Source organism: Apus apus, chromosome 3, assembly GCF_020740795.1.
Source record: "Apus apus isolate bApuApu2 chromosome 3, bApuApu2.pri.cur, whole genome shotgun sequence".
Lineage (NCBI taxonomy): Eukaryota > Metazoa > Chordata > Aves > Apodiformes > Apodidae > Apus > Apus apus.
Genome location: NC_067284.1, coordinates 109,930,153 through 110,074,331, shown reverse-complemented (window position 1 = coordinate 110,074,331; position 144,179 = coordinate 109,930,153). Strand labels below are relative to the sequence as shown.

At 40.7% G+C, this 144,179-nt stretch overlaps 1 protein-coding gene across 2 annotated transcripts; it reads left to right on the top strand.

Moving 5' to 3' along the window:
- Positions 1 to 46,809: 46,809 nt before the first annotated feature.
- On the top strand, positions 46,810 to 128,323 carry PTCHD4 (patched domain containing 4). 2 transcript variants are annotated; one of them, XM_051614208.1, is made up of 3 exons: positions 46,810 to 47,389; positions 72,829 to 73,309; positions 126,690 to 128,323. In XM_051614208.1, exons 1-3 carry the CDS (start codon positions 46,964 to 46,966, stop codon positions 128,321 to 128,323), a joined length of 2,541 nt encoding a protein of 846 aa, XP_051470168.1. In that variant the 5' UTR covers positions 46,810 to 46,963. The 2 variants fall into 2 exon arrangements, with proteins under 2 accessions (XP_051470168.1, XP_051470167.1); XM_051614207.1 differs by having other exon boundaries at positions 46,940 to 47,563.
- The last annotated feature ends 15,856 nt before the right edge of the window (positions 128,324 to 144,179 follow it).

The window sequence follows — 144,179 nt, the reverse complement described above, 5'->3', positions numbered from 1 at the left end:
AAATTTCTTCACAGGAAGAGTGGTGAGGCTTTCGAACAGGCTGCCCAGGGAGGTGGTGGAGGCACCGTCCTTGGAGGTGTTCAAAAAACATGTGGATATGATGTTTCAGGAGATGGTTTAGTCACACACTCCTGTAGGTTGAGGGCCAGAGAAATGTTATGGAGTGTCTCAGGACACATCTCCCAGAAGAAGCTGAACCTTATGATTGCTTTAGGACCACTTCCAGACCTTTTGATATGCACAGAGGTAAGAAAACCCATAGAGGTGGGGCAGAAAGAAATTAATTGGAGCTGCTGCCACTGAAAGCCATATGGACTGGAGACTTCATAACTCCCAAGTTGGAACCGAATTTGGCTTCTGAATTTGAACTTTTTACTTACTTCAACAGTACAGTTAAATCTGATGCTTCAACATCAATTGAATTCACTGATCCAAAGCTATCAGGCCCAGGACACTTATAAACAGTTATCCTACCCTACCTAATATCCACATCCCCCAGATATATTTTTCTCAGTTAAGGCTTTTTCATCCTTTTAAAAAGGATCCTCCAAATATATCTATATATATAAATAGATAGATAGATAGATATAGCTGTATAAATATTTATTTTTTTTTTTTATTTGGCTCCCATTAGAACAAAACTCAGCCAGGCAAAAATAAGGCTCAAGCTACTTAAATTCCTGGAAATGGTTTTGTTTAAAATCTCAAAACTTCTTATATAGCTCAGCCTACTTTACATGTTTAGAGTAATTTAAACCACCTATAAGCTCACATGACTGGAAGCAGCTGCACAAGTGTGCTACACGTGGCATGAGTTCAAGGTCACTGGAAAAATTCATTTATTCTTTGTTTCCACATCTTCTGTCTCAGGTCCCTTGAAAGAACACTAAACCCTGAGTAAAGTGAGGAAAAACATGGGTAATACTGCCTAAAATTCTTAAATGCTGAATTGCATAGCTTTAGAGAGCTGGATCTTGGAGGTACTTAAGAAAAAATAAGATCAGTAAAAGACCTGTGCCACCTAACTCTGCATCTGACAAACCTTTATCCATCTGATAAACACTTTATGTGCAACAACAACAAAACCAAACCAACAAAAAAAAAAGTGTAAAAATCCGAGATCTTTTAATGTCTGAATAGTATCATTCAATATGCAGCTGAATAAAATCTAACAAAAAATCATATTTGGAACTTCGATTTTCAGCAGACACAGTTCAGAGCTCAAAACTTCTTGCCAGAAATTTCTTGCAGGGAAATTGTAGTCAGTGTCTTAATCATTATTTCTTTCAAAATTTTTGCTCTTTTAAGAAAGCTTTGGCCTTCAAGTTAAAATCCAGTAGAGGCAATTTGAGTCTGAATGGATTCTGATGAAAGATGACAGAAATTAACTGGAATTCTGAAACAGAAATACTGGGTGAGAGGCTCTGCTGCAAGACTCCAAATCCTGTAGATGAGTTGTGTGTAACAGAGGACATGTTCATAAAATATGCTTTGTTTTTATGTCATTTTATTATCTGACCTATCTGTCTAAACGATGTAGTTAATCTTAGCAGTTCCTAATCTTAGCTTTGTTAATTTTTATCTTGCACCTTCAAAATAACAAAAAGCCATTGGCTATGAAACCAAAAAGCAAATGTAAATATTTCAGCTCATAACCATCTCAGGGCGTTTCAAGCCATGAGCTGAAAGACTTTATGTACGGAGGTCAACGCCAGTGGCAGATGCAGTTTTTCTTGTAAGGCCTTTCCCTGCTTGCAGCTTTCACTCTGGGGTGGGACTGAGTTTGTTCCTACTTTTCAGAACGAATTGTTGCTATGCAGATGATGGCGAAAGGTAGGAGGAGGAGAAAGAGCAGAGTATAGAAAAATAGAAATGTGTAGTTACTCTGCTCCTTGTTTTTCTGCTACACGTAAAGAGCAGCAGGAGAGCAGCAACAGAACATCTTTATCTTCTTGAAGAAATAGTGGCAAAGCCTGTGCTGCTCTTCCCTAGCCATGGAATGGTTCAGTCTCTGAATAAATCTGAATAAATCAAGGAATTTCCTCTTGCAGAAAACATAGACTACTCTTTTTTATTTCAGTTTGAAATTCTTTTCCAAAACCCTGGCATCCAGACTCCTTTTGGAAGTGCTTTACTTGGAGATCCTTTTCATTCTTTCTGCCTCCAGAGTGTTTTCCACCGTGGGGGCTTTGTGTGCATCCCTCCAGCTAAGCAGAACTTGCCTGTAAGACTCCTCAACGCTGGTGGGTCAGGAGTATGTGACAGCAGCAATGACTCATACAGTGCTTGGACCTTGAAACTATTTCATGTATTAACACAGATGTGGCTATAATGTCCAACTTCAATGACAATAAGCAGCTCACTGTGGCTACCACCCATTACCTGTATGCTCAGAGTGATGCTTCCAAGTCTGAAGATATTGTTATCATACATTAAAATGTATCTGCCAGCAGCAGCAAGAATCCTCCCAGACTCCTGTGAGTTTGCCATGCCCCACCTCCAGCTACCACCAGCAGAAAGCTACTGTATGAACTACAAAACAGCAGTGGAGATCCCAGCTGAACTTTATCTGCACAGCCTCAAATGTATCACGTGTTTGGCTTACCAAGTGAGCATCTCACATGGCTTGATGAAAGTCAGCCAAACCTGCCTGCTTCATATCAACAGAGTAAAGCCAGGACAACATCTTCTTTTTCTTTCTCATTCCCTTTCCTGGGAGCTCTTGAAGCATACTTTAAGAACCACTTAAAATTATTCAAGTCCCACAAATCAGCAGCTCCTTGCCTCATACATTATCTCAGAGGCAAACTGCAGCACCTAGTTCCCAGGTGGCTCTTCCACCATGGGCAGATGATGAAAAGGTCTCACCACCTCAGGGGGTGCCAGGGCTCTGGTCTGCCCCTCCAAAGGCCTCAGCAGAAAAATTCAAACGAGTCAGAGACCCAGCTAGGCTTTGGAGAATTTGCTTTTCATTTTTCTTCTGTTAGGGTGACAGGAGCAAATGAGCAATTACAGCATTTTTTGTCCAGCTGACAAATTATATGTTAGCTCAATTTAAGCTAAGCACAATTTCACAATCACAGCCAAAGCAAAACAATCAAACAGGCTTATGTTTTCTAAAAATCATTAATCCTGTTTGTCTTTTTCACCTCTCCAGATTATGATTATTCCATGTCCTCAACCAAAGAGAACAGGAGAGTTTTGGTTATGTTTTAATTATTTTATTTTTTTTCTCCAAAGGAGTCTATGTTATAAGGGTTACAAAAACTTAATTAGAGAATGAAAATTCCACTGACTGACCAAGTGCAATTAAGTTCTCCAGCTCATTTCAGAGTAAGATATGAATTTAAATAAGGATCAGCTTTGTGGAAGCTGCCTCCCTCTGATGGACACTTCAATTTTGGATAAAAATTAAAAGAGGCTAATTTCTTATTATTCACTTAGCTCTGCTATTAATACAGACATCCAGTAGGAATCATTGCCAGACTGCAGGGAAGAAAAGATGGGTTTTTTAAGCCAAAAAGCCACCAAAAAATATAACAACAAAGGAAGAAGAGTGGCATTAATTTAGACATTTTGCTTAAAGTCTTATATTAGTTCCCCAGGGAACAGGATCCAGAATAAGCATCTGTATGAGTGGGGAAATGCCTGGAGCTAATTGTTACATGACACCATGCAGAGAAATGTGTTTCAACTCCTAGATTGTCCCAGTTTTTAGATGCTTCAGGCAGGACAACAAGTCTATGGGATCCCACACCTGGAGCTGTCTGCTGGGGGTGGAAATTGCATCCATAATTTGAAAGAATGAATCATAACTTAAAGAAAACTTCCAGGTTTTCTGTACAAAGAAATAGGCAGCAAAGCCAGTTTTAACTCTAATAATAGTATGTAGGTGATTACTAACTGTGGTGCAATGTTCTAGTCATACAGATGGGGCGAAAATCTGCCCTCAATTCAGGTTACCAGAATTATTTCTGGTTTTTATTTCATTAATTTATTATTTTTATGTATTTTTAAAGTAATGTTTTTTCTTTTGTTTCCTGTGAAACACCTGGAGGATTTAGAATTCCCCCTTTCCTATCTGATAGAAAATGTCTCATAGACTTGGAATTCTTTTACCATATTTTCTGCCATCTGCAGCATGTTTCATGGGAGCAATGAAAAGTCTTATCTTGAACCTCAGTTTTCTACTTTTGGAGGAAACCCTTATTTAAGTTTCAAGTAGAAGACAGAGGAGGTGGAATTAAAATAAAATGAAAACTTACTCCTTGACTTTTGTGAGGAACCTAACCTCAGAGCTGAGAGCACATTGACTTATTTCTGTCTCTAGTCAACCAAGGAGTAGTGATGCCAAATTCCTGATGGTTACTGAGCTTAGCCAAACCTGATCTCTAAGGGCAGAAACTGGATTCATTTTGCAAAGAAGCTTAACTGTGGGTACCTAAAGAACCTGCATGGCAAATGGGTTCATTTATTCTAAATTCAAATGTCTCCCTTGGTGAAGAGAGAAGTATTTTGGATGAGAATTTTGAACTTCAGTATCTGCTTCCACCTAAATCTTATCAAATTATATGCACATCATGCTAAAGCCCTTGATTGGTTGTAGATTTTATTCTTTAAAAAAATAAGATAACAGAATCATAGAACCATTTTGGTTGGAAAAGACCTTTAAGGATCATCCAGTTCAATTGTTAACCTAGCACTGACAAGTCCACCACTAAATCATGTTCCTCAGCACCACATCTACACGTCTTTTAAATCCTTCCAGGAATGGTGACTCAACCGCTTCCCGAGGTCAAACGGTGACAGGAGGAAAACTGGGTATCTGCCTGTGCTTCTCCCCTTCCCTTCTCTCAGCCTAGTTTCTTAGAGATAACATCTTGCAGCTTCTTGAAGCACTGACTAAATCTCTGGGATGCCACCATTTTTTTAGACTCAGAAAGTCAGAGAAGATAAATGATAATGGTTGGCTCCTGTAGCACATAATGCTTTTCATCCACAAAGCATGCAGCTAATACCCATACAAAAACAGAGGGGTTTATGCAATAAAATCCTGCTTTCAGACACTTTCCAAATCACTTTAGGAAAGACTATTAGCCAAAAACCAATGAGGCATTGGCTCAGCCATTAAACACCTTGTGGATGTTTCCTAAATACATAATGGTAGGGTTTTTTTCACCCACGTTTTTCAGTTCCAACAGTCAAGAGAGTATATCACAGAATCACAGAATCTCAGAGTCTCAGAATCACAGAATGTTAGGGGTTGGAAGGGATCTCTGAAGATCATCAAGTCCAACCCCCCTGCCAAAGCAGGACCAAAACTATGGCAGGTCGCTCAGAAAGGCATCCAGACAGGACTTGAAAGTCTCCAGAGAAGGAGACTCCACAACCTCTCTGGGTAGCCTGTTCCAGTGTTCTGTCACCCTCACAGTAAAGAAGTTTTTGCTCATGTTGAAGTGGAATTTCCTGTGCTCGAGTTTGAATCCATTGCTCTCCTCCTATCACATGGTGCCCTTGTCCTTGACATTATCCATTTTAGACACGCAGTACCCTTCCAGTGTCTACACATCTGCCTTTAAAACCAGACAGTTTCAGGTGCATTCTCTCTGATCTCTTTTAGGCTTCCATTTCAAAATTAAATGATCCCCTCAAAAAAGGCCACATTTCTCTTCATTGAGAGACAAAGATGATCCAGTCAAATGCAGGCACTTAGATTAGAGACAACCACTTTTGGTCCAGTGAACCCCACTTGAAATGAGCACAACTGCTAGAACCTAGTTCTTCTGTTGTAAATAATCATGGATGCTTTGTGCACAATAAATATATATTTTTTCATTGGTGGGGGGTGGGGTACTTCTATATTTTTGTCTATACTTGCATGAACCCACTCATTTCAGTGTGTGCTCGTGCAGCTTAAAAACTTAGGCACAAATGAATTAGGAGCAGAGCAGATCTCAGCTATGAAGTGTTCCAGAACACTCATGGAAGTCAGTAAGTATGTGATGCAGTTTCACAGAGCCCTCAACAAGCTGGAAAACTCAAAAGGCTTGATGGGTACCTAGACAAGTACAGTGTACTGCTGCAGCTGAGTTAAATACAGCACCCAAACTAACCTGTTTAAAGATAGCTCAGCTGGCAACAGCAGGGACTGTGCATGCTTTGTGTTGGTGGTGAAAGAACAGTAGTATCCTGTAGCATCAGCAACATTCAAAGAGCATGAGAAACAAGCAGAGAGACTTTGCTTGAATTATTAATGAATTACAGCAATTATGATCTTACAGAAAGAATAGAGAGAAAATGGATCATTCTCACAACCAAAGAGAAGAGAAACAACTGAAAACTATTTATTAGAGGAGTCGATTCTGCTACTAAGATCATTTTGGCAACAAAAATAATGAAATATCATGAATTATGGAGATTGTTTAGTGTATGTGACTGCTCTGAATAGAAGGTACAAAGGCATGTCAAAAGAGTGGGAAAATTAGCAGCTAAATTTTGGCAGCTAGCAGGGAAAGAAGGCCATGTGCAAGTCATCATGACAGGATGAAAGACTAAACAATTGGAAAGCTCTGAGATGTGGAGGGTGGGTGAGTAGCTGAGCACTGTTTGGTGCAATAAGAGAGGCTGCAGGGGTACTTGGTGACAAAGCTAATCAGAAAAACACACAGAGAAAGCACAGCAATCATGCTCTGAAGAGGCCAGGAGGTGTGGGAGCAGTCTAAGAGAAGGCTGCAACAGTCTATTAAAAATGGCAGCTAGCACTGAGCTCATTGGGGATGGCTGAAATGAAAAGATTTAAAAGGCTTGAGGTTTTGTTCTTGCAGTGGTTTTGATGGAAGAACACTGCCTTGTTGTAAATCTCCCATACAACATTTTTGAAAAGAAAAGTTTTAGCACAAATTTTAATGCCGCCACATGTTTCCTGCCAAGTTAAATCTTCTGTTTGAGAAATGATGTTATGCTTCTTCACAGGAGTATTAGTTTGAGTGATTTAAATCCTTCTCTCGTGTTTCAGATAGATCTTTTGGTTAGACTTCAACCCCATGAGGTACCATGACGTTCCCACTTACAGGAGTTATACCTCCAAGGAACAAAGCCAGCCAGGAGCTCAGGAAAAAGGGACATGAAGCTACTGAGCCTTTATTCACATGGGACCCTTATAAGAATAAAATCAATGTTTCAAGGCCTTCAGTTTTTCACCAGTACTATCTTTAAAATAAACCTTTTACAGAAAAAACAAAACAAACCAAACATTTAATCAGCAATCCAGCCTTGTGTTGGTGAAAAAGGTTCAGTGTAAACTTCTCAGATATTTCTGGAAAAGAAATCTGTGAGGGTAATAAATGTTAAAATATAGGTGGTATGAGAAAGAAGGATAGTAGAGTCACTGCTGATGGCCAGGTTGTAGGGTTGATCATTGAGATGGAAGATGATGGTGAAGAATGGAGAAGGAAGAGGAAGGAGAAGGAGCAGAGGAGGGGGAGGAGGAGAAAAAAACACAGCATTGCAGCATTTCTTGTGGCGGAACTAGGTTCAGAACAGTGAGGGTAGATGGCAAAGAGCTGTGAGCAAGCCATCATAACTTGAATGCAGCACAAAGTGCAAAACCTTTTTGTTTCCTCCTCTTCACTTTCTGAAGCCAGATGAACCCATGACTCCAAGGCACCTAATGAGACACGAAAGGAGAAAATGAAAAAAATAATAGAAAGAATGAACCGATAAATTCCGTCAATGGATAAGGATGGCTTTATCCTTCTGTACCCCCAGATCTAGTAGTCAAAATATTTTAATTCGATTTAGTGTTTTGGTAATAATTTATTAGAGCACCATGAAAGTATCTAAACAAAATGAAGAGGTCTGCAGAGGCGTCTAATTCCCACCTCCCAGCTGTGTCATAAAGCTTAAGGCTGGTTACAGCCACAGAGCAAGCCAAGAAGTTTGTTAAACTTTTATTTCTTTTCTGTATTAAAAAATGTGCCCTTTATTTTTCCCTGCACAGAACAGAGTCATTGTGTCTAAATCTATCTGTGGGATTCCTTTCAACCTAAACCCTTATTTTATAAAACCATTTTTATTCATAATTGTAGCTATGAGGCCTGGTCCTATTTTCACACCAGGAACATGCAGTCGATTTCAGTGCAGCCAGTCGTGGTCAGACTTCTGTAAATGAGATTAGAATTGAGCCTCTGTCAAACACAGAAGAGCCAGAAAAAGATTTATTTCTACCATTGAACTCTTTGGGTGAGGATTTGTCCCATTAAAACGTATTATCTATTATACTTTGGACAGCATGGACAAATCAAACTAACACTCAAAATTGCACATTTGGAAGGAACAAGTTCCTGTTTTTCTCCTCCAACACAAATTCATTCAAGATCTTTTGCTGATCTGGGGACTTTTTAAAGAGCCAAAGAGACAATTTTGCAGAGATCATGAAGACCTGAACCAATACCTTTGGCAAAAGGCCTGGGCTGTGTGTCAATGAAGCAAGAGAGTGGTCTTGTTCTTCAGGGTGCTCTGAGTTTGAGGCTGCACATTCTTTTCTAGACATTGATGCATTGGCTAGGAAATATATTGCCTGCCCAAATCTTTAGGTGATTTGTGTTTGTGGGGTGGGCAGGGCCTCGTGTTCACTTCAGGCTCGTGCAAGTGTCCTGCTGAATTTCAGGCATTCTTCTGACTCCTATTCAGCAGTAAGCAAAATAATTTCATTTCTTTAGCACTAACCAGCAAATAGATGCAATCAAAACAAGTAGCTTCACCCACAGGAGTGCATATTCTCTTCTTCCCAGAAGGCTAAAACTTACCAGGAGAACTGCTCCTGTAAACTTCCAGCACCTCTACCGAATGCTTGTGGGTTAATAATGATTTTCAATAACTGCAGCTTTGTCTGCCAATGATTTCTACAGAGAATCCCCAGGAGCAATGTTCCCATTGCTGCTCCTGTTCATGATTTGTCTTGCTTGACCTTGAATATTTCCATTCCATCTCTGATGGAGGGGGCTGTTGTTGTGCTTCCCACCATTTCCCTTGGATATTCAGGCTTGGACATCCACGATACGTGCCTAAAGTAATAATCATAGGTACCTATGGATGCTAAAGCCACAATATGTGTCCAAAGTATTTAGCATCCATAGGTACCTAAATGCCTAAGGAAATCCAGGAGGGATTAAGAATTCTAAGCATCCAGATATCTTCGGGAGTTTGAGGGCAAGTTTTTTCATTCTTCAAGTAATCTACACTGAGCTTTATTGCTTCCCCTTGGTTTCCCCTCTGTTGCTTCCATTTCTTAAGGTCTCTGTGGTGCTCAGAGTAGCTGAACCCATCTCTTAAAAGACAACTATCTTGATCCTATGTCTCTCTTTGTGTCTTTTGCTGGTCTCTTCTGTTTCCACTGAAGTCTTAAAATAAAACTCATTTTCATTACACTTTGGCACTCATTTTGGGGTAAGATACTAGGATAGCAGCAGTATTTACCAAAACTATAAAAAGTCCATGAAAAGCTGCTGTGATAAAGGAGCTAAATAAGCAGGAACAATACTCCTTAAATGCCCTTTTAAACGTAGATATTGCATTCTAAAGATGCCAGCAGTGCAGATAAAAAGGAATCACATCACGAAATGTGAATCACAAACTCAGTAGAAGGACTGCACTGTAATTAGGTTTTCTTCCTCTTGGCAGACTCACTAAGTAACTGCTGAAAGAAACACTTCTGGCATTGGGAGTGCAGAGCCCATGCCACCACAGCCCCTTAGCCATCCTGCTGCCCTCCTGCAGGGTCCCAAAGTCTCATCATTACACCCATACCCACTCTGAAAGGGAGCTTTTGGTGGGGAATCAGGCATTCTTTTGTGGATCCAAGAATGTTTTAAGAGGTCACTGACCCCCAAGGCTCTCCTCTGCCTAAGCTAGCTGAGAAATGATAATTGATTATTAGAGCATCCTAAGTCCATGCCAGTGAAAAGCGAAACAGGTTTCACAGAGAAAAGCCTCTCAGACTTTTCAGTCCACATGTCACTCAATTCAATTAAGAACCATTTTTCAACTCAGGGTCGGAAACAACTCTTGAGGCTGAAAAGGTGAGGGGTGCTAGTCACCTCCTTTATTGTTCATACAGATCTGTGGAGAGGAATACCTCAGGGATTAACAATTACTGCTTCCAACTACCCCTCACAGGGTGGTTTCATATCAGCCAGCTATTGCATAAGCAAATATTTATTATTTGTATTTACTGTATCTTCAAGAAGAATAGTGCAGCTTTTTAGGCTGTATACAGTGACTTTCAGACATGAGCTAGAAGTCAAGAAATTAGGATTAGGACAGAAAAAAAAAACCTAGTTAGTAACATAAATGTGCATCATCTGTGTTTAAACAGGACATATTGCAGTATTAGTAGGCAGGGAGAAGTGTCATATGGCATTTATAAAATCAGTAATTACAGGATAATTAGTTGGTAGTTTACATGCAAGATTTCAGTTTTACACAAGCAGGTAGTCAAAGTCTGGGGAAGAAATCTTAGCTCATTTACCTGAGTTTAGACACTGCTTTGTGAACTTTTTCGGGGATCTGGAAGTAGGAACCTCAGTCTGATCACAGGTTCAGTGCCTGAAATGACATCTCAGCACAGAAACCTCTGCTTACTGTCATATCACTGAGTATAAAATCATCTGACTCTCTCTACAGTTATCAGGTGTTCTTGGCATTAAATTATTTTAATCTGTATAAAGTAAATAACTGCAGATATTGGTATTCTAAAAATACTAAACAAGTGTATCTCAAGCAAGATAGCTTTCTAACTTGCATGGAAAAAAACCCAACTACTACTTGTTTTTTAATATTATTTACCAAGTTTTTCTCATCCTGTTTATTTCCTACTAAGTAGCAGCTTCTCATTGATGTTTTATCAAGTGGTTTTCATATTGTTATTTCTGGTGTGGTGCTGCTGAAGTATTGAGTATACTAGATGAATAATGTTTAAATGACAGGCTTTATACATTACAGATGCATCAGAAGATAGACAGATTTTGTTCTGTAACATACAGTTAAGAGCATTTGAAGAAGACAGAAGAAAAAAACAAAACCAGTCAGCTGATCTCCTTCAGTGAGAAACAGGGTTTCAAAAAAACCTTACATGGAAGGCTGCAGCCAGGCTGGTTGATCTGAAGGTGAGACCATGTGGCTTCTCCTTGGGCTGAACAGGCATCCTGCATTCATTGCCCAGGAGATGAACAACGTAGAGCTCTATTAATCATAATAAGGATTGCAATAAATCATAACAAGGACTCTGTCCCAGCCAAGGAATGATGCAAACTCGGCATCCGGGACTGAATGCAAAGACAAGTGAATTCATCAGTGAATTGTCAACAAAGAATGTGCCTTAATCTTAATTACTGGTAGACCACCATGTCAGAGCCTTGAAACATGCCTGAGTACTAATACAAAGAGCAAACAAGGTGTCAGCATGGACTGATGTGCTAATTTCACATCCTGAGGTGATACTGGCTATAAACAGGAATGCTTCTTAGATTTGTAGGCATCTTTAGCTCTTGAGCATCCTCTCCTTTATGTGCTATGTTGACCCAGATGTAGCACATTAGCCACCTGCAAAGTTCCTCTCTGTCTGCCACGCTGGAAGCTTATGGATCTCAGGCTGCTAAGGAAATGGTATTTTTAAATTTGCCTTTGTGGATGACGGGGGAGAACACGTAGATTATTGCACCCAGACATGGTAATAAGTACAATCATGAAGTCAGGCCTCTGGTGGAGTATTAAGGCAAATGTAGTCGACAGTAATGATGATTTTTATATGTGACACAGCTGTCTATATTCCCTTTATAATAAAGATAAAGGATTAGATTCTTGTAAGTTGAAATGCATTACATTACAGGAGTTATTTCTTGAAAGTGCTTATGTCTCTCGACTGATAATTGCAAGAGGGCTGGTAGTGCAGATGCAGATACCTGCACAGTAAACATCTGAAGGCAGGTAGGGAGAATCTCCTCCTGCTTTCTTGAGGACTTCTTGCCTTTGGCAGCAAGTCCTGTGCAGTTTGTTTATGGGTTCAGTAGGGAGACACACCATGAGCAGCAGAGTTCCCGGCACAGACCTCGAAGTGCAGAGAAATGTCTCAGTCTTTCTATTCATCACTCTTGGAAAGGCCAGACCAACATTTTTAGAAGAAGTCACGTATACTTGTAAGCTTACATTCTGCTACTGCTATCTGAGATCTGTGTTCTCTCTTTAAAATTATGCTGGTAGAGGAGACTTAAAGTCAGTCTTCTCTGTCTTCATCTATACAAGGCACAGACACTTTTATTTAGTTCCAAAACACCTGTTCCTTACCCATTTTTATAATCTGTTCATTAAGGTCACAAAACTAAGATGACCTGCAAGCATTTAGTTATCAGCAAACATTATTGGATCTGGGGATAGCTTTTCTTCAGGAAAGAGTCTCCTTGATATGTGACTGCTGAACGAAGTTTTGCAAATTGTATTTTTATCCCAAGAAGAAAATCCATGAATTCTTGAGTGTTAAGTGCCTGAGCTGTCACAGACACCAGCTAGCACTAGTTTCTGATCAGATTTCAGTTTTTCTTGTTAAGAAAGAAGTAATCAGTCAAAACATTCTGTGTTTTCTTGCCAAGATCTTAATCTCTAACTGAGTGTCATCCTCAGCAGTGGATTGTCAATGTCATTTACTTCTTTGTCTAAATGTTGTATCAAGAACTTTGATCACTTTGGATCTTAAACTTCAAACATACACAAGCAATCTGTGTTCTCTTATCAATTGCTGACATAATTACTTTCCCCTCTTTTGGATGTTAAATCCCAGAAGCTCATGCAAACCAATTAGTACTATTTTTCTAACTTGGTAATTTTTATTTGTAGTTCATAGTGTTTTCCTTTCAAAACATTATTTCCTCTTTACTGCATTTTTTATTTTACTGATGACTGGGAGCTGTTCCTTTCTAAGGTGACCTACAAAGGATTTTTTTAAGTTGTACTTATGCTTTGTCTCTTTTTGCTGTACAAAGGTATTCTTTCTTTTTGTTTGTTTATTCATAGCAATTATGTTTTCTTGGCTATTTCAGGAATGTCAGTGCTGGCCTTTTCTGATTTTTCTGGATGCTACTTTGAATCTTCCCAAGGACAGTTATTATTAGCTCCTACCTTGCAGCTGACTGGATATGGATGTTGAAAGTTTAATCTGTTATCTCCATAAAATAAAATTACTTGTACCCACCAACCTTGAAATGAGAACATATTTATATAAAAACCCCTAACTATTTCTCAGTGAAAGCAAAATGTACTTTCTATCTTCCTATCTTACAGAAATGTTCCCCAAAACTGCTGGCTTCATTAGATACATACCATCTTGACTAAATCTCAGCCAGGCTTTCTTATCCATATACATGTGCCTAATATTAATAAAGTAAAATCTTGCAACCTCCCACTTCCTATTCCATAAAGATGCTGTATCTAATTTCCCTCAAAACTTCCCAAGGAAGATTTCACTGACACCGTGTGGATGTCTAGCTTGCAGATTCTTATCCTAATATTAGTGTTTAAAACTGACGAGGTGAATTAAACTTTAAATGCCTATTTCTCTTCTTTGACTGTAAAGAAGACTGCTAGCTCTTACAGCAATATGTTTTGCTAGGTGATATGAATCCCATGTCTTGTCTCCATCCTCTGTTTATTCTTCCCCAATATATTCCTCTTATCCTCCCTAAGTAAGGCTATCTAGTTTACATCAGAATATATAACATGCAATAGATACCATTGGTATTGGCCTCTGTGCCATCATCAGAAGTAGCACTCAGCTTGCATATGACCTTGAAAACTTCATGCTCAGTTTGCCCTTGACATACACAGGCCATGAGCAATCTATGACACTGGAACTCTAAAATATGTGGCCAAGTAGTAACTTCTGCCAGCTGGTAGTCCCTTTTCCCCCTTGGAAGGAACCTCTGGAGATCATCAAGTCCAATTCCCCTGCCAAAGCAGGATCACCTAGGGCAGGTCACAAAGAAACACATCCAGATGGGTCTCCAGAGAAGGAAACTTCACAACCTCTCTGGGCAGCCTGTTCCAGTGCTCCACAACCCTTACAGTAAAGAAGTTTTTCCTCATATTGAGGTGGAACTTCCTTTTGCCAGTTGCCCTTCTTCCTACCACAAGACACCACAGATTGTTTTGTTACCCTCAATGCACCAAGATACTCTACTCTTCTCTTTACAGAGAGACAGTTTTCCTTTGATCTTCTTGCAGTTTTTTGCAGTTTCTCTTCTTTGGTGATGTGTGGCAGGGACAGTATTCTAGAAAAAGCCCTACAGGGACTTTCTGCAGTACCATTAATAAGAATCCCTCTCAACCGACCCTAATACTTAACTATGAGGGAGGAAAGTGGACATCACTGAGGAGTAAACATGTGGGGCTTCTCCTCTCAGTGAAACATGGCTCCTCAAACTTTGCTACAATTGCCTTGTTGCCATTGCCAGAAACAGCAATTCCGTGTTAAAGGGATTTATGGCTCAAACACCAGGGAAGAGAAGTAGCTGTTGAATTGTGTCCTCGCCTGCTCTGGCTGACAAGCTCAATGACAGAGATAAATGTAAGTTGGCAGTGCTACCAGATCCATATTCTAAGCAAAAATTGAAACCTCACTTCTAAGAAGTGCTGACATGGCTGTTTGAAAGGATGAACCATTAAGCATAGGATCCATCCTCCTTACCTGCTTTGCTGAGTGCTCTGCAAGTTGGTATTTCACATACCAGCCGAAAGAGCCACCTGATGAAATAAGTGTAAAAAATACCCTAAAACCAATCAAGGTCAAAAGCTCAATAAAGAACAGTGAGCCCAGGGCAAAGTTGTTTCCGATTGCAGTCTGACATGAGACTTGGGTTGGGCAATCCACAGCACCAGTTGAACACAAATTTAATTCAGTTGTCTAAGAGTAAGTTTTCAGTGCTACCTGGGCTTCCTTAAGATATTGTGTCTGGTTGATAGTTGCTGACTGGTAAAGGTGCAGGTGTCCTTTACATCCAATGTGGTATCTCTTAGCCCTCTGCTGGTATCTTAGGTGTTCTTTAGCATCTCAGATGCCATCAGGCAATTATGTGCTGCGAAACTAGTTGATCCCCTAATGCACCAGACCCCTAAATGTAAACTGCTAGATTTAACTGTCTTCATCTCAAGTTTAATCCCACCATTGTACCTGATCTGGGGAATCCCACCTAGTTCCAATGATACTTGTGCAGGTTGGTGTTCTGCTGTACTTGCTTGCAGAGGGAGACTGTGGCTTGACCTGAAGATGTGGAAGCAGGACAGGAGGTGAAGCAGGCTGAGCTGGCCTGTGAGAGGACATAGACATACTCCTTGAGTTTAAAACATGGTCATTTATTATTACTTGCTTACTTGGTCCTAACTGGAAGGAACATACCATTTGTTTCTAGACAGGGCAGTAAATTATATTTGTGGACAAGGCTTAGCTCCTTTAATCTTGTCTAGTCTAAAGATATTTTGGTTAGAATGTAATTCATTTTGTAAACTAGTTTCTTTCTGTTTTGTCTCAGAAGAGATTCATCCATCCATCAGGAGCAATTTCCTCATTTGTCATATATTTTCAGAAAACCCTGCCTGATCTCAAATAAATCATCAGTTTCTTAGTGATGACCATTGTAGAGGTCATCACCTTCAGTGAGATTTCTGAGTGATGAGAACTTTTTAGAATAGAAAGTTAGGTGTATATTGTCTGATGAAGAAGTTCCTACTTATTTTGCATGAAATTAAATACCATAATAGTCTATGTAGGCCATGTTTTCCTATGTTTTCATCCCTATAGCCACAATTCTAACAGAAGGATTTGCTCTATTTCTTAAATGCTTGCTGTTCACTTGCTTTTTCAAACAGCAACACAAAAGTAAAATTATTTAGAAACAGTCAACATAGTTCACTGTTAATTACCACCTATGGGAAAGCCCAGAAGAAAAGGTCAAGGAATTCATCTAAGGAAGGATCCTGAATAAAGCTTTACATTAAATCAGATTGGGCTGAAGCTGTCGGGCTAATACAGAGCTGACTTTTCACTATTTCCAACAGCTTTGGGCAGCCTGCTAGGTGATTCTTCAGAATTATGTATTGCCTTCAGCTGTATTCAATTTGCTCCTCTACAACTAATGTCTGACAACAACAAAAATATGTGCTCTTAAAAGTGCAGCCATTATGGTATCTTCCTTTATTGTCTGGTAGTTGCAGTGTGTTCTGTTGCATGACATGAAAAACAGAGTCTGCCTCCTCTGTGATTAGACAGAGAGGAAAGAAGGGTGCTGTATTTGGTCAGAATTTGCAGCAGCTGATAGGGGTAAATGAAGACAATATTCTAAGTTAGTGTTTACCTTGTTCCTTCCTTTGCTGACTGTTGAGATCACTTTGTATTCTTTCCTTTTATATAACAGACGTAGCCAAAAGTCCATCTTTCTTTTTTTTCTGATCTTCATCATATTTATTGAATATCGAAACCTTAATACAGGAAAAAAAGTATGAGTGAAGCATTCCTGGTATCTATGACTAGCACTAGGAAAAGAACAACCCAAGGGAAGACTGTCATGGCCTACATTTCTAAAGGAGGCTAGTAGTTTTGGGGGGCCTAATTTTCAAAGCAGCTGATTATCCAAAAATGCAAGTTAATTCCCTTAGAACCCTTCTTGTTACCTGACAGTCAAGTCACGTGTCTTCCTTTGGTCATGATACCTTTTTTTACAAGCCTAAAATACAGAGGCAACTTTGGAAATGTAGGAACTTGGGTGCATTTTGGAGAGAAAATACTCTATTAATGCAAAGCAAAGAAAAATGAAACACTTTTCTATAGGTAAGCCTTAATCCATCTCCCTAATTAGGATGTCAATATATCTCTAGCCTGACTAATGTCTCAGTTCAATCTCACCATTGCTAAAACAGCATTCCCAGTCTCCTCCCTTCCCTGTATTTGCATTCTTCTCATTTTTAGTCATTCTTAAAAAGAACACCATCATCCTTGTCAATCAGGCTTATCGTTTGAGCATGATATTCACCCAGATGGCTTTGTCTCCACCACATCAAGCTATTTCTAACTCTCACAGACACTTCCTGAACAAAGGTGCAGATTTTCTAATCCATCCAGCCAGTTAAATTGTATCCAGGCACTGAGCACTTGATATCTCAAGCCTCGATAAACACAGTTTGGTCTTATTAATGTCTATCCTGAATTTGGGTGGAAAAAGAACTTTCCTACCATATCATTTTGATTATGTTATTTCTGTATGTTTCATTAACAATGATGTGTCTTTGTTGCACTACAAATAACAAAGTTCTCTCTTTCATAGTTTTACTTAGCTCTCTGTATCTTAACTCTCTCTCAGTTAACAGTGAGAGATCTTTCAATCCCCTGATTCAAACATAATGGCAACTCACAGCTTTATGTTTTGTCCTTGTTTTGTTCCAGATGCTTGGAGTAAGTACCCCCAAAGCAACCATCAATTTAATATTAATCTGAATATGAATAAAAGTCCAGAATAGTGATTTGGTACAAGTCATTGAGTTTACTGATTAGTACTGGGAAATCTGGACTGGGTAGAGTTAGGTTAATGGTTGTTAGATTTAAGTTATGGTCAGACTTGATGATCTTAAAGGTCTTTACCAACATAAGTGAATCCATACTTCTGTGATTCTGTGACTGTGACCAACCAGTAAGATACTGCCAGATGATATTACCAAATTCTAGTCTGGTATGTACTGCAGTGTCTGCAAATTAAGACCAGTTTAAGAGACGACCTTGGACAGAAATATTTTTTTACTTTGTTTATGACATTGAGGTTAATAGAATGATCAAATCTTTATCTAAGTCAACAGCAAAAACAAAAAGTATGAGGCCAAGAGGCATGGAAGCTGTAGGTCTGGTAGGCAACAAAAGCATTATTCAGTAATTCTTACCTGATCCATCGTGGTAAAAGGCTGTGGAAAAAGTTTAGCTGTTCCCTTATCATAATTACAACATAACACTACAGAGACCATCTGCTGAAAAGCAAAGAAGCTAAATTAAAATAGCTAAATAGTATAATCTGCAAGTAATTTACAAGGCCACGTCTTCTTTCTTCTATGTGTTTTTCCTGACTGTTTTTCTCTGTGGTGTCTATGAAAACTGGATAATGTTCAGATTAGTTGAGTGCTGCAAACCAATGCCTGTAACATCACCAGTTTCCTTATGACTGCTTTTTTTGCTCACCTATTAGAAATTATCTGCTTAAGCAGTTTCAAAGAAGCAATATTTTTTTCTTTCATATTTGTGCAGTAGCTATGGGGACTACAGTAAGATTTTTGGGGAAAAAAAAAGTGACTATACAACCACTCAAACCATTTCTAAAAGTGAGAAACTTCAAAAGAAATGCTTTGAAACAGATAGCTCAGTTCTAGCCAAATATCAGAATAATCTTGTGAAAGCCATTCCCATCTTTACTGGAGATAATGACCCTCAAATTAAGGTAAATCCAAAAACATTTAGAATCATCCTTCTCTATAAGACTCAAGACACACATTTTAAGTGGGATCAGTGTTTACCTCTCATCTTTACTGAACTGATCATTTACTTTATTCCAGCTTGGTTACTCTGCAAAATGAAACTAATGCCTTCTAATAAGGGTTGGCACAGGATGCTGTGCTCCTTGGATGTGTTCACATGAATTTTACATAAATTAACAAGTAAGGTAATAGTGGCTGTCCGTGCAGTATTTATCACTACTTGCTGAATTGTGAGTGTGTAGTTTAAAGGACATAACTCACTAGCAATGTGAATCTGCTCAGGTTGCTCTAGTAAATATTGTCTTTTGTGATTTTAGCTTCAGCTGCAACCTAGTGGCCAGCTGCATTAGCTGTAATTCAGTTGTCAGTAAAATAGAGATGTGTTGGTAGAAAATGTCTGCAGCTTCACTGCTCTTCAGGGCTGTATAACTGTTCCCTTGCCAGAACTACTCAGGCAGGGACAACTGAGTCAGGACTCAAGAAGACCGACAACGTTCTGGCTTGCATCAGAAATAGTGTGGCTAGCAGGACTAGGGAGATGATTGTCCCCTGTACTCGGCACTGGTGAGGCTGCACCTTGAATCCTGGGTTCAGTTTTGGGCCCTTCACTACAAGAAGTACATTGAGGTGCTGGAGCTTATCCAGAGAAGGGCAACGGAGCTGATGAAGGGTCTAGAGCACAAGTCTTACGAGGAGCAGCTGAGGGAACTGGAGTTGTTTAGCCTGGAGAAGAGAAGGCTGAGGGGAGACCTTCTCACTCTCTAAAACTACCTGAAAGGGGGTTGGAGTGAGGTGGGGGTTGCTCTCTTCTCCCAAGTAACAAGCAAGAGAACAAGAGGAAATGGCCTCAAATTGTTCCAGGGGAGGTTTAGATTGGATATTAGAAGAAACTTCTTCACTGAAAGGGCTATCAAACACTGGAATAGGCTGCTCAGGGAGGTGTTTGTATCACTACCCCTGGAGGTGATTAAAAGATATGTAAATGTGGTGCTTAGGGACATGGTTTAACCCTGGTACAGTTAGTTTAATGGTTGGACTCGATGATCTTAAAGGTCTTTCCAACCAGAACCATTCTGTGATTCTGTATGACCCTGTCCCTTTGGAGCCCTCCTGGTGGGAGGTGAAGGAAGGCACCAGTGTCCCACTGGATCCCTGACACATCTGCCAGAGCCAGGCAGGTGTTTCAGACGCTTTGGTGAACCTCTAAAGGTATTAAAGCCTGATGCGTGAGAAGTTGTGCTGAGTCCCTGGGTCATATGTAAACATGTCTGTAGACACCTGTATCAAATGTCAATCCAGACTGGAATACCATTCAAGATGTCTAGACTACATTAACATGCACTGACTGACATAGAGTATAAAGAGGGATATTCTCTGAAAGAGAATCAGTTCCTCTTCAGACACAAGAATGAAATTATTTCTGGACATCCCTTGAAGATCTTTGCATCTAGTTGACCCGCCTAAAGTAATGACATAACAGTTAGATGTATAAAACTTGGGGAGATTATTCCTGGAACCATCCCCCCTCAGGGGAATAATAAGGAATGGAGCTTATTATTTTTATCTAACAAAATTTGACTGTTGACACAGAAAATGGATAGAAGTGGGGGTCATCAGCACTGAAAGTACATGACCCTATCAGATGGGCTGCAGGAATAGCTGCTAAGGGTCAGCACAGGCCAGTGTGAGTAGCCTGGAAGCTGTTTTAGGAACATGACTCAATGTGGCAAAGCCCAACACAATATGCCTGTATTCACTTCATGTCGTTGAATTTCCCATGTACCTGCAGATGTTCATGAACTGGAATTGAGCTCAAAAAGAAATCCTTACATCACAAGTTGTGCCTGACAGTTTGAAAAGGTGAAAAATCAGCTTTAAGGAACTTATTTCTGAATGTACAAATGCAGAACTTAAGGATGAGTGTGATACCAACCCATCCAGCATGAACCCAGAAGGAGATGCTAGGCATTGATACCTCAACCAAACCCAACCTCCAGGAACAGAGTAAAACTCACTTTAGAGGAAAAAAAAATATTGCTAAATACAGCAAGCTATGCATGTTTGGGGTTTTTTTGTAGAATCATAGAATAACAGGTTGGAAGGGACCTCAAGGATCATCTGGTCACAGATTCATAATAATAACATTTCCTTTGGCATATTTCCAAACTGTGCAGCCTGGTGTGGTGTAGGATCCAGGTTTTATCATGGGAAGAAGCTCCACTGACTTACCTTTCCCATGGCTGTACCACACCCCTACATCTGCTTTCAGCCTTATTGCTCAGGCTTAAATTGGCTTAATTAGTGGCATTGATTTGATGTATGAATCATGGGGGTGAGGGGAACATACATAATAATTTTTCAAGACTTTTTGCTAATTTAATTCTGAGTTGCCAGACACTGAGAAGATAGTTGTGGAGTCTCAAGCAGAATGGAGTGGACTTTGTTTTGGAATTTGGCCCAAGTTCTACCCTGCCCCAAGCTAATTTTAGTATTAGCTCAGCTAGTTAATAAAACAGGAGCACTGTTTTAAAACAGCCTTATCTGAGCAGCTTGTTGGGATGCATAAGAGCAATTTCTTACACCTCTATAAACTAGAGCCCTTCAAGCTGTAAATCAGGGACACAGGAGATGCTGGGATGTTCTCATCTGGCCTCTGGGAGGACAATTGCATCCATTCACAGCTAGTTCATCAAACACAACCACAGTCTCTTCTCTAGGAGAACTGCTGTGACCTGGGATTGATAAAGTTTTAGCAGATGCTTCCCTTGTATCAATGGACTTCAAAGTGTTGCTTCTTATCTATGAATAAAATTGTCACAACTATTAGACTTTGAGCAGGAAGGTTTCCAGTTTCAGTTCACAAAATAAATATGCCTAGGGCAGGATCTAGGTTTGCACAATTCTTGAAGAGAAGATGCTAAAAAGGACTGACTGATAGACAGACTCTCTGTAATTTTCCTTGCATGCAAAGTGATCTTTTCTGAGTTATTTTAGCTGAGAGATCATATTCAACATGCAGAACTGATGTTTGATTACGCAGTTTATCACACCCTTAAGTTTAAATCAGGAGTAACACTCCCCAGTGCTTATCATGGTCACTGTTCTGCATATAAAACATACCAACACTCCTCCTCTGTGAAGTGAAGGAAACTCACATAAACATCAGCAATCAAGGTGGCAGGCCCAACTGTGCCACAGCACTCAAATTATATATGGAGCTACAGCCATAATACAGCTGTATTTTGTATATGACATTATATATAAAATATGTGCAATACAAACTCTGTTTGCTCTGGGAGGCACCAGGCAGTTCAGCCTGGAGAAGAGAAGGCTCCAGGGAGACCACAGAGCATCTTCCAGTTCCTGAAGGGGTTACAGGAAAGCTGGGGAGGGACTTTTTTTGCAAGGGCTTGTAGTGAGAGGACAAGGGGGGATGGTTTCAGACTGAAAGAGGGGAGATTCAGGTTAGACATTCGGAAGAAGTTATTTCCTGTGAGGGTGGTGAGACACTGACCCAGGCTGCCCAGGGAAGCTGGGGATGCCCCATCCCTGACAGTGTTCAAGGGCAGGTTGGTCAAAGCTAGGGGAACTGCTCTACTGGGAGGTGTTCCTGCCCATGGCAGCAGGGTTGGAAATAGATGATCTTTAACGTCCCTTCCATCCCAAACCATTCCGTGATTCTGTGATTGATTCTGTGATAAAATATAAAATATAATGTACTTATAGCTATCATATAGCTACATTATATATATGCTGTTATATGTATCTAGGCAACAAAGAGTATAAACTGTGCTTTTTATACATATGGTCATAGCTTGTTCTCTTCCTTGCCTAGATAAGCATTAAATCAGGTCTTGCTATGTATCTACTTAAATGCAAAGAGCATCTTCACCAGCTTTTCTATTGACTTACCTACACACTTCCCTTAAGCTCTGTTCCTGGAGGGGCAGCCATTTCGTTTTTTGGATACAATTTGCATGGGGCCTCTGGCATGCACTGCTTCATGCAGCAGCTCTCTTCTGCAGGAATGGCATTTTATTATGATTTTTCTTCTAGATAACACAGAAAAGGTAATTTTTGAGATTCTCTGACTACTGCTCGGACATGGAACAATATTGCAATGGCTGTATTTTTCCTAGTGACCCCTCAGGCAGCTGTATTCCCTTAACCACCTGGATATTCCATTTTATGCAGAGTGTTCCTGTAAAAGGCTGGGATAAATGGTGAGATCCAACTGCTGGGTGAGTAACCTCATCAACAGACAAGGTCACATTCAAAAGCTTGAGTGTTGCTTCCCAATTAGAGCTATGTAATCTATGGAATGCAAGAGATTAAATATTGATGATTTTCTTCACTGGCTGGTGATCTTTCTTCAGGGAAGCAGTTCTAGTTTCTCAGCATCCATATACAAGGTGCATTCTTTCACTAAGTATTTTTTCTTCCCTTAAGGCAGGAAAATAAATCTCAAATAAAATTTGAAAAAATGAAGACAAACTCAGATGTGGGGTTTTTTTTTCCCATTATTCAACTTGTGGATTGAAATTGCAAAGATAATTGGCTACATTCTGTTTCCAATTACCCCCGTTTCTACTCCACTGATATCATTAGGGATGGCATGGGTGCAGCAGAACAGAATTAAATTCATCTCTTCAAGGGAGTAGGTATTTCCAGGTGGTGGGTAGGTCATTTAACCAGAGGATGGGAGGGAGAAATGAGGTCTAGAGGTAGCCTTGGTGCACTGAAGCAGCTGAACCAGACCACTGTGAGAGGCAGCTGGTGTAAGGATGTTGGACCACACTAGCAGTGCACAGGGTTTTTCCCCTCTTCTGCTTATAAAGAGAGATGTGACAAAGTATTTCAATGACCAGAAGGAACTTTCAGGCTGTTTCTTTTATAACACCTGTGTCTGGGTTATAGCTGTCACCCATCCTATGCAGACACAGACTTGTGGTCCATCGTTCTCTTGTCCTTCTGCTCATCACCCGATAACTCATTTTCTTCTCTCAGGTCATACATTTGCACCACAGAAGAACTGGGTATTATTTTTCAATTAATCATAAACTCCCCAGACAAAGGCTCCACAGCCATTTGAAAGTTTGCACAACATTTGGAGAACAGTTTTGAACTACAAATATTGACATTTATTTCAAAAATAAGTTTTTGCCTTCAAACTGAAATATCCCTGGACCAAAATATATTATGTTTTCGCACCACTTGTTCTTAGGAAATGATCTGAAGGGGAAAATAAAGTTAAAAGTTGAAAGCTTCATGTCAAGTCCATCTACACTGGGAATACAGCTTAGATAGTCACAAGGCAATAGCTGAACTGAAAATACTTCTTTACAAGCTCCCATTCTTGGCCTGGACTCTTCATACTTGGTAGCTGGATTTTCTTGCTATAACAACTGCTTCATTGTGTAATTAATTGTATCAGTTACTTCACTTATGCAGTTATTTTTTTTCATTATTCAATGATTAATTCCCTGTAAGTAGGCTCATGCTTTTTGTATATATATATTATTATTGTGTATTGTTTATATTATTCCTGAATTTTCTGATTTTTTTTTTCAAGTGACTGAACAACCTTTTTCCCAGCCCTTCTCTCTGTTTTTCTCTCATCACTTTTTTCTGTCTTCCAGTCCTCAGCCCTGCAGCATTCTCCAATCCTCACTTTTGACAGCAAAGGCAATTTTCATTCCTTGCATATGGCCAAATGAAGCCTATTTCAGGACACAGAACAAGTGGGTAGATGAGGCAGCCACAAGGCTTTTTGGAGGATGGTTAAAAGGAATGATTGGCTGGCTCCAGGCTTCTTGGCAGTGGTAGGGTGGTCCCAGGGATAGCTGGAAGTGACTAGTAAATGTTTGTGAGGTCTGAGGTTAAGAACAGGAAAATTTTGGGAAACTTTATGAGATTCTGAAGACTTGGAATGAGTGAAGAGACCTGGGAGGAGATTTTAAGGTGCTCAGTGGGGGGAAATGAGACCATTTAGTGGTGTTTCACAGTGCTGTTGGTAGAAGGAGGTCCCTTCTCCTAGGAGTTTCAGCAAACATCCTTTGTTTTTCTGTATCATAACACTCAAGTTTTATGCCTCGTTGTGGCTCTGTTTTGAACTTTGATGTCCAGAATATCAAATATATCCTTTTCTTCACAGGTTCTTTTATTCTCAAACATGGGCTTAACTTCAATGTCTGTTTCTTAATTTCTGCATTGTTAGATTGTTTATTAGCTGGTTTTCTCCCATTGGTAGTGCTTGATCAAACAAATCAGTGGTAGGGCAGCAGCTCTTTAAAACAACTTTGGCTTTGCAAAATTGAATGTAACTATACTTCTTTGTCTTGGACAGAAGTTATGTCAGTGTTATATAGAGAAGACTTTTTAAATACCTTAGATGGATAAGGTTACATGAGATGGATCCTCTGCATGGTCTCTTAGAAGAATTTCTTAAGTGAGTTTGTATGCTCAAACTAGGACACATGTTTTCACATTTATGAATGTGGTCTTACAAATATTTTCTGGTTTCCTCAAGCTCATTTTTTTCCAAGGAAAATTTATGCCACAAGGCTTATTTACCCCAACATTTTTCTAAAGAACATGATTAAAAGAAAACTCAGAAACTTAGAGCAACATTATTAGTTGACTCCTCTGCTCAGTCGAAAAGACACAATCCAAACATTTCTGATCACTTTATTTGCCTTTGGATTAATTTCTGACTGCAAAGTTTGGTTTTCAGGCACATTTCTGAAGCACAAAACACTGTTCAAATCACCAGCCCGAAAGAGTCAGTGCTTCAGGGGAAAGAAGTCAGAGCACAATTAAATGATTATGTCTGGATTTGTCAAGCTTATGGACACTTTTTGTGTCTGAGTAGAACTCACATCTTAATATGTCAGGGCTCATCTACCTTAAATAGTCCATGATATTCCAAATATTAGCTTCTGAGTTGCTCATCTGAAATATTCTTTAGGAAAGTAAAACAGCTTTAGGGAATAATCCAAATATTGCTGGAGTTGCTAGCAACTTTACTTTAAATACATTGGATTGGAGATACACCTGATTAATCTGCTTTCAATCTGCTTGTTTTGCAGCTGATTTCATGACCTTTTGCAGGCTGCTATTGTTTCATTCATCCTGCAATCTGCAATGGCTGGAAGCTATTGATAATGGCAACATGACACTGACTTTGAATCATAGTATCTTTTTCCTCCACACAGGATCAGAGCTGGTGTCTCACTGATCGTGACTACGCAGCTTCTTGTCAGCTTGAAGTGTGGACACTGAATATGTTCAAATCTGCCGGCAGAAGATGCTGCAGCACAGTGTCCTCCATCAGTATTGAACTGAGCAACAGAGGGAGAGCAAACATTTCAATCTCAGTCATTCAAGCCTCATCCTTTGAAAGGCTCTGGAAGGACAATCTCATGCCATTTGCAGAGTACAACAACATTCCTGATACTTGGCTCTGTTGGAGGAACAAGATCTGTGCTGTTGAAGGTCCTTATGCAGGCACAACACATCAGGATCAGCACATTAGAGACTCAAGATGCTCAGAAAGTCTGCCCTTGCTTTTCCCCTCATTAAAACAAGATTTAATATGAGCTTTATTTGAATACATTAGCATACATATATTACCTTTATTCCTTAATATTTTATCATGAGAACACATTAAGATGGCTATATAGGGGGACTGAGTCTCTGCTGGATGAAATTTGCTTGTATAATGCACTCACACAGGATTCAAGACTTCTCTGATCCCTACCACCTTAATAAGGTATTGTTAATAACTTTATATAATTTTTCTTTAAAGGGAGTGAAGACCTCTAGAGGTGCAGTGGTATATGGTTCCTTGCCATGAAAACAGAAATAGAATTAACAGTTCAGGAAAGTTTAATTAAAAAAAATAATAATAAAGGGTACAGTCATTAAGGTTTAACATTTCTTAATGAAGTGACAATTCCAAATTTAAAAAGTTGAGTTACATGGTAATTTGTTTAAAATTTTGAACCTGATTTAGGATGAAAACATTTGAGAAAACAGTTTCCAAATGTGTAAATCTCAGTATTTCCCTCAGGATGGAACCTCACACTTGCTATTCGATTGTAGATTTCACAAATGCTACGTACAAAGCCTTGAGAAGACCACGTCCTCCCTCAGAGCAAAGGGAAAATGTTCTTACAGAATCACAGAGTGTCCCTGGTTGGAAGAGACCTCCAAGATCATCCAGTCCAGCCTTAGACCCAACACCAGAAGCTCACCACTAAACCACGTCCCTAAGCACTAGGTCCACATGCCGTTTAAATGCCTCCAGAGATGGTGACTCCACCACTGCCTAAAGATCTTTCTCCAGGCCCAGTGAGTACCTGCAACAGATCTTCAGCTGCCCAGCATTTCTTGCTTCTTGCTGCTGCACTGACCTGTGTCCATGACCCATGGACTCAGCCTATATCCCTGATGAAGGTGTCTCCCATGAGCCTATTTTATTCTGTAAACTAGTGATGGTATTAACTCTGATCATTAAAATCAAACCTTGGCGTGCAGTTTTCTAGCAGCACCCTCCTCATGAAGATAAAGACATGTAAACTATGCTTCCTTGGTGATTCAGAGAGGTCTTTTCATGAGGCTGAAACTATAAACAGTTGCACTTGAAAAACTCCAAGTTTTAATCTGAGATGTGCTGAGTTTATCCGCTCAGCCAACTTTGTCATCACATTTATTAACTTCTCCAGTTGCTGCTGCAGAGTTTATAAGTTCTATAGGTATCTTCCTTCTGGGGAACCTATAGAGGTGACAGTCTCTGGATAAAGTATTTGTATTTTCCTCAGCAATTTTAAAGCCACGTAAGCTCTTCAAGAAAATGCAATTTTCAGTAAAGGATTAGTTTCTTCACTGAAATGGATTGCTGTGACAGCCTGTATTAACACTGATTCAATTTGATTCTATGTTAATTTTAACAAAGCCACATATTCCAAATAACAAATTGTTTCTAGTAAAAAATGTTGACCAGCTTTGGTATTAGCTGAAGAAATCTATTTTTATTCTAATTTCTGGGTGGCTTTCAGGGTAAACTGCTCATTCTTCCTGCCATCCAAACACACTGAATCTAGGAAGAGTAGCTGTTGCCTCCAAGAATATAAAAACATCTAGCTGCTTCATTATTTTTTAAAAATCTCACATTTGTTTATCTCTTGATTTATTTCCCTTTCATTTTAATAATAGCTTATGAAACTAATTTTTTAGAAGATGTAAAGCAAAAGTACAATTCACACTCTTTCTGCCATTTTTCAACATTTATATCAAGCACTGATGTTCTCTTCCCTCAGTTTTGTCTTACATCTGCCTGCTCTTCCCTTGCCATTACAAGACAAACTCACGGGATTCGTTACAATTATGCTCACAACTCAGGTATAAAAACATATCATGGTTTATGTGTTTGGCTAAAATACCCACATAATTTTGCATCAGATATCTTTGACATGTATTGATCTGTGAGACTTGGTGCTAATGTGACTGTCATGTCAAAATATTTAGAAGAAAGCAGGGATTGGTGGCCTAAGGCTAAATTGTTTTCTTCCACACCCTCCTCCACTAGCTGTGTTTTGCAGTATGTATTAGGTGTGGGGTTTTTTTTAATGCACATAATCTTTAATGTCACTGGAAAGTTAAGGAGGAAGAAAAGGGAATGTGTTTCATTGTTGGATGGCAGCCAACATTTTTTGGCAGGTCTGAGTTAAGAAAGCAAAAGTGAAGTTTTCAGAATCTTCTTTTGAAGCTAGATGCTCACCAAGAAAAAAGAAATCAGATTACTTCAGTATATTCCAAAACATAAAGAAAATTTAGAGATGAAATCCTGATTCCACTGTAATCCCTGGCAAAACTCTGACTTGTTTCAATGAGGCAAAGGCATTTGTTGTAAATCTTCTGATCTTGGAGGATTTTGGCTGAAGGAAGTAATTGCAGATGATCTGTTAACTTGGACAAAGAACAATCAATGAAATGATGAGGGACTGCATAATGTTCAGCAGCCAACTGGAAAATAAAAATCCTAGCCTGAAAAAGACCAAATACCAAGTACAGAGCAGGATTTGCCTCTCTCGAACTTTTCTCCTCAAAACTCAGGCCTTTTCTCTGAGCTTGTCATAGAGAGCTGGGTTTCAGACATGTACGTGTCAGCACCCACATCTAGGTGGATTCATGCAGGTGTTTCAGTTGCCACTATGCTCGGTGGGAACCTAGTCAAAACTGTCAAGCAACCTGCAAAGTGATTGGACTCATGCTACACTCAATGTCATGATGCTGTTTCCAGTCAGAGAGAGGAAAATGGTGCCTCTAGAGGGAAATTTATCCCACTGATTTTGAGACAAGATGAGTCGTGCTCCCCTGTGGATTATTTCCCTCTCCACTGGCCATAGAAGGAGCCCAGAAAAAACAGTGGAGATCAGACTTCTGATTTGTTGTGCAAAATAAAACTATTTTGCAAATATTTGTGGCAGGTTTGCATGTCAATCAAATTGACTCCTAATTATTACAGATGTGCTACTCAACTCCAGTAGCTTCTTGGCAGATAGAGGATGGTGCTGGGATAATTGCCCAAGGTAAAATTTCTGTCTGGGAAGAAAAATAAAATGTCAGAAATCCACTGACCCAATCTCAATCCACTTTGAGATCAATAAGATGCTTGAGATTTCTGTGGATGAAATAAACATGAATATGTATATAAGTCTTGAGCACCATAGTCTTGAAGTATTAAACCTTCTCTATGGAATTGTGTTTTGGAGATTTTTTCTCCATTGGCATGAGACCTTTTTTTTGACATCTGACTCCTACCAAAGAATGACTCCTTAGTGTGCTTCAGAAAGGAAGATGGTAGAAAAGAGAAGGAATACTCTCTTGAGAAATTGGAAAGCTGCTAAAATGAGGAGACTACAGCTTGGATTAAAAATAAAAAAATAAATAAATAAAAAATTTAAAAAAGCATTTTTGTAAGTAATGCTGATTTTTCAAAAGGCAATTCCATGAGTCTAATGTTCACAAGCTTTTCCAATCCCAAACTTAGGAAATGACAGGGTTGCAGTATACAAAGGTTATGCACTTGGAATTGGAGATAAGGAAAAAATGGAAATTAGATAATGATTACCTTGTCATTGAAAAAACATCCCAGATTTTTATGTCTGTTATGGTGACTATAAGTTAAACATGCTCTGATATCCATCAAGAACTGTGCATATTTATCAGAGCTAGGCAGTACCACAAAGCCCTTAGTGCCAAACTTTTCCCTTTTGGAGCTACAGATAATCAACTTGGAGGTGTTAAAACAGAACATGAGGGTTTGGAAAGTAGAAATTATGGAGGCAAGTATGTCAAGATTGCCATCTTTGCAAGTAGGAAATAGTACAAAACTCTGAAGAGACTGTAAAGCTGCCAAATTAATACCTATAACCTCAATACCACAGGCACACATCATACACTAGAAATTCAGTCCCTCAGTAGGGAGTGAAGACTTTTTAATAAAACTAAAAATATTGCCTCCGTATCAAAATCCCAAAAGGCTTCTATTCTCCAAGTGAAGGCTCACAAGAAGCCTCTGTGAAGGATAACAAAAGCAGGGAATCAGAGTATCAGCAAAAGTGGTCAAGCTGGAGAGGAAACAGTCCTGCAAAGTGAGATGTCAGATTATGAAGGAGGCAGGAGTTGCTGTATAGGAGCTATGGTGCATTTTGTAAATGAAATTCAATTAGATGGTCAAAATGCTGTTACAGACACTCAGCACTGGAAGATTTTGAAAAGTGGGACAGGCTGCCCAGAGAAACAGTGGAGTCACCATCCCTGGAGGTGTTAAAATATGTGTAGATGTGACACTTTCAGACACGGTGATGTTGGGTTGATGGTTAGACCTAATGATCTTAGAGGTCTTTTCCAATCTTCATGTTTCTATGATGCTGATTTTTTATCAACTCTCTCTGGGGAACTAAATTTGTGAATTTTATAACTTGGCTGCAAAAGGTTATGGTCATTATTTTTCATTAATTTCTTTCTATTAAAACATGAGAAATCATTAGTTAGGCTAACCAGAGGGATGGTTCTCATGGTTCTCTGGATACAGGAATTATCTGTCCCCCTAAAACAATGTATCTCTGAGATAATGAGAAACTGTCTCTGTAGTTCCTTCTTCCAGGACATGCATATTTCTTGAGGTGTTTGCAGATATAAACAGAGGGTATTGCCTGTTTTTTTTGCTGGATTCTTTTTTGTTTATTTGTGGTTTTTTTTGTTTGGCATTGGAAAGGCTACAAAACACTGTGGCAGAATGAACATCATTTTCATGTTGCATTGAACTGGTTTTCTCAGTAACCATATCTGTCTGTTCTTAGAATCTTTTATCTTCATGCAGAAGTAAATTGAGGCAAATTAACATTTGGTTTTGTTTATATTCTATTTTACTATTTCATTACTGAGCACATGCTCAGGGTGATAATGCCCCATTAGATGCATATGATTAATTTATTCTCTTACTTTGTTTTCAGGAACAGTAAAAGAATTATTAACATCCACTGAGAGGCCATGATTGAGTGATGACAGCTTGTCCCATGCTCTATGTGTGTGTAGCCTTGCTCCAGTGAGAGGAAGAAAACAGGTCTTCTGCTGATCCAGTTACCAGGACTTTTCCCATCAGAAACCATTCTTCTTCACCAGGTACTCAAGCTGGTCCACCCATGAAACTTGGAACAGTCTCATCACCTCTGTGTGCAAAGATCTGCCCTACTGTGCTTTGAGCCTTCAGCAGTGTAAGGCTGGAATTACCTGCAGAACTGTAAATTCAACACCAAAATTTGCTAAAGAGATAATGTCAGTGCAATATGGAGCTGTGACAGGATAATGGTCTCCTGACACAATAAAACTGCCAAAAAGAAGCCAAGCAGTTTATAGATAATAAATGTCAAGACGGAGGTAGATGTTTATTTTCAGAGCATCACAAACCTATTATCCTGTCAGACTCTCCTGTTTCCATTTCTTTATTTCCATTATCCTAAATGAATGAGGAACACTAAGGAATGAGATATCCCACAGGCCAATCACCAGCCCGTTCAGTCCAGTGGCTCTAGGAAGGCATTAGCTCACATCAACATATGTCTTTATTGAGGAGCTGCATTGCTATGGCTCATTGGCACATGGGCTTCTGACAAACAGAATTCCCCCCGCCTCTTCCAGGAGATGTTTATTTGCCAACCATCAAGTTCCTGGTGCTGTTAAACCACCTTCACTTCAGTGAAGGGGGGGGAGACATCAAGGAAACAAGGAGAAGACATTTGTTCCCGCATTACACTATTGGCATCTGTATTAGCTTGGCAGAGATGAGCATTAGGTGGGTCTTTAGAGGGGCAGATGAGGGTTATGGGCAGAGTCCAACAGATACTTTCTTGTGAAGGTACAGTGGCCACATGTTGCTAGAGGGGGTTAATGGGTATCTTCATTTATGTCCACACTGCTAGCAGATGTGGGTTGAGTAAATCCAATGTCATCTCCTCCCTTGACGTATATTTCCTCAGAAGAACATTTTGCACCTTTCATTGATCTTTTGTCATTGCTGCTGTTACTATTATGATTTAACAGTAAGGATGTGCTTTATAGAATCAAGTGGTAAGAATAACCTCAGCTCCAAAAAAAAATCTTGCATGATACTGAATAGAAAAGGGCAGGGGAAAAGGAGCTGGTTGGGGTTTGTATTTGCTGCTGCATGCAGCAAAGAAAATTCAGAGCTGCTGTAGTGGGTAAGATACCATGAACATGCCACGCTGGCGTGGGTCCAGAGAATGGATCTAAAGAGAAGTAAGTAGGAGTATCTGAAATGAGGTGAAAAGGGTGTTTCTGAAGGAAAATACATTGTGAAGGAAAGGCCATCATGCGAGAAGAATGTTGTGGCGACATTTGGCCTCACAAACATTATTTATTTCATGTGCACCTCTCCATTCAGCAGCTAAGTGAAGTCAAAAGGCCTCCAGAAAATGCAGCGTGACAAAGGAAAATCTTGGCAGCTTTCTTATGCAGAGAATGCCAAGGGCACAGTATTAACCTTCAGACTTCCTGCTGGTCCCTTTCTCCTCCTTCACTGTTTTCCTGAGGCTGCTCCACCTTGTCTTGGGGGAATGGCATTGCATTAACCTTTTTTACTCTCCTTCTTTCTTTACGACTGAAAGAAAAACACCCAGGATAAAAACCTTCCACAGAGGAGTACTCATCAAGAGATGAGTCCTAATATTCCCTAGACAGCAGATTGGGCTTTAACTCATGTCCTGCCTAGGAGTGTCTGAGCCTCTGATGGTCAGCATGTGAAAAATGCCCTTCCAAGGAGAAGATTGATCTGGACACCAAGGGAAAGTGCCAGCCTGTCATGATGAGGCTGTTTCAGGATGATCTCATGGTAGATAGATGAAGTCCTTTGTGTTTGCTATGAATTGTAATTGTATCTGTCCACAGAGCCATACTGACATCAATACAGAAGTGGTACAGGCTTACTGAAACATTCTATAACTGCTGCCCAGAGGGAAGCATGTCCAGTTTTTCATCCCCGTTGCAAGGAATGATGTCTTTGGTGGATCACTTGAGTGAATGATGGTGGGTCACAACACAAGTGACCCTCATAGTCTATAAGAATACACTCATCTTACCTGGCTTCAGCCACCTGAAGGTTAGGTATCTGGTCCATCAAGGAGTCATTAACTGTCTCTGGAGACAGCTGGTCATGTCCAAAGGCTATTTCATCCCATCTAACAGAAAGTTCTAAGATAAGTCTAAGGTTAATTTCCTGGTGAAGATGTCTTTTTGATGATTATTAAGGGACCTACTTAACTAGATGAGACTAGGTACATAAGATTTAAATAGCTAATGTTAGATAAGTTGTAACCCATCCCATAAATTATTTTTATGACTTCTTATTGCATATTACATCAATATTGTAACACAAAAAACAGTGTGTAAACTGAACTGAAAGGAAAAATGGATAGATAATAAAAAGCTATGAACCAATTATATCAGACAAAAAGTTGAGATTTTCAATTATGTTTTTATTTCAATAATTTATTTCAATAATGTCTCCTTAATATTTAATTTTAAATTCTGACACCTCTGTTAATCTGTTAATCAGGCACTGGAACAGCTTGATTAGGGAGGTGGTTGAGTCACTATCCTTGGAGGTATTCAAGAAACGTGTAGATGTGGCACTTCAGGGCATGCTCTAGTGGCTGAGGTTGTGGGGGTTTTTTGTGGGGGTTTTTTGGTGGAGTGTGTGTGGTTGGTTGTATTTCTTTGGGTTTTTTTTGTGTTGATGGTTGGACTCGGTGATCTCAGAGGTCCTTTCCAACCATGATGATTCTGTGATTCTGTGGTCTACTTAGAATACGTTAGAACTAAATACATAGTTACTGCCACTTACACAAACAATTCAAATTAAAAAAAGATGTCAAGCAGTTCAGGGTTCTTACTAAAGTTTCAAAAATGTGAAGCCATTTAACTTGTGAAAAGCACTGAGTTTTTCAGCTACCAGGAAGTGGAATATGCTAAGGAGCTAACTTAATGGTTATGCCACTAAGCTCTGTTTCAGTGCAGAGGAACTTCTGTTTATCCCACTGATATAGTCAACTTGTTTAGGTGCTAGCATATTCAAAGTAAACAACTCAACTGGGAATCAAAGAAGTGGGAAAATCCTTTATTCCCTTCTGGAAGGAGAAGAACTGCTACTGTAATGTTGTGGTAAAACCTTGTGGAGTTCTGAAGCAATCAGTTCAATTTGTTTGTACAGATTATAGTTTAACTTCTTCCTACATGCCAAACACGTAGTTAAAATCTCTCCAATCCTGCTTATGCATCTAGAACATTTAAGATCATTTTATTTAACTAAGAAAAATTATTGTTAAAGACCTTGATTTCTGTACTTTAATTAAATTCCTGGATCCATGTGAAAGCTATTTGGCACTTTATTATGTGAGGGGAGGAAAAGTTAATTACATCTTTAGAAATTTGTCACTCACAATTTTTCAGCAAAACAGTAATGAAGAAAATAGAGAACCTAAACAAGGTTATTCTGGGTTATCCTGTGTATTTTCATATGTAAATACGTCTAGATAGAGAAAGGCAAATATTTGCAAAAGTGTGTCCCAGGTTCTGCTGACCACTGAAGATGTCCATAAGAATATATACATTTTACATGTTGGCTTTTTCTTCCTCTTCTTGGTTTAGGAGAAGAAGGTACCATTTAGGCTTCATTTCCTTAATTCCTGAGGAGGGTGAAATTGGAGAAATATGATCTGCTCCACAGCTGCTGAGTTTTGCACCCAGACTCCTCCATCAGGAGGAAATTCAAGGCAGGGATGACCAGGAAACTCAGCAGACTCGTAACACCTTCCAGTGTTGGAGTCTGGCCCACTTCTGTGGGCACTTAGTGCCAGTGCTTATCTGTTCTCTGTGCCAGAAGATTTTGGTGCCGTATCCAACAGCCTGCTTGCTGAAGTTTATAACATGTTGTCCTAGTTACCAAGGATAGGCAAAATACATTCATTCTTCCTTCTTCTGTGTCTGCTTTCTATATATCTGACAAAGACCATCATGTCCCTTTTGCTCTTTGCCTTTGCATCTGCAGACTGCAAAGAATATTTTTACTAAAGGGACCAGTACTTTCTCAAGATGAAATAGGTAATGCATGAAGAACTGAGAAATTTGCAGAGGGAAGAAGGTTTAGGATTAAGGAGAAATCTCATAAATACTTGGGAAGGAGAAGGACTGTGATATCCTATTCTGTTCTCAGAGTATTACATCATATTTGATCAGTTGGTCCCAATATTCAAAGCAGTTCATGATTTTGGCATGGCATTCCTAAAAGGCAACCTAGTTTTCTCTTTTTGGCAAGGTGGATTCACAGCAAAGAGAGGGTGATCACATCATCTAACAGCAGAACCCTGAGCAAAGAGTTTACTGGAATTCCGTGTTGTCACCCCTCGCCCTGGGACAGTATGTCCCTGGAATCAGATTAGCAAAGGTAAAAGAGGCACCTAAAGAGTTTCATAGTGACTGACATGTCAGCTGAGCAACTTCACAGGAGACAGAACCAGAAATATTTGTACAGAGAGAAATTTGCTTTTGAAAAATATTGATTATGTTTTATTGCAACTAAATTAAAAGCCATTGCTATCAAATGATGTGTTTTCTGCTGTGCTAAGTTATTCAGGTGACCATTTTCATGCTGATGATGACAGAATCTTGAAGTCAAATTCAATAATTAAACTCAGCAAACAGCATCAGAAGTAAAATATTGACTGAAGCATGAATGTGTGGTTTGTTAAGGTACAATATCTCATACATTGCAGTGGAACCTGCTTGTAGACAGGTCAATCTGATGCATATTGTGGCTGTTTTTTAGGTAAATGGTGTGACACGAGTGGGCACTGATTCCTGAAAGTCCTTATAGTGCAGAAGTGAACTTGCAACAGACAGAGGGAGAGAGCATTATGCAATGACAGAGATGTCTACAGCTGGAGGAAAGTCCAGAGGCAGTGATGTTTTATGTCCCTTTTGGGGTGAGAGAAGAGTGCTCACATTACAGAGAAATAAACACCTGATTTATCTTGTCTCCTTATGGTTTCTAACGCACAGCCTGTGGAAGACCTTGTCTCAGTGTTGTTTCATGACAGCCAGTTGACACTGGCCAAGTTCACTATATTTCTGGTTCATCTTTTATAACTTGCAAGAACACTGTGGCTAAACCATATCAGGCCTTGAAGTGTAAGCAGCAGAATTATGTAACATGACTTAGACACATGCTTGGCTATTTTGGAAACTGCTTAATTTTTTTGAAACATGTCCAGATTGTGATGTAGTAAATAACCTTTTTATTGAAAAATACCTATTAAGGCAGACGTTCCATATCCTGTCTTAAGGTGACTCTTATCTGAGTGTACAAATGTGCATTCAGTTGAATGGCATGAATTTCTTTCACCCTGCTCTGACTTCTATTCTCTCACCCTCTTTGATCCCATTTACCAGTGTCATACTCATATTCCCTCTTTGAGCATCAGCATAACTCAAAATATTTGGCAGTACCTGATCAGAGAAAGAGTCTTGGGAAAACAGTCACGGTACATGTAATTGTGTAATGCACAGTCCATGTGCATCTTGCTGAAGGATCCAGTCTAAGAAAATGTTAATCAGTATGATGTATAGCAATGTCCATTCCCCATGGGATGACATAAACCATCAGACATTTCCCTTCTCCTGGCCAGGAATAGAACCAAACTTGTAATAACGGATGAGGGTTGAGAGGAAGGACTTAGTCCTCATGTACAGTAGATCCTAAAATCTTGAGGTTTTTGGTGAGGGTTAGAAGTCATCAAGGGCAGAAGAACCTGGTTAAAGTAGACAGTTTTATGGAACCACTAAATGCACGTGCAGAGGGGAGAAGAAGGAGTGGGGAAAGTATTTGTGTAGCAGAGTTGAATGGGACTGAAGCCACCATTTAATTTTCCATGGGTAAATGCTGTTCATGTCAAGTCATAACTGCCCACCAGTCTTCTCCCTATTCCAGCTCTCTCTACTCATTCCCATATTTCAAAACTATCAGGTTCATATGGGACTGGAGTGTTTTTCCTGCAGTTGCTCCCTCTCTCTTTTCCTCTTATTCCTCATCTCCCACAGAATTTGTCTGCAATGACACAGATACTCAGGATAATAACAAAAATCTGGAGAAGTTCTGAATCAAAACTCAGGAAAATTATTAACAAATTAATCAAGAATAAGTAAGTGAAATGGATTATAATTAATTAATACTAGCTACAAAAATGTTGCAGAAAGCATGTCTCATAAATGAAATGCTGTTTAAATATTCTATTATTTTCCAAGACTGGCTAATTAAGGAAACAACAAATATGGAATATATTTAGACTTCTGTATGATATCTGACTTTCTGCTGCATAACATTTTGATTTAAAATTAGTCCCACATCAACAAGGCACATATTAAAGAGATTAAGAACAGGCTAATTCACAAACCTGCAAAGGGGTTTGTCAATGGGAAAAACATGATGGAGAGAGGATGCTCTTAGTACAGATCAGGATAGACTCTCCTGGGTCTGTTGCTATCCCATGCTTCTGGAAGGCAGTTTGCAGTCCCTGTTGGTAACATTTGCAGATACCACAAAGGCTGTCAGCATGCTAAACAGTGCAGAGAATGGAGCAGCAGTGCACAGCTACACACATCACTCAGCGAGTTGATCCCAGACGAGGTTATGAAGCCAACCAGGAGGAGGAGTGGGGAGGAGGATTCTCAGGGCTTAACATTTAAATCACTCAAGACGAGCAGTAGTGTGTCAGGAGAGGGACTGCCACCTCTGCAGAGAGCAAGCTGTCAAATAGGGCAGGGAAGTGAGTCTCTGCTGAAGGACATGCTTTTGTCCTTTCACTGCCACCTTAACGCTTGCATGTGATTTTTCTAATATGTCTTTTCCTTAAGAGGGATCCAGTTTGCTAAGCATCATCTGTTTTGTTGGCTCCTGTTGGAGCAATCCTACAGTAAATACCCAAATTCCCAGGGAAGTAGTGATGACAGATGACTTGAAAGCAAGATCTACTTCATCTAATTAAGGTGGTTAAATTTAGGCAGGCAAGATCTCACCTTGGAGGCCTTCAGAATACCCTGCCTGCCCCACTGACCACACAGGGAATTTTAGTTCTTTTGACACTGAGTCAGATAAACTGGATCACATTCCCTGTGAAGCCACTTATGTAAATCTATATTATCTCTACTGGTAAGGAAATCTGTCTTACTCACTCACAGGTATTGGCTAAGCAGCCTGTCTTGCCATTAAGTCCATTATACAGTCCAGTGCAGCAAAAACCTGACACCACACATGAGAATCACCTTTGCTCTATATAGTGCATCTCCTCTGCCAAGAGTTAAGAGCATCCAGGGTTTTCATCAAGGCCAAGATACATCCTGAAATAAATTCATGCTTTGCCAGGAATTTGGGGCAAGAAAATTGAAGTTCCAGCTACTGTGCATGGGGACAAAATCACCGAGTTCCTGGTTTCATTGAGAAGTTTCAGTGCTTCCTTTATTCCTAATGGTATGTTTTGCTTTTCTCTTTGCCTATCTCTAAGTTCAGTCAGTCATAATCCATTCTTCTATTTTTCTATTTTATAGCCATCCCACAGGAATAATCAATCAGTATTTGTACAACCTTCTGAGGCTATCAGATGGAAGGAAGTGTATAAACGCAAATTGATACGATTGTTCTTACACTGCTACCAAGGGACCTGCAAAAGGGATCAGGCCCCATATATTCAGATATACACAGACTTAATCACATCTTGTGAAAGCAGCCAGAAGATAAAACCTGAGGAAGTGAGGGACTAGAGCATCTCTCTTATGAGGAAAGGTTGAGAGAGCTGGCACTCTTCAGCCTGGAGAGGAGAAGACTGATGGGAGACCTTATTAATGTGTATAAATATCTAAAGGGGGAGTGTAAGGAGTATGGGGTCAGGCTCTTTTCAGTAGTGCCCAGCAAAAGGACAAGGGTCAATGGGCATAAACTGAAACACAGGAAGTTCCATCTGAATATTAGGGAAAACTTCTTTATGGTGAGGGTGACAAGGCATTGGAACAGGCTGCCCAGGGGGTTGTGGAGTCCCCTTCTGTGGGGATGTTCCAGACCCACCTGGATGGAGTCCTGAGCAATGTGCTCTAGGGGATCCTGCTTTAGCAGGGGAGCTGGACTAGATGATCTCTTGAGGCTCCTTCCAACTCCGACGATTCTGTGTGTCAAATGCAGGTAAAGGTGATTCAAGGATTGATTACATGTTTAAAGCTGAATCTTTGTTCTCCAAGTTTTGATCAGGTTTGCTTTTAGCACTGTCTTCGATACCTACACTTGGAGTATAATTTCTCTGGGGTGTCTGCACTGGTGTACATTGCTCATCACATAGTGACCCAGTCTTTCCAGGCTACTCTTATAGGCAGTGTTATCTAATACAGCTTTTATGGTGCAACCTGTATGACCATTACTAAACATCCACATCATCATAAGTCGTTCCCATATGATGAGAGAAATTATACCCAAGTGTTTCTCTTCGTTGACCATACATTGTCTGGGGTAGATCCAGACAACTGTCTCAGATGTAGGCATCTATATTTGATTAAGCAAATCCCATTCTGTAATTACCTCTGTCAGTAAATTTAACAATGCCAGGGTACATTCCCAAGCACTGGAATACAATCATCTATATTCTTTGGTTTTTTGAATGGGGCCTGGAATTATTTTGGCCCAAAACCACCAGCCACATCAATCCTGTGTGTGGGTGAGTATCCAGCACCAGCCAGAGAATGATCTGAGCTGTGAGTTTGGATGCAGCTACTTTGTTCCAGAGGCTGAGATACTTTAATGTTATAGACACAGCCAGGCTGTGCCAGCTGGCCCCAAGTTTAGGAAATGGGCCCTGGATCTGCTTAGTTTACCTGGGTAGTCATATCCACATCTGAACACCCATCACAACTGTGGCTGGGAACCTCCAGTGGATAAACTAAGTAGTCCACCTTGAAAGAAAACTTGCAGCTTTGCTGGATCTACTCATTTGAGCAACATCCCATAGGAACAACGTGGCAGAAGCAGAAACAGGACCAGACTCCCACCAGGCAGACTTCAAAAGCTTCACAATCTTGCAGCCTCTCTCAGCCCAAGGTTTTGGGGTTTGTTTGGTTTTGGCTTGGATTTCTGGCTGGTTGATTGGCTTTGTTTCTTTTAAATTCTGCCTTACTCTTTAAAAGACAGAAAGAAAGAAGCTGGACTGAGACGTTTTATACAGACTCATGATCACGTACATTTACTCTTTATGAAATATCTTAAGGCAATGCAGCTTTTAGGAATAATAAAGTACTTTATTTTGAGAGTCTTTTCCTAGGTAATAAATTCCTTAGTTTTCATCCTCTTTTTTTGCTTCTTGCTAAAACCACCCGGAACTTCATGCCACTGAACAGCCAGCAACACCACCAGGTGAGATTTCTTGCGTAGCTGTTGATTTCATGTCAAAGTCCTGAAGTTGACTGCACTTTGCTCCTTCCCATCAGTTTCTGTATCAGCTTCTCCTACTGTGTTCAGCCCTGTCCTCACAGGACTCACAGCAAAGGCCACTTCAGGCCATCTCCAAAAAGACAGACTAAGGCTGACACAATTAGCAGAGGTAGCCTCCAAGGAAGGAGCAGGAAGCCTCTTAGGAGGACATGTCAGAATCATAGAAACTTATTGATTGGAAAAGACTTTTAAAATAATCAAATCCAACCATTAATCCAGCACTGCCAAGTCCACCACTAAGCCATGTCTCCACGTGCCACACTCCCACATCCTTTAAATACCTCCAGGGATGGTTACTCAACCACTGCACTGGTCAGCCTGTTCCAGTACCTGACAACCCTTGCAGTGAAGAAATTTTTCCTGATATCCAACCTAAAATTCCCTTGACACAGCTTGAGGCCAATTCCTCTTGTTCTAATGACAGTGGTCTCTTCTATGAGACCTGCAGCATTGCCTTTCCATTCTGAACCCACCCTTGTAAACAGAAAGAAACACTGCCACTTGGCATCACCCTCTGATTTGGGCTAAATAACCACACTATCCTCCATTCTTAGTGAGGAGGTGAAATAATGCAAGGCAGGTATCCAAGATGTTGACAGCCCAAGGATTAATATCATCTCTGCTCTTAACAGGATTCCTATGCTTAGCAATGTCTTTTCCAGCTTCTTTTGGATCTGTAGCATTAAAAATACATCGCAGTAGCTTCACCAGTCAGCTTGAAAAGCTGATAAATATGGTGCCCATATAAAGCCCTTAAGGAGGCCACAATTAGCAGGTATAATTTACAGTTCCACAGATCTCCACCTAGAGATGGGTTGCAGCAGACACCTTTGTTTTCAAAGCACTTTTCCAAACAGGCAGGGACATGAAAATAAAGATACATGGTGATGGAGTAATGAATATTCATTGTTAGTCTTGTATGATAGTAGGAAGCACAGTAACAATAGCTGAAAAGATGAGGTTTAATTTTTGCAGAAGTGCTAAGGAGGAACACATGTGGGAGCATATTTGGTTTTTTTTTACTCGTCTGAGGTAGCTTCTTCAGTAATTTTCATTTGCTCCAGCTGAATCAGTATTTTCTCTCTCAAAAAAGAAAACAAAACCACAACTTAACCTCCCTACCCACAGAAAACATATCATTTAACCTCCTGCTGCTCCCAGCTACCTGCACAAGCTCTCTTCTTTTCCCTTAATTTTTCAGACCCTGAAGAAATATAATACATTAACATTATGCACTTTATGATGCTCTTACTTGTCACAGATCTTGCAGCTCCTTCCTAACACTGGAGGTTTTTAGCAAGTAACAGTGTGAACAGGCTATGTTTGTTTAGAAAATGGCAAGTATATTTTTGCAACCAAAAGCAAACAAAAACAGGAGCAAAACCAGCTTATTTCTTCCTAAGAAATTTCTGATTTTTGGTGATAAAATAAAATTTTAAAAGGTTTGGAGGACTAATCAGGAAAAAAAAAAAAAAAAAAAAAGTATTTTAGCCCTGTTCCAAAAAGTTTGATTTTTGAATTGACAATTTTGCTTTTTAAAACAAAAATAACTTGCTTGTCATGGGAAAGACAAAACAATCCCATAGATGGAAACTGAAACAGTGGGTTTATGCTCCATATTTTTGCAAAAGCTGTTTTCCACATGTGAAAGTATTTACCAGTTTTATTCAACAAATGTTAACCCCTGGAAAACCTTGGCTTGGCAGTCTTTATGTGATTAGCTTTTTAGCAACTTCACTGTCTGCCCTACTTAGGGAAACAACACCTAAATGGGTTTAAAACTACTATAACAAAGTAGACAATCTGAAAATACATTGATACATGAAGAACCCGATACTTGCTTCCTCCCACACAAGAGTTTTAAGGAGCCTTTTAGCACCTACTCCTTTTATTATTATCACTGCAACCTCCAGTGTCTTTACTAGCAGTCTGACCCTCCATTCCTCTCATCCATCTCAGGTGTTCAGGTTTAACATCTCCAAAATCTATGGGTGAAGGTTTCTGGTCCTAGAAGGCTGAACATCCTCACCAAGAGGCACCTCAGTGTTCCACACTCTCCATTTCTCCAGCTCACAGGGATTTCTTACCTATTTTCAAAACCACCATGTAGCACAAAAGCAAAACAGCAACTTCAACCACATTAACCACAGTTTGTTTTTTTTGACCATGAAGAGTCACCCTGGCTCTTTCATCCTTTCTCCAGTGCCTTCATCCCCTGATACTATGCACAGACTCCCTTTGTCTCACCCTTTCCACAGCTGCTCCCCCTCCCTGGCTCCTGTGTGATGCTAGCCTTGCACTTCATGGGGGTTTAAGCTTAATTGAGAATTGCTAAAGAAGGGATTTTCTCTTAAGATCTTAAGATCCAGTTTTCTCCAGAAAACTGGAGTTTTTCCTTCCCATTTTAGCATAGAAAATCATAGAAGTGTATAAACAAGAACTGCTATTTGTTCTGAAATCTATTGTGTTTACTCTCCTATGCACAGCCTCTGTGGCTATTTAAAATTATTCCTCTGTTTTTTCACCCTTTATTGTCTTTTTGTACTACTGATTTTTACTATACCCATTGAACTATCAGACCATAACAACTTAAAATCACTATGTCAATAGGACTTTGCAGCTTTACTTGCTTGTGAATCAACCTATGGCAATCTGGCTCTTGGGCATCTGACTCTACCTTCTTCAGTACCTAATCGGGGCACCTCTTGAGCCAACCTCTTGAGCAGACTGATGATTCTTATTAAACCACCAGGGATGATTCCCTCCCTGCTTTAGGATATCTCTGGAACTAAATTTGCATTGCTTTGACTTCCTGCTATGTGTTGTTTCTCCCAAAATCACATCTGCTTTGCACTGTACTGTCATCCGTTTGTGGGGGTTTTTTTTACAGTCATTTGTTCCTGAAGTCATCTTGTTTCTGGGAGTAGGAATCTTCAATTATTTTCCCAAGATGCAGTTACATTTTTTCTAAGCTGAGTCTTGTTTCAAGTATTTCTGAGTGTTTCAAATCTCCCTGTGGTTCGTTATTTCTCTGGGCTCCAAACTCTGTGAGCAATCATTCAGTTCCCCCAGCCAACATCCCTGACATGTCAGTTATTCTCCTTTAAAGAGGATTCATTGGATGACACCAGGGAGGATATAAATATCAGCATATCCCAAGACTGTTCTCAGAAAAGGTGCTGATGTCCTGCTTGTTTCTCTGATGTACTTCCAACCGGCTTTTTTAGCTCCTTCATGGATTTTACCATTTGAGATGATCAATATAACACACTGGTTACTTCATCATCCATGGTAACTGTGGGAGAACTAGTGCCAGATCTCACTGTGTTATTGTGTACTCCAATGGACAGGCAAGACCAGCTGCCAGTGCCCTTTGATAATATTGCTTCATTTTCCTGCTCTGGAAGGATCCAGTGTGTGTTCAGCCATACCATCCATTGGACATATTTCTGTGCCCTCTCTGCATGGCCTGTGCTTCAGCAATGCCCTGCTTGAATGCTCCACTGCAGCATCCTAGCAGACAGAAGTTGTTCAAGACCAGAAGAAGCTGCAGAAAAAAAACCACTTTTGCCATATCTTAATTAGGCACTAGAGGGACTTGCTTCTCCTAGGGTGGTCCAGGCTGCTTGTGCTGTGTTCCTGAACTCTTTCTGTGGTCAACAGGAAGGTCTGGCCAACCTCCTGAGCGATGATCAGCTCTGTGGAGGACTTACTGGGCAAGGCCACTGCAATTCCCCCTGCCAGACCAGGTCCCAACACCATATATGCTGCAGAAGCAATGAGTACAAAGGACCCAGAGGCTTCAAGCAGAGCTTCTTCAGCACATGCTGAATCCCACAGTGCTAAGGTATCTCTGCGAGTTTGTCAGCATAGCTTAGATATGATGACAAATTCTGTCAAAGTCTATTAGAAGCCTGTATGTGTAGAAAGGAGGAATCAGGCTCTCACTTCCCACTCAAGGTCTTGCTTGTCTGTGTAAGTACAAAAGCTCAATAAAAGCTTTGCATTTAGACTTTACTCACTGGTAGCATTCAACCATTGGCATAAGTGCATCATAAAATAGACAAAGAGCTGCAATTGGTACCAATGGAGCTTAGCATTTCCTGAGGTTGTTGAAGCAGATTTCCATCACAGGCAATGCTTTAACGTGAGCAAACAGGAGTCTGACAGGGTCCCTTCTACAGAATTTCCCACCCTCGACCTCTCCTTCTTCTTGCCTGTCAGAATTCCAGCCCACATTCACAAGCACCTCCAGATCAGCAGTATCTAGGCCATGAAATAAAAACAGCCTGAATTTGAAAGGTTTCGTGTTCTTGCAGCACCCATTCAAATACCTAAAAGGTAAACCAGTTTTACCAAGGCAGTTGTGAATCTTTGCCACTGATTTCAGTCAGACAGGTTTCCAATCCAATGCTTCCAGCATCTCTGTTGAATCCTTCGGAAGAATTCCCTGTTTCTGCACTACTGCAGGACCTCAGGCTCTCTCTGCACCTAACACAAGCCCTCCAAAGATGGGCTCCTTCTTCAGATCATTCTGTTCATACACACAGAAGGGTGTGTGAGGGAGCGTCAGCATGAAAGGGTTTGCTGAACATGCTGGTTTTCTCCAACACTGATAATTACATCAAGTTGAGCATAGCCAGCTACTTATCTAGTCCTGAATCAGGCAGCATCTATTGACAGCCTGGAGCTTCCCAGTTTCCACTCTCCCTCCTTTTTCAGGAAGGGTTTATTGTGGAAGAACCTTACTGTCTCAAGCTTTGCACGATGTCCTTGGTCCCATCCCAAAATGAATCAATTTCTGCTTGATGAAACTAGCTAAAATACAGCAGGAATTTGGTGGAGGGGGAAACACCGAGCAGAGTTTTGGGGGCTTGTTTTCTTAATTACATTCCTGCAATTTAGCCTTACAAGTGTACAGCTCCTGCCAAGCAAATCTGCCTTGTCTCCTGCCTTGCCTGCAAGGGGCTGTCAAGGTCTGCTAGCACTGGATCTGCTGTCCCAACCAGTCCTGGCTGAAGCTCCTGGAGGAGCAGAGCTTGCTGCCGGGAGAGTTGGTGGGCAGGTCTCCTGCTGCAAATGCATGTGCATTTCTCTGCTGCTCTCCTTTTGGTCCGAGGAGCTGCAGAATTTTTCTCCTCTTATGTAATGGTCTGATGGTGTCTTTGCTTGGAAAACCTCTTTCTATTTATTTTTTTTTTTCTATTTATTTTTTTTTTCCAGCTGGAGGGCATCTGGAGCCTCGTCCTACCTCTCTTGGGTCACTGCTCAGAGAACTGCTGGACGGTGGGGGGAGTGGTGGGGGAGAGATGCTGATGGGCAGCAGAAGGGAGCATCTCGCTCCCCCTTCCTCCCTTTGCCCCAAGCCCTTCCCGGAATCACTGTCCCCCTCTTCGGAGCACGGGGCAGCTCCACCTGGGCCACCTGGGGCTGCAAACGGGGTGGGGAAGGGAAGAGGAGGCAATTTTGGGCTGGGAGCTTTGCCCCTCCCCAAAGGACACAGCGGCTGGGGCAGGGCTGGGGTGCAGAGAGGGGTTGGGGGGGGGGATGCAGCAGCCGCGGGACCGGGGGACAAAGTGTGGAGCTGCTGCTGCTGTAGGAAAGCGGTTCGCAAAGTCTGCGGGCAAAGCTCTCCCTCCTCTGGCAGCCGGAGGGGAGCGGGGGAGCCCGGGGCGGCCCCGCGGGGGTAAAGGGGTGAGCGGCGGGGCAGGGGGGAGAGGTGGTTTGGGGGACGGTAAAATGCAGCATCATCCTCCCGCCCCGACGAATTCCCGTGTGTATGTGTGTGTGTGTGTGTGTGGAAGGGGAGAAAAGCAAGAAGCGCGGGGTGGGGAGAGGGGAGGTGGGGCTGGGGGCCGCTGCCCGCGGTGGCTGCACCGCCCGGCAGGAGCGGAGCCCTCCGCGGGGCTGCGCGGAGCGGACACTGCAGAGCGGGCGGGCGGTGCAACGCCTGAGCCCCGCCGGAGAAAGGGGGGCACCCGGGAGGGGAGGGGAGGGCGATGCCAGCTGGGAGGGAGGAAAGAGGATGGGAGAGGAAGGAAAAAAAAAAAAGAAGAAATAGGGGGAAAAAAAAAAAAAAAGAGCCAGGACCCCCCCCACACACTTCTCCCCACCCCCCCTGCTCTGCCCGGTCCCCTCCACCCCCCCGACACACACACACACACCCGCACACACACACACACCCCATTGATCAATATTTGGCTGTCTTGCTGCAACTTGCTGCAGTCTTTTAAAGGAGTAGTAGAGAGAGAGGGAGAGAGAAAGGGAAACTGACAGGAAGGGGTAAGGAGCTACACATGTCACATGTGCTTTCTAAGACGGCCAGGAGCATCTGCAGGCTGGATCTGGTGGAGGATGCTGCGGCAGGTGATACACAGAGGGCTCCAGTCGTTTTTCTACAAGCTGGGCTTATTCGTGAGCAGGCATCCGGTGTTTTTCCTCACTGTGCCCGCAGTCCTGACCATCATCTTCGGCTTCAGCCTGCTCAACCGCTTCCAGCCTGACACTGACCTGGAGAGCCTGGTAGCCCCCAGCCACAGCCTGGCCAAGATCGAGAGGAGCTTAGCCAGCAGCCTTTTCTCCCTCGATCAATCCAAAAGCCAGCTGTATTCGGACTTGCACACCCCGGGGAGGTATGGCAGGGTGATTCTCCTCTCCAAACCCGGAGGCAATATTTTGCATCAGGCTGATGTGATCCTGCAGATCCACCGAGCCGTGCTGGAAATGAAGGTGAACTACAAAGGCTATAATTATACTTTTTCCCATCTGTGTGTGTTGAGAAATCAGGATAAGAAATGCGTGCTGGATGATATTATTTCAGTGCTAGAGGATCTGAGGCAGGCTGCCCTCTCCAATAAGACAACAGCCAGGGTGCAAGTGAGCTATCCCAACACTAAATTAAAGGTATGCTCTTACTGCATGCTTTTGCCAATTAAAGAGGCAGCACTTCATTTCTTGTCCTAAACAGCAAAAAAAAAAAAAAAAAAAAAAAAAGAAATATAATCATTTCTATCTCTCTGTATCTAAATGTGTGTGATCTGGGCTTTCCTCGGGAAGCAGCTGAAACCGGTGCCTTGCTCTTGTTGTGTACGAGGAGGGGAGGCGGGGGGGGCTGTACGGGAACGAACCGGGAGAGAAGCCGGGAGTGAAGAACAGCCTCGGGACCGGGAGACCTTGCCATGCCTCGGAGGGGTTAATACGTCGGGGAAAAGGGGCAGGAGGTCGGTGAGAGGGCGAGAGCTGGGGTTTCACTCTCCGCTTTTCCAGCCCCGCTGAGGTGGTGGGATCATTTAACTTTAATATGGCAAGAAAAGGCTTTCCTCAAATGCACAGGGAGCTCTTCTGTCTTCCCGCCCCTGCCAGTGCCATAGGAGCAGCAGGAGGTTTGAGCCAGAAGGGATTTCAGGTGTTCTGCTTTTTTTTTTTTTCTTTCTTTACTTGCATGCAAAGAAAGGGAAGGGAGGTGGGATTTTTATTTTTTTTTTCCTCTCAGTGTGAAAATAATTAACTCTGCCGCTGATGAATGGGCTAGAGTTTTGGGACTGATCCCATCAGGTAGAGGCTTCCAGTGAAGGCAAAACAAGGTAGAAGGTGAAAAGTTTCGGTTCTTCCAGTCAAAAGAACAAAAGATTTGGCACAAATGATCTCGGGAGCGTTTCCCTGGCACACAAGCATCCATCTGCTTTCCCTCTCATCTGGAGCAACCGAGTTCAGCAGGACTAACCTGCTGTGAGCAAATAAGTTTGCAGGTGGCTGCTGAAGGAAGTTTCTGTGAATTACAGTGTATCTGTATGCTCCTCAAGCATTGCACCACTGCCAGGTTTTACTGAACAGAGTGTAACGAACTAGCTGGCACTCTAGTTACTCATGGCTCAGGTCATAAGGAAGAGGGCATGGTCCTTTCTGTAAACCAGGGAGGCTTTTGGGGGTTACCTGTTCCCCTTTTTTCAAAGAGATGCCCAGGGATGAGGGAGGTAATGCTCTTGCAAGTATCAGCCAAATCCTGAAGTTACAGTTTGCTTCCCACTGTTCATTTGGCAGGAAAAAAAAATAAAGCCATTTCCTGCCTCAAAAACTGAAGCAGAGACAGATTGATTTTATTGGTCTTTTTCCTCCAGTAAATGGGCCAGACGGGACAGTTGGGGTTTGGTCCCGTTGCTCTAGATGTGACAGTAACTGCTGTCAGAGTTGTGGCTGTTTGAGTTGAGTGTGTGGGAATTAAAAGATGTCCTTGCTGGGAAGTCCTGAGTACAAGGAGAGCTCAGAAACATGAGTTATTCTGGATTAAATATCCCTGAAGACAATTTGTCTTTTACTTTACTGCAAATTTGCTGTTGCTACTGCAGAATTAAAGTGTTTTCTTTCTATTTTGCTTATTTCTAAAGTCAAGATTAAGGTAGATCAGGGGACAACACTAACAATCTGGACTAACATCATTATAAACCAGCTTCATACAGAAATAGTAACTCTACTCTCTCAACCCAGATTAAGTTTCTTGTGTAGAGAAACCTTAACTGAGCTTGCCAAAACTAGGATGGGATCACTTGCAATGTGTGTTTTTTTTACTAGAAGAGTGTCTACGGCTCCTCTTTTTAATTTTTTTTAATTGTTTTTTTTTTTTTTAATATATAAAAGCAAAGGAAAAAATTGTCTGGTCTGTATTAGAGATTTATTGGAATAAGTACTTGACAGATAATTCAGAGAGATAAAGTTTTTCCTAAAGCACAGATGTTTGACTCCGAGCACTGCCAAATGCCAACTCAGCACCTACAATGCCCCAAGTAGTTGTTGTGTAGCATCTTTTGGATGAAGGAATAAATGTCCTTAAGTATTTAGGTTTAAAGTTGGACTGAGCAGGCAGCTTCCTTCCCGCTTCTCAGCCAAGAGAGGTAAAACCAACGTAATCTGCAACTGCACTTCAGAGAAAAGCTGATGATTACAACACATTTCTGTGGATAGGGAGAGACCCTAGTGTCACTGAAGAAAGAGTAACACACTTTGCCACAGTTCTTCTATTTCTGGTACGGGAAGGACTCTGTTGTGGGACTGTGGCCAGCCCTGGACCTGGATTGGACCTCAGTGAGTCCTCAGACCCTCACTGCCTCTGGTCTCCTCGGCTCCAGTTGCTGGGAATAAATTGCTACTTTGTACAGATTTATTGACTAGACGAGTCCCTTCTCCCTCATCTCTGTTGTCACACCTAGCAAGCTACAGGGTTAGGAAGCTGTGGGCAAATATCTTTTGCTCTCCTCCAAGGCATGACCAAAATACTGATACAATTTAGGCACCCCAGCTGTTTACTGACCACCCTCTCTGTGCACCTCTGAGACTGTGGAAACCCAGGCCTGTGTTGCTTGTTTTGGGGTGTCTAGATGTATTTAACCAGAAATATATCATATACTGCACCAGCTAGGGTCAATAATTTTCTGGATGTTCAGCAAAGGGAACAACTTCTGTAGCTATGAAGTTTTCTATTTCTTTTTACTTCAGTCATGACAGGAAGGAGTGGTTGTGGACAGACCCCATGGGAATGCAAACAAAAGAGTTAAATCTGGCTGCCTTTGTTCAGCGTGGACCAGTGTTCATCATACTCACCAGTCCATGTCCTTGGGAGCTTTCTAAAATTTCATGCACCATAAAGACCCTCCAGGATCTTCTAGGTTGCCTCACTTTCTCAGAGGACACATTGCTTGGTTAATACCGTCAGATTTTGCTCTGTCTTGTTTTTTTAATAACGATGACAGATTGAATAAAATTATTCCCAGAACTATATGGTGAGTTTACAAACCACAAAGGTGTCCCAGATGTGTTTAGTCTGCAGCTGACACAGGTCAAGTGTCACCCTGTACTGGTTTGGGAATCAAAATGGCAATATTGAATTATCCTGACTAGTCTGCTCCATCGGGGAGCTGCAAAAACGTCTTGTAGTTCTTTCTTTCCCTCAAGCCCTGTGAGCAGCTCTTAAATCTGTCCCTCTTCTTGTCTGCTGCTGGAGCCCAAACTGATTTGATTCCCTCAGGTGAGCCTGCTGGAGGCTGGATGTAGGGGAGCTCTGGACAGGTCTTTCACAGGAACTTTGTGGGATCCATATGAGCAGCTTTCAGCAAAGAGCTCTGGTTTTGAAACAGCTGTTACTGGGCTGCAAAATCTAATGCAACTGCTTGGTTTCTCCTAAGAAACTGGGCTGTGAAGGGTAATGATTGTTTAGTTATTACTTGCTGTAGTGGAGGAGCTTGTAGCCTTGAATACATCTGGCTTCACTGCCCTTCTGGAAGTCTGGAAGTCTTGGTCTCTCCACACACCAGAGAAGTAGAGAGATGGCACTTGTATCCCAAGTGCAGACTGCAGTGTGGTTTCAAATGGGTTTAAAATCCACAGTGGCAACAGAGGAATAATTTTGGGCTAGTTCAGTCTTCTGAAAGGGCAGGTGAATGATAAGGCATGAAAATTCCTGGTCCCACGGCTTTGGGGACACTCTCTAGCCTGTTCACAGTTACTGCTACACTGTGCTGCAGTCTGCAGCCCAGCCAGGGAGTGACTTGCCCAAGGTCATACAGATAGACTGTGGTGGAGCAGGAAAACAAAGCTGGATGTATGAAGTCTTGATGAAGAATTTTAAGATCCATCCAGGAGCAAGATTGTTCATGCTTTTCCCAGCCCAGGGGGGGGAAAAAATGTTCCTGTGCTTGGGGTCTGGATTGTGCCCTGACCTCAGAGCCTGGGCAAGTCCACACTGAGCACTGACTCTCAGACATCAAACTGTTAAATGACAAGTTTTAACAAATCAAAGCATAAGTTTTGTCAATTAAGACTTCCAGGACAGTACTAGGACATTGCTTGGGAGTTAGCATTGGGAAGGGTCCATTCCTGGTTGGTATTTTCACCCTGTTCTGGGGATAGGAGTGTGTATCTGCTTGGATACATTGTGCCCTTGCCCCCAGAGCCAGAGTATGTTCTGAAGCACATTTTATTTATTGGTATAGACAGAATTACTGACTACATGACGATTGCTTCTTTTGTACTATCAAGTATGGGGAAGGAGATTGGTTTATGATCCTGATTTGCCAATAACCCAGCAAATTTACAGTCCTTATCAACAAAAAAAAGAAACAAAAAATCACTGCAAAGAATGAGGATTATTTCTGAACACAGTCCTTACCTGGAGGAAAAACAAAAAGGAAAAAACAAAACAAACCAAAACCCAAACAAAACACACACACAAAAAAACCAAAACAAAAAAAACGAAAGCATTTTTTCAGGTATTTCACCTTTACTGTTTCTTTTCCTTTTTATTTATCTGAGAAAACATAACAACTTTGAACTTCTCTCTCTCAGATCAGAATGAACATAACTGCTGGTTGAAAAGGAGCCTTTGTAAGCACATTGTTTTTTGTAATATCTCTTCAGTTAATTAAGTATCAGTCATTTATGAACACTGGCATAAACAGCAGCCAATAAAATGGGCATCTCTATTAACACATTTGTGATAAACACATCAGCTGGATATTGAATCCTTTATTGCTGAGGCAGAAAAGTTACTTGCATTCACTTAGCATCTTGAAACCTGCAATTACAGACTTGCTGCTGACCAGATTCTCAATTTTTCTCATGCTGACAACTGTGCTTTTAAATGAGTCTTGCTCCTTTTGCATTTGTGGGGTCTTTCCAACTGCTCTAAGTCTAACTCTTCCTTACATGACCCGAAGGCACCAACCACCTCCATGGGACAGAGAGGATAAGAAGGAGAGCCCACCTACTGGAGAGTAGGCATTTGCATATCAATAATGACCACAAGCAGTTTGTTCCTTCAGTAAAGTTGGTTCAAGCATAAGATTACTCTGACTCCAAGGACCAGATACTTTCTGAGGCAATGTGGCTCCACAGGCATGTGTGATTCCACCTGTCCCAGTCTGGTGGCTCAGGATCCAGTGAAGTGCTCTGGGGCTGGCAAGAGTTACAAAGTCAAAGCAAAATAATAAATCATGAGCAGGGAGAGGATGAGAAGAGGCAGGCTGGAGGCTGCAGATAGTTTTCATCCTCTCAGATCCAGACAGGATTGGTCAGGCTGAGGTCAGAGTAGCTGCTGAATAGCATGAAAGCAAGCTGATAATGTCTGAAGGCAAGAAGTCTCTTCTGGGTCACAGGTTGGGGAAAAAGCATTTGGGAAAAAGAAAAAAAAAAAAAAAAAAGGGCTGCCTTGCTCTTCCAACTGTGTTTCCATACTGTCCAACAGGACTAGAAAGGGTTCCTCATCCACCTCACCTGGAGTGGCTCGTGCAGCTGGTGTCTGCAGCAGGTTTGCTGTGCCCATAGTGGGGGATGTCCCTGCAGCTACCAGCTCCTAAGGGCATGACCGTCTGGTCCACATTGCCCAGAAATGAAGGATTTTCTTGCATTTTTAGGAAAACTTTCCACTCCTTCCTCTGCTTAGTACAGTATGAACAGTCTTTTTCTTAGTTCTGCTACATCAGGTGTTAAAGCAACCCTGTTGCCTAGGAGGAAGTTCAGACTGTGAATCCTGGCTGCACCAGGGACATGGCAGCAGGTTAACCTGTAACAGAACAGGCTGTCCCAACATGAACAATCAGCAGAAAGACTGCTGAAGCCTATCAAAGCAAGGATGGTATTTAGAGTACTATTTTTGCATTTTTTTTCAGTTATGAAGACCACTTTATCAGTCTCTGGGGTAAATTCCATCAGGCCTATAGACAGCAGGTTCATTGGGTGTGGGACTCCTTCCTTCCCACCAAGTATCTGAGAATTATGGCCATGTCAAAGTCTGCAAAGAAAGTATTCTTCATTGACATCTTAGGTGACCTTGGTCAGCTGCTTTGTGCCTTTCCTTCCCAACTATTCCACTCTTCACTTTTGTCAGCACTTGCTGGGAGACATGGCCTTTTATGCAGTGCCAGGCCTTCTGGAGACCTTGCCGTGCCATGAATAATAATAAAGAAGGAATTGGAAGGTTATTTGGATAGAGACAAAAGGAAGATGCAATTGTAAGTCCCTTCAGTTAGTAACGACTGCTCCTCTCTCTGGATCTGATATGGATAGCATAAGGTGGAAAGCCCAGCAGCACTTTGTCATTTTCCTACAATAGCTATTCCTCTGTGGACAGATAAAAACGAAAAAAAAAAGTTTAATTTGTTAAATATTCACTTAACTATTGGGGATGATTCTGTGCTGACATAACATCTTCTAATCTTAACCATTCCCATGCCTTTCCAGTATGTTTTTAAGCCCCTTCTGTACTGGTTATGTGAGCTGTTGGAGGGCTCTGAATTTGTCCTAAATTTACAACAAATGGTTATTCTTGCTCTCTGTAACAAGAATTAAAACTAATTCAGATATCAACACGATGGTAAGGTGAGAGAATAAAACTGAGCCTTAGTAAAGAAGATGTGTCATTGTCCCAGCCAGAGAAAGATGCTTTAAAGGAGAGGAGATCCTTAAACTGACATTAACTGATGAAATATATGTTCCGTGGTAGAATTTGTAAGGAGAAAATTAGATTAATAAATACATCAAAAAGAGTTCTTAATGTCCTTTATGTGTGTGTGGGTATGCATATTGCATGCATATCTTTCTTAGTTGGTAAACATTGATACAGGTAAGGTTGGGATAGATATTTTGAAAACAGTAATTGAAGAACAAAACCTTCATTAAACCCTTTCAGCCATTAAGAGATAAAAGAGCCTTATCAGAGCTCTGCACAGGTATTATTACAGAAGTCATGGTGAAAAAACCTACTGGGTGGTTTTCCGAGAGGAGTGAATTGAGTTATTAAAATAATGATCTTGCATTTCTGGAGAAAGCCCTTTTATTTCTGTAGACCCTTCAGATCCATTGCACACTCCTAGTGCAAACAGCAAGACATGCTGTGCCTGGCTGGAACTTGAGCTGAAAAGCAGCTTTAAATACAGATGAAACAAAGTCTTCAACAATGTAGGAAAGCTGGTGCAGCATGTGATGGAAAAGAGAGGGGAAGACAAGGGCAGGAAGATAGGACAAGCTGTAAAGTCTTTTATACTTCTGTTGCTTTCTACATTAGTTCTGTTCTTTGTTTTCCTACCTACTAAGGTGCAAGATGCGCATGTGGAGAATAAATAGTAAAGGGAGTTGTTGGGAGCAGGGCTGTGAAGGATCCTACAATGGGACAGAGCAAGGACAGAGCTCCTGAGCATTGCAGGACTGATCACATGCAGTGACACATGTCACTGCCCTGGATGAACTGGGTGTGAATTAGCTTCACTTTTACACTGGTTCAGCCATTTGGGAGCGGGGGCTTTGGGTGAAGCCTTTGGAGATCTTTGATGACACTAGGTAGTGTGATCTGGTGGCAGTGGGACTATTTCCAGCTTAAAAGAATTCCTGTGGAACCTGCTCAAGGGCAAACTGGGATTAATTGGTTGGTGGGCAGTTCTCGTATGGCAAAGAGATTTTTCTGCAGCTTTTATTTCTCTTTAATCCCCTCACACATTAATGGGTAGTTCCTGTATGATGCCTATTCTGCGTGCTCAGAAATAACTCTGAGATGTCAGAAAAATCCCCGACAGCCCTGAGTTGACCAGATCAGGTTTTCTCCCTGGTTCTGCATTCTGGCACCAAACATTCCCTTCCCCAGTACACTTTTTCTGGCAAACTGTCACTGCAGCCAGGGAGCTGGAAGTTGTGAGGCCAAGATGTCACTACCTGGCTAAAATTGCAGAAAGGCTTTGGTCTGATAATGGTAGGTAACTAAGATGGAAAATGTTGGTCAGCACCACACATGTGTAATGTTTCCTCAAAACATAGGATAGCAAAATATTTAACATCTCCCAGAATAATTATCCTTTAAAAACACAAATTGCACAAAAAACCTGCTTGTCTGCTCTGAGGGCAGATGAGAAGGCAAGGGACAGTCTCACCCACCTGTCCCATGCCTTTGAAGGCAATGTCACATTCCAGAGACCTAAGTATCTAGGACAGACAGTTTGGGAATAAAGATCAAATTCCTAATGGTCCAATTGACTACAGTGAATTTCCCTGCACATTTGATGGGACACCTGGAAGGTGCCACTGGATACCTCCACAGGGAAGTCCAAACACCTAATGTCTATCCTCTTGCGATATACAGGGAACATAAACATCACCTGTAGGACTGGTTTGGTGGGCACCAAATCTTGTGCCCAAATTGAGTACCTAAGCAAGACAGAAAAGTCACCTGTGTGTAAGTCTGGGTCTTGCTTTTCTTGCACCTTGTATAGCTGTTTCCACCAGTGTCACACAAATGTTGTCAGTCTGACTGGGAAGTGTTGTTCTTACCACTTACATGGTGTGTTCTTGCACATGTGTCAACAGCTTTGCACAGGGTGCTACGATTCAGAAGTGCCCATGGAGTGTTTTGCTTTTTCTGTGCTAAATCACATTACCTGTGCTGCATATAGAATGGTCCCGTAACATCTCAGCTGTATCTTTTTCTATCACAAGTTGCAGTATTCTTGAAATCAAAAGCATCTGTGAAACAATGTCTACCTTGATTTTGTCTTGGAGGAAGAAAAGGGGCAAGTTCCCATAGTTCCATTTTCATGTGTCTGCAACAAAACGCTTCTAATATTTTTATTTGTGTGTGTGTGTGTGCTGAAATGGTTCTTTTGAAGTATTATTTAAAAAATATTTTGCTCTCACTTTATACTGTAGATTAGAAAATGAACGGAATTTCCTTTACAAGGAAATTATTTCCCATGTTCAAACTTTGGGGAAGGAGAGGTCACTCTGGTTTGAAAATCACACTGTCAGCTCTACCTGGCAGGATCCCTGCTTGGCTGAAGACACAGCCCAGTCCCTGTGGGTATGAATGTTCTCCCCAGCAGGGTGCTCTGGCTCTTCTAATGCCATTTTTTGCTAAACACCAAGGCACTCTATTGATGGGCCAAATGATCCTCACTTCCAGTTTCCCAAGAAAGTTTAGTTGTTAAACCAAGTTGTAGTCCATTAAGAAGAAAGATGCTGTTAGTGGGAGTTTATTGTGCAACACAATCTCTTGTTTGATGGGGCCTGTGACTTAAGTATAAATCACCCTTTTCCTAAGTATTTTCCAGGATGGTTTCTTAGAGCAGATTTTGATTCTTTAACTTAATACATTAACAGATCCAGTGCTGAGCAGACACAACACAGAAATATTCATGTGCATTTTTCTCCTTAAAACCTACACTTCCGTTTGCTCATGTTCTTGGCTCCTGAATGAGGTTTTATTCACAAATAAGTATAAACCATCTTCTAATAGAATCTGCACCACATAGATTTTTGATCCAGAATACAAACTCACTTCTCTGCAGGAGTGTCTGGAAGGAGAGGTAATAAATGCTTTACCAGTGGTGTTTCTTTGTTAACTAACATTAATTTTCCTGTCCAGAGCTGATATTCTATTTGTATGTAAAAAACACTCTTCACCTAGCTGGTGCACAACAGTTTTATCATTGTAAATTGCATAGAAATTTGGGACACCAGCAAAGAAATTTTAAAGATGTTGCTCTGATCCTTTCTTTCACCAGGCTTCAAGATTTGTCCCAAGTCTTAGGCTTTAGGTAGAGGCTCAAAAAAAATTTCACAAGCTTCACAAGTATAAGAGCTCCCCTGCTCTCATAAAACATTTAATGATGTTTCACTTTGGAGAAGAATTTAATTTTAAAGAAAAGGGCTGAGGGGTTTTTTGTTTGTCTTGGTGGTTTTTTTTTTTCCTCCTAAAAGAATAAAACTTCTCTCCTTACAACTTTTACTGTTTTCTTGCCTCCAGTGTAAGACTCTAGATGTGGGAGTAGCAGGAGGACATCCTTGAAGGGAAAATAATATGTTATATAAATGCCAAATACTGTAATTGCATATGTTCAGTGGCCTTTTCATCAGAATATTCACCTCAGAAGGAAAGTTAAAGCAGGTCATTTGTCACTACTTAACAGATTTGAACAATGCTGCTTTAGGAATAATTCTGACACTTTTTCTTTTTTTTTTTTTTTTTTTTTTTTGGAAGAAAACCCAATTAATCTTAGAAGTAGCAAAAATGACAAGGAAACATAAAGGAACAGGGCATTTTTTCACTTCCTTTCAAGTAGTTAAATAAAAGGTAACCGGGATCGAGAACAGCCCAGAATGAAACTCAAAGAATCCTGAAATGATAGGACCAATTTCAATTGAGACTTTCTATAGCCTCTTCAGTGAGGATACAGTGAACAGAAAAGACAACATTTCAGATGCTGCGTTGTGAAGGAGCAGTTTTGGGTACCAGATGGTATTTTGGTGCAGGACCACCTATTCAAGGATTCATATTCTGCAGCAGCCCAGATCTTCCTCTCCCTTACATTGATCTTACAAATATGTAAGGGGTGAGTGTCAGGGAGATGGAGTTAGGCTCTTCTCAGTGATGACCAGTGATAGGACAAGGGGTAATGGGTGGAAATTGGAGCATAGGAGGTTCAAGGTGAATATCCGAAAATTTTTTTTTACTGTAAGAGTGACAGAGCCCTGGGACAGGCTGCCCAGGGAGGTTGTGGAGTCTCCTTCACTGGAGACATTCAAAACCCACCTGGATGCGTTCTTGTGTGATGTGCTCTAGGTGACCCTGCTCTAGCAGGGGGGGTTGGACTAGATGATCTTTCGAGGTCCCTTCCAACCCCTAGGATTCTATGATTCTATGATTCTATGATCTTCCCATCCCAAAGGAATGCTGTGGTACAGCTGGAGAAATTCACTCAAAAAAAGGTGGGAGTTTTAGGAGCAATCTCATGCCTCTTCCATGTAACAACAAGAGATCAAAGACATAAAAGGTTTATAAGGTCTGTCTAACCCATTCCCTGGCCTTTGTAAGTTTATGAGGAAATCCTAATAGAAATCTTAATTCAGACTGTCTTGGGTGGGAAATTAGTCATGTGGGTTGGAAACTGGCTGAAAGATTGTAAATGAAGAAGCATGATAAATGATAATGTAATAAGTTTATGGAAGGTATCACGCAGGGTATTTGGAGAATTTGTGTTAAGTCTGGTCTCATCTAACATCTCCATTAATTATCGGGAAGTGGAATTGAATCGCATAGGAATGAAATTCACAGATATTACACAAGGAGGAGATGTCAGCAGCAGCCTGAGTCAGAGAATTTATACAGGCAGAACCAGATCAATTAGAAACCTGAACAGAAAATAAAACAATTTTCTGAAGAGTTTTGATGGCATTGTGGTCCCCAAAGGGCAATCTAGGGTCCTCCCTTGGAACAGATTCCTGTGAGCTGAGTTTTGCAAACATCAGCTTGAAGATGTTGTGCTCAAATGATAGGACCAAGATAAAGTTAATGTTAAAGTTGTTTTTTTGCAACACTGAGTTTTACTTCTGATTCCGAGACTGCTTTACAAATATGGACATTTCACTACTTGGTTCTGTCCTTCATCCTTCACCTTCTTGCAGATCAAGTTCTGCAGGACAAAGACAGCTCCACATGCCGAGTTTGAATGGTGCTTTGGAGTCTGTAGATGATGTGGTAAATATTTAGTGAAGCCTTGATTGATTGCTGCCATGCGTTGGTCCTTTTGTTTTATCTTTCTAGAATGAAAACAGTATTCTGGAGCTTTGTGCTGACTGTGAGGGTTTTGGATGGACCAACCTTGAAGTTGTTCTGCCATCTTGTGCATCATCTGGTTATTCCCCAACATTTCAAATTTTAATAGCCTCATACCCCTAATATCACAAATTGGCTCCATTTCATCCCTGTTGAATATGTTCATTCATTAGTTATATCTTAGTTGTGCCAGGGAAAAATTCTTGTAGTACACAGTCTTAAAACACAGTTGAGCAGGATAGTAAAAAATATTCAGTTGGATCCTTTCCACAGTTTTTTGTCCAACTTGAGTGCGATTGTCGACCAGATCTCTAGGAAGAGGTTGGTGATGTTTGTGAAATGGGTTGTGGAGTCAGACCATTTCTTCTCCTCTTGACAGATGTCCACAATATCAGGCCATTTGCTGCAGCAGATGGCACCTGGTCTGGTCTGCAGAGTTGGGCTGTGGCCTTGCCCTGCCACTGAAGCTCCATGATTTAGCAGTTTGTGGGTGCTCACACAGACAGTCACCATAGGAAAACCCATCCCAAAGATGGGGGATATGTTTCTTCTAATTAGAACCTTTTGCTGTTTGCCATCTAACCTAAACTGGGCCCAGTGTGCAATCAGAGGAGTTAAGGCTGAACTTCCAGAAGCAGTGTTCATTTTTTTCTGAACCTGCTTTAGGTGGGGATGAATTCATCCTTTAGAGACATCAGGGACCAGAGAAAGCATGTTCAGATTATGCATTTACCTTTCAACTGGCTAGAATCAGATGAGCTGCATCCCATGGTAATTCCATCTTAAATCACCAAAGAAAAGGAAAGTTCTGTGGGAATATGCTAAATTTTACAGTCTTTACAGCAAATACTTATGTCAGGTCAAGTGTTTCTGAATGACCTAGAGACACCTGCATTTCCACTGACACGAGAAAAAAACTTCCCAGAATAATTTCATGGGGAAAATCAAGGCTTCTTCTCCAGCCTACTGCAGCTTTGCCTAACACCAAATCTCTGACAGAGTTTTTCAAAACTTTGTTTGGAAATTATTATTAGACAGTTGTAAAAGAACTGAAAAACATTAATCTGAATAAGGAATTAGCTTCCACTGAAGGAATCGAAATTAAATGCCATCTTCCTGCAAAATAGATTGCCAGATATTGGCAGTTTATTGCAGCAGGGAGACCAAGTTTTTGCAGAGTACTCAGAAGACAAATGCACACGTTCTATGATCTGGAAGTGCTTTGCCATCTGATTACTCTTTGGCTTACTTTATCAGAATTTTTCTCTACATATTTATTTGTTTGAATTCCTAAGGTGGCTTAGATATCACACGGCCCACCATCTGCAGCACTTTTGTTCTAAAATTAAAAGTCCAGTTCTCCCTGCTCTGCCAGAACCAAAACCTTTCCATATAGGCTATAAACTGAAAACTCTTTTTGCACTTCAGGGGACTTTGAAAAGCCTTTTAAAAAAAAAAAAAAAAAAAAAAAGTTAAAGTAACTGCAACATGCCTATTTGGGGAAAAAAATGTTAACATGTTGATGTTTTGTAGGAAAACATCTCAGATCAGTTGAAAAGGTGGCTGGTTTTGCTGGTTTTATCACCATCACCATCATCATCATCATAATTTAAAATGAAAATGCTACATTTCTTCAGAAGTGCTTTTACATAGTAACTAAATATTCATCTTGGTATCTTGAACTCAGTCTTAACAATAGCACTACATCAACGTATAAATCTAGGAACACACAACACCTCACTTTAACCATTTAAGGAAGTTACCTAAATTAGTTTGGGACATTGTAGGCTTTAGGAGGACTGAAAACCCTAAGAATGAGATTCAGTCCATTGAAAATCTAAATTGTCCTCTGGAAGTGCCTCTTTTTCTCTTCTCCCTGAGCCAGTCAGCCTGGTAGTCCTGGTGTTTCTATCCTGGCAGGCTTGATTAGGCAGCCTGATTCTAAATTCTGACTCTTTGTATTTTGAATCCTGTTCTGGCTGAAAAAGCACATCCAAACCAGAAACTCTGCTTGAAGTTAATAGCTCCTGTGTACTCACAGGAAAGGACAAATACTTGGCCATGAAGTACAGCCACCTTGAGGACGAAGCTATTCAGGTGTTGCATAGCTGACATCACCACCAGACTACAGGGCTTGAGCACAGGAATTAAAAAAACCTGAGCCAACTGGCAGCAAGGAGGGAATTAAATCTTTATGTCTTTTTTTCCCTCCCATTGAGTTTGCATAAACCTGGATTAGTTCTTCAGTCCAGTTCAGCATGTGCCACTTGAACTGCTGCTCCCAGACTTGGCAGGGAGGAGGTGCAGGCTCTGGAAAGATTGGGGAGGGACCCCTCCTTTGGCAGCAGAACCAGTTCTGTGAAATACAGTGACTAAGGAAACTCCAGCATCAGATGAGATGATCTTTGGAGCACAAGCAGCTTCTCCAGCTGCACATTTGCACAGCAAGGCCCTGGACCATGCCAGAACCTCACTGGTCACCAGTGATTATGCTCTGAGCTGAAACCCCCACACCTTCTGCACCTTGTGTGTTATCTCCCAGGCCTCAGCAATACAAAGGCTCCACCAGGATGAAGAGCTCCCAGCACATGGAGCTTGATCAGCAGCAGTTGCTAGCAACTCCTGCAGCCTCTAGATGAAGGTTTTGGGCTGATGTCAGATTTTCAGGTTGTCACACGCTGTTGTTGAACACTTGCTTATCATTGCAAATGTGCTCTGTGCTGTCTGAGGCAGCACAAGACACCCTCTCCTACAGAGTGTGGCTGAAAATATAAAGAAAAGCTGGCCTTCACAGTGTCAGCAAAATTCCAATGGGAAAGTGGTGGGAAGCAATGAGAAATGCAAAGTGGAGGTGATGCCATGATCTTCACTTTTTTTTTGTCTGGAATAAGAATTAAATAAAATACGTTAGACAAGCCCACGTGACAGCACCTTCAGCTCTATGGGCTAATAAGAACACAAGATTTTATCACAAAGGGCACATGTTACAAGGTGATCTTGAGACAGATTTTACAAATATAAGAACTATCTCCTTATGCCCGTGTGTGGGGGTGAAAATCTTTTTGAACGTACTGAATTCAAAAGTACTTTGGGTGGGAGTCAGCTGTCTCATATGCAGATCCAGAACCCCTGCTTCAGTTATATTTTAATGCATAAATACAGGCCTATTTAAATGCCTCATTCCCACTCCCCCTTTCCAGATTCTGGTCCAACATTATGAAAAAAAAAAAAGGAAAAGCATCTGAAACTAGACATATTTTTGGCTCTCTCCAGCTAACAAATGGCCAAACTCATTAAAAACCAGTGCGTGTTGGAGGGATGCTTCAGGGTAGAGAAATTGCTTCTCCATGCCAAATTTGAGATTAAGGGGGGAAAAAAAAAAAAAAAAAGAGGGAAGACTGGTTAATTATCTCTTAAAAAAGGGGAATTTTCAGCTGGAAGTGTTAAGTGTCCTTAACTGTACCTGCTTTGTGAAGTGCCTAGTTTTATCTTCCTGAGCCTTGTTTTATCTTCCTGAGCAGGGTGAGAGCTGAAGCTCCTGATAGGACTTGGGCAAGAGCACAGCAGTGTCTTGTATTGAAAGGCTGGGCTTATTTAAGCCTGCAAGCTGCTTAGCTGGAAGTTAACCTCAAAATCACACTAGCCCCAAAATCTTGCCACATCATGCTTGGCTCTCTCTGATTCCCAGTTATTTCTTTTCTTCTCGCCTTTGATAAAACATTATCGCAGCGTTTCAGTACTTTGGTTGCTGGTCCCCAGAGAAGCCAGGAAGAGCAAAGACATGAGAAAATTAAAGAGGTGCTTGCCAACATGAAACATAATTTAAAAAGAAAAAGAAAAAAAGCACCCTTTTCTGTGTCATTGTTGAAACTTCAGATTTTAAGAGCTTAAATGATTCCTGTGGATCTGCTTTACTCCTCACTCTTTATTCTCTCCTGCTTAATTTCTAACTTTTCCTTTAGATGGAGTAATAAAAGCAGGCAAATCAAATCCCTTTTGCTTCCTGGCAGCTTTTCTTTCTATTTGTTGTGTATATTGGACTTCAAGTTGTGTAGGAAAAACAATTAGTGCAGTGGGATGCACGCAAAGCAAGAGGACCTACAAACCTGTCAGTGAAAACGTGTGACCCCTTTTTTGATCTCCTTTTAGGGGCAACTATTGGATACCATTTTTGTCCCCTAAAACCCTTCAGCTCAGGCGTATGAACTGCATGGTGAAGTTTTGCAAAGAGTTTTATGCTTTTGTTGATATGTAAAGATGACTAGGAAGGAGGATTTCTTGATTTTCAGTGTTTTCTGCTGGTTTGCTTTCTTTTAGGTTTTTTTTGGGGGGGGTTCGTTTGGGGGGTTTTTGGTGGTGTTTTTTTTTTCTTTTCTTTTCTTTTGGTAATTAGGTTTTCTTTAGCCTGTGAATCCATGGACTTCAAGAAAGCTCTAAGATTAAACCTCCAGAAACAGAAAGCATTCTGGTGGAATATTGTCCTGTTTAGTCCCATTTGGAGAAAACACAAGTGACCCTCTTCAGATAAGAAAACTCTCTTGGATTTCACTGGGGCACCAGACAGCTTTAGTTCATTAGTCTTGTTTCTTTTTTATTGCTAATTTCATTCAAACCTCTGCTTTTGGGAGAAGGATTTATTGGTTAAAAAATGAACAGGTGCATTCTTTCTACCACTTCCCAGCAGCTCACTTCATTATTTTGTTTGTTAAAAGCTGGAAAATCCACACGAACGATGAGACTCCCAAAGGCATCTTCCAGCCGTGTTATGGAAGACACTGTGTTGGTGTGTCATGTTTTAGAAATGCACAGAGACTGAAAACTGGGCTAGGTGGACCCCTAGCCCGAGCCAAAAAAGCATTTCTTACCTTCTTACTCTCTTTATAATTTTCTTCCAGTCCTTTGAATGTTTTTACGATTGAGTTTGAGGTGAGGATACAATCATGGAGTATTTTCTAGCAGAAAGTATTCATGCTGTAGATTCCTAGAGTCTGCCAAGTATGAAAGATGGTGAAAGTGTTATGTGAGTGTGAGTGTTTGTCCATATATATCCAAATATTGGTGTTTTGTGGGTGCCTCTTGAGGCACTGCTTAGTAGTGATTAATTCCTACATTTCTCCTTGGCACAAACAAAATACTTTGGGATGAACAGTAACCATGCTAGGGAGACAGACAGGATGTTATGATCCGACCTGGGTATTCTTGGTGATTTAGCACCTGGCAGAGACCTAGATGTTGCCCCAGTTTGCATAGGTGGACGACCACAGCTACACCATGCAATGCAGGAGTTTGGACTTCCTAAAGCCACGTGGCACCTCCTTGCTAAAGTCTGTCATAAAGCAGGATTTGAATATATGAAAAATATGAACACTGTCCTGCTTGGTGACGTGAAGAAGTGTTGAGGTACCGCAGTAGGAAAACAGTTTTTGAGGAAATTCCCACATCTCAGTGCAAAGCTCCTGGTTAGCTGAATCAACCAGACATGTTTTGGAATTGGCCTGCAAACATAGCAGGTGGGGAAATGCAGCCAGAACTCTCCAGTAATAAGGGCATGATCTTGTGCATGGTGAGAGGAAGCCACAGATGCACAAACTAAGTCCCTGCTTCTTTCCAGACCGGAGACAGAGATGCAGTTATTCATGCCACCCTCCTCCCCCACTGCTCACCCTTTGCATGTCACAGAATCATAGAATTGTTTTAGTTGTAAAAGACCTTTAAGATCATCAAGTCCAACCATTAAGCCAACACTGCCCAGTCCACTGCTAAACCATGTCCCCAAGCACCACATCTACACAGCTACCTCCAGGGATGGTGACTCAAACACTTCCCTGGGCAGCCCTTTTCCAGGGCCTGATAACAATTTCAGTGAAGAAATGTTTCCTAATATCCAAGCTAAACCTCCCCTAGCACAACTTGAGGGCATTTCTTCTTGTTCTCTTGCTTGTTACTTGGGAGAAGAGACTGAACCCCACCTCACTACAGCCTCCTTTCACGTAGTTCTACAGAGCAGGAAGGTCTGCCCTCAGCCTCCATTTCTCCAGACTAAACACTCCCAGTCGACCTGTTACAGGTGGTGGGCGAGACCCCCAAAGCTGGGGATGGGGTTTGAACCCTGCTGTGCTGTACTGGTCTCTACACACAGGTCTAGGGCAGCACACCACGGCCGTGCAGAACTTGCAAGCCAGGTGCCCCAGAGCAGATGGGTGCCAGCAGGAAGCAGCAACACGTGCTACCCAGCCTGAAACATGACCTGAAGCATGGGGTGGAAATGCTTGAAGTTTCCTATTCTTCTGTTGGGATGGGGGATCCGTTCAGGGTAGCTAAACCCAGCCCTGAGTTACTGCTGCTCTGCTACTGTGTGGTCCGTGTCCCTGTGGGGAGGTGGGAAGGAGGGAGGCTGGAGGGGGATGGGAAGGCAGCAAGAGCTGGAGCAGGGACTGCAGTGCAGGGCTGTGCTCATCTGCTGCCACCGGCACAGCAGCACAGGGCACAGGAGACACAGCTCTGCTGCTTGCAGGAGGATGTCAAAGCAACATGGCTCCTAACTGCCTTCTCTGCCCTCTTTTGGGGTGGTTGGGGTGCAATGAGAACTGCTGCTTTGTTACCCCTCACCCTTTATTTTCTCCTTCTTGCCTCCCTCTTTTTCACACCTCCAGTCTCCTTTGGCACCCCACCCCATAGCCCTGCTTAAATTTTACGGTCAGAACAAATTCCACTTCTTGTTTATCACTGACCACTTGCTTGCTACATAAATCCCCCCACAAAACAACCTTAATTTGTCTCTGGCCATCCTTGGGACAGAAATCCTTTCATGGATGGGCAGGGGGAACTGTGCAGGTCTGTGATGATTATTTTTACCATCATCCTTCATCCTGGGAGATTTAGGGGTTAGATGCAGCCTGACTTTTTGTTCTGTGATACCATGAAGGCTCCACTGGCAGGAGCAAGCAGTGAAAAGCAGAGGCTGAGCCCAAGGTGACTGTCTGAGGGCTTTTGATCCTGGACAAGGCAGAGAACAAATCAAAGGACAACATGAGGTGAGGAGGGAGCTGTGGCTCTGTGGCTGCTGGAAATGAGAGAACAACAGCATTTTGAGACCTGACCTGGTAGATTTACACACCCAGGGTTACCTATGACTTAAGAGGTTCTGTTGACACAAATCTCCTGTGGAAAGTGAACTGATGCCACTAACAGCAAATGTTGCTGAGCCCCCCCACTGCAGGGTTTCCTCTCATACCATCTCACCAGCCTCCAGGCCACTGGGCACCCAAAGCCACCTGCATCCTTCACCTTAAGATCCATCTGGCAGGGCTTGGGGTGTAGCCACCAGCTCACCTGGTGCTGCCTGAACTTTCAGTGCCAAAGCTGTTACACTGTTGTGCCTGTGATCCTCCTCCTGGTGGAATGGAGAAGAAGAAAAAGGATTTTAAAAGTCCACACAAGCCAGCTGTGCCCCAAAATTTCCTCGCAGTGCTTGCAGCCCTCTTTGTGTTGTCTGTAAACCTCATCTTCCAGCGATACCATTACCCACATTAGGGAGGTGTGTAATTACAGCCAACATGGGTACTACTCAGCAGCTTTAGGGACACCACAGAGTGGTGCAGTTGGGTGCAGTTTAGGACAACTGGGGACAAAGCTGTGCTGGGAGTGAACTCATCAATAAGTCCACTCCTCTTTTCCCAGAAGAACTGGGGTGGGATCTGAGATGGACAGAGTGAGAATCTGACTTTGAGAGTGAAGGAGTCAGCTGAGAGATGAAGAGCCTGAAGATAGGACAAAGAATACAACAGGCTTGAAAGGGGTATGAAGGTGAAATACAACCTGGAAGGGAAGGTTTGGTGTGGAGTGAGCTGGTCTGGAAGGGAGAGAGCTTATCCTGTATTTTCATTCCTGAGGGAGGAGCAGGGGAATCAAAGGTGGAGGGACAGCCTTTTCTGCTTTCCCTCTAGCCTTCCCCTCTCTTGATAGCTGGAAATCTGATGGGGTGATACTGAAGCAGCAAAGTGGGGACAACCACTCAGAAATATAGCATGTTCAGCACCAGAAGCTCCTCCACACAGAAGTAGCCTGCAGTAGCAATCACACTTTCCTGTTTCACCTTATGAAATCCTCCATTACTTGATTTACTTGGAACAAATAGATATGTGTTAGGAAAGCTGCTCTTATTCTCTGTTATTAATCCTAGAGCAGAAAATCTCTTGAAGTACTTTTCTCCTGTTCTTGTCTCTTTTCAAATTACCTGATCAAAAAGTAGAAACTCAAAGCAGTAAAGCCAAGACTCATCAAAAAGAGGTGCCAGAGGGTTCTGGTTGCCTTCTGGATGTTCTGGGTACCCATGTCCTTTGCTTAAAAATCATTCTGGTGATACTTGATTTCCCAGGCAGCAGAGGTGCAGTTTTACCCCAAATGCGTTGCCCTCAGGGCTCACTTGCCATGGACTCACTCTCTGAGCTATACAGAATAGCTGCACAGGGACAAGCACAGCAGGCTGTGCAAGAGCACCTACACAGCTCTGATATAAATCAGCATCTGTGCAGCTGTTTGGAAGGGAGGCTTCAGGAATCCTTGGTAATTGGTGGCTGTGTAATAGGGATCTAGGGGTATAAGGTCTTCATGGATAACTATGCTAAGGAGGGGGACAGAAATTAGTTTGGTTAGGGAGACAAAAACTTCCTCCAAAGTTTCTCAGTGAGCTAGAAGGAGGGATGAGCAAGCAGATATGTAAAACCTTAAATAATGTATCAAAAAAAGAGAAGAGGATTTTTATTCTATTGAACCTTGAAAACTTTGGGTTAACTAAGGCAACAAACTTCATCTTAACCTCTGTGGATTTCAGTGTAATGCTGTCTATAATCTACGTTTGGTAGAGCAGGAATGTGCTTGTCACAGGTAGAAACAACTGCATTTATCTCATTAGGATGTTTATCACAAAATGTATTTTGACAGACATTCCTGGTTGCTCTCTGTTAAACATTTATAAGCTTTGAAGATAAAATAGAGTTTAACCAGGACCGTATGCTTTATCCTAACATTTCTAGAGTGTAGCTTGATAATTATCCATAACTCCAGTTGATAAGAGGTCGCAGTTAAAGAAAAAGAAAAATAGAATTAAATTAGCTGGCAAAGGTTCTGGAAATGTACTGGAATGAGAGTGATCCTGCAGTAGGACACAAGGGCTCCTCTTCTCCTTGCCAGGGATCTGAAATTGCTTTTAAACTTCTCAGCCCAAGACCCACAGCGCAGGGTGCTGGGACAGCAGGAGCCATGCCATTGCAAAAATAACTTAAACGCCCTGTTTTTCCCGTGGGAAGGAAGTCAGTGAAGGCTGGTGACATTCAAAGCAGGGAGGAGAAAGCAACCTGCCCGGAGCTGGTGTGGCAGTGGGCAGTCACCACAGGGAACCCCAGGGTTGTGAGTCAAGGGCTGCACCAGCTGCACTGAAACTGTTAAGGAAACAAAAAGAATCCCAGGTAATTTAGTACTAAGGGGCTTTGGCTACTGTCCCTCTGGGCTGCATGTACAGAGGATCTATGCCTACATTAGCACCAGCTAAAAATATTTAGTTCACTAGGAGTAGCTGGTTTTGTTTAACTCAAGAGGTCTTGCAGTCAGCTCTGGAGCAACCCAAAAATCTTCATGCCATTTCTATATCTGTCTAGGATATTAAGGGTCCAAGCATCCTTTACAGAAAAGTTTGTAGCTTGAAATATGGAAAGGGTTTATTCTTCATCCATACACTCACTGTTAGTGATCTTTGCTGCTGAACTGACAAGGAGTTTGGATTTTCAACCATGTGCAAGGCCAGGTCTGCATAAACCCAGGTGGCAAAACCCATCATCGTGGGGAAAAAAACTGTATGATGCTGTTGATGTCTGTCACTCCTCTGAGGGTCCTTAGTTCTCATTCTTCTCCTTTGAGAGTCTAAATCTACCAAATGGTTTTGGGGTATTTAGTAAAAAAAAACCAAAACAAAACAGTTTAATAGCGCCCATCAAAGCAAAGATTTTTGCTTGGCCACAGTTTTATGTTTTATGCCCCAGCAAGTGATCCATATTTCATGCCATTTTTAAAGATGCTCAGATCTGGAGAGAATTAGCTGCCATCAGAATGCAAGATGGCCCTTTTTGTCCTCTGGGAGAACAGACACTGTGAAGTTTTCCCTAGACAATAAAATAATAATCATAATTAAAAAAGAAAAAAAAAAAGAAAGAAAGAAAGAGAGAGAGAAAGACACATAAAAATAGCCTGGGAATCTGAAATTCAGGATCCAACAATGCTAGTGACCTTGCTAAAGACAGTTATCATCTAGCATTGCAGATCTTCTGGAGATAAAAGGACATAAAATTGTGTACAACCAATAAATAATACTCTATTTTTTTTAATTTGCTTTACTGTGTATAAGATCAGAGACTAGCAACATATTAAAAAAAAAAAAAAGAAAAAGTAAGGGATCTATAGTCTGAACAAGATCTGGTCTTGTTCAAAACCTGCCTGGTCTTCAGGTCTCACTCACACAAGTCACTGTGGCCCTCTTTCCCAAACCATAGGCTTAACTCAGGAGCTTTTCCATTCACGTCTCCTTCTTTCACAGAGGTGGTCCTGGAGGACAAAAGCACTTGGGATGATTAATAACTCCCCTGAATTGCCCAGGAGACAAGGGGTAGTTAGACCCATGATTTTGGAGGCCTCTAAGAAGTGCTAAAAGTCTTTTTGGCAGCTGGGTCTTCTTTTTCCCACACTCAATCTCCATCTCTAAAATGGGATGAAAGGCAGTATTTTTCCCCATCTTTTTTCTGTCTTCCTTGCTGAGGAATTGTAACCATTGATGTGACAGCCCTGCCTGGTGTGACAGGACCTTTATCTCTCTTGGAGCATTTGGCAAAGACAGCATGGGAGCCGTATTAGAAAAGGGCCTCATTTTCCCAAATGCTGTGGTGGCAGGTTCGTGATTGCACACTGGAAAAGCAGGAAAGGCAAACCCCTTGGGTAGATGGGAAGAAATCTGCCTTTGGAAGGAAGGGGACAGACAAAAAGTCCTGAAAGCAGCTCAGCATCTGCGATTTCTTCAGTTCTATTGGGAAGTTCGCTCTCCATTTTGCTGACATATGAGCTGGGTGCCCTGTTGTACATCAGTGTAACAGCTGTTATCATCTGTTTCACGGGAGATACAGCAGAACATGATTTATTTGTGCCTGCTCTGTTGCTTCTTTTGAAATGCTGCCGCCGGTCGGGGCACCTACTGCAGAGGAAGGCAGATGGTCATCGCAATGTTTCCCCTAACCTTGCCATGCATGCTGCAGAGTGAATCAATGAAATCTGAATTACAGCCCATCATCTGGGTTTGGAGCTGCGTTGCTAAAGTATCCTGCAGTGGCTGAAAATGTTTGAGTGTCAACACTGCACATAGACTGAGGAAATAGGACATTTCTACCTAAACTTTTGAAGCGGTGCCAAAGGGGATTTTTAACTGCGAAGTTGCATCTGATGTGAGCAGGGACTGCACTGCTCAAACCTTAGTTACCAGCTTGGAATTGCACCTTTTGTGAGTGTGTGAGTGTTAGGTGTGACCCACCTTTAGAAGAAAAGAGAAGTAATGAGTTAAAACTGGGTTCTAATATGAAATGCCAGAGAGGAGGGTTTTTTGGAGTCCTAACAGCACCAGCTGCCTCCCTGTGCTAGCTGTCTCTGCTTCTATGACATTTGCAATGAGGCTTCAGGTGATTTGAGAAGCTGGCATTAGACTGCAGATCACCTTTCATGTCAGCTCGTGCCAGGACACCTCGCCAGAAGCCATTATTTCGCTGGGAAATAACAACTGGGAATAGGGAAAAAATGAACTTCTGAAAAGCACTTTGTCACGTTCCCTGGGCTGTGGCAGGCAAATGCTGAAAGCAGTGTGAGCTCCTGCCATGAAAACAGGCATAGGCAGGAATTTCTCAGTGGGAGGATTACCTCCTTTACAGACCAAAGACAAGGCAAGGTGAGTACATAAAGCATTTTCAGCACACTCTCTCAATTTCTGGTATTTATTTGCTCTACGAGCAGACCTCCCAGAAGACATCTATGTTTCATAAAGCCTGGTACCTTGCTTCATTGATTTCTCCTCAGGATGGGAATCACTACAGCAACCAGGTCTGGCAATTCCAGCTAATGACCTGTGTGCAGCAAAGGTTGTTTCTAGAAATGGTTAATGTTGGATGTAATAGATGTTAAATGTGTCACCTCCAAAAGTTTCTGGCCTTTTGCAGACTTTTTCTTCAGTGTGTGTGTGTCGGGCAGAGTATCTCCCAAATTCAGGCTGTCAGTTCACTCACTCCCGTAGCACATGCAGGCAAAGAGTATTATCTTACGTAAACTCACTGGTGCAAGATGTTTTATATAATAACTGGCTTGATAATTTAATGTTTTTCTAAAATACAAGAGGAAAGAAAAAGGAAAACTTTTAATCCCATTTGCACACAAAAAAAGGCAGAATAGCGGGTTTTGGTGTGCAACATTTAATCCCCAGGCTTAAGGGTTTTTGATCGAAGAGATTACTTGTGCTAGGACATTTTTATCCAGTCTACTGAGTCTTCTTCCTCAGTTTGCAGCTGGGTTTGATCTAAATCCACACAAGCTTCCCCTCTCTTGAAAGGGGCACATCACAGTTATTCTAGAGAACTAGAATAACCAGTGGCTAAAAAGCAAGGACCTTTCTTATTAAACCTTTCTTACAAAAAAAAATATATATATAACAAACAACTAATAAAAAACCCCTCAACCATTGAAATGGGATGAGATAACTCTACAAAAAATGTAGTCTGGTCTTGCAAATAGATGGGACATGGTCCTGAGTGCACCTGATGTGTCCTTTACTGATGGTCATGGAATTTTCATGTCCTAGCATATACTGAAATAAGTGAGACCAGAGTATGGTTTACATTCTTGCAATATAAAAAAACAAATCCTGGCTAAATTGAGGTGTAAGGTAGATTCTTATCTCTGTGTCACTAACAGCAATCCATGAAGCTTCAAATAAAGAATTCAAAAAGACTGATTTTAATTATATTGTTCAAGAGTCAGAGTAGCTATTAAACTGGATCTATATACATTTACATCTGTGTATGGAGGAACCAAGCTCATTTTCTGTACATTTCCAGCTTTTAAAAAGCATTTCCAAAGTGTCAGATAATCACATATCTTCCAGAAATTGATCTTCATCTCAAACATTTCATACTTCAGTGACTGGAGATTTGTCATTGTCTGTCACAGTTAAAATGCAGAGAAGCAATCCCCTCCCTCGGGGTGAGGAGCTTGCATGCTACATTGCAGTTCCCAAACACCTGGGACCACAATGAGTATCTGGGAAGTTCCTGACTTGCACAGAATTGCAAATTAGTCACTGATGAGTAAAGAACAGAGTTGTGGCAGGGAACAGGGATGTGTCCCAAAGCCCACTGAAGTGAATGGCACAACTGCTGTTGGCTGCAGTGGCCTTTGTGTCGAGATCTTGGCATGTCTGTGAAAGGGAGGTAGAGTCAAACAGTATCACTGTATCACATCTTACTCAGGATAACCACATGCTCATCTTTTTTACTTTCCCTCCCAGGATGGAAGGAGCAGTTTTATTGGCCACCAGCTCGGAGGGGTCATGGAAGTGCCAAACAGCAAGGACCAGAGAGTCAAATCAGCCAGAGCCATCCAAATCACTTACTACCTCCAAACGTATGGCTCTGTCACCCAGGACCTCATTGGGGAGAAGTGGGAGAGTGAATTCTGTAAACTGATGCACAAGATGCAGCTGGATCACCAAGATCTGCAGCTCTACTCTCTAGCATCCTTTAGCCTCTGGAAGGACTTCCACCAGACCAGTCTCTTGGCCAGGGGCAAGATTTTGGTGAGCCTGATGCTGATTCTCCTGACTGCTACCCTCTCGAGCTCCATGAAGGACTGCCTGCGTAGCAAACCTTTCCTGGGACTCTTGGGAGTGCTCACTATCTGTATTTCCAGTGTCACTGCGGCAGGGATATTTTTCATTACTGATGGAAAATATAATTCTACTCTGTTGGGAATCCCTTTCTTCGCTATGGGTAATTATTTATCTTCATAATAACAGGATTAACAGAGCTTAATGACAGGATTGTAAATTGCATCCTGGGTTATAAAGTGCAGATTTTACCTTGAGTGAAAGTCTAAGTCATTTTCATCTTGTTAAATTGATCTGGGCCTTGCCAAAAAAACAAAAAAAGGGAATCAAAACAAAGCAGTAGCAACAAGAAAGAGCAAATGACATTTCTGGAATCTTGGCCAATATGGGAGAGGGGCAGTTGTATTGATCTCTGTTACAAAACAAGGGAGAAATTGTTATTGAAAACTACTGAGCTCAGCACAGAAAGGGATCTGTGTTGAGCTGACTTTGATGGGATGCCAGCTGAAAGAATTCCTTAAATTAGGAGGGCGCTGAGGAAGGAAAGCTTTTAGCATCCTTCCTGGTGAGGGCTGCTCTTCCTGACGGGCAGAGGGGAGCAGGTTGGTGTGAGAATAAGATTGATTGACTTTATCTCGGAGAGGAGATTACTGTTGTGGTGTTTACCAGGCTGTAAGTGAAGGCACCTGTCAGTATCTGTGCTGCATAATCCCTCAGTTTGTGAAGGCCCAGATCAGCTGCAGAGATTTCCTATTTTGTTGCACCCAGGCAGAGGAAGTACAGACACAGAACAAACACAAACTCCAGCTCTTTTAACGGTGTTGTTTTCATTCCTTCTGTTCTCCTTTCTGTTCCAAGCACTTTTAGTGCATCTGTGTGGTTAATGAGTTTGCTGGGAAAGTACTTTAGAAAGGAAGAGGGAAACGTGCCCAAAACAGAAGCGTTGTTGCAATCACACCCAAATTTGCCAGTTTCACTGCCTCGTGTGGCTGAACCCCAGCAATGACTATGCAAAATCTCAGCAGTGGCAGCCCAGACCCAAAAATTTTTATGCTGTTTTTTTGGTGGCAGGAAATCTCACCTGTGGACACAACTCTTAATTTTTTAGAGTTCATTTCTTAAATTCCATGCATGCTTCTCATATTCAAGCCCTACGGAACAGTGACTGACAACTAAATATGTAATCCACTTGAGCCAGTGCTTAAAGGGGCTTATATTTTTCTTAACAACCTCCCAAAAACCTCCTTTTTCTTGCTCTTCCCCTCAAGAAAAGTCCTGTAGGTGTATGCATCCCCCAATCTCCTGCCTTCTATTTTGTCTGTCCTCTGATAATGTATCTGTGTCATTAACCAATCTGTGACCTCATCTGCATCCAGCATCTCTGGAACAGCTAGCTGAAGTGGGAAGGAGTGAGCTGGAGTGGATGGTCAAGATTCCAGAAGGGAAAAGGACGGGTGAGGCAAAAGACCCCAAGGAATTGCAGGATTGGTTTCAGCCTCATCAATACTGATAAACAAAGCGGTGCCAAAGCCTCTAATTCAATGCTCTGCACTGTTAAATCGTGGTAATGGCCCATGGCATGGCCTGCCCTGTGCCAGCTCTTCAGATGCTGCTTACAGCTCTGTGATGTAAGAAGACTTGATAGAAAGAAAGTGCTGAGAGCGAGAGAGAGAAAGGAAGAACACAAGCAGGAGAAGCAGAGAACTTGCCAGGTTGTGACAGGGGTGGATCCCAACCTGAGCAAGGGGTGTGGGCTTAGGAAAAAGACATCTGCATGGCAGAATGGAGAAAAGGATGAGAGTGGGGGAGGGGAGGCTTGTGCTTGTCAGACTGTAAGAACCTTTTTGATGGGTGTCAGGAGCTGCATGTCAAAGAGTGGGACCAATTGGCACTGCCTTCCTAATGCAGCAACTTGATGTAAGGCAAAAAACCACTGAAGTGATGAAAAGCACCTTCCCTCAGTTTTGTATTCCTCTGCTGGTGTTCCTTTTTAGGTGTCTGTATGTATGGGTGGCCCATACACTTTTCTCGACAGGTCCCAAATTTGTCACTCCCAACAGTGCCTGTAGGTGAAGCTCATCTTCTGCCTGACCTCAAAAACATCAGCATCCATACAGGCCAGGAGCGTCAACTGAGATGGCAGTAGCATTGTGCTTTTTATCTACCCTAGAGCTCCAGGATGAGATAAGGGTGAGGGTTCCTGAGAGCAGAGTGGCTCAGTTTCCCATCTAGGATGGCAGTAATTCGGGATTTGTTTCTTGTCTGAAGAAAAGTAACATTTATAACTTTCTGTTGTGTTTTGCGCTGTCATTCTTGTCACAGCCACTGCCAAGAGCAAAAGAAAAGGAAAAAAACCCAACCAAACAAACCCCTCTTGAAATGAGATATTTGTAACAATAGCTTCTATAACTTTATATTGAACCAACTTCAGGCTGAAAAAGAAACCATTTAAGTAACCCTTCTACAGAAATTTCATTCAGGACTCTAAGACTGGATTGGAAATATCATTTGGCTTGCAGTGCCTGGAAACCTCTGCAGGTAAATGTTAGGCAACAATTTTACAGTTTGTTGGACTAAAAGTCATTTTAGGTTACATTCTGCAAAGTGCCATATGCCTTTAGTCCCTCAAATGACAGTGCCAGTTAATGAGACTTTGCCCATGACATACCCAGGGCCTCACAGATCTGGGCTTCCCACAGAGCAGGGTTTTCTTTTGAACCTGGTTTATGGTGAACAGATCTGACAGATTAGATTTGTTGAAGATCCCAAGACTGTTAATTCCATTGGTCAATACATAACTCTGGTCCATGTTCCACCAGTGCCCCTTGCTGCTAGCATGGCAAAAAAAACAAACAAACAATGCATCAAATAATAATTGATTGAATACAGATTCACTCATTGGTTTGGGATAATCCCAAGGCACAAATACAGATTGGACAGAGAATGGATTGGGAACAGCTGAGGGAAAGGACTTGGGGGTGTTGGTTGATGAGAAGCTCAGTATGAGCCAGGAACATACACTTGCAGCCCAGAAAGCCAAAAGTGTCCTGGGGTGCATCAGAAGAAGCATGTCCAGCAGATCAAGGAAGGGGATTCTGCCCTTCTGCTCTGCTCTTGTGAGACCTCACCTGCAGTCTGTGTCCAGTTCAGGAGCTCCCAACACAAGAAGGACATGGAGATATTTAAGTGAGTCCAGCCGTGGGCCACAAAGGTGATCAGATGGCTGGAGCAGCTCTGCTATGGAGACAGGCTGAGAGAGAGTTGGGGTTGTTCAGCCTGGAGAAGAGAAGCCTCAGGGTCTTCCAGTACCTGAAGGGACTACAGGAAAGCTGGGGAGTGGGGACTTTTTGCAAGGGCTTGTAGCTGTAGGACAAGGAATAATGGCTTTAAACTGGAAGAGGGGAAATTTAGGTTAGACATTAGAAAGAAGTTCTTTAGTGTGGGGGTGGTGAAAAACTGGCACATATTGTGGATGCTCCACCCACAAAGTAGATCCTGGAAGTGTTCAAGGCCAGGTTGGATGGGGCTTGGAGTATCTTGGTCCAGTGGAAGGTGCTCCTTCCCATGGCCAGTAGTTGGAACTGGATGATCTTCAAGGTCTCTTCCAACCCAAACCACTCTATGATTCTATGATAGGTGAAAAAATGTGCAAAGTGATGTTTCCCAGAACTACAAATGCCAGATTTGCAAGTCAACCTTTTGAAATCAAGTTACTTAGATTAAAACAAATAAAATTAAAAAATACAGGCAATAACAGCCTCAAAGTTTCTGCAAGTGCAATGCTATACAGAGTACACAGGGAACCTTCATTCTGGCAGCTCCAACTTTGAAACACTTCAACCTGACATCTGCAAACTGTCCATTTTAAAGTATATTTGTCTGGTTAAAAATATACAGTTTCTTCTGACATTGACTTTCCAAAGGATTAATTTTAATGGAAATTCTGTGATGTTCTCCTGTCCTTTTTCTTGCAGAGGTGGCAGGATGCTGCCATCTGAGTGACAGGAATAACCCTGGACCTGCATAAATGTTTAGGTCTATCATTCCTATTGCAGCACAGAGCTTCTGTGGGCTTCAGTAGGTGATAGAAGCCTGTATGAAAGTGAAATATTTAGTATTTTTCTAAATTTGGACTGAGTGACCTACACATTAATTATTTACTGTAGTCCTGTTGTGAGGAAATGGTCTGCTGGGATAAAGCATATCTCTGATAGACTGGGGGAAGAGTGGTAGCTCAGATCAGCTTTTCTCTTCATCCTTGAAGGTGAAAAACTTTAGTCTTAAGTTAGGCATGAGGCCAGTGGTGGAAAATCCTACTTGCTCTGACTCCTTCTTCCTGATACCATGGTCTTCTCAAGACAGCTGCCTCAGGAAAACCAGTTATCCCAGTACGTGGCTGCCACTGCGTTTTTTGGAGTTGTTGAGAAGCAACATTTTGGAAAGGTCCTGTGCAAATTGTGCTCTGGTTGACAGGACCTCCTGCAAAGAGGAGAAAAAGGTGCTGATTTGCCTTGGACAAATGACTGAATTAGAAGAGGTGCTGCTTTGCTTTTGGAGATTCCTCCTTTAAGTACTGAGCTGGACCTAGATGTTTTGCTTGTATCTTTTCTTTCTCTTTCTCTTTCTCTTTCTCTTTCTCTTTCTCTTTCTCTTTCTCTTTCTCTTTCTCTTTTCCTTTTCTTTTTCTTTTTCCTTTTCTTTCTCTTTCTCTTTCTCTTTCTCTTTCTCTTTCTCTTTCTCTTTCTCTTTCTCTTTCTCTTTCTCTTTCTCTTTCTCTTTCTCTTTCTTTCTCTTTCTCTTTCTCTTTCTCTTTCTCTTTTTCCTTTTCTTTTTCTTTTTCCTTTTCTTTCTCTTTCTCTTTCTCTTTCTCTTTCTCTTTCTCTTTCTCTTTTTCCTTTTCTTTTTCTTTTTCCTTTTCTTTCTCTTTCTCTTTCTCTTTCTCTTTCTCTTTCTCTTTCTCTTTCTCTTTTTCCTTTTCTTTCTCTTTCTCTTTTTCCTTTTCTTTTTCTTTTTTCTTTCTCTTTCTCTTTCTCTTTCTCTTTCTCTTTCTCTTTCTCTTTCTCTTTCTCTTTCTCTTTCTCTTTCTCTTTCTCTTTCTCTTTCTCTTTCTCTTTCTCTTTCCCTTTCTCTTTCTCCTTTTCTTTTTCTTTTTCTTTTTCCTTTTCTTTTTCTTTCTCTTTTTCTTTCTCTTTTTCTTTTTCTTTTTCTTTTTCTTTCTCTTTCTCTTTCTTTTGTTTTCTCTTTCTCTTTCTCTTTCTTTCGCTTTCACTTTTTTTCTTTTTTTTTAAGTAGTGTTTAGTAACCACCACATGAAATCAGCATGTGGGACAGTTCTGCCTTGCTTTTCTCTTCTGGGATAAATATAAAGGGTGGGTTCTTCTGCAAGTTTGACACCAGTAGAGCTACCACCACCAGATGCGTTTCTGACAGGAGGTAGAGGGTCAAATAATTGAGTTTCGGGTTTGTTCTAGGCATCAGAAATGGACTTGGTTTGATGTTCACATCTGCCTTTTGTGTTTGGATTCACCATGCAATTTCAAAGGGATATTATGTACGTGACATAATTATGGTTTCCCATGCCTAATCATCACTAATTAATATAACCAGAAGGTTAACTACATAATTGAGATATTATTTCTCCCATGATTTGCTTTGTAATGCACAGGAACCAGACTGATATAATCAGAGACAAAATTATTTAACTCAGCTGAGGATCTGACTGTACATTTTTAAATGCAGGTATGTATTATTATGTAATTTTAGACTGGAAGTATTTTTGGCCAGTCCATGAAGTACCTCGTTAAAGAAATTAGTGGAAATCTTATGTTAAAAAGAGTTATTAGAGTGTAATTATGCTTTTCGTAGTATGGAGTGTATGTGTTTCTTAGAAGGCTGGATGTAAGAAATATTTCCTGCCCCTTGTAACTCCAGACCACGAAGACCATAAGATCTTAATGAGAACAGTTGTTTCTCATTGAGACTTTAGTGAACATCAACCTCTATGAATGCCCTACAACAGGTTACAACATTATTACTCCTGCTACCAATAACAATACTGCTTGTAGTGGTGTAGTAAAGAGATACAAAAACTTTAGGAAGCTAAAGGCTGTTTCCAACAGTAAACCCGTGCCTGAGTGCAAGATGGATGGCAGAGATTGTACTTACAGTGCAGAATTTTATGTTAAAATCCCTTACAGATTGAATTTCAAGCTCTTCTTTTCCAGTAGACACTCACCAGAAGGTGTCTTATCAACTCAAATGTTGCCATCCCTTAGGGCAGCTGCTCCACCTCAGGTTGAAGCATTCATGCTTGCACCATTTCCCAAGCACTGACCACCTCTTTCAAATCCTCCATAATGACACAGCAAATACAAATGGTGTTGTCTGGGTTTGCTGCTTGAGAGCAGTCAGCTTAAATCTCCCTCCTGACTGAAGTGGGAACTCAATTAACCCATTTGTCCCAAGTGAAGTCTCCAAACTCAGTTGTCTTTATTTGATAAAACAGCTTTCTCTGCTCTCCATTTGCAGCTAACACACTGGTTGCTGTGTTTCGAGATGCTTCTAATTTGCTACAAATATTTCTATAATCCTTTGGAAAAAAATGGTGTCATAAGAGTGTTTTGAGCTAAAATGTCAAAGACTAAAAGGATTTATTTTCTTTTGAACTTAAAAATGTATGTTTTGTACTCTCAATCAAGACACAAATTCTGTTGAGATAGTAAGGGGTGTTTCCTTTTCAGATGCCTCATACCTGTCTGAACACCTCTTGCTTTAATTTTTCTACCCTTTCATGTAATCCTCATTGCTGTGAAGGGTTATTGACAGTTCTTTATTGGCTGCACCTTTTTCTGTGTGTTGATCTAGCAAGAGTTTCGTTCCCATTCCTTAGTATGTACCAAAGCATATCACATTTACTTTTGGCTCATTTGGGCTGGAAAGGAGCTGCATCATGGCAGAAATGATTTAGCTCCACGTATATCATCTCTAATAGGTCAATGCCAAATCCAGCCTTCAATAGCATCATTGCTTGCAATTCCATAACCTGCCTCGACAGCTCGTTCCAGTGCTTAAACAGCCATACATTTTTAAAGGTATTTCTTAATATTTTCACTGCTGCGACTTATGCCCATAACTTCAGAGTCTGCCTGGCCTGACTGTGGAGTGGAACTTTTCACAGTATCTATGTATTTGCATAAATATGTATAAAACATCTTTTAGGATGTTTTATATGTAGGGCTGAGTTTCCTTCAGCTTGGGTATAATTTCTTACCAGATATTTTTTTCCCAGATATTTTACTGCAGTTCAAACTTTCCTTCAGCTTGGATATAATTTCCTACCACATATTTTTTCCCCAGATATTTTACTGCACTTCACACTTTCCTTTGAGCTCCATCCATATGGGAAGATTGAGGCTTCGGGTCTCTGCTGGAGCACTGTGGATCTGCAGGAAACAGCAGATGTAGGATAGACTGAGGACGTGTCCTGTGCAGGTGGAACATACAATTATGCATTGTCCTTTCTTTTCTTTTGGGCAGGAAAGGTGGACTCTGCTACCTCAGGAAGCACAGAGTGAGGAATCCTATGCTCTGTCAAATGTGCTGTCTGCTCACCTTAGGTATCGTGTTCCACTGTAGGGAAATCCAAAGTTATGCCTCTGTTTTTAAAACTGAAAGGCAGTAAATGCATTTACTTTCTCTTGGAATATATTTTGTGTGCAAATAGCAGCCAGAACTCATTGTTGTGAAATACAGTTGTGGCTCAAAATTCAGCCCAATTTAGAAAGTATTGGATTTTCACTCAGCTAACTAAAACATCTTCATTATTTTTTATAACATTGCAGCAATAAAACATAATAGTAAAAAAAAAAAAGTATAAAAATCAATGACCATGTTCAAAAGCCCAGTTCAAAAATGGGTACAAAGAAATTTCACTTCTAAAGAAATTTTCCTGTAGCTGCCCTCTTCCAGACTGATAATTTTTTCTTGAAGGGTTAGGAAAAGGATAGAGAACTCAATAGACCATTTGCCAAATGTTCTAAATCAATATTTATCTGCTATATCCATCTGCAATACTGAAAACTTTGCATGGAATAAAAAGCTTAAAGAAACTATTGCAAATACAAACCCAACTAAAAAGATTTTACTCGACATTGTATCATTTATATGTCCTCTCTGCAACCACTCACCAGTTGAGGTTTTAATAGTTCCATTTTACCTTTCTGTTTCTGATCCTTTTTTTTCCACTCCATTTCTTCCCCATGAAGTGAATTCTCCTCTCTGGTGGGCTGTCTGTTTGCAGGAACATACAGCAGGCTGTAGGCTCAGGGCTCACTGTTCCACAGGTAACAAATGATAGCAGCAGCCTCCATTATTCAAGAAGTATCTTCCATGTTGTTGGCATGAGTTACTGCCCTGCAGACAAAGGTACACTCGGGTACCACAGCTGTGACTTTCAGTGTGTTAGTCCTGCTGCATGTGGTGAAGCAGGTCATGTTTCATCCACACTGACTGCAGGATGAAGAAGCTTGCTCTTTTGGATGCTCAAAGCTTTGGTGAGAGCTGCTGCAGCAACAGAGCTGCAAGTGGTACCACCAATTGAGTGACATGAAAACCTCAGGCCTTTGCAGCTTTGGATCACTAGAGATGTCCTCTAGTTTTTGTTCTGCAAGAGTGGATTCACTGTCCTCACCCATTTGACAGAATTTCAGTGTGGATAAATCATTTCTATCTTCTTCACATCGCCCCCTGCTCTGCAGGTTAGATACAGTGTTGGTGAGTGGTGCCTGGCTCAAAAGACTGAGCAGGTGGTGAAGCAGCCACTGGTTTTTGCCCAGACATGGCTGTGCTTCACTGGGGAGTGCAATGGCCACATTGTGTGGCTCAACAATCCCCGACATCATTCTGCATTCCCTGGAAGTATGTAGCTGTGTCTTGGCACATTGTCATTACATTTTCTTGCAGTAATATGCAGTATTTCTGCAATAGGAATTTTTTTGCTTGTAATCTCTATTCTGAAAGATCAAGGAAGAAAATAGTTTCTTTACAGCCTGATATGACACTTCAACCTGCCCACTCATACATCCCCACCCATACTTTAATGCAGATTTGCCACAGAAATTTTAAATGCTGTAGCTTTTCCTGGTGTTATGCACTCCATTTCTGTTGATATCCTGCCTATAAAGAATTTTACTAGCATAGCCATGAAACCAATTAGTACTATACAATTTTGCAATCTTTACATTAATTCAGAAACTGCAGGTAGAATCTCCTAGAGGGAACACTCGCATTGCTTTAAAAGGAGGACAAAAAGGCAGATTACTGCACACCTGGTAAGACCACAGCAGGTGAAATTTTCTGTGTTTCTTTAAGTTTCTACTCAATATTTTTGCTATTACTGTTGAGAAATTACTATCCTCCAGGGAGGACACAAAGATGCAGAAGCTGAAGGTGGAGAGATGTTCTGCATACTGAGTGCATAGCAATGAAGCTTTTCACCCTTCTTAAAACAGTTTAGAACAAAGTTTTTGGTTAAGGCAATTTAAACCTTCTGAAACTGGTTTGAGAGGCCTGGGAACAAAAAGCTTGTTTGTGCTTAGAGTAGATACCACAGCAAAAAAGAACTGTGCAAAGAACAAAACTGAAACCCTTCTAATGCACAATCTTCTCATGGGAGCAGCTGTAAGAGGAAAAGACCCCACAGGAAAGATGATAAGGATGCTACTGGAAGCATTACCAAAAAGTACAATGTTTGGGGAAGAAAAACGCCATGCACCAGTACAGGTTGGGGGCTGACCTGCTGGAGAGCAGTGTAGGTGAAAGGGACCTGGGGGTCCTGGTGGACAGGAGGATGACCATGAGCCAGCAGTGTGCCCTTGTGGCTAAGAAGGCCAATGGCATCCTGGGGTGCATTAGAAAGGGTGTGGTTAGTAGGTCAAGAGAGGTTCTCCTCCCCCTCTATTCTGCATTGGTGAGGCCACATCTGGAGTATTGTGTCCAGTTCTGGGCCCCTCAGTTCAGGAAGGACAGGGAACTGCTTGAGAGAGTCCAGCGCAGAGCTACAAAGATGATGAAGGGAGTAGAACATCTCCCTTATGAGGAAAGGGTGAGGGAGCTGAGTCTCTTTAGTTTGGAGAAAAGGAGACTGAGGGGTGACCTCATCAATGTTTACAAATACGTAAAGGGGGAGTGTCAAGAAGATGGAGTTAAGCTTTTTTCAGTGATGACCAGTGACAGGACAAGGAGTAATGGATACAAATTGGAGCATAGGAAGTTTAAGGCGAATATCAGATTATTTTTTTTTACTGTGAGAGTGACAGAGCACTGGAACAGGCTGCCCAGAGAGGTTGTGGAGTCTTCTTCACTGGAGACATTCAAAACCCGCCTGGACGCCTTCCTGTGTGATGTGCTCTGGGTGACCCTGCTCTGGCAGGGGGGGTTGGACTAGATGATCTTTCGAGGTCCCTTCCAACCCCCTAGTATTCTATGATTCTATGATTCTGTGAATGTTGGGGCTTTAAAAGAGCTGAATATACTGGGCAAAAAACAGTGCAAATATCCCTCCCATTACACTGCCAGTCAACTTCAAGGCATCACTTTCAGGTATGAGAACTGCTTCATTCACCTAATCCTCAGCCTTGCAAAAGTTGAACTCAGTGTCCTTTGCAGTCGCTCACGTGCACTCCCATCAGAGCTAAGAAAGAGTAAGAACATTATCATGCAGTTAGCCTGCTTTTAAATTAATAACCTTGGTAGGATATTGAGGGAGAGAAAGCTTTACTCCTCATAGATAGAGATGTTCTATGTCTTTCTTAGGTTATTTGAAGTCAGGTGCAGAACAACACAGTTAATGAAACAAGTCCCAAAAGACCTCTTCAACATGGATTTTGACCTCTAATATACTTATTCCTTCTCTGAGGGGAAAATAATAGAAACTCTTGGAGGACTATTAAAAAAAATAAATAAAATGTAGAAATTATGATTGATCTCTCTTCTGCTCTGTCACAATTTTTGAAATTTGTTGGGAGGTACAAAGGCAATTGGTGGTCAAGGACAGACAAACAAATGCATGCACAAACATAGAACATTGGGCAAAACAGCTTGAAGGTACATGAATGCAGCCAGAGCAGGGCAGCAAAGCTCAGGAAGCTGCAGAAAGAAAGGAGGTAACCCCTCAGTCTCCTTTTCTCCAAGTTAGACAAACTCTGTGTCCTCAGCTGCTCCTCACAGGGCCTGCCATCCAGCCCTTCCACCAGCTTTGCTGCCCTGCTCTGGCTGCATTCATGTACTTTCAAGTTTTCAATTCAAATTTCAATTCAAGTGTCACCAAAAGTCAACAAAGTTATTTCTTGTAAATTAATTTGAAAATAAATTGTCAAAAACTGTCATTGGTTCAAATGTAGAAAACTTTTATTCCTGGGGGAAAAAAGAAAAAGTGATAATTGTTTCTATTTTTCATAATTTTCAAGTTCTTTATTTTCTACTTTAAGATCTCACTTCATTCTTCCTCTGGGATAAAAAGGTAACAGAGAAAAAGGGGAAGAAAAATGTCAGGGTGGGAGGAAAAGAAGGAAAGAAAACATCAAGGAGTTTCTTTTGCTTTTTAAATTGTAAACATGCGGAGGGGTGGGGAACAAAATATATTTTAATAGATAGAAGCTTCAAGTGCAAAAGTTCCAACAACTTTATCTGATGAAATATGAAATATTCCTGTTAAGTATGATGGCAACAGATATTTTAACAGCCTAGATCAAATAGTTATCTGGAAAAAATGTCAGTAAATATTATTCCATATCACAGAATCACAGAATAGTAGGGGATGGAAGGGACCTCTAGAGCTCATCGAACCCTCCACCTCTGCCTAGAGCAGGTCACACAGAAACATGTCCAGATGGGTCTTGAAAGTCCCTGGAGAAGGAGACTCCACAGCCTCTCTGGGCAGCCTGCCCCAGTGCTCTGTCACCCTCACAATAAAGAAGTTTTTCCTCACATTGAGGTGGAACTTCCTGTGTTCCCATTTGTGTCCATTGCCCCTCGTCCTGTCACAGGGCATGACGGAAAAGAGACTGTTCCCCTCTTCTTGACCTTCAGATATTTGCACACATTATTAAGATTCTCAGTCTTCTCTTCTCCAGACTAAACAACTCCAGGTCTCTCAGCCTTTCTTCACAGGACAAGTGCTTCAGTCCCTTAATCATCCTCATAGCCTCTGTTGGACTCTATTGGACTCTCTCAAGTAAATCCCATAAAATGACTTCTTAAATCATGTAATTATTTTTTCCATGATACAATGGAAAATAGGTCATATTATATATTTTTAAATGTATCTCCAAGTTTACACAGAAAAAGAACACATGTTCTGTTGAATTATATTCAGATAATAGTAATTTGATTTACTCCTGCCCAACATTTTGATGCATGCATGCATTTGTACTACATTAAATTGCTGTAGCTTATATTAAATAAAATAATGAAATATTAATTTGTAAAGGCACACTCTTCCTTCTGGGAAGATGCAAATTATCAGGCCAAAACAGAAATTTATTCTATGCTATTCAACACCTTTCCTCATGTTCTGGAACGAAAAATAAATCCATAGTAGTAAAATTCTCAGATAATGCAAGGTTTGGCAGATAAAAATAATGAAAATGGAGCCCAAGGACATAGTCAGGCAGGCTCATTTTGTCAGCATGTGCTTCATCACAGTTAAGTGCTAGATTATGCATCTGGAAACAAAGGATGTGTTCACATTTGCACGATGAGCAATTGCAACCCCTGAAAGCAAAAACAATGAGATCACAGGAGATGATGCACTGAATATAAAATGGACACAGTTCTCCAGATGTGGCCTCACCAGGGCAAAGTAGAGGGAGAGGATGACCTCCCTTGACCTCCTGACCACACTCTTTCTTATGCACCCCAGGACTCCATTGGCTTCCTGGCAGCCAGGGCACACTGCTGGGTCATGGGTAATTTACTACCTACCAGGACTCCCAGATCCTTCTCCTCAGAACTGCTTTCCAGCAGGTCCACCTCTAACCTATATTGGTGCATGGGGTTCTTCCTCTCCAGGTGTAGGACCCTACACTTGCCCTTGTTGAACCTTTGAAGTTTCTGTTATGGAAGAACAGAAATATTTTCTGTCTCTGTGACAAATCAGCTTTGCTTTTGCTCATCCTAAATGTTCATCTTCTCAACTTTATCCCACTATTCCTATTTTATGCCAGCCTTTAGGGAATTTAAGATTATTGTCTTTAATCCCTAGACTCCTACAAATATTCCAAGAGAAAAATCTTATGTTCATACCTCTGTGTTACGTATCTTTTATTTTGCAAGAGTTTGATAACAAAAACCACTCTGTTATTTAATGGTATTTTGTAAGACTGTCATGTTACAACCAATGTAACAAAAATTCAAAATCACTTCCAAAAAAATTGTTCCCTGGAACATTTTGATAAGTACCTGAGCCGCACTGACCCATTCAATTCACACAAATATTTAATGTTTTGGTCCTGTTCTAGAACACTTCTAGGTTTTATGCTCTTCAGAGCAGCCATGACTAGAAAACTCTTCCAGACCTATATGTCTTTTTACTCATATAAATCCAATGCACGTAAAAACTACTGGAAATTTATTCCTGTTCATTTGGCTCGCTGGCTTTTGATCCCATTTAGCTCATATGACAGTAGGACTGTGTGAGATGACGCATCACAAGGATTTTATTCAACCAAGAGATGCTGCTTCTCTTCTATTAAATTCTGGATTTATGTTACTTCCAGCTACACGTCAGTCTTAACAACATTGCACTTCCACAAACCTGTCCAGTGCTTCTGCCTTGTGACTAGTGTGGAGCACCAACAGGGAGCCAGTGAAATGCTCATGCTCATGTATCTGTTAAACCCATTGTTGTCTTGCATCATAGAGATTAAGTTCAACTAATTCCTTGATCTGGTACCTGGTTATTTTTATTCCTCTTTAATGTTTATCTTTCCTTTTGCCTCGACATGAAAGCTAGTTTCAGTGGCCAGCAATTGCTGTACTCTGTCTCTTAAAATCAGTGTCATGATTAGTTCTTCATGTCTTCATGCCTTTGATCCCCATTTTTATGTCTTTCCAGTACAAATTGGCAGAAGTTCAGTGAAGCTGGTCATGACCATCATTCCCTTCTCACTGGTACAGTTTATGAAAGACTGAGTATTTTGTTTTTCTGAAATGCAGTGAAGGAGGAAATCTCCCAGAGAGCTGAAGTTCAAACTCTTCTTGATTCGAGTTGTAGTTCCTCCTTCTTACTACACTGTCTTGCTCTGTGATAATCACAACCTGCATTTTACCACAGTGAAATGCTCAGCATGTCAGATTGTAACACCAGGCAAAAAACAGACCACTTCAAGTTGTTTTTTTTCCTCACCGAAGTTATTCATGTATTGCTTTCCTTTCATACCATGCATTTCTCAGGTCACTGCTGGATACTGACTTACTGGTGTAACTGATTAATGTAATATCCAAATCATTTGGGAACCTGGCACTTTCTGGAAATCAGAAACTGCGGCTTTATGCAATCTATGTTTAAAATTACCAGCAGAAGGGAGTAATTTTTAAAGGAAATGTAAGCCATTATATTGCTTTTTCCTTTTTTGTCCCTATTCTGGCAGGTTTACCTGCTGCTGACCATCTTGTAGAGATTTGCCACATCATTTCCCTGCTTCCACACATTAATCTAATCATACATTTTTCTTTCTCTCCATTTTTGCCTCCTATAGGCTTCCTGTGGTCCATGTAGTTCAACAAATGTTCTTTCATCCTTTCTTCCTACAACCATAGATGATCTTGGCTTTTCAGCACCAATCTGTGGTCTTCCTTGTTTCTCTTGTTTCCAGTTACAGCATTTGATTCCTAGTTCCATCAAGAGATGACATGTGACAATGAGCCCCCTCTAGCTACTCTGTAAATCTTTCTTTAGTTCCTAATAAGTTTTCCCCATTATGTCTTTTAAGAGGCAGCATCCTCATAAATCCCTCTGTGCCAGTTGCATGTGCCAATAATCCCCAGACGAGGTGACATTGTCGAACCATAATCCAGTCTTCTTGTTGCCTCTTTGAATTTGCTAATTTTGTTCTTTTAGTAGTCAAACACAATAATCTTCCAAATGACAACTAAAGCCTCAGTTTAACTGCATGGAGTGGCAGAGGATCCAAGCAGCAAGTAAGGCTAGAAGGGGAACTTGCTTCCATTCCCACCCTGGCCACCCTGCAATATGTGCTGCCTGCTCACCCAGGTGCTGGTTCAACGTGTCTGCCCACACCAGCTCCCTGGATCTGGGAGAGCATGGCTTCTTCTGGGGACTGGGAGTGGGACCGTGGTGAGGAGCACTGAAGGACCTGACTGACTAGACAATACTTGGCTTTCAGCATCCTGGCACCTTTTCATACATCTTTTGAAATTATCTCATTGCTCTTCAGAAAATGTGTTGGTAAAATAATTTACTCTGTTCATCTGCACTTTTTTTATTTAAATGGGTGAAAATCCACCATGAGCTGCAATAGCTGTCTTGTGTATTGCCTCAGGGTCTGTTTATATTTTTCCATGGGGGGTCCAGCTCCAAAGTTTTACTTGTCTCCCAGACCCCCTTCTTACCAGGTCAGAAGCAGTTAAGTGTGTAAAAAAAGGAATCTAATGGCTGAGGGGAGCTCTGAAGATCTCCACAGTGCCTGTGTCAGGAAGGACTTGCTGGTTCAGTGTTGTTATGAACAGAGAAATAGGAGAATCATGAAGAGGAGAGCTCCTGGTACCAGATACTTCTGTATGCTTGACTGAGACGTGTTTGAATTTCCCTCTTAAAAAAAAAAAAAAAAAAAATTAAAAAATATTGCTGGCTTTATAGTGATAAAAAATATGTATGTGGTGTTTCAGAGAAAGGGCTTCTCAACTTCACCCTCGATCAATCATCTCCCTTCCCCAAACTCTTCTCAGTAAATCAGTGTGGAAATAGCAGAAATCAAGCCCTTTCTCCCTGGCTTCTCATTGTCATGGCTGAATTAACAGAATGACTCTATCAAAGTCAATCAAATTGCCTCTAGAAATTATTTTGTCTGGGATAGATTGCAACAGATGTGCTGTTGGCTTCTGATTTTATTATTTCTGTGCCTGTAGCATCGCTCTGTTGTGTGAGAACCACTGCAGGCCTTGAGGATCCTGCAATACAGATTCACCCTGGAGACTGAGAGAAGGGAAAACAGAAAAAATGGACCCATGTCTCAGAGGACACCTGGCTTTAAAAATTTACCATGGCCCTCATGTCTTCCTTGCATGGTCTGATTTTGAACCATGTCACCCAACTGGGTGGAGGAACCATGGGGGAGGCCAGATATCTGCAAGCCAGGGCTTGCCATCACCATCTGAAGAGAGAGAAATATAAGCCGCTCAAAGTGCTTAACTAATTTGATACCTGTGATCGAAATATCTTGTCTTACTACAATGCATTTATTTGTGATAGGTGCAACCAAACTTGGTTGGAATCAGGCCAGAAGTTGCTTGGCTAAGGGGGGTATTGCTGCAGGAGTGAAGGTTACTTTGCACCACTGGGGTGTAGCTGTTTGCTTCATGTTTGACCATGAGCCACCACCAAAACTCTGTCAAGAGGACTGAGAAAGATGCTCTAATCCTATATATGTCTATGCTATGCACCCTAGGACCTCTATTCAAGTTCATATTAACATTTAAGGTGAAAGAAGATAAAAAAGGGAAGCATCTTGCTCATCTGCTGATCTGCACCCAGACATGCCCATCCAAAGGCCTGCAAGCTCGTAAAAATAGCCATATCCTCTTAGGAGATCCATAATGGGAGTGGAAAGGTCAGAGTTTTGCTGGACATACCTCAGACATGCTAGACACCAGCTGATAAGGAGAAAAGAGGAACATTCTTTTGCTAAATGACAAGATAAATGAACATCAGCCATGGTGCCAGCAGAACTGTTCCAGGCACCAGTTTCACCAGAGAAGTTAACGACAGCAATGGCAAATAATTTTCATAATCCCTAGCTTACTAACATCATCCTTCTGATCGAGTATCTAGCTGAAGTCACAGTATCATTAACTTTGACTGGATTATAAAATCATAGAATCATAGAATGATTTGTGTTAGAAAGAACCTTAAAAATCAACAAGTTTCATCCCCCCTGCATGGGCTGGGACATTGCCCTCTAGACAAGCCCCATCCAACTTGGTTTTAAACATTTCCAGAGAAGGGGCCTCCACAGCTTCTCTGGGAAACCCATTCCAATGCCTCACCACTTTCACAGTGACAAATTTCTTCCTAATTTCTAATCTAAATCTCCCCTCTTGCAGTTTAAAACCATTACTCTTTGTCCTATTACTCCACACTCCTGTAAAAAGCCCCTCCCCAGCCCTTCTGTAGCCCCCCTTCAGGCACTGGAAGGTGCTGTAAGGTCTCCCTGGAGCCTTCTCTTCTCCAGGCTGAACAACCCCAGCTTTCTCAGCCTGTCTCCATAGCAGAGGTTCTCCAGCCCTCTAATCATCTTTGTGGCCCTTCTCTGGACTCACTCCAACAGCTCCATGTCCTTCTTGTGTTGGGAGCCCTAGAAATGAACACAGCACTACAGGGGGGGAGGGGTCTCATCAAAGTGGAGTAGAGGGGGAGAATTTAGGTAACAAAAAGCCGTAAAATTAGCAAATAAATATGTAATAATTAAAGCCAGATTTTCTCCTTTAAACATTTCTTATTAAGTACATAAGAAGGTTAAAACTTGGAAAATTAGAGACCAGGTTTTGGATCTGAGAACTGAGCCTGGAACAAAGCAAGCAGCCATAAGCACCTTTATGCTCTTCCACTAGTTATATCTTGCATGAAAATGGAACATTTATCTAATATGGAGAAAATGTAGGGAGAAATAATTTAAATTAAAGGGTGTCCTTGGATAGATTAAGAGTTTCAAGATTGGTCCCAGGAGAGTAAAATTTAAAAACCACCAAACTAAAAATGAAGACCACACACCCTGAATCTTTTATCTGTTCTGATGAATTTTTGATTACTTAAATTTCTTTATGTTAGTTAAATTATTTTTAGTATCTTTCTATAAAAATAACTTTGTACTCTGACAGAAGAAAAGGCATAAGTGATATATTCTCAGCTACTATAATTACACTGTGGTTATGATGAGACAATAACATAGCTACCTTGCAGTTAACTTTGAGATACTTCTCATAGCAGTTTTTCAAATAAGTGACTGTTAGTCTACATGACAGAATTACTGATTTTCTTCTTTACTTCACCCTTAGCAAGCACAGTTTGTGGCACAGAAGTATTAGCAAAAGCATTTTAGCTTAAAATAGAATTATACAGAAAGAACTTCAAAACTGAAGCATAATTGAAATGCTATTACCCTCTAGAAGCAATTTTTATGAAGTGTACAACCATGAATGTATAACTGGTAACTTTTGAAGGGAGAAGATACTACAGTGGCAGATCTGGTAGGAAAAGGAAAACAGATGTACTAAAAAATATGACTGGGTCTTCCTACAGCTGGCACGTCAGTTCCATGGAAAGGTCTATGCTCAAAAGCTGCTGTTCATTCATTCTTCTTTGTTTTAAATAGAATATTTTAAAAAATACAGATTAATATACAGTATATGGCCTCTTTATTCATCTGAGTGTTTTACTACAGTTTCAACTTTAGCTTTCTCTCCTTCCTTCATAACCTTAACTCCAGCATAACCTGGAACAAGTGTAAATTAGAAATCTTTGACTTCTAAATTTGAGTTTGATTATTAATTAATTACAATAGCTACGTTGCTCTCTATTTTGAGCTAAATGAAATTAAGAGGCTAGGGGGATTCTTTAATAGTAATAAACACAGAACACTGATTCCTTTTTATGCTCTGTGATCACATACAAAAAATCTAATAAAAGTAATTGAGATGTCCTATTTTTGGAGAAATACAAAGCTAGTATTTAGGAAGAGTCTTATTGCTCTGATTTATCTATTAATGAAGCAAAACCTAGTTAATTGCCTAATTTGCATGATATTTTGCATCCACATAAATGCTGGGATGAGTGCTGAGGAGAGGTTTTGCATCAATACATTTTTAATAAGGTAATACACTGGGCTGGGCTGACTGTTGATCAAATCAGTGAGAAGGGTGTTGTAGCTTGTAGCTTTCTTACTCTCAACTTGTCCCCTGCCTGCTCCACTGTACCAGTGTCTTGAGGCACGATATAACCTTGAAAAGTGCCAGCCACAGGTTGGTCAGTAACACCCAGGCAGAAAGTGGTAGGTCAACTGCTGCTTTTGCCTCCTTCTTGCATCACACCCTCTGTGCTCCGTGGTCTTTCTTACCACTCTTTGTTGGTCATTTCTCTGCCTCTTGTATTGGGGTTCCTTTCCTCAATCCATCTGTCCTACCATCAGTCTGTGCTTGATGTTTTTGCACCTCATATAACTGTCAGGAGAGAGCCAAGATGTAACTGCCTCAAGGAAAAAAAAAAGACTTGCACAATTTTCCATGATGCCTTCCCAAGCTGTATGCAGCAGAGGGTCTGATTTGCCATGCAAAGACAGTTTGTGCTTAAATGCATTGTTCCTGACATTAGCCATTTAAAACCAAGGCATCCAGTCTAACCCAGTTAGTCATCCAGGCTGAGCTTGTGGTGGCCAGAGCAGCACCTCCAGAGACTGCTTCTTCCCATCTCAAGATGGGAGCTGGAAGAGGTTTGAATCCTCTCTTGAAGTTCTCCTTTCTCTGTGTTGACTAGACAGGGAGCCAAGGACAACAAATTTAGGTTATACACAAAACTCTACATGGCTAAAATTAGGAGAGATTAATTTAATCCTTAGAGTCTTCTCAAAAGCTCCCACATGCTCTATGCAAACACAGAAAAAGTGCCATTAAATATAAAAAACTCATGAAACAAACTAGGTCTTAAAATGCAAACATCTGCCATTGCATAAATGAGAGAATCTGGCAGGAAAAAGCTCTCTAAAGAACAGTCCATGGTCTTCCAATTTCATCTGCTTCAAGTAACAGCTACAATGTCTGAGCCATTTAATACTGAAAAGAGAACAGTGTCTCATCACTTGAGATAAATTAGTAGTTCTGGAGACTCAGCTACAGCATAAAAGTAACAACTAGCAAAAAAAATATTGCCCTAATTACACTGGGTCATATCCTGAAATATGGTAATTTGAGTGCTGAGTCACCAGGAGTGCTGAGGAAAAAGTTTCTATTATAAAACAAATCAGTGAAGTCTGTTTTCTGTTTTCAAAGCTGTTGTTGTGAATAAGATAAATAAAACCAAATGTGTCTTTCATGGCATGCTAAGTAAACCTGATGGCACACAACTAATGAGATAAATAGACATCCAGATACCAGCTTTAAAAAGTACTTGACTTCATTTAAAAATGCCCCAGCAGCCTCCATTTCCCTACCACTGTGCAAGGCAGGACCAAGGCCATCTGATAACACAAAAAGGAAACAAGATGATAAAAGTCTCAATTTTAAGGCTAATCACCAACTTTCCCAATTTTCTAAATGCATCCCTGAGCTTAGTTCAATAATTGTCTGTAGGAACATTTCAGATTTTGGTCTGAATTGTTTAATTGCCAGAAGGAAAATGAAGTAGGGCTAGATCACGACAAAAAGGAAAACTAACCCAATACATTTCAGTATTTACTTCATGACTATTATCTTAACACAGAAAACAGAAGACACCATTGGGACCCCAAATTCTGTATCAGTGTTTCCATACTCTCCTTCCTATTTCAAATGCTGATGTTCTTGAGGGACTATATAAAGAATTCCAGTTTGTTTAGGCTAAAATATCCAGCTCAAAGTAACACACAAGTGTGTGGTAGAGCTAGCATCAATCAGTCTCAGTTCAGTGAGGCTTACAATGAATTGAGCTCTGATCTTTTACCCAAGCATTTTTCCCTGAGTGTTGTTTTCAGCCCTGGGAGCTGCACCAATGGAGGCCATTGCTTCACACCACTCACAGACACAAGCAAGCTCATCGTCAGCAGCAAGTCCATATTTTAACCAGGGTGTCAACACTACCAGCTATTGGTGGGTTTCATTTCCTCTTTCCAATGCTGGCAAACTAACAGGAAAATATAGGTAGTAAAAACCCCTACTTGCTACAAAATTTAATAAGGAATCAGCTGGTGACTTAAGAAACCTAATTTCAGGAGACGGATACATGAGAACAAAAAAGAAGTTCATCCCTTAAATCCTCTCCTCTCATTTATTTCCAGAAGAATATCTTTCTCTAGCATCTTAAAATCACTGTGAAAGTCACCTCTGGGAATAATAGTCCAGGCATCCCTGAGCTTAAAGTCTGCTTGAGAGCAAAATAATGTGATTCCTCTCTAATTGCCATAAAATTAGTGGACTTAGTGCAACTAGATGTCAAAATTTTAAATTCCCTGTTCGGACTGGTATTTAGTTACTCTATTCAATGAGATGGGAAAATGATCTTAAAATAAAAGTAAGTAAATAAAATGCATATTTGTATTTCTGAGGACAGAATGAAACAGTCTTGTTTCATTTGTGAGAGCCTTGCAATTTTTTCAGCACCTGAATCTGAGGTCTGACAAAGTAGGAACATGCTCTCTGGACTGACTAAACCAGAGAACTTCGCAGCCTTGGCAGATGAGGGTTGAAGGTTTTTTCAAGAGGTGGGAGAGGTTTATTTCAGGTTTGCTGAGGTCTGGGATGTTTATGAAGGTTTTATTGCCACATTGCATTGTTCTGTGCTAAGAGATCTTTCCTCCATGAGGAAAAGCAGCTGGCACTGGCAGTTTTCAAGTAAAATTATTTGTAGGACAGAATTACAAAAGAGAACATTGTGATTGTCTGATGTGACCTCCCTTCCAGGACTGACAATAGAAATACTTACATTTCTGGAACCAACTTCATAAAGCAAGAAATGAATGAAAGAAGGACACTTTCATCCTACTTGTTTGGGTTTTTTTTACATAGTTTAACTCCACTGCATTGGATGTGGATTCATGGCCCTTACGCAAAACACAGATGGAGATTTTTCAGGATGGTACCCCAAAGGGAGTGAAAATTTCTGAAAATGTAAGCTGGAAACTCATTATTCCCCAAGTCTGTTGCATTGCACCAGAGAGGAGGAAAACAGGCAACAGACAGAGCATAGTTGGGAAGGAATATGACCAAGGGGAAGAAAAACATTCATGAGGAGGGTATAGTATAAGTGAGAAGCCCTTGGCAGCAGGTACATTTCCTGTGAGTTTGTACGTAATGGCAGTCCAAAGGAACCCTGGCTCTGGCAAAGCAGGAAAAAAGACAAACCACAACAAAATAGAGAAGGATCTTGCATAAAAAATGAAAAGGGTTAAGGGAAAGGAAAAGTGAGTTTGTTTAACGACTGGACGTGATGCTCAGATAGAGATGGAAATATTTTCTAGTGAGGTGGAGGTGATTATAGCCAGGAACACACATTCCAGGCTTCTGAGCCATCTGTAGCCTGTAACACTGACAACCAAGAGCCACAAGATGCAAACAGACCCACCATTGCCATCACTGTTTGAATGCTTCCCCACTTCCAGCACCGGTTGGTGCTAGCATCTCCCCTGGGGTCATCAGGCTGTAGAGAACACGGCTGAGGCTGCATGGCATCCTAGCCATTGCTGGAATGTGCTTTTTTTCTTCCTGTTGTAAGTTCATATCTTGTTCATTCCTCCTTGCACAGCATTATGCCTCATTCTTCTAACGATTGCACAGTCGTTACTCAAACAGAAAATCATCTCTTAAAGCAAATACACCATCACAGCACAGGGAAAAAAAAAAAGGTGAGGCTAACTCACAAGCTTAAAGTTCTTATGGCCAGATACTGCTCTTTCCTTCACGTAGATACTCTTCTGATATTTATTATTGCATTATTTTTGCCTTCTTTCTATTTTACTCAGTGTATGATGTAGAAACTCCCTCATTGACTGAGTTTTGAAGACAGACAGAATGTTGATGGGAACTGTCTCTGAATTAGACCTATCTTCAATTCATGGTTTATTTCCTGGAAACACATCAAATTATCTATTTAACACTTTTTTCTGATGCACCCTGAGGCTGCCCCTGCTCTCTCTTAACTTGAGGCACACACTTGAGGAACACCCCAGCTGAGGTGCTGGCTTGCCCAAGGCACTTTCCATAGCCAAGGGGAAAGAGAGAGCTCCGGCATGTGTTTGTGATCTCATCAACTTATTTTTTCCCAGTGATTATAAGGAAGCCTGGTGCAACTAACTACTAGTGTAGGTACCTCTTAATTGCCTAGAATTAGGTGGGAAGAAGCCAGGCAGCAGCATCTAAAACTGAATGCCATATTCCCTGAGAAGCTGTACAGACCCTGTGTCCTCCCCACCCCTTAGGCTATTGCTGACCTAAACTGCATGAGCCTTTCTTTGAAACCATGTAAAGCAAAAATACCAGCTTGATCTGGTCTTTTTCAGCATTAACCATCACTGTTTAATCCATCACTACCCACACGAGTATCTGGATCTTGTCTTCCTTTTTTGTTATTAAATTGTTCTTTTTGTAAGTGTTTTCATTCTGTCCATGGAAATAATTCTGTGGAGTTTCAGTGATGGCATTTTTGAGAGACAGCTCAGGCTAAGAGAAAACAGGTTGCAAAGAGATGATCTCCTTTACAAAGGGAGAGAGGCCCCACCACTCCTGGTAAACTGAAGGTAATCTCTTATTTTTCATTCTCCCCAAAATTGTATTTGCTCCATTTTTTAATTACTGAATCATGTCTATAATTATGAGCAATGAAGCTGGTGCTTAGAAGGATAAAATATGAGACCAAAATTTCATTTAAACTTTGCAGTAGACTTCTGTGATAACTGCATTCAGCAAATCCACCACCAGGGAATTTTCCAGGATTTATCACTTTAATCTATTGATTTGTTCCCAGTTTTTACCAAAAGGGGGAAAAAAATCAATCTGTGGATCAGCTGTTTGACTTACATGAGTAGGAATATTTCCAGTGAACTCTGTAGGCTTGTGTTCTCTAACACCCAGTGGTGGATCTGGTGCTATTTATCTCTTAAGGAAGAATATATAAATGCACTGAAACAAAATATATCTTGACACATCTGTGGTTCTACATGATCCATGCTTCTGCAAAATGTCTTCCTTGGCACAGATTAGCTCAAGCATTTAACTGTCATATAATCAAATAACAATATTAGTAAAAGTACTTTTTTTAATTATTATTTTTTAAATTTTTCTTTTTCATGTATGCCATACTGGATCCTTTGAGAGTTCAAGCAGAGTTCACTTTTTCTGGACTTGAAATTGGGATGGAAGTTATCACATAAATTTTGCTGGATCACATGGGAATTTTTTTTTTCTCTATTTAGTACTAGTGTGAGTTTGTCTTATTTGTAGATTTTGATAATTGAGGCAGGAAAACTTGGGGAAGTCACTCTGTAAAAGCATGCTACTCTCTTTAAACCTCAAAGTGTTGGTGTTTTTCCTAAGAATAAAGCAGGCACATACATTTCTGTTGTTGTAACTTTAGGACGGATGTCTCTAGCAGATGGCACATTTTAACAAGGTTGAAAAATCCCTATGGGCTCTAAAGAAGACCAGGGAACATAACAAACATTTCATAAGCAAGCTAAATCAAATATATTAAAAAAACAAAAGAAGAAAGTTTTTCCATTAGCCAACCTATATACTGAATGCTTATATTCTCAGGGGTCTTTAAAAACAAAACACATCCCAACCATTTTAAATGGGCTTGAAAATCATGTTGCTTTCCTCCAGGATGTTTCTTATGAATGTCTCACCTCTGGTTTCCACCATAGGCATGCTTGAAGAATTCGGTGGAGAATTACTAAAAGTGACAGTCTATTTATTTTTCTTAAGGTCTGTGACATAAAGAAACTCACCCCTAATTTCCATCAGGACAGTCTTGTCCTTAGTGTAACTTCTTAGATGACTAGCAAGCTACCTTGAATAAAAAAAAGCTGAACCAATAGAGCTCATTTATACAGGACTGAATCTGAAGTAATTTCTGTCATTTTATCTGCTGTACTTGGGTTTAAAACAATATAATTCAGATGACAATTCAGAAAAGTATTTAAGCACAGACATCACTCCATCTCTGCTCATGCTCAGCTTTAAACGTGTATTTAAATCAAATCATTCAAGTACATGCTTAAGTATTTTCCTGAATGGGTTGCTTTCCTGAATCACAGCCTAGAGTTTAGTGTGATGTTCACATTTTATGATGTGCAGTATATTTAGGTAATGTCACACTTATCAGGCACTCAGAATGGGAAAATTAAAGTGGTAGTGTTTTAACACAACCTTGCTGTTCATTATGCAGGCTTGGCATGTGGCTCTGTGTTTAGTGCTCTGTTTGATTTCTTTTTTTTACTCCAAATATAATTTAAATTCCTTACATTTTTTTCCAGAGAGCTTCAGTTACTTCACCATTATGTTTTGAACTTGACAGCTGCATGAAAGGTGGTGAGGAAAATCAGATGATATGTACTATATGGCCAACAATGTACATGGAATTTCAAAGCTCTGTTGGAGTATCTTGACAAGTCAAAAATGTGAGCTATTGAAATATCCACTTTTGTTTCAATTCTAAACATTTAAAAAACTTAAAACACACACTTTGCCAATTTATTTCTTCTCAGACTCTGAACTGTAAAATTTGTGATATTTAACATTTTCGGATCTCTCCCACGCATCAGATTTCATAAAGACTCTTTTGAGAGATTAATCTCTTTAAGGTCAGTCGTTACAGAAAAGAGGATGGGCAACTTGAGAGAAAACACCTCCTAATATCCTGTGTGTTTTCTAGCATGATTAAGTCTTTGAATATTATTTTTTTAAAAAAAAGACATAATTATTGTAATCAAAGAGCAGTATTTCTCGGTAGAAGAAATACCTATCTTAGGTACCTGGAGGGTCTCCTTTCTGTCTCCCATGACCAAAGACAGAGCAGAAATGATAGTTTTGAAGTAGATTCCTGTCCCCTTGGCTGAAGATAGGGAAGATGACTCCCAACCACCCTTGGGGTCCATAATGTTATCTCCTCTATGGTCTGATCCATTAGAGCCATAGAGGTATCTCATTTCCAGATACTTCTACATTCTCTGAGGCCACAAGGCAGTAGCTGAGGAAGTGTGACACAAAGTCATGCTTCGTTATGACATTGATGCAAGCCAGTTTTGGGGATTTGCATTTTTTTCCTTTCTGAAGCATGGCTGATCACAAAATAATTTGTTAAAAGCATTCTCAGCTAAGTAATTTCTACAGGAAAGCACATGCTTCCCCTCCCCCTGGGGTAATGCCTGTTTGACAAAACCAAAATAAAATAATTGACTCTGCTTTTCAGCAAAACCTTGGGTTTAGGCAAAAAAAGCAGCATATTTTGACTGATAGACATCTGGTGGTTTTTAGTTATCTGGAATTGATTAAAAATTCCAGCTACCTGAAACTGGAAAGAGAAAAAAAAATAAGGCATCCCTTGAAAAACTTAACCAACTGAGGAGCTGTCTGCTAGAGAATAACTTATTTTTGCTCACTGACTCTGATATTTTCAACTGTCCTTTATCAACATGACTTCTTGAAATACTGTGCAGCCTTATTCCGAATGAGTTTTGCCGTGGGTGTGTAGCTAATTTTGTAGAAACACATCTACTGTGTTCACCTGAATCTGCTTAGATATCTTGCATAAAGAAAGTGGGCTGATATTTCTTCATGCTTCAGGCTCTTTGTGCTCTCTACACCCTCACATTTCTGAGCTGATAGCATTACTGGTGTCACGAGCTCAACACTGCAGCTAAATCCTCTTGGTTATTTTTGCAATTAGATTTTTGTTTAGATTAACATCATAGAAGATAACTCCTTCCTTCCCCCACATTTGAATACCTTCAAATAACATATATTATAGTCTTTGAGCTATAAAAAACCTATGCTAATGTATTTCTAATCCTGACAGATGTCTCTGGACAATATTTTAGTAAAATATATGTACTGCTAAATGGCTTTTCAAAGTTAATGGTCCATTATTAAAAATGGTATTTCATGGCAATTTGAGTTCTTTCTGAACTTAGGACATGTCACTGTGCAATAATGTAACCTCATCAGAAAGAAAAATTATTTTGTATGAATTATTTCCATTTTACACCTTCTTGCCCGGTACAACTAGATCTGTTTTGCTGGAGAAACACAGTGACATAAAATGATGTTTAAATCCAAAAAGTATATTTTCCCAACCCATTATTGTTAAAGTTTGCAATATGTTTTGCTGACATGATATCTGAAAGATAAACCCTTTGGAGCTGCCTTACCACCTCTTTTAAAAACCTGGTGTCAATCTGATACAGTAGAGTGGGAAAAGGAAAAACCACAAGGAAGGCTGCAAAGCTTTGCTGGCCTCATGGGACATGGCACACACAGTGAGTTGTACGTGGTATTGGTAGGACACCCTTTGTCACCTCTTCTTCTCTCAAACTCCAACCCCTGTGGTAAATTTTTGACCTTTTGTGACCTGGACATATGTTAAAGCACACTGTAAGATGCTGTAAATTTGTCTCCAAGCTGAGCTACAAGTCTAGATCAAAGTAAATACTTGCAGAAGATGTGAAAAATTAAGTTCCTTCATATCTTCACCTCATCTTTGGAAAGATAGGAAGGAGAAAAACATTCTTTGATCTCTTCATTCCACAGCTAAGAATCAAGCAAAGCCTAAGTTTTCTGAATTAAACTTTACCATTTATATTTACTCTTTTTGTTCTTGATGTGTGCAAGACTATGCCAATATTGGCTGACCTCACAGAAAATGCTTGCTGAACATTGATTGAAAAACTTGACTTCTGGGTATCCTAGTTAAGATAGATGTTGTTTCTAGTACGAAATATAAAATACTTATTTTAAAAAATCACTTTGAGAGATTGCAATTTTGCACTAAGAACTTACACTTGCATGGAGAGTTTATCTTTTCTTTTTTTTTTTTTTTTTTTTAAGAACATATTGCAGCAAGAAAATTAATGATGCAAGCTGAAGGGCAAGACCCAGGGTGCAAAACAGTGGAACAAGAATTATTTTTTTAGCTTTTGAGGAAACAAATAGGCCTAATGTAATTACTTTCCCTGATCTGCCACGGTAGAGAAAAGCAGGTAGTAGTGGGGAACATTACCTAGGAGTGGATTAGCTAAAGAAACATAAATTATAAATCTTGATACCCATTAGTGTTTTTGAGAGTGATTTCCAAACATGTTCAGATAGTTCCTATAAGCTAGTAAGCCTTTGGATCATTTCAGTCTTTTGGAAACAAAAGATCCACAGTTGTTTAATATGGCATGAAACAAGAGTATTACAAGAGAAAAAAACCCACACTTACCTGTATTTCCTAGTTGACAACTGCTGTTGTCAGTATTAACTTCTTATCTACTTTATCTACTTCTGCTCTTAGCACTTTCTCTAGTCATCGTCCTATATTCATCTTATATATTTTCCTCTTCCTAAGTATTAAATTTACACATGTAGATCACTTAAGTCCCTCTCCCATGTCAAGTCCATCATGGTAGTCCTGATACGGAATCTAATACTCCAAGGAGGATCTTCCGGGATCTTCTTTTATCTCTGTGACTGCTTCCTGATGGGCAAACAGTCCCAACAATTCAGTCTGGTTCCAGGTCTGGGGCTGAAAATATTACAGGACTTTTAGAGCCATACTGTTAAATGTTGGAATACGAGATGCCTAAGTTCAAAAATTTCACCTGTCAGAGAGAGAACTTTATATGGGGCTTCTGCTTTAGAGGAGTACCTGATGTTGGAGAACTGTAGAGGGGCTATAGGGTTGTCTGGAACCTTGTGCAGGAGTTACATAGAATTTCATTGCCAGACCACGATAACTATATGGGAACAATCACAAACACTTTTCTTGACATTGGAAGAGGAATCATGGCCAACAAGGGAGGAGAAGAAGGTGAGAAAATGGGAAAATGGACAAGAGGAAGCAAAGTCAGGTATTAGAAGAGAACTGCACCTCCCCCCTCTATTTTAAAGGATAACTGAGAATTTCACCCATTGCAGGGTGCTGCAGCCTCTTTGAGGAGGATTCACTTGTTTTTTAAACTCTGCCAAGAGTCCGTGTCTGGGCTCACAAGGCTGTTTACTGTTCACCCATCCAGCAACATGCAAGCAAAACACATGAATAGAATAAACATCTTCTCTAGACCTTCAAGTCAGAGAGAAAACGTCACTCAATCCAGGAAAGATAATTGAATATCACAGAAACTCAGAACCTCAAAAGTGTTTGGATATCTAGTTCCAGGTGAGGGTTAGGTTCCTGTGCACTGTTGAAGATTTAGGAAAGGTGCAGAGGATTTTTTTTTCATAAGACACCTCTACCAATCAGTTACAGGGAGAAAAAAGTTAGCACAGAATTACAGAACTGTGTTAATTATTTATTTTGACACTCTGAACAAGGAATTGAATCGAGAGAGTTTTGGAGTCTCTGTTGAGTAATAAGAATAAATTTTCAAGAGCTTAAAGTCAAGGAGTGAATTGAGAGTGTTTGTTAATACATGATTGAATTTACTATTCCAGGGAGAAGTTTATTAGTGTGTTATAGCTCTTCTGTTTTCATCTACAGAAAAGAATAACATAGAAAGACTTTAGAATTGTTAGGCAGACTGTGAAACATAAAATCATTAAGAAAGTAAAAAGTGTGAGGGAAAATCCTGGAAGTGAATAAATAAAATGTACACCTATCATCAGTCTTATGCAAAATGTAAGCTGGACAAACAAGAAAGAAGTAAGGCAACTAGATTAAGGATTTTTTTTAAATGAAGTTTAAAAAGGAAATAAACAAAATAAAACATTTATTATCACAGAAAACCAGGAGGACAACAGACTGATCACAGAATCATGGAACTGTTGGAGTTGGAAGGGACCTCTAGAGATCATCTAGTCCAACTCCCCTGCTAAAGCAGGATCACCTGGAGCACATTACTCAGGACTGCATCCAAGCGGGTCTTGAATATCTCCAGACAAGGGGGCTCCACAATCTCTCTGGGCAGCCTGTTCCAGTGCTCTGTCACCCTCACTGTAAAGAAGTTTTTCCTCGTATTTAAATGGAACTTGTACCCGTTGCCCCTCCTCCTGTCACTGGGAACTACTGAAATGAGTCTGTCTCCATCCTCCTTGCACCCACCCTTTAGATATTTGTAGGCATTAATAAGGCCTCCTCTCAGCCTTCTCATCTCCAGGCTAAAGAGACCCAGCTCTCGCAGCCTTTCCTTGTGAGGGAGATGTTCCAACCTCCCAGTCATCTTTGTTGCCCTCTGCTGGACGGAGCTCATATCCCTTGATCTTGAGCTTGTTTTATTTAGTTTCTCGATTTCAGTATTATGATACCAACCAGCTCTCACTGAGCCGTTAAACCTCCCAAAAAACTAAATTAGAAGGTAGAACTGGAATCCTGAAACTCACAAAAGCCAAAAGACAAGAACCTTGAGCTTCATCTGTCACAAAGGTTCAAGGAACTATCTGGAATCATGTTGTAAACTTTAACAATTATTTCCTTAGAACTTGCAGAGTCCAGGGCAGGCCCCAGAGGATGGGAGTAGGATAAATACAGTACTTACCTTTAAACAGCAACAAAATAAAAGAAGGATTCAGAAACTTGTAGACCAGGCAACCTAACTGTGAAAGCCACGAAGACAGAGAAGAAGATTACTGAACAATCACTTTGCAAACAATGGCAGGATAATAAAGTGATAAGAAGCAGTTAACACGTATTTGTCAAGAATAGGTCACATCCACTAATCTGATATCCTTCCCTGAGGGAGCAAAAGCATAAAATTTAATGTGAAGACATAAAGTGATTTATTTTAATGATACTTGTATTTATTTTCATTTTCCCATAAATACTGGATGCCAGATCGTTAGTCTTCCTTGGTGTGCTTTTTATATCTTGCATGTGGCAAACGTCTCTGTTCAATGTGTGGTACATTTCCTAGGAAAATGTCATACTGTTAATTGATACTCTGCAGTAATTGCCATACCTTGGCAAGAATGATATGAGACATATGCCTCAGAATTTGTGATGGAAGTCCTGCCACTATGAGAAATTACTTATGTCCTTGAGGGATTCGGCCTTTCTTGAGTCACAGTTCTACACCTGTGCCTATCGTGGTCAATATTTCTCAGCTAATCACATTCTACACTGATGATAATCAGACTGATCTCCCCAACACTTTCACTGGTTCTCAGAATGTGATGAACATTAATCTACACTGGTGTAAAAGAGATATGAATCAGGCTCTTGAACTACAGGAACTACACTAAAAGAAAATGCCCTTTTAAAGCAAAAAGAAGCCTTCAGTATAATAACACGTCCAAAGTCCTAAGGATTCAGTATTGACTAGTATTCTTGAAAGCATAAAGCTTCACTTCTTGATGCTTTTCTGCTAAAGGTGATATAAATTGTCTGTGGTGTTCAACTTTTCCCTTCCCTTCTTTACTTTCCTTTCTTTCCTTCTTCCTTTTTCCCCCAGTACTATCATCGTGAACTTTTCAGTATGGACTCCTAATCATGGTATTTACTTACATGAAACATGCACCGAGTTATAAGTTGCATTACAGTAAGGATTTCAACAGCTGGAAAGGTGTGTAAACACTAATTAATTTTGGTGGACTTATCTTTCTCTGTGTATGGGTTGTCAGGACTTCCTCAGCTTTATTGGTTTAAAACGCTTCTCAGGAAAGTGGGTAGCATGACATTTGTAAAGCTGAGCATAAATCAGATTTTTAAAGTGTCTGAGGGAAAACTGGCAGGTAGTAATATGTTTGCATATACATATATAATGGCATTTTCAAAAAATACCCTTAAGGTAGATGGAGAAATGACTTAGATATCTATCAGTCAGTTTAGAGGTCAACATACATTTTAATTGCCTTTTAATATTGCAACCTCCTAAAGTCTCTATGTTTTCTCACTTACAGTTACCAGTCCAAAAATCAGATTTTTAGACTACCTTAATAATCAGTGATGTGAAGAAAGTGTCCCCAGAAGACAATCCATCCCACCTATTTTCAGATCCAATTAATCATTCTCTTGTCTAAAGAGGAAGCTCAGGTGTCTGTCTTTGTCTTAAGAGTTTTTGAAGAGTAACGAAGAAATATGAGGGCATTCCACGTGCAGCCTTGCAGAGAAACCAGCTGGGGGTGGGAATGGAGGGAGCATCGGGCTGGTTGTTTCACATTTTAATTAATTATGAACTAAAAATTGAACATGAAAAAGTTGAGCTTGTAAGATGTTAGAATAGGACTGCATGTCCTGAAACATTTCAGATTCATGTGAAGGTTAGTGTTTGCTATTCTCTGACAGAGAAATGTCAAAGTTCTTTCTTCAGTCCTCTAGATATTTTTAGAAGTTCTTTTCAGAGTTTCTTTGAAGTTTATCAGCTTACATTTAAGCACCTAAGGGTTTTCTATAGGTCAATTTCTTCATGGATTTGTAAAATTCAGGTACAACATGCGAAGTCTCAGTACGAAAAACTTTGATCTAGCTCTCCATCTTTTTCTTGCCAAGATACTGGGGAAAAAAATTACTTTGACATAAAATGTTTGAATCAGCCTAAATCAAAGCACTTTTCTAGACGTTTGGGGGGGGGCAATAACAAAGCAAAGGGAAAAAAACCCACAAAACTACCCTGTATTAACAAATTAAGAGAAGTATCTCCTTCCTGTCAATAGTTCAATGGGAAGAGCAGCTGCACTTGCTTAGATCCAGATCCAGGGTTAATTCTGCTGGCTGCCGAAGAGCATCAGTGCCTATTTGCTTCCTGGTTCAGCACAGCCTCCACATCACCATGAGACAGGATCACTGGGGTGAGGCAGTGCCCACTGAGGCACCATTAGTCTGCCCTGACAATATTTATTGAATCAGTGAATTAATTGAGATGTCACTGGATTCAGTCCCAGATGAGTGACATAATCCCCAAGCAAGGCAATCATTCTCTGTTCTCTCACTTTTTCTTATCTCACTTGGTTCATGCATTTAAAAGGCACTTTTGAAGCCAACCCCAAAAAACAGAGGAGGAAAGAACTACGTGTTTTGACAAGAAACACGGATTGGTTACATCTGAATTCTAAATTCAAGCTTACCTCTGACCAGCCAGCATTAGGCTTTTTGAATTTGCAGACCAACATTGGGTCACAGAAGAAGCACCATCATTCACAGCAGGGCTGGGACTGGGTTTCTTGCTGCACTGCAGGAATCACTGCTGTGGGAATCACCAAGTGCCAGGGGGACACGAGTGTGGGTCGTTGAACACCCTGCTACCAGTGACTACACACCAGGGAAAGAAGAAAGCTACACCTGAACAAGTAAATCTGTGAGAAACAATTGGGAAAGGTCTCTCCATCACCTATACCTAAAGAAAAAGACATTAAATAGTGAGAATAAGTACTCTGGGTTTTGTTCTCCATTCATACCTGAAAGCCCAGGAAGCAGAGAGGAGATAAATGAGCACACTGCTTTCATCTAGGCTGCTGGCAAGTCTGCTTGGCCACACCACCTCCCATTTTGCTGTTCCAGAAGTAATAAAATCTGCCATCATTGTTCTGCTAGTGCCAAAGGCAAGCAAGAGTTTTCTGCAGAATGGTTTGCAAGAAAATTAACTGATGACAGGCTTCTTGGCAGTTTGCAACCATAACATTTGTAGAATCTGCTGATGCCATGGTTTTATTCCCTGCTAATCAGATATTGCTCTCATTAATATGCAAGGACATCTCTTCCAGCTATCATTGACACAGAGAAGGCAGACCTCTTTACAGTAATAACTCAAGTCTACAACAACTTTTTGTTCCTATCAGCACATATTTTAATAAGGTCTCAGCACACTCCCCAGAAACAACCCCAACACATAAGAGCCAAAATGCAACCATCTGCCTGACCACCTCCTGGTGTGAAATCCAGCTTTGCCAGCTGCCTTCTTGGCTTCAGTACCAATCTCAGTCTTGCCAAACAAGCCAGTTCCTAAGAGATCATTTTGGTCCTTATTTACACACCCCTGGACTCATTCCACCTGACGTAACTGAATTGTTTACATCTGAAGCTGTCTTCTCCAGATCCCTCTAAGTCAATGGAAGGAGACACACCAACTGACAAGCTAGGTTGTCCTCTGTTTGTCTCTCTGGTCACAGTGAGAGCTTAGGACGAGTAGACACCTCAAGTAAATACCTAAAGTTACACAGGAAAGAGAGACGGATCAACTGAAAGAGATCTCTCTGGAATGAATATCCTTGGGCTGACCTTCAGGCTATGTCTATACGAGTAAAACCACAGTGCCAGAGGGAAGGCAGGACAGAACAGTGGATCCCTCTTCTCTGGACAGTTAGAGACCCTGGCTTACTTTTGGCAAGGGACGACTCACATTTTCCTAAACAAGTATTAGATATAGTTTGGGAGTCAAGAACTATTAGAGATATCCATTCAGTCTGAGAAGAGGGATTTAGCATTGAGGCTATGACTAGATCCCACAGTTGGCCTCCAAACCAGGAAAGAGTCCCTGATTTGATTTCTTTAACAGCATGAGTGTAATCATACTGAGTTCTCCATTCCCTATGGATTGCACTATCTATGCAGACAGCTTGGAGGACTGAAGCAAGGACTGCAAATAACTGGAAGTCTAAAGACAGGAAAGCTAGTTCAGATAGACCCTAGTTTGGAAACATGTGCTCTGCTATGGAGCAGTTTGCAGTAAGGAACAAACTGGTGACTACTGCATTGGGACATCCCTGCACAAGGCACAGCAGAAGAGCTTAACGTCACTACACTCAGAGCTGTGCCTGTGGCCCCTGCATTACCAGGTCAACTCCACACCTTCTCACAATACTCCTCACCCTCGTCAAGTCCCAGCCTCCCAAAGTACTTTTTTTTCTCTACCTTTTCCCACAGTGCCCCAAAGTCTTCCCAGTTCCATTAAACCCTGATACTAGAACATTTCCAGCTCTTCTTGCCCCTTATACTTGTCTCCACACCATCAGCTCCAGCCAAGTTATTGCTTCTCACAAATATATTTGTTCAGAAGTGTCACAATTCATTTAACTCTCCATGTCTCATGCAAGTTTAGATGACTCTACTTTCAACTCCAGGGAAAAGAGAGAGGTAGAAATGAGGAGCCTGGGAGAGAGTAAGCCAGCCTTGACACCTCGTGGTCGGGGAGATGATTTGCAGCACTGCAGCCTGTGGTAGCTACAGAGGCTGAAGCTGATGACAGCTCTTCCAGAGAAGGGTCTTCTCCAGCAACAGCTGGAGTGGCCACAGAAGTAAAATTAGAAATGTGTTGACTTGGACATGTTGAATATGACCTTTTTTGCAACTGATCCTCCACAGAACATCTCCCAGACATCTTGCTCCAAATCCTATCTTTGGTCCACAGGCCTCCTGAGATGTGGTGAGCCACCTGGGGCAGATGGGGTTGATTTAGAGAAGTGCACATGTGACTCTCAGTACAGTATGTGTGTGCTGGCCAGTTGGCAGGCATTACAGGACAGAGTAAGTCAGAGAAAAACAACTCCTTTCCTGCCTTGTCCTGGAAGGAGTATCTGTGGAAACATATCTTCTCCTCAATGGGGTAAATCCCAGCATTGAGACTATGACCCTATAAAAGTAATTTTTTTTTTTTTTTAATGGTTTCTGGGAGACCTTAACAGCTGAAATTATATCAACTGGGCTTTAATTTATTGCTTAACCAACATTCAGGGAAGAAAAAAAGATATGTTAAAAGGAGACCTCTTACATTCCATAGATAATTTTTATGACAGTAAAGGGTTGCTAATTAGAAATAACATAATTCTAGTTTATTGGAATTTATCCAAAAGCATTAGAAGTGTTTATAAATCAGTTGAACTGCTCAGAAGAAAGGGGCAAGTTTTGTAACAGAATTCACCACGAAGTTGGATTTAAATTTCTGAGACTGGCAAAGAGGAAGAGAGGAAGGAAAAAATAAAGTAATTCCTGTGGCCTTGTTCTTCTGTGCTTGTAGTCTAGTGTCAGAATCTGAAGGGTTTCTTTGCAAACTAAGAGTGTAGAAGACTTTGTTTCGCTCAAAGGAGGGTCAGGACACCAGAAAATGGAGCTGTTCGAGGAATCCTGGATGTTGCTGCAAATCTTGAGGAAACAGGCCAGAGTTGCAGTAATCTGGGGTTAGAGCAGAAGTCCCCATAGTAATGAGAGCAAGGCTACATGAAGCTTTCACCTTCCCATTTAAAAGGAAAGATATTCAATATTAACCTTACATATGCAAGAATAAGACTGTATCTAAAAAGATTATGTAGTGATTTTTTATGAGAAAACATTTATTTTGGCAACTTACTGCTTCTCTTGAAAAATACACTTAGGAAGACACAGGTTACATCTTTCAGACCTCACATAATGTGGTAAGAAATTGAATTTTAATACACTTTGCTCTTACATTTTTAGCTTTTTCCATAGTACTCTGGTTTGCATTTAGCATTTTTTTGAAGTTTGTACAGTGTATTTAGAGCCTTATAAAGGAAAATACCAATATAAAAATAATTTATTTGTTTGAAAGATACAGACTGAAACTATGTACATTTCTGGCTCAGCCTTATAATGATAACTCATGACAATATCTGAAATCACTTCTAGTTCTTTAAAACCAAAAGCAAACAGCAATTTGAGATGTCACAGTTTGGATGAATGGGCATTGTTCTCAGAAGCAATCATCTAAAATAAACTGATGTATAGGTTCCTCTAGGAGGCAAGCAATTTTAAAATCTCTTTTTAAAACTAAACATAACTTTGCATTCCACCCAACATTTAAATTTCCGTGATCTATGGATATAGTTTTTCATTTTATATTTATTGTTATTTGCCTTTCTGATTAAATTCAATGTACTGAGAGCACTTTGTGAAGCACTACTCACAAAGCACTGCTGACATAAAAGTAATAAAAAGAAGCATCTCGTGAGATCAGTGATTCATTTTGAGCAGTCAGCACCTTGCTTCTGGTCTGGTTTATAATTTTCCTTCTTTCAAGCTTCACGAGCAAAACCTGGTTTTGGTAACACACCAACAGGCTGCTGCTCTCCAGATTTTTCACAGCCCTCACTTACGGCTACCAAGCAAATAAATGTGGTCTGCAGTCTGGGCTCAGATTACCTCTGCCCTACACCCATTACAGTGACTGACAATCATAGGAAAGAATCATAGAATCATTTTGGTTGGAAAAGACCTTTAAGATCATCACGTCCAACCATTAACCCAGCATTGCCAAGTCCACCACTAAACCATCTCCCCAAGCACCACATCTACATGTCTTTTAAATACCTCCAGGGACAGTGATTCCACCACTTCCCTGGGAAGCCTGTTCCAGTGCCTGACAACCCTTTCAGTGAAGAAATTTTTCATAATATCCAATCTCAGCCTTCCCTGGCACAAATTGAGGCCATTTCCTCTTCTTCTGTCACTTTTTACATGAGACAAGAGACCAACACCCACCTCACTGCAACCTCCTTTCAGGTAGTTGTAGAGAGCAATGAGGTCTGCCCTGGGCCTCCTTTTCTCCAGGCTAAACACTCCAAGTTCTCTCAGATGCTCCTCATAAATCTTGTTCTCCAGACCCTTCACTGGATTCATTGCCCAATTCTGGGCTCACTCCAGCCCCTCTACTTCCTTCTTGCAAAGAAGGGTCCAAAACTGAACCAATTCAAGGTGCAGCCTCACCAATGCCAACCACAGGGCCACAATCCCTGCCCTGGTCCTACTGGCCACACTTATTGCTGACAGAAGCCAGGAAGCTGGTGGCCTTCTTGGCCACGTGGGCACTCTGCTGGCTCAGCTACTGTCGATCAACACCCCCAGGTCTTTTTCCTCTGGGCAGCTTTCCAGCCACTCTTTCCCAAGCTGGTAGCATTGCATGGAACATTTTAAATTGTATCAAAATCACTACAACCAGAGGGGTAGAAGGAGTTGAATCTAGTAGTTCCCTCATTTCTCCTCTTTCTTTGACACCACTGGGCTTCTTCTAAGGGGTAACCTTTTGTTTGTCAGACTTATTCACAGAATCATAGAACACCAAATGTTTTGGATTGGAAGGAACCTTAAAGATCATCAAGCTTTAACCCCCCTGCATGGGCAGGGACTCATCCTACCAGACCAGGTTGCTCCAAGCTCCAACCTGACCTTGAACACTTTCAGGGATGAAGCATCTGCAACATCCCTGGGCAACCTGTGCCAGTGTCTCACCAATCTCACTTTGACAATTTTTTTCCTAATTTCTAACCTAAATCTCGTCCAGTTTAAAGCCATTCCCCCTTGTACTATTACTCAATACCCTTGCAAAAATCCCTCCCCAGCTTTCCTGTAGCCCCTTCAGGTACTGAAAAGCTGCTATGAGGTCTCCCCAAAGCCTTCTCTTTTCCAGGCAGAACAACTCCAACTCTATCATCTTGTCTTCATAGCAAAGCTGCTCCAGCCTTCTGATCATCTTTGTGACCCTTCTCTGGACTCGCTCCAAAAGCTCCATGTTCTTCTTGTGTTGAGGGCTCCTGAACTGGACACAGACTGCAGAGTAGAGGGGCAGAATCATCTCCTTTGACCTGCTGACCACACTTCTTTTGATGCAGCCCAGGACACGTTTGGCTCTCTGGGCTGCAAATGCACATAGCCAGCTCATATTGAGTTTTTCATCAACCAACACGCCCAAGTCCTTCTCCTCAAGGATGTTCTCAATCTGTTTTCCCTCTAACCTGTAGTTGTGCTTATCCTTTTTGGAGAAGGATAACTGAATCAGCACATCAGATGAAAAGAGTGGCAGAGATCATTACCCTGGTTCCCCTTACAATTAAAACTTCTGCCATTTTGTAATGCCTGGAGATGTTAATGAATGCACACAGTAAAGTCAGGTGGGAATGACAGGCTCAGAGCAGCTGAGGGCTTGGTCTTAAGGATATGTACTGCTGTGGCAGATGCCTTATAAAGCAACACCTTCTCCCCCACCCCTTCCTCCCACCAGTACACCCATATGTGCTTTCAACTAGGGCAGCCACCTCTACAGAAGAATGATAAACTGAATTGGCACCTTGTCCTTTCTGCCATGTCCACAAAGGGATTAAGACCCACACCCATGTTTATAGATAGAAATATGAACATTAGGTACCTCAACAGAACAAGGAAATCAATAATTGATGCAATTCTTTTGCATGTGAAGTAGCAGAACAACATCCTAACGGCTACAGCCTTGCCTAGGTAATAAAACAGGGCCAGGGCTGTAACTGTCTCTACAGTATTTAATTTTTTGCATGCTCCCTGGCATGATTTTACCCTGTCCATGGCACTTTCCCAAGTAATTCCCATATGCAAATTAGGGTTTGGATGTGGCCATTCTTTTTTGGGGGCTAAAGAAGTAAAATGCCATAGTGATGCTCTGCTGGCCTTTGTGGTTGCAAATTAACCCTAGAAATACTGAAAACATTGGAGTGGGTGTAGATGAACAATCTCCAATGACCTCTGTAGGGACCTATGCACAACAAACTGTTCATGAGAGAAAGCAATCACTCTCCAGTCCTCCTCCAGCTCTTCCTGGTTAAGGTCCTAGGAAAGTGTATATCCATACTAAATTCCTGCTCAAAATCATTCACAGCTGAAGTCATGGCTATGCAAAATAATACTGGGAAAAAGGGGGTGGGCAGTCAGCTGGCTCACTTCTCCTGGTATTCCTAGCAAAAAGACCTTCCCCCAAATCAAAATGGTTCTCATGTATTGTTTTAAGGTTATCGTGAGTTTAACCACCATAATAATAAAGTGAAAAGCTTAATTATACCCCCTGGGACAGACTGCTAAAGGTCCTGTTTCAAATACATTAATGAGCTGCTAAATGCTGCTAACTGGGAAAGGCTTTTTTTTAAGTCTGACACTGGGCATATCAGATGTCTGTGGGAATTTTGCCATGAAAAGAAAGCTCCAGGTTTTATGAGAGGCAGCTTCAGGATGAGGCCATGCACCACAAATCTGGTAAAGAGCTGGTTAGTCTAGTTCCAACTCTTCATGGGGTTCTGTGGTGAGTGACTGAGGGGGTGAATCAGATATTTAGGGAAAGAGCCCTTAATTTGTGCCAGTCTTGCCTCTTGAAATGGCTGGAAAGCAACCACACAAGGAGTCTATTGCTTGTGGGAAAGGAAGCAGCCATGTGCTAACTACAAAGCTGGAAAAACTACATATTTTAACAGATACTTATTAGTTTGCACCATTTACTTCTTCTTTGTCTTGGCTGTAGAATTCTAGAATGGTTTGGGTTGGAAGGAACCTTAAAGATCATCTAGAGCCAACCCCCCTGCATGGGCAGGAACACCTCCCATTAGACAAGGTTTCTTCAAATTCCATCCAGCCTGGCCTTGAACACTTACAAGGAGGGGGCATCCACGACCTTCCTGGGCAACCTGTTCCAATGTCTCACCAACCTTACACTAAAGAATTTCTTCCTAATGTCTAACCTAAATCTACCCTCTTCCACCTTAAAACCATTACTCCTTGTCCTATCACTACACACCCTTGTAAAATGTCCCTCCCCAGATTTACTGTAGTCCCTTCAGGCACTGGAAGGTGCTCTAATGTCTCCCCAGAGCCTTCTCTTCTCCAGGCAGAACAGCCCCAACTCTTTCAGCCTGTCTCCATAGCAGAGCTGCTGTAGCCCTCAGATCATCTTTGTGGTCCTCTGGACTCAATCCAACAGCTCCATGTCCTTCTTAATTTGGGTGCTACAGAGCTGGTCTAACACCAAAGATATTCCCAAAGTATAAATATGCATATATTGATTGATGCCAAGCTTCAAGCATATAAATTCAATTAAAATCCTGTGGTACATGGAACAGCAATGCCTGCTCAATACTAAGCACTCACTGATGGTTCCTGGTGGTATTTTAAAACTAGATTTCTTTTTGCTTCAGTTTCCCTGACATAAAATTGGTGTAATACCCATAATGAACTCACAGAGGTCATGATATTCATTAATGTAGGTAGTGCATGTGGGAGCTGATGCATGCACTGCCCTGTGAACCCATGGCAAAATAATCAATTTGTAATCAGTGCTGTGTTCCAGTGGTGAGGGTAAATAGGACCTGAGACCATGCAGTGAATGAGGCAAATATTTATATTGATTCAAAGACAGGTTTCTAAATGGTATTAATTTATTACTAAAATTAGTAAAGTGAAAAAGTTAAATGCTAGAATTAAGGGCTGGAAGAGTTACACAGCTTTAATTCATTCTTCACATGCACATGGATTTTAATGCAGTCAGCCCTGTGAATACACAGGGAAATGAAAGCTTTCAGACTGATTCAGGCCAAAGATTTTGTCTAGTTTAACATCCTATCTCTGATAGTAGCCAGTGGCAAGTGCTTTAAAAATGAGGATTTCAACAAGTCAAGCATAAAGTTATACTTTCCCGAAACACCCCCCCAGGCTCCAGCTGCTGCTTGGCTCACTGGCTTCCACATCCAAATGTGTTGTCTCTGATTCCAGTGACCCTTTCAATGCAGCTTTCCTCCATGAACATATGCAAGTCCTCCTAACCTCCTGAATGGTCCATGTTAGTGTTCCAGGTTTTAGAACAATTCTGATATGAGCCTAGCTGAGGCCCAGCACCAGTACGTTGCAGCTGTCATTTTTCAATAGAGCCTCATAATGAAACACAAGGAGTAAGTGTTTGTTCCAGTCATTTGGATAACTAATTTCTTCTTTCTTTGCTTGATTTTGCTTTTCACTTTTTTTCTAAAGTGAGAGGAATCTCTTAGGTCCAGGGATGGGCTTTTGCCCACGCAGAGGCGTGCTGAGGACCATTAAGATTTCCTAAATCCACAGCATTCCCTGGCACGGCTGTTTGAAAAATTGTATATGTGGAACCTGTATATCCTGGATCTGCAGCCTAAAAAACCACCATGTAAGTTTATAGGGATATGCTGGGAATATAGGAGAGGGCTGCTGCTACCCCACAACATTACTGTGTGAGCAGCAGCACAGCCTGTGTATCGCAAGGTAGGGCAGTGGTCACATGGCTGAATGAGCCACCTGGCAGCTGCCTGTGTCTCACAGCTGAAAAAACAGGGGGATGGTTCTGCAGCTGAATGGGAGGATGCTTCCTCAGCCAAACAGGAGGATGATTCCCTGCCTGAGCATTCCCATCGGTGGGATGGGCTGAGCCAGAGCTGTGGGGTGAGGGGGAAGCAGGTGCTGCGATGCTCCCAACACATCCTTCCCCAGCCCTGCCTTGGGCTCGGCAGGGCAGCCAGGCATTCCACATTCTCCTTCCTCCACATTCTTGTGCAATGCAGAACCTGGACTTTTTGGGGAGGGAAAAGGAGATTTAATACCTGTTTTTCAAACTGCTGAGTCAGCACCCTGTCTTTCCTTTGCTACCAGCAAACAGAAGTGAAAGGCTAAGGTTGCCTCCTGCTCTGCCTTCCCGTCCCTTTTCTGCAGTAAACAAATGTCAGCAAGTCCTGCACTAATGGCACTGTTAAAAATATCACCCTATCAGCAGATGGGTTCATTCCCTTTAGTCTAGAGCTGTCTCTTCATTGCAGCAAAGGTGTGTTTTTACATCAAGGTAAGTCATTTAGACGGAAATCTCAGTGGCCAAGTGAAGAGCAGCTGTGCTCTGCACCAGTTTTACTGACTGGAGTAATATCCAGATATAAATTGCTAGAGAAGGAATGGATTTGACTGGCATTAACTGTCTCCAAAAAAGTTAGTCCTGCTTTTCTCAGCTAGAACCTGGCCCTACAGCAGCAATTGCAAATGAGCTGCTGCAGCCAAGATGCAGTACTCTTCAGCATATTACAAAGCCCACTAACCAAGCTAACCTGAGGACCAAATCTTCAGCTAGTGGGAAAAGATGGTGCCTCATTAGGCTTTGGGGTTGTATAAGAAATATCTTAGATCAAACAGCCTATATCCTTTTCAAAGGGCAATAAAAGCCCATAAAGCTCTGTCTAGGAGAGCTTCCAGCTGTTTAGATAATCACAGAATGGTTCTGCTTGAAAAAGACCTCCAGGAGCATTGAGTCCAATCCTAACCCAACTCTACCAATCTAACTCTACCAAGTCCAGTGCTTAAGCCATGTTCCTAAGCACCACATCTATAAATCTCTTAAACACCTCCAGGAATCGTGATTCAAGCACCTTCCTAGACAGACTATTCCAGTCTTCTTCACTCTTGCAACGAAGAAGTTTCTTCTAATATCTAATCTAAACCTCCCCTGGCACAACTTGAAACCACTTCCTCTTGTCCTGTTGCTTATACAGACAACAAGCTTCACTGGAAAAAATTAAAGGAGAACTTTTTCCTGCTTATTGCCTGCTAGGCTTTGACACCCTGCAGTTCAGAAACTGTGTAGACAAACGCATCTTGTCACTGAAAGATACAAGTTTTTCGCTTTCAGTGCTGGGTCTTACCACTGCAAATGTTGCATGATTCCATCATGTGTAACTCCACAAACTTGTCCCGCTGTCTTCAAAAACTCATGGGCTCTCTTTGCTCAGAATTACAAGTTCCCTGGTCATTTTTGGACATGTATTCTTCCATGCCTTTTATTTGCCTCTCCAACTATTTAACCTTTTTGTTGCTTTTCTTTGAAGAGCCAAGAATTGTTGTCTCTGTTCCAGAAAGTAGGAAACTACCAACCTCACTGTTTCTATAATGATTCAAGTACAGATTACTTCTTCTAAATGCCAGAATCCACACCTGGTCAAGCCATTTTCCTTTCTTGAGACTCACTCATACCTTATTAATCTGATTTTCCTTCGGATGTTACTGGATTATCAAATCCAGGTGACAAAGCATTTTCTGATCAGTGTAACAAATCCTCTGGTTCTAGAACACATGAATAGATAATAAACTCATTAATAGCTTGATCTAAATTCATTCCTCTCTGTCATTCCATATGTCACTTAAACTCTTATCAATGAATAGCTATTTCCATATGTTCGATCCTTGTTTACAATGTTCATTAAAAGGCTTAGAAGAGAAATGGTGAAAAGCATTTAAATTCATTGCTAAGCACAGCAGAAAAGTAAGCAGGATTCCAGCTTCATATACAATTTGCAAGCAGTATATGTTAGCTCAGACATAAATCTCACATAATGAGGTGTGTAGCCTGATGACTAATGACATCCATTGAAACATTCTCTGTGTTCAGCTCTGTTTCAATGCATGGGGTGAGGAGAGTTGCATTTTCATATTTCAATAAGAAAAATGAGAGCTTCTAGGTAGGAAAAAATATAAAATTTGACCTTCAAATGAACTGCAGCAAAGCAGCCTAGAATAAAATGTGTTGCCACTACCATTAGAAACATGTTTGCATCTTCACTAGCAGGTCTTTAGCTCATCCCCAGTGCTCAGCAGTGGACTTTTAACCAGGGATGCTTATGGTGAAGTTCTGGAAAGGAGTTTTCAGTATGAAATATTCAACACTGGAGAAGATTCAAAATCGGAGATGTCAAATTCATGTTAGCATTGATGATTCTTATTTTAAATCAAGAGCAAGGTCCTGTTACACTGGTCTCTGTGCAATCAGGGATAACAATGTTTGCCTTGGAGAGTCAGCAGTATAAGAAACAGGAACTGATGAAAGATTGAGGATGTGTCAAAGAGATATGACCTATAAGAAAATGATCACCATGCAATTTAGCCCAGTTCCTGTAGCTTCTTGCTCACATCTGAGCTTTTTTATATTGTCTGGGACTACTTTTATTTTGAGTTAGAGGGGAGAGGGTAGAGTGAAGGGGCTGTCAAGGATTGCAGAGCTGATTAGCTGAAGGGAACAGGTTAAAAAAAAAGGACACCAGAAGAGCAAGTGAGCATTACTTTTCACCTGTGTGTCCAACATATAAATTTCAAATCAGTGTTCCTTAAGATCTTGGAAAGAAAGTTAACAGAGGGACTCCACTATGACTGCTACATCATTATGTCATTTTCTTCTACAAGCATATGTTTCTGTATAGTCTTCCTTCTGCAGTGGAAGGAATTAAGAAAACAGGATGGAGAGAGAATATAACATTAATCTCAGACAAGATTAGCAATTTAAAAGTCAGGCTCCTAGGCTAAACTAGCTGCCTCACCTCCCTTTTAACAAGCAAAGAGAGAGAGGCATTTTGTTGGGACAGTCTTGCAAATAGGTAACCTTAGGCTAAAGCTGTCAACATGTCCTGCTGTAGTCATTCCAAGGAGATCAGCTACTACAGTTAGAGCAGTGGCTTAGAAGTTTGCAATAATTTATGGGAGCAGGGTTAGCCTGATACCAAGCTCTTCTAAAATGCCATTTCACAGCAAACACCAGACAGAATGAAATGTTTGCCTCTCTCCTCATTGCTTTTCAGCTTCAAACACTCACGGGGTTGCTATCTGCCAGGCTCCACTGAAATGCCCATGAGGAGACTGACTGGTTCATGTTTTGGACTTATCAGCAATTCCCAGAATTATTTAAAAAGCTTTTAGAAATGCTCGTGCAAGCAGAAATAAATGTAACCACTTAGAGCAGAGATGAAGGCAACAGTCGTAGTCTGTGTGTTTAATAGAGGTACCCCATGATGAACTGTTATTTTTTTAATAGGGTTCATATTCTAATGGGGATACACCAAAACTTGGGAGCTGGAAGCCACTAAGGAGTATAGGCCTGCAGAGTGACCATAGGCTGGCAGAAATATTTTAAAGGAAATCCAAATATCTATGAGGCATAGCTGACTTAATTTATGATGTTTGAGATAGCTCCAAGTGCATTTGCTGTATTTGCCAAAAGTGCTAGATTTTAGCAATATCAAAATCCCTTGTGTAGCACTGGAGATTTTCCTGAGGTCCTTGTTGGTAAAGACTTTCAGTTCATCTGGCTGAAGTTTCACAGCACTTGGTTAAACACTTGTGCTATAGAGCCAGCTCAGTAAACTAGCTAATTTGTTTTAATCAGTATACGTTGCTTAAAAGAACAATTCTACCCTGCATACTTTTCAAGATGGAAAGGCACTGCAGGGGGTGTAAATCTCTCTGTCATCATGTCTGCATAAATCTGTTTAGAGAAAAAATATGCATGCCATGGGACCCCAGGGAGAACCTGCCTAGAAATGCTGTAATTTTTTCTGTTTAGATGCTTTTTAATATCACAAAATGCCATGTCTCCAATGAGATAAAGAATTTTAAGTTTGTGAAAATAAAATTTCTGCAGGAGTTTCATCAGCAGATCTTGGCTGGACTTTATATATTTGTTACTGTGAGCTCAGTGACATTCAGAAGATGTAAATACTGTAGTATCATTGAGAATCCCCAGGGCTCAAGGAAAATCCTCCTTTTGGACAATGTTAGTCACCCCCAAAAAATCATTTGCTTCATCTCTTTGTGATTTCTTTTCTAAACCTAAGTGAAGATTCTACCATTAGTGATTAAGAAGAACAAATGCATCTTGTATCACGCTGTGCTGAGATGGAAAGTTCCTTCTCTGTAAAAAAAGGGAATGCATTGAGCCTAAACTATCTAAAATAGGATATATTTTCAAGTCAGTAGGTCTGGATAAGTTCATAGTAGCAGAACTTTTCAGTCCAGAAGAGAATATTAGATCACTACCTCACCTTCTGTATACCACAGGCTGTTAATTTGCACCCAGATAAGTTATATTGTCTTAAACTTTTAATTAGACAGAGAATAGGTCATGTGAATATGCTACTTATGGTCATGGCCCCTACTATCACAGGGCATTGATTAGATAAAATAAGTGTAGTTTTTCCAGGAGGTCAATTGGCCTCTCTAATGCTAAGAAAAAAATCTCCAGCTGCCCTGTTTATTCTTTCCTAAGAAAAAAAACTGTGATTCCTCCCTCAAGGAATTATAGTTTTTCTAGGTAAAATAGTGGAAAAGTAATTTCCTGTAGTCTCACAGTAAAGAATTGTAAGGTTAAAATATACTTACTGTCCATCAACATGACTTAAAAGAAAGCTGTCCTTGCATCCTGTATGTACATGACAAGATTATAGGTGTGGTTGATAATGAAAACTGAATATACCACTTGGGTTTCTTAGTGCTGCAATGTTAAGTAAAGCTGTGCTGTGGCACTTCCTTCTAAGGCTTCTGTTTTTTTCTGTGATTGAAAGCCCTGTGATTTTTTTTTCCTGTGATTAACAGCCTTGTTACAATATCCATTGCCATTTTTTTTGAAATATATATTAGGCAACAAGAATAACAACATATCGACTGCTGTCACTTATAGCAGTCTTCTCTATGTCTTAACCCAAAAAAATTACACAGACTTGTGCTGGTCCTCCTTCCTGGAAAGTTTACAAAAGCTAGCAGCACCCAACCCTTCCTTCCAGCAGCGTCCACTGTCTTCAGACTGAGGTCTCAGCAGATACTATGTTGAGTGAAAACTGCAGACAAATTTCCTATCCCAAGAAGTTAATGGACTGTGGCAAAAGCAACAGATTAACACTGAAAAGGCATGTTTTGGTTAAGACAACATGAAAAGGAGACTGTATTTTATGCTTAAGTAATCCTAAGCATTTTAAGTCCAAGTTAGGTATGATGGTGCAAAAGGCAACAGGAATCTGCACAGAAGCCACTTCACTTAGTGGATACTTAGCACCTCCATTAACATTTAATAATCTAAACTTTTTTTCTTTTACGACTTGCAACGAAGAAGACTTTATGATGTCCTTAAGTAGTGTGTTCCAGTGTTTAATGAACCTCAGAGAAAGAAAGCTTTGCCTTTCCTGATATTTAACCTATAATTTTTTTCTGCAAATGAAGTCAATGATTGTTTCTCCTCTTCCCAGCAGAAATGAGAAACAATTAATTGCTGTCCTATTCATAATAACTTTTTTCATGTTGAATGTTACAGAGTCTCCATGGCGTTCTGGTCTATATGGGGAAAAGGCCAAATCATTCAGCTTTCTTTGTGCTTTTCATATTTCATAAACAGGCCACTATTTGCTATTTTTATCCCCCAAGGTGTTCACCCTAATTTTTGCCATTTCTTCTTTTAAATGTTCCTGCCCAGAGTAGGGGGCTTGAACTAGATGATCTTTAAAAGTCTATTCTAATACAAACCTTTCTATGTTTCTATGAAAGTATCATTCTCCATTTCAGAACAGTGCTCCAGTTTATGCTTCCATCATACTAGAGTAAGCCTCCAAGATTTTGTATTACTATTTTTAGTTCAGCTTTTTACATGTTGTAACAGAATTGTTTTTTACTTATTCCTTTGGAAGTTCCCCATATCCTTTAAATCTCCTGTCTGACTGTCCCTTCACCTGTTATGTCTTATTGAGCATTTCTTTCACTTGATTCCCTACCACAAAGTGCCTCACTTTGTCTTAATTAAGTTTAATCTTATTGATTTCTATTCATTTCTCCAAGTTTAAGGTCTTGCTCTATAGATGGTTTGAACTTCTCCCCAGGTTAGTTTCACACACAAATTCCCTAAGTTAATTTCATTAACTGAAAATATCAACAAGAATCTTTCCATTCAGATAATTTTCCAAGCAAGAAATTAAGTTGACTTAAGATTATTTTCTTTTTTATAAATCTGTACTAGCTTTTTCTCATCACTCTCCTATCCTCTCAATGATGGTTACACAGTTTGCAATTGCTTATTCTGATATCTCTTGAGATAGGAACCAAGCTGATGAACACTATGTTCTGAAGGTCTTTCTCTTTTTTGAAGATGGATACTGTGTTTGTCCTCTCCATTCCTCTAGGATCATCCCATCTACATTCATTCTCTAAGGTGATTGTTAATTATTCAGAGATGGCTTTGGCTCGGCTTTTAATTGGTTCATTTCTCCAGATTCTTCCAGACTGGATAAATTTAACTGAGACAAATGGTCTTCAATCTGTTATTTCACTCTTCATGTTTTCACCTCTGCTCCCTTCAAACTTATTTAAAATATCTGCTCATGATTAACCTTTTGTTTTGAAATTAGGGGAAGAAAAATCTATCCATTTCCACCTTCTCTGCAGCCTCCTTTATTTGCTCTCCTGATCTCACAAGTAATGGAATAAAAATGTATGTTGCCTCCTCTCTTCTTAAGTAGTCATAGGCCATTGCCTGCCTGGCAAATGAAAAATTGCTGTACTTTGTTCATGTCATGTTAGTACCAGAGAAACTTGGCAGTTTTGACCCAGAGGCAAAGACCCTGTGAACCTTCCTAGAACTGCTCAGTGAACTTAACTCCATTGTCAATGTTGTCAGTGACATTAGTGATGAAGCTCAAGGAACAGAATTTTACAGATTGACTGTGGTGTCTGCTTTTTCAGAAATGTCAGAAAATGTTTTGTTGGGTTGTTTTTTAAATGGATTTGCACCCTTGTTGGGAAAGGGGAATAGACCTGCTTGTCTGGAGAGAACAACAGAGGCTCACTGGAAAACTTGCTCTCAGAGTAATGATGTGGGAAAACCAGCCAGGCAAAGATTTCTTTTTCTGGCAGCAAAGGAATTACTGCTGTGTATTCCCCAATTCCTGTGTTTGTGTGATAGAGCTGAAGTTATTGGTAAAAGAGGAGTAAGTGGAAATTTTACATTTCTGTATGAAAATCAGTGCCAGTTTTAATCCTCAAAGAAGTTGCAAATATCAATATTTTATTTCCTTAAAATGCTTCTTGTTCTATTAGGAAAAAAAAAGGTTAGCATTTCATGACAGCATTTTAATTTTCAGTATTAACACAAGTCTGTGCATACACATTAATGTATAGTCTTGGGTAGTCTTTGCATACATGTGTTTCTCAATAAAACCCCTTTCTGTTAGTCATTGCCTACCTACCCTAAGATTAAATGAACCCCGGTGCTCGTCACTGAGAATGTGATATACTAAAATGTAAACATAAATAACATGGCAAAAATGCAACTCTGTACATAACCCTGCAGATGGTAGGAAAGTGAGATTTTGCATCAAGAAAAGAAAGTTCAGTATTAATGTAAGTTATTGACAGAGCTGGCAGAGAATTGTTTCACCTAAGGCTTCTTTGGAAAGTGCCAGTCCCTCATAACACAAAGTGTTTCTGCAAAAGGACTTATTTTGATCATTTTCCAATTTAAAACCTGCAATTATCCATGCTATCTCTTGAAACATTTTCAAGATTGTTTTTGTTTGGTTTATTTGGCCAATGACTTTTAGCTGTGATTCCTATCAAGAGGCTCCCACAGTTATATTCTCTGTGCATTTGCACTGCCTGCATGCAATGCCCAATTCAGTCACACCTGGAAGAGGGACAGAGATTTCAGAGGCTATTGCAGTCCCAGAAGCTTTGTGAAAACTGGTGCCTAGAAAGAGGTAGATATCCCAGATTAGTGTCTCCTCTCAAGAAGGGGGAGGCAGAACTCAGCTTGTATTTTTATGCTTTATTGGTAACAACCAGATGGCAAATTAACACATGCAGCCAGGAAGGGAGCACATGCCCAGCTGTGGATATGTGCTCCAGGAGAAGTGTCAGAAGGATGAGGGATACTGGGACTGTTCATATGGAAGATCCCAGGTTAAAAGGACACATACATAGAGCAGGTTTTATTAAGGATGCTGCTCATGGTCCAACAGGTTTATATTTTGCTTAGCTCAGCCACACTGACGGAGGATTTGAAATAAACAAAATCTAGTCCTTCCTTCATTCAGCTGGTAATGAAGTTAAAAAGCTCCTGGCAGAAGAAGGATGTGGTGGCCAAAAGAATGAGTGGATTTAGAAATGGATAAATAAAGGATGAATAAAGATCCCTCAATGCCTCCAAACATCATATTGCAAATACAGCTTCTGATTTCAGCAGGTCTTTTGGCTGAATGTAAAAATCTCTGAAGCTGAAATGGAAAATAATTACTCCATACCTGTTTTGTTTCCAACATGCTTTTCTTGCAAATCTACCCCTGCACTTTGTCAGGTCAACTAGACAGAGGAAGAGCAATCCTTGGTTCAACCCATGTGGCTACCATCATGTTGTTAAAGGCAGAAGACAGAAGTCAGAGGGGAAAGATGTTCTCAAAGTTCTAGCTAGACCCTAAATTTTGAGATCTGTAGACCAAGATTTATTTTTTTTCTAGATGACAGCAGAATACCTGGGAAAGTGGGAGGAAGGAAAAGGGGAAACTGAGGTAGAAAACAGCATCTCTGCTCAGTGTGATCACTCAGTGGAAGAGTCTTGATGGGATGGGGAGACTGGAGGAATTACACCAGGAATATAGAAATTCTGTGCTACTACTCATCCCCTCAGCCTTCCTTATAAGAAAAGAAGAGAGAGAGAGATAGAGAAAAGAGTGGCTAAAACTAGAAGAGAAGGGGCAAGAGTGAGGTCAGGAGCTGGTTTGGGAAGAGAGGTTTTACGGACACATGGGATGTGAACAAGTTTTAAGTGGTAAAGTCATACATTAAAGGGATCTTTGTCAGGAATGTCTGGAAAAGAACCACCTAAAATCAATCAGTAGATGGAGAGGGAGTGAGCACAGACATCTGAGGGAGATCATTGTGCTCTACTATGCCAAAAGAGAGTGAATCATTCCTACACCACTAAATAAAGCCACACCAGTATATGGGCACTAGAAGTGGTGACTGGACAGGTTGGTCCACACGTTTGCTTAAAGCATAAAATAAGATTGCCTCCAAGTCACTGGATTCTGCAGCTTTACTCAGCCCAGGGAACCAGTTTTTTCTGTTTGATGGCCCAAAAGTGACAGTGTGCAAGACAGTCATGCTGAGAGTTTGAACAGACTCACTCTAAACTCACTAGGGAATTCAAGGTCCCTCCTGAACCAAAATGCTCATGCACAGGAGAGCAGCATTTCAAAGCAGGCTAACTGCAAGACTTCCATAATACTGTTTATCTTTCACTGGGGACACCAATTTGCAGTAAAACAGGTCAGAACAGGTCATCATAAACTGTCACGGAACTTGACAGTTTATGGTGCAATTTTCCCAGTGTAGAGTGGCTGACGGGTCATTTCAGCAACATAAGCAACTGTGTGAATCCAAATAACTTAAATGGAAAGACAAAGTCAACAGACCTTTTATTCATTATTACACACTTCGTCATTTGCAAATGCCCTGTTGTCATATTTCTGGTTTTGTTACAAGAAAATTACCTTTTTGGTAAATTTTCTGCATGCATTTCTACTGCAGAAAGTGAAGGTAAACAGAGACAGGAGCATCTGCAACCTGCTTCTACTTCTTTCTCTGCTCAGTGGTGTGTTTCCTAGTGTGTGTATCCAGAATTTTGTGAGGATCTTGATTTTGATCCAAAATGCAAAGAGCTTCCCATTTCTCATCCAAATCCAAATATGTGGTTTTAAATTTTGGCCTAAATTTTTCTTTAAAAGCTAAATCCTTTCAGCTGTGCTTTTAATTTTCATGTTTATATTTTCCAGCAAATTGAACTTCTCTGATGGGAAATGGAAGAATATGTGTAGATATAGGTATAGATATATGTTTAACATATAAATTATGTGATTATGTGCACTTAATTAGTAACTTTTACTAGTTAAACCCTTCCCACTAAGCATAGCTTCAACTTTACTATTCTCTCCAAAAGTTTAATAGCTGTAGACTTCCTGGACAGTGACTGTGATGCATAAAATGAAAGGTATTAAGCTTTAGTTTGTTAAAAAATTACAGCCCTAAAATACTTTTCAGGTTGGAATTCAAAATAAGAGCCTCTTATGGACCACTGATCACATTTAGCTCTCTTCTGAGTGTCCTCTTGTGTGAGCTAAGGGAATTCCTTCTCTCTGGGATGAATTGTGGACAGCCGTAAGAAGAAGACATAATAATGAAAACACCCATAAGCTTTCTAGACAATTAATGTGGACCAGTGATTTAGCCAGTACCATCCTCTCCATCATTGCCACCAGCATGACAGTTTCCATATAGTGTGGAAACTTTTGTACTATCACCTAAAATTCCAATTTCATGCAGAATTGCCATCCAAATTATTCTGGTTATTTGTACTTAATGGCAGTACATTTTGCCCTTTGTCCAGAATGAAGAACCAAGGTGTCCCTTGCTTGTCACACCTACTAATTTCTCAAATAATGCCTTTAATTTATACTCTTTGGACGTAAATGTTACTTGCGTTAGTAAGTGTTTCCAATTGAATCCCTTAAACATTGAAAGATGCAACAGAAAGCCACAGGGTATTTCAAGAATGAACTTTGGACTTGAATATTAGTGTTCTCCTTTGTCCTACATAGGTAGTCCATTCTGGAATTAGGTCAGCGTCCATTAAAATCAATGAGTGTCTTTTAGAAGGTATTTCACCTATTCTTTACTGAGCATGGAGAGTCTCAGAATCTCAGACTCTGAATTTAAGCACCTGCACATGAATTCTGATATCTAGCTGTAGGAGACACTTCACAATTTTCCATTTGTTTAATGATGACCAAATCATAACAAAATGTAGCTGACAAAATTGTTTGACTGCTGGAGGACGAAAACGCTAGAGGATGATGCAACCTGCTTTACATATGGACATGTACATACTTTTGTTTTCTCATTTCAGGTCATGGAACCAAAGGAGTGTTTGAACTTCTTTCAGGATGGCGCCGAACCAGGGAGAATCTTCCATTCAAGGACAGGGTAGCAGATGCCTACTCAGATGTTATGGTCTCCTATACAATGACTAGCTCCTTGTATTTCATAGCCTTTGGCATGGGTGCAAGTCCTTTCACCAATATTGAAGCTGTAAAAGTCTTTTGCCAGAATATGTGTGTCTCCATCCTGTTGAACTACTTCTATATCTTCTCTTTCTTTGGCTCCTGCCTGGTCTTTGCTGGCCAGTTGGAGCAGAACCGTTACCACAGCATCTTCTGCTGTAAAATTCCTTCAGCAGAATACCTGGACCGGAAACCTGTGTGGTTCCAGACCATGATGAACGATGGCCATCAGCACACTTCTCATCATGAGACCAACCCGTACCAGCATCACTTCATCCAGCATTTCCTCCGAGAACATTACAATGAGTGGATTACCAACATCTACGTCAAGCCATTTGTGGTGATACTGTATCTCATCTATGCTTCTTTCTCCTTTATGGGCTGCTTACAGATTAATGATGGAGCCAACATTATCAACCTTCTTGCCACTGAGTCTCCAAGCGTCTCCTATGCCCTCATACAGCAAAAGTATTTCAGCAACTACAGTCCCGTGATAGGTTTCTACATTTATGAACCTCTGGAGTACTGGAATGGCACTGTGCAAGAAGACCTAAAGACATTAAGCCAGGGCTTCAATACAGTGTCCTGGATTGAACAGTATTATCGGTACCTTCGAGTGGGTAACATCAGTGCAACCAACAAAAGCGACTTTATCAGCATCCTCCAGAGCTCCTTTTTAAAAAAACCAGAATTCCAGCACTTCAAAAATGACATAATTTTCTCCAAAGCTGGAGATGAGAACAACATCATTGCTTCTCGTTTGTACCTGGTGGCCAGGACTAGTGAAAACACACAGAGGGAGGCAGTAGAATTGTTGGAGAAGCTAAGACCACTCTCTCTTATACAGAGCATCAAGTTCATTGTGTTCAATCCTACCTTTGTTTTCATGGACCACTATGGTTTATCAGTAACTATGCCTGTCCTGATTTCTGGTTTTGGCATCCTGCTGGTGTTAATACTGACCTTTTTCCTGGTTATTCATCCTCTGGGAAATTTCTGGTTAATTCTCAGTGTCACCTCAATAGAGCTGGGTGTCCTTGGCTTAATGACCTTATGGAATGTAGACATGGATTGCATTTCTATTCTGTGCCTTATCTACACTTTGAATTTTGCCATAGATCACTGTGCACCCCTGCTTTATACATTTGTACTAGCTACTGAGCACACCCGAACTCAGTGTATAAAGAACTCCCTCCAAGACCATGGGACAGCCATTTTGCAGAACGTTTCTTCTTTTCTTATTGGGTTGGTCCCCCTTCTCTTTGTGCCTTCAAACTTGACCTTCACACTGTTCAAATGCTTGCTGCTTGCCGGCAGTTGCACACTTCTGCACTGTTTTGTTATTTTGCCCGTCTTTCTAACCTTTTTCCCACCTTCCAAAAAGCACCACAAGAAAAAGAAACGGGCCAAAAGGAAGGAGCGAGAAGAGATCGAATGCATAGAGATTCAGGAGAATCCCGATCATGTTACAGCAGTCTGAAAGGCTTTGAAAATAATAATAATAATTATAATAGTATATTCTCTTTTTAAAAAAAGCGTTGCACAGAGACGCAGGGAAAATAGAGCAAAGATCCCAGCTGCTTGTGCTGGCCAGGTCTGACAAGGCAAAGGAAGATCAAGAAGGGGTATTCATGACACATCAAGGTGCAAACTTTTTTGAACAAAAATAATGAAAGTAAAAATAATCTCAAATGTTTCCTTTTAATCCTCATTCTCCACCAGGGAAGAGTCTGTTGGCCATTAAGTGTTCCTGAATCTCAAACTGTAGCTCTAACAGGAATTGCTTGATCTGGCATATGTAGGACTGAAGCAAAGGTAAAAAAAGTTACTGTTAAGCAAACAATAGGGAAAAAAGGCAGATGTGTTTGATAAAATTGTCCATGGAAACAAAAAACCAAAAAGCCAAAAAAAACCAACAACATTTCAAATGAGAAAAGGGAACAAGACCAGGAGAGATTTAAAAATGCCATTATATTTCTTTCTTATTTTCTTGAACAAATTGGTTAAGATAAAACCTATGCACTTTGGAAGCAGATGTTTAAAACAATCTAAGCCAAAGTACTTCCCAATTCCAGTATGCCACGTGCATCCATAAAACACAATTGGAGTGTTCTTGTGAATATGGATGGCAAAGCTATACTGCTAAGGGATGGAGGTACTGTTTATGTAGGTGAAGAAATAATCATAGCCATGTGGAAATTTAACATTTTGTTTCTTTCAGTGTGACACCTGACCTTTATCCCAAGAGGTCACATAGGTAATGCCACACGTATATTTTGGTGTTTCTGAATTGTGAAGTTCCCCTTGAACTAGCAGATCTCATGAAACTAACCCAGGCGATTACTACTGCAGCAGTATTCGCAGTTCCTGCAGTGTAACATTTTTTATTTCTAATTTCTCAGTGTTGACATTAAATACTGAATATTAATCAAGCAGGAGCTTTAAATGTAATGATGGATTGCACAGCACAGGCACAATGTGACTGTGTAACAGCCGAGTCAGCTTTGGAGCACCCAATAAGATCCTTATATATTTAGTTCAATGGATGAAAGGATATGTTTGCTTGTCCCTGCAAGATGCTGCAGGAAGTGGGATTTTCCCCTTCTTTAAGCAAAATGTCAGTCAAATACTTGCCACACACAAAAGACCTTGTTAAGGTTTGCATGGGGCTGAATCAACCTCTAGTTGTAAGAAGACAGATCAGTCCCCTGCGGGAAGGGGAGGGTGAAATGTCTTTATCATTCTTATTCTTAAATATCGGAGCGTTGATCATCTGCAACATAAAGCTTTGTTATGGCAATTGAAATTTCACAGGAGAGTGCAGTAAATCCATAGTTACAATGTGACACTAGAAATAGTACTGTAAAGGACTGTGAATGAATTTCACTGCTTTGTAAACTATACAGCTTAGTATCCCAAGACAGGGGAGGAGACCAGATGTAGCCATTTCAGTTTGCTCTTGGCCCAGTTCTGCTCTGGAGTTTGTCATGTCCGTCTCCCCTCTCAGTATTTTAAAAGGGCTGTCTTTCTACTCTCTGGAGTATGGTATAGCATCACCTATATGAGCAATGTCTTCCTGAATATATAGTATCCATGAGGACACTATGTAAAGATCTCACTATATGGAGTGTTTCTGTCTACTTTGTATTATTTGTGGGTACCTTTTAAAGATGTCTGGAAGCTGTTTGCCTTCCAAAATGTGTATACATGTCTATTTGTGGCTGTTTAACTCAGTTTTAAACCTGCAGAGTTTGCTGGTGAGGGTATGTACATATGTTTCATTGAAAAGCTCTCTGCAAGAAGTTGATTGCTCATTATGTGACATGTCTCACCTCTTCTTACTGTTTCATGGTTAGAGAGAGACAGAGAAAAATCATCTGCAATGCAAAAAGCCATTTAAACACCAGTTCTCATGTCCATTAGCTGCTTCTCTTTCCAAGGAATGCAGTTTCGACTCTTCTTTATAGTTTCTGTACTTTGCCATCACCATTTGTCAAAAAAGACCTCTGTGTTTTAGGAGTGGTCAAAGCTTTCAGTTGTTCAAGGGACCTCTTTGTGTGCAATAGGTTTTAAAGAAAGGTAAAATTTCTAGATAAGTAAAGCTTCCAAAGTTTGAATTCAGATCTAAACATCAGGTGTAGCTAGATCAAGGTTACCGGTCTGATCCCAGATATTCAAGATCCAGCTGCAAAACTGAGTTCTAAATAGTTTAGTAAGATTAAGGAGCAGGGGATGTTTTAATCTTGGGTATGGCTCAGATGCTAACCTTGATTTACATCTTGAAGACATTGTGCATTATCCATCTTCATTTCCCATAGCTCTTCGTACTTTTTCTCCACTGTCCATATAAAACCAGGGGTGTTGCAACACGACTGTGACCCTTGGGTATCACTTCTGGAGATGTCCATTTTCACATCCACTCTATGCATCAGAGGGGAGTTTGTTGGTCTTCTCTTGTACCACCCAGGTGTATCCCAGGGATTTCTGTCATGCATTGTACTTAAGACAGCAGTATTTTCCAAAGGCATCAAGGCCAGGATTCATCTCATCTAACTTTGGAGACTGGCAACACAGATATTTATATCTGAGCTCCCTTTATGGTCATAGGTGAGGAAAAGACACTTCTGACCCATTTTACAGCTGTGCATTAAGAGTAAATGATTCACACCTTAAAAAAAAGCATCTTTCTCTCCATTGGTGATAAAGGAAGCTGAGAGTGATGAGTTCAGACACTGACACCAGCAATCCAGACTCATCCAGATCTCATAATATTAACCTCACTTAAAATGGCCAACTAGCAAGTGAAAGAGAAAAGAAGAAAACCTTAGAAACTTACCTCCCAAGCTTCTGTTTTAGGTACAAACCCCAGGTGTAACAACTCAAATTTTACGTTTGGCTGGTAAGGTTTTTAGGCAGAACAGATTGTTTCAAAATTGCACTGGAATTGTCCTAGAGGAGAATGGTGAGCTAACCAAACAGATGATGTTAACGTTGAGGGCAAACTCACAAAAATGAACTTATATACGATGAGATGTCAAACCAACTTTTCTCTCACTATCATGCATGCCCAGTAGCATTGTATATCCCAGACACAAGATATATGGATTATATTCTAGGACTAGAACTTTTATTTCTATGTCAATGCAGGAGTGAAGGAGAAAAAAAACAACAACAACAACAAAAAAAACAAACCCAGACCTTTCATGGATGTCATTTGATTACTTTATTTATCAATCATTTGCCAGGAAAGGCCATTACTGCTGTAAATACATCAGTCTCTGTGTACCAAGGAAAACATTCATCTCAAGCTAAAAAAAAAAAAAAGTATTATTTTCCCCTATAATTCAGTTCACACTGGAATCATTTGCAGATGGGGAGTCCCTAATTTTTAATTACCTTTCCTTTTTTTTGCTCTTTTTGCTTTCAGCCTGTTTCAATAAATTCTAGCCTTTTCTGCAGCACATGTTCAGCTGAACTGGAGCTGCATAAGTACCTGTGAAGAAAGGACACAGCCCATGCAAAGCACTTGGACATTTTGATATATGCTGCATGTTGGGTCTTAATGATAGAATTTTTAATTTTTTCCAGGTATCATAACTCTCCTGGAAAATAGTGCATATTCTCCTAATGTCTGGTTTTATATGTGGTCTACATAAGCTGCCAGGAAGCAGTGTGTGCATTTCCCTACTTGGTTTCCCTTTATTCAGACAAAGCATATTGGTTTGACTTCATTGCTGAGATAACTCTGTTGAAGTCACCAGACTGCCACGGTATCCCCAGGTCTGCATCCTTTCAATCTGGTAAGAACTGACACCAAGACAAATGAGCCTGTTACTTTGTTGATATGTTTGTTGAACAATATATCTACCTACACACCAGAGACACTGTTGCATGCTGCAGGGAGGAGGCTGCAGTGAGGGTCTGTTTTCCTTTGGTAAATCTTTTTTCTTTTTTTTTTTTTTTTCATTTTCTCATGCAGGCTATTTTAACCTTAATTAATTTATTTCTTGGTATTTTCTATTAGAATTAAGTCTTCACCTTCTGTTGTCCAGTAGTTGGTGTTTCATAAATGTATTGCCTGACAAAGCAACATGCTCTCTATGGCCAAGATAGATATGGATGCATGACATCTTGCATGTATAATTTAAATAGATTATCTTCAAGGTTATCATACTCAACCTTTTATTCCAAACAATTCTTATTTAGGGTGTTAGCTGCCCCATCCCAATTCAAGTTCACTTGAACAACTGTAGTTTTGACATTTTCTCCAGTAGGAAGGAAAAGAACCAGGGGGGAGGAAGAAATATGAAGTAAAGCAGTGGTGTAGTCAGTGTTTTTTTCCCCAAAAGGCTCTCACTGCTCTACCCTTAATTAAGTCACACTGAGTAGTGGCTCAAGCCTAATTAAGATTTATTTCAATGGAGTTATTCCATATTTCACTATGACAAGAACTTGGCTTATTGTCTTTATGCAAGTACCATGCTAAGCCTCTTTGATTAATTTTTCTGTAATTTTAAACTTTAATGCATTCTTTTTCACTGCAATGCTGGGTTCTTGAGTACTTCAAGCATTCATTTGATGACCCAGGAAACACTGAAAGGAAGCAAAGTTAGGCAGTGACTGAACAAGAGACGTGTTGTAGTGCTGGGGAAAGAGATACTTTGCCAAGAGGCAGCTCATCATCCAGCAAAGCTCTAAATGAAAAAAACATGTTAAGGCTATCTGAAAGACCAAGGTGAAGTGGAAATCAAATGAAACATGTTGTGTGGAGGGAAGTGCAATCAAATTATAGACAGTCAAACTTTTTCTTCTTCTTCCATACCATCTTACACAAGCAAAAAGGTGTTAGAACAGTGCAGGAACCTGAGTGTGTAAAGAAGATCATATGCTTCTTTTCAGCATAGCCTTGCATAAAGCAATGTCACAGACCAAGTGAGTGTGGATTCCCCCACCTCAGCACGAGCCTCACCCATGACCCGTTCCAATGCACAGCAAAGAAGGGATCCTAGTTGGGGTTTCACACGTCTTTGGGGAGGAGATGCAGAGCTGCTTCCTCACCTGACAAAGCTGTGAACGAGATGGAAGGTGCACACCACGCTGCAAACACGGATGTTCCCTGTCCCTGTTCTTTGCTTTCTGCTGCCTTAGCAGCAGCATCACCACCATTTCCTGGAGATATTCAGAGGCTCCCCCTTGGCCCTGAGTGCCACTATACAATTTTCCCAAAGAATAATCTGGAATTTGTGATCACTACAGCCCACATGCATGCACCTCTGACCAAGAAGACTTTAGGAGTTTTTTTAGAGGTGTTTATTAGTGACACTCACATTTCCCAGTATAGAGCCCCACACATCAGCTCACCTGCCTGAAACTGGAGAATTTCAACTGCTTCTTATGACACATGAGTTAAATAGTTTTCTGGAAGATTTTCCTTTTAATCCCCAAGACTTTTTTTTCCTCAAGTTTTCCACCTTCTTCATTACTTTAAAGTGAAGGATGGAATGTGAAATTTGGGTGTTCACCCTACGCAAAGTGATGTGAAAAGACATTGCTCAACCACAAGGTTGAGGTGGGTTGTGGGTTTTCAGTCCAAATGTAGGGATCTGGCCTTCTTGTCCATACAAGAAATCAAAATTCTGCTGAAAAAGTGCATGAAGCATCTCTGAACTTTGTCTTTCCTTGATTTCTTTCTTTCCACTTTGACCTACCAAGTGTTGTGTCCACATATTATTCTCATTTCATTCCTGCTTCCTCATTAAAGAAAAAGTTTCTCTTTCCAGTTCCCTGAGGCTATCTTTCCTCTGCAGCTCCACTTATTTTGTACTTTAATCTTCTGTGTGTTCTCTCAACCACTTCAGAATTTTCCTGTTTATTTTTGAAAACTCTGAGAGCATAACCCTCTTGAAATAAATGTAAGATGTTTGGATGCATCAAAGTGCAGATTCTGGTACACAACTGGCTAATTTATAATGGCACTCAAATAGCTAAAACCTTTCTTCAGACAGAAAAATATCTATAAGGAAACTCAGAAAATAATTAAGGCTAAATTTCCTTTTTTCTACTCTTTTTATCTCATAAATTTCTATTCTTTCTACCTCATTTCAGTGTAGACTTTTCTCTTTTTTTCGCCATGCTTTTATCATAGAAATGCCTCATTTTTCACTGCTTTTCTGTCTCAGTAACAAAAATAAATGGGTATGTCTTCATGCCCTCAAAAAGAAAATATAACCCCTGCTTGGAACATTTTGTGCCAAGTTTCTGTTCAGAGAACATTTTTCCAGGCTCAGTTATACAAGGGTTCTAGAGAAAATGCTGATACAGCCTTAACTAAAGAAAAAGTAATGATACCTCAACAGTGTCTTGCTTAACTTCAACCCCAATACCACTATTTGAGCAATATCAGCTGTTTAATCCTCCTGGGCACACATCAGAGTCTACACTGCTTCTGTACTAAAATGATGTAGAGATTAGCACAGTTTTTGCTGGTGAAGGGATCTATCCCAGAGTAAGGCAGTATGGCAGCCCTCTGCTGTCAGACTGCTTCTCCCAGCTGTACCTTGGATGTTACACTGAGTTCCTCTGTAAAGGACAAAAAGCATCACTTTTCCTTCAATAAGCCATTTGAGAATAGGCCATGAAATATTTTAGATTCAGTCATGGATAGACTTTTTTTGTCAGGGAATTTGAATATGAATGTTATTCATTACACAACAAAAATCTCCATTAATACAGAAATCTTGGTTCAAAACATTTTTTTTTCTATTTCTCTTGCAATGTTGGCATTATGCTTCTTTGATCTTGTTTGTTTTCATCAATAAGGACTGAACTTTTTTCACACTTATCACGCTGAAGATAATTCCTGGCCTACAAAAACATCCTGAAGCAGACTTTCTTTTGGAAGACACCCCATTGGTTTCAACTCTATGTCAAGGGAGACTTTGCAGCAGAAGTGTTAGTGTGCACTACTCAGATAGAGGCCCTCATTCCCAACATGTACACCCAAATACTAAAGATGTAGGATTTGTGGGATGTGTGAATTTGCCTCTATAGAAGAAGAAGAGATAGTGGCAAAATGCAATTTTTTGGCTAGATCAACTTTTCACCATGAGGTGGAAAAGCAAAGGGTGACCAAGGCTCCAGCCTAGCTGCAGTTATTGTACCCATTGAAGAACTTCAGAAAGGCTTCATCTGGCTGTGAAAACCTAACCAGTGACAGTATCTAGCCCTGAACAAAACTTGTTCTCTTCTCACTATCTCAGAGTATAAAAACAAATTGCTACTGAACAGCACTGTGAAACCTGACCTAAGTCCTAGGCATGATAAAGCTATTTGAAGGAATTAGGGTACAACCTCTTAAAACTGCAGCAGTTACCTTCAGAGGTGGTTCCAGGTTGTGAAATTACACAGCTGCTGGAATTAAATAATAGAATCATAGAACGGTTAAGATTGGAAGGGACCTTAAAGATCACCAGGTTTCAACCGCCCTGCTATGAGCAGGGACACCTTCCACTAGACCAGACTGCACAAGCCTCATCCAACCTGGTCCTGAACACGTCCAGGGAGGGGGCATCAATAACATCCCTGGGCAACCTATTCCAGCACCTACTACCCTCATGGTGACAAATTTATCCCTGATGTCTAAATTAAATCTCCCCTCTTTCAGTTTAAAACTGTTACTCCTTGCCCTATTACTGTCCTCTCTGCTGAAAAGTCCCTCCCCAGCTTTCCTGTCACCCTTTCAGGCACTGGAAGGTGCTCTAAGGTCTGCCCAAAGTCTTCTCTTCTCCAAGGTGAAGAGCCCAAATTGTCTCAACCTGTCTTCACAGCAGAGCTGCTGCAGCCCTCCAATCTTCTTCATGGCCCTTCTAAACTATTAAATATCTGGCAAAGCTGCTGACACAGCTTTGGTCCAGAAAACTAACTCTCTCCTGATTTTTAGACTATAGGAGAGTTTAATAGGTCAAAATGTTGTCCTACCATGCCAATCTCCTCCATGGCCAGAGAGCAAGCCCTAATATCCTTTAGTTTACTACCCAAGTTACAGCTTTTGACACTGATGTACTATGATTCATAATGGTATTTTACTTCTGGAGTTCTTAATCTGGCAAAGCACTCAAGTAAATGATTTAGTTTAATCAAATTCTTCAGTCTCATGGTCTGGGACATCTTTAAATTTAAGTATGTCTTTAATTACTTTGCTAAATAAGGATACACTTATCTCTGTGCTTCAAGCTAAATATGTGCTTTGCAGAAAAAGAGGTTTTAAAAGAAAAGGTCTTTTTCCTATAACATACTAAATCCTACAATTAGAGCAGCAATTTCACAACATGTAGAAAGACCATGCCAAGCACATATATTTTTCAGGGCTTCAGTTTCCCTGATGTGAGACCTCTCAGGGATATTTTAGCGATTTGTTACAGTCATACAACACTCAGGCAAGAACAAAGCTTTGCTGAGCACTTTTCCTGGAAAAGTAACAAGAAGATATTTGACGCAGAATGAGAATCCAATATTTTATGATGACAAAGCTCATTTTTGAGAGAAGAAAATTTTCATTTAATGCAATTCATTATTTCTTTCAAGTGGTACTCTGGAGAAGTGCTGCATTTGCCTCTAGTACAGATGAGAGAGGAATTGCTTGATGAAGTTAAATTCATCTTTACTGACTAAATAATCCCCCAAAGCTGGCTTTGTGCCTAGTGTAAAAGTACTTGTCATGGCATCTTCTGTTGCTTTTTAATTAAATTAAATGTAAACGGTGATGTGAATGGAGCAGAAGTGGAGAATCAATTTATATATGTCCTTGGTCTGCATCTGGTGAGGAACATTCATGTATACCAGGAAAAGAAACCAAGTCCCCAGTCCTGCAAAAACAGATGCAACTGCCAAGCCTAAACATTGTGAATAATCCCATTGGGTTCAGTGGAGCCATCAGGATGCATATAAAGATATGCTCACAAATCTTTGCCAGTCTGAGTACTGGGATAAGTAGATATTCTAATCTGAAAGGGAGACAGAAGATTTTAAATCAGACATTTCCTCAACATCCTTAAAAAGGTTCAGTGTTCTGCTTCTTACAAGAACAAGGCATTTTTAAAAACTTTGTCCTAAAACATGAGCTCAGTAGAAACACAGACACTCTAAGCACTTAAGAGTCTTTTTGTAAAATAAGTCTTCCCTTGTGATGTCTGTAGCCAGTACTTTACAGAAGCACATGACTAGATGCAAAGGGACATGTCAAAGTCAGATAACAAAGACCTCCTCTCCAAGGTTATAGTGAAAGGAGAGAACAAGGTGCTGCAACCCTCCTGACTCAGATAGCTACATTAGGATGAGGGCCCTCACATGCATCTAACAGCATGACAGCAGCCACCAGAGCTGGTGAGTAGCTTGGTGAGTGTCCATATACTTGAGGACACAGATCTAAATTAACTCAGACTATTCCCTCTGAGCCCTCCCTGCTCCTTGTAACTGCAATGAAAATATTGATAAACAATTTCAGGGTGATGGGCAGTAAACAGTTGGACTGTTCACTTTGTTGGGGTTTAAGATGGGAGGTTAGGGCTCCAGGATGGCAGCTGGGAGACTGAAGCATTACAGACAAAGCAGTTGTGAGCAGCCAAGGGTCACTACAAAAAGGACTGAATTAGGCAAGTACTGTAGACAAGCTGAAGGTATCTTTTTTTAACTGTAATTTATGTTCATTTGCACCCAACTTCAATGTATTTCGTATTCTTTTTTTTTTAGCCCAGAATGGTCAGCTTTTCTATCCCCCTTTAAGTTGCAGCATTTGCTCAACATTTTTAGCATTAGGTGTTTAATTACTGGAATTTCTCAGGTGTAGGCAACTTTACTATGTTAAAACAGACATCATAGTTCAATATTGCTTTTCCTCACTCATAAAGCTCCCTTGTTGCTGCAAACTGTTAATATTTTTCAAGTTTATACCATGACCATATTTGTATAACAGCCTTTTACTGAGCTTGAAATTCTATACCAAATACTTATATCTTTGAAAGACTGAAATCTTCAATAAAATATATTACTCTTAAATATTAGAATTTTCCCTATTCTTTAACAGAAAGATATGCAGTATTAATGTTGAACAGGATTGTTTTGTCAGATGCCTGTTCCTGTACATTTAGTATTAAAAAAAAAAAAACAAACAACAAAACAGGTTTTCTTTTAAGGACAACTGTGGAGTTGAGACCTTGGTCAGCACCAGGCACTGTCACCTCCTTCCTCACAAGGGGTACAGGGCATCTCAGGGCTTGGGAAGAGCAGGTCAAAGCAATTGGCAACCCTGAGTTGTCATATGGTCCCTCACAGACTGTCAGCAGATAGACAATTTATGGCTGCCCTGAAGCTATGCAAAATGAAACCAAATGTTTATCTTTCCCAGATAGAGCTGACCAGATAATGGCCTCCACAGGACATAACCCAGTTCTTCTCTTCACTAACCCCTGATGCCAACAGCTCCTTTCCCACCCACTTCTCTCTTGCTTTCACAACCCTGCTAGCTCTCAGTTCCTTTTCTCTCAGTGGTAGAGTTGGGAGTTCAAGATTTTTCAGTGCAAAGGCACAGGTTTTCTCTGGAGCATGGCTTTCTCAGGTTTTCTCTAACCACCTCTAGGAGGCCTGAGGGAAACTGCCCACATCATGCTGGACGTTGACCCCTGGCTACAAGATCTGCCTCTTCCTCTGTGCTACCACTTCTCTTGTTCTTGATAATGAAGATACCAGCATGAGCATCTCTCAGACCCTTGAGGAAATAGTAAACTTAGAAGGACACTTTAAGTCATGTATTTTACCTTCAGAAATCCTTCTCTTAGCAATTGCAGATGGTAAACTTGGGGTGTTGGCTTGAAATATCTGAAGTCTTCATCCTTGGTATGCTGTCTAGAGGGACCCTGCTGGACTAAGAATCTGTCCTTAGCCATGGACCTTTCAATGAGAAGGAGGAGATGGTGCAGGATCAGCAGGATCAGAGGACATCACCTTGTCAGTCATATTGGAGAGGGCACCTGAGCCAGGATGTAGACCTGTTCTCTTTCAGTCTATCTTCCACAGATGCACTTATTTTTCATTTATAAATCAATCATTGTTTCATAAGGTGAGTTTTTCAGTTAGTGGTCCCAAAAGACACTGAAAAAAGGACAGTTCTGGAAAACTACCTCTGCTAGTGGTTGCTGGGGAAATACTCCTTGGTGAAATAAAAGTGGTTAGTTGTCATCTCACATGGTGCAGTGATAACAGCTCAAAGATCAAGCGTGGGTTATATTGTGGGCAAAAAGCACATGCTAGTAGAATAATACTGAGCATCTGAATCATCTGAGCAGCTACATTGCAAGAAGTCATGAAATTCCATTAAAATATTATTTTCCATCAAACTTGTACAGCTGCTGTTGCAAATCATTCATGATATTACAGCAATTTACAAAGTTTCTGCTTAGAAATTCAGGACTACCAAGTACTGCAACTTACACAACAGACACTTTGCTGTAGCAACACGTATCTCTGCCAGTCCCACATCAAATGCCTTCTTGTCAATCCATTCCACAGGCTGTTCTGGAAACAAAGCTAATTAGCTGATCAGAGTGGTTCCTGCACATCCAGCCAAAGGTCTCAACTGATATAAGTCAGCCTGAATCTGAAGCTATAAATGAAGCACACTTCCTTACTTACTGAGGACTTTGTCTTCAACTTTCCATGTCTGACTTGAGGCTGCCATGCCAGAAATGTACAACCAGCCCACTTACTAATATTGCCAGAATAGTTTCTTCCCTTTCTTCCATTTTCTGCATTTATTGGATTTAAGTGCTTTAGTGTATAGTACATTATTTTCTCCATTCTTCTTTTTTTTTTGCCAGATTTATTTGTAGAGGAAATACAAAAGAAGTTTCCCTGATTATATCACAGCTACTTACATAGTCTTGCTTGACACTAAAAGTTCACACCAGCCAAGATGAATAAAACAGAGAGCTAGTGTTGTCTCAGAGGCTCTGTCCTTGCATGAAACCAGAAGTCAACACTATTTCTCTTGGCCTTAGATGCTGCTGTTTCTACTTGTGTCAATTCTGTGTGTTTCACTATCACAAGGGAGGGTGCAGATTTGACTCAAAGTAAGGGAAGTACCCCATAGAATTAATGGGGTTTTGTGTTTTTCTCCCACTGTTTCCTGAGGAATACCTAGTCCAGAAACTTCACATTTGGTTAAGTAAAGGTAGCCTAGAACTACAGCATGAAATTCTCATCTCTTCATTGCCAAGGAAGCAGAAAAGTTTTCTCTGTGTGTTGCAAATGAAACAATTAGAGTCTCATTTCAATCAGCAAACCCTTCAACTTTGCTGAGCTCCAAGAAACACAGGTAGTGTGTGTCTGGCTGTAAGGGAGATACCCCAAAATCTTGGGACTGCATTCAAGTTCAGTAGCAGCCATAATATGATGAGGACTTCTGCAACTGCATTTTTATTAACATTAGATAAAAGCTCAATGCTAATTTTGTAAACACATTTTGCTGGCAGAAGATCTCTGACCATTGAAAGTTTTTGTGTCTCCCAGCCCAGGTCTGGTCTAGGAAATTTGAATGATAAAGAAAAACTGATGACAAGAAAACCATTTTTCTGTCTTCCAGTGCCAGGTCTGACCTGCTGCCTGCAGGATCTCTTGCTCATAACTGGCCACTATAAAGAAGCAGCACTTACAGCTCTGGTTGATAAAGTCACTTAGTTGAGGATAGTGGGGTTTTGCTGGTTTAGCCTATATTGGTACTTATACTGCCCTCCAGTGATAAAAAGGCTGTTGTTCCAACCTGTGTTACAGTCTTTTGCAACAGTTTATTTCTAGTCTTTGTTCAACTCTTATGAAAAGTGTAGTTCTCATTCCAGAATTTTAGTCAATTCTTATATACATGTATTTATATATATATATATAGAGAGAGAGAGAGAGAGTTCCAGTTATTTTTGTTTGTAATCTTTAAAAAAAAAAAATATAATGCAGATCAATTTATGGTGAGAAATAAAAGGTAACTTGGGCTTGAATACCAAAAAAATGCATAAATACCTAATTTTGGACCTACTAAAGCTAAACTGTCACCAGTTAAAGAGATTATCAATTAGTTCTGTTCTCTAATACAAATTTACTTTTTAGCTTTAGTTCTGCCAAAACAATGACCATTTTCATTGTGGTTATTCCTGAAAATAACTCTCTTGTACTCTAAACATTGGATCCATATGGGTTTTGGTGGTGTGTTGGTTGTTGGATCTTAGATCTGATGTGAGTTGTGGGCTCTCTCCCATGCAACACAGAAACCAGTGTGTAGTGTGAAAGAGAGGAGGTATCTTCATGGTGGCACATGGAGCAGTGATGCAGTGGTTGTTAGCATTTGAAGTTCCTGTGAGTTCATGGCCTCATGAAACAAAAACCTGTAACTCCAAGGTTGGACACTGTTTCATTCAGCAAATGAAAGGCTTCAGAAATGTTTTTGGTGGTGCTGCTATGAGAACCCATACTCTTCAATGGACCAACCTGTCTCCTGACCGATTGCGGGTCCATGTAGATTCAATAGAGTGGAAAAAAATTCTAGATTGTTTTACTCAGCTCACCTCATTAATGATGACTTTTGGATTTCTAGCTTTTTAGTTTTCTAGTATTTAATATTTTTCTTGGGAATGCTGCAGTTGTGCTGATGGCTATTTCTCCATTTCCCCTTTAAAGGAACACAACTACTTAGTGCTCTTATGCTAAGATTCATTGCAGAGATGTGGCTGAAGCTGATGCAGACATATCTGAGTTTCTGAGTGTGGGATGAGTATCAAACACTTCTGAGATCTGAGTAAGTGTCTGAGTGACTGACGTGCAGAAACCTGAATTATCAATATTAACTATGCTATAAAGCTAAACTAAACGGTGGCTCCCAGACACTTTGCAGCACTCTGGTTTTCTACAGTGACTGGCAGGACGTGACAGGTCAGTACTCCTGTGGCCTGGATCTGAAGGAGGTGGTGTGACCTTCCCTTGCTGAAGTCAATGAGAAGCAGACACTGCATTTGTTAGGTGTAACATCAGCTCAGGCCAAGCAGCTTTTCAACTCCAGTGCAGTGCTCAGAGACCCATGGTGAACTGGTGTGTCCACAAGGCTCCACTATATGGAAAGAAATGGTTTCTTGCTTTGTATTCATGGTAACTTTACAAATCCCTTTGATCTGGACTTCCCTGCAATAGTATTGAACAGGAGCTTGAACAGGACTGTGTCACCTCCAGGTGGAAAAATTTCTATACAGATCATACGCACTGAAAGAGTTAATAACTGAAAATGTTTGCAGAGCATCATTATCAGCAGCCAATTCAGGAAACAATTTTATGTTAACAGATGATATGCCTGAAGGTAGCACTGAAGAACAAGTCCAGGGATAGAAAAATACAAGACCTAACGCCACACTAGCAGTTTTTACTTCCCTTGCACAATTGCAGCTGGCCTTCTAATCATCTCAATCTGGGCCAGGTTAATTGGAGCCTTCCCAGCCCTGAGTCAGTCTCACGTGTTTTCTGCATCTTTGCTAATTAAGAGAATTTCCACCTTTTATAGTTGCTTTAGTATTCAGAGCAGTTTGCCATGGGCTAATTATAACCATTGAGTGATGACTTTAGAATTGCATGTTTGTGATGACATTTTGTCACATTAGATTGGAATCCCATAATGCTTCTTGAGTTACGATAGACAAGCAGGTAATTTCTATTCTGGATGCTATCCACTGTGTAAGCTTAGGCTGATATTAGGCATGTACCATATTTTCATTCAGAACCATTGCAACCTCTTCTACTCTTCAGCTGAAGAGACTGGAAACAGCCAATTCCTGATAGAGGAACACAAAACTACTGAGTTCAAGATCCAGGCCACGAGCCCTGTAGTTTAATCCTATAGATGCTCCTCCTTCGTGTCATTTAGTAGAATAGCCAAATTAGGGCATAAAGTAGAAGAAACATCACTGACTGATACAAGCATAGTTTACTTAGACTCACCCTGCTGTGTGCAAAGGAGCAGGTTTACTGAATTCAAAATCTGTGCAAACCTATAGCCTCTCAGAGAGTCTTTCTACACTGAGTAGTGCTGCAATGATGAGAAGACAAGGCAGCTTTGCAAGCATAGATGCCAAGCCATGGCAGCATGGTACTGTGCTGGAGCTCACCACTCCTGCTCAGAAATTAAGTTAGTGTGAGTAACATCACATCAACACAACTACTTTTAAAACCAAACTAGTATGTTTACACAGATCCTCTACAACTAACACTGGTACCTCTAACCTGGCATAGCTTTACGAGCACAGATCTTTCCACTTTTGCTCATATATTTCAAGAACAAGCTCACATCTCACTGGGATAGATGGGAGAGAAGCATGTGTTTATGAGCTTTTATTCAGTCAGGATTTGAGGAGTTTATTTAACTGTAACTAGCTAAATATTTAGTTCCTTCTAAGGCAGGAATAAAGACCAGCTGTAAATGGGATTTGCTTTGTTCTTGGTTTAAAAAAAAAAAAGTAGAGATAAACATGAAATTTTAGCAATGCAAAGAAGCAATCATCATAGCCATGTTGCCATTCCTTCTTGGATTCTTAGAAGACTATATGTTTCTGGGCACAGATGATAAAGTTAAGGAAATAACTCACAGCGAATCAGAATTTGTTGAAGTGCCTTCCCTTCTTTGGACTTCATGTGATGCTGGGGCCTGTTTTACCAGATTGTCAGATAGACCTGAAAATTTGTACCTAAGGGGTTTTCTTGCCAAGGAAATAATGTCGAAGATAATGACCAAACAACTATGACTGCAAATTTGAAGC

Coding starts and splice junctions, on each gene's coding strand:
- PTCHD4 (XM_051614207.1), top strand. CDS start 46,964: ATGTGCTTTCTAAGACGGCCAGGAGCATCTGCAGGCTGGATCTGGTGG. Junction 47,564..72,828: donor ATCCCAACACTAAATTAAAG/GTATGCTCTTAC, acceptor TTTCCCTCCCAG/GATGGAAGGAGCAGTTTTAT. Junction 73,310..126,689: donor AATCCCTTTCTTCGCTATGG/GTAATTATTTAT, acceptor TTCTCATTTCAG/GTCATGGAACCAAAGGAGTG.